Source organism: Scyliorhinus canicula, chromosome 14 (genome assembly GCF_902713615.1).
Source record: "Scyliorhinus canicula chromosome 14, sScyCan1.1, whole genome shotgun sequence".
In the NCBI taxonomy this organism is placed as follows: Eukaryota; Metazoa; Chordata; class Chondrichthyes; order Carcharhiniformes; family Scyliorhinidae; genus Scyliorhinus; species Scyliorhinus canicula.
The window spans coordinates 107,872,826-108,017,004 of record NC_052159.1 but is presented as its reverse complement, the minus strand read 5'-3'; the positions used below and the strand labels follow the sequence as shown (position 1 = coordinate 108,017,004).

Sequence of the window (144,179 nt, the reverse complement as noted above, 5' to 3'; positions counted from 1 at the left end):
GGCGCGGCGCTGGAGGCTGCCTCAGTGCACATGTGTGGTCTCAAAACCGAAAATGCGGGGGCCTGTATCCGCAGCTAAAGCTGCGTGAATTACTCCTGGAAGACATTGAATTAGTTGATCTTTTTTGCAGGAATCTCCAGAGTAAAACTCCAGCGTTTTTACGCTGGCGTGGGGACGTAGCCCCATTTTGGGAGAATTCAGCCTACTGTGCCTTGAGAGTCACCTATTAACAATGTCTCTGCAAACTTCATCTCGTGCATCTGTAGGAGGACCTGCTGACCTTGGTCTTGAGGGTTTTACTCCTTTCTTTGGCAATCCAGGCACCTCCATCACAATCTTCTCCTTTTTCCCTCCTGTTGTAAGCAGTAATGTTAGTACAGTATTTAGCACTGTTGCTTCACAGTACCAAGGACCCGAGTTCGATTCCCGGCTTGCGTCACTGTCTGTGCAGAATCTGCATGTTCTCCTCGTGTCTGCGTGGGTTTCCTCTGGGTACTCCGGTTTCTTCCCACAAGTCCCAAAAGAAATGCTCGTTGGATGAATTGGACTTTCCGAATTCTCCCTCAGTGTACATGAACAGCCGTTGGAGGGTGGCAACGAGGGTATTTCCACAATAACTCCATTGCAGTGTTAATGTAAGCCCACTTGTGACACTAATAAAGATTATTATATATATATAGCAATAAATTCAGTATCCATCTTCCTGTTTGTGTCTCTGCAGCACCAGTGAGAAACAGACGTGAGTCAACATTCTCCTCCAGAGGTCCTATTTCTGTTAATGAGTCATCAGTGAACATAGGTTGAAGGACTTTTTCCCATCTCGGTAAGTACTCATTCCTAAATGGTGGGCAGTGTGGATGTGTATCAAAGTCTCCCACCCCAACGTGACCGGCTATATTGCTTTGGCAAGGCGCTTGGATGTGATGCTTTCAGCCCAGGCGTGGGATCCTGGTTCATTGCAGGATAATACTATGCCCTTTGAAATAAACAGGAGGTCAAATATTTAATCATAAAACGAGATTATTTGACAAGGGGAGGCCTGAGGCATCTCTTCAGTGAACCGTCAGCACCAATATTCTCAGAGACCTCTGTAGCTTCTACAGTTGCCCAATGGCTCTGGAGTTTGTTGTTACTCTGGGAAACTTCCATACTGTGCACAAGGCTATTGATTCATGCCATGCTCCGGGATTAGTCTCACAGGAATGGGCATCTTTGCTTGGCATTCCTGATTCCCTGCATTGTCATTGAAAGGCTCCAATCATTTCAGCTATGAATCTCTCCTCATTTGGGTGCCCTATTAATCAGCCACCCCAGTACATGGACCTGCCCTCCAATCTGCTCTCAGAGCCCTCAGCAGCAGAGTTTCTCCTCATATTAATTTTGGAATGCATCATCACTGCAGGTTGGAAGATGATGGTACAGGACTCTTGCTGCCAAACCAGCTTGGATCCTCCCTGTGTGAGTGTAGAAACCTCTCTCATTGTCCCAGAGAAGATTCATGTTCAAGTAACGTCCCTCACTGACCTGCCAATCTGTCCTGTATTCCTTGATCTCATTGTGATTGTGGTGCATGTCTGTTTGGTAGCCCCTGAATACTTGCCTATGCTCCTTTTCAACCTCACCCCATCCCATCTTGAGACCATTTTTCACAGTTAAACATAAACCCCCTCACACCATCATATACTGGTTTACTGGTACAGAGGCTGGTTTAGCACACTGGGCTAAACAGTTGGCTTGTAATGCAGTAGCGTGGGTTCAATTCCCGTACCGGCCTCCCCGAGCAGGTGGCGGAATGTTTTCACAGTAACTTCATTGAAACCTACTTGTGACAATAAGTTATTATTATTATACACCCATAATGCCTTTTCCCCATCTGTAGTTTTCAGATGCCTCCACTGACTAAACATGCCATCTGCAATGCAGTATGATGCAAGAAACCTCACGGACCGAGGCATGTGATGCTATAACACGATCTGCACACAACATGCTGGGCTAATACTGGAATAATATGCCCTACCTCTCCTTGGAATTGGACAAGGACAGTCTTCTCAAGCTCAACAATGCTCAACAATGTAAACTGAAGCACTTCTTTACTCAGTGCTCCTCCCATTCTGGCTCTTGGTGGCTTTGGCCAATCGGTACCATACTATCTCCCTATCCTGGTGTTCCGAACGGTAACTCCCCTGCCCCCTCCCCCCCTCCCCCCCGATTTCCCACCCAAACATGTGTAAAAGTGAAATGTGCCCCCTGCCCCGACAACAGCACAGCCCTACCTGAGAGAGTGACTGTGTATGCTTGGGTGGTGTTTAAATATGACACCAGAACCATCAGCCCCATTAGGTAATGGCAAGGTGGTTTGATCTTTTAAACTTTGATACAGTGCAGGAGCATCAAGGCAGGCCTTCCGTCCAACCCGCCTCCGCACATGACATCCTCCACACTCATTTATGGGTTACCCAACCTGACTCCCAGGAAACCTTGCCACTCCAGATTGAAAGTCCGACCTTCCTCGACACCTGGGCTGGGTTTGTGGAGTCGGGAAATGTCACGACTCTGTGCACCTGACCTGGGAGTGAAGGCTGTCGTGTTATGTACTCTGGGATAACACAGGCTGCAACTGGATGCAGCTTTAACCAAAAGATACTCCAGACCTAGAAGTTAGATCTTTCTGATTTATTGAACCAGTAGCACAGTTAGCACAGTTCTCTATGAGTTCGACTCTGCTAACCTAAGTGTGGTTACTCAGTCTGACTGAACCAGACTAGCTCTTAGCCACGTGCTGGAGGTGTGATACTGTACATACACCCTGACTCACTCTGTAGATGTTCATCAGTGGAAAGAGGCGGAGTGTGAGTGCCTCATGCCTTTTATAGTGAGATACCACCCCTGAGTGTCTTGCCTGCCCATTGGTCATGTCCTGTTCTCTGTGTTCATTAACTGCCAGTCTGTGCCTGTCTGTATATCATTATCTGCATGTTTGCATATCATGACATCTCCCTTTTATTTATGTCAAAGGCTTCTAGGTCCAGAAAATGCAGCCCCATGTTTACTTTAACTCTAATGAGTGATTTAACATTGCTTTGTATGCACAGATTCATTAGTGCTTCATTGCAAATTTAATGTAATACGCCAATATTTTATGATGTGTAATTTATTCACACATCTATATTCACTGCCTTCAGGCAGAGTATTAACCAAATTAAAATGAAATTTTCTTTTTTCTGATCTGAGCTATGTTTCTTTATGTTTATTCACTGTAATATTTCCATGGTGTACATACACACGAGCAATGCTATGCCATTCTAATTAATTTTAAAAGATTAAGATGACAAAAACATAGTTGAGCAATGAGCCCCTTGTTTTATTCAATTGATATACATTTGCTATTGTATGTCAGCTGTGATCCCATTGAGAGCACTCTTGCCTCAACAGCGGCGAGGTGTGGGTTCAAGTCCTGCTTGAGGACATGAATCAAAGCTGACATTCTAGTGCGAGGGAGTGTTGTCTTTTGGATGAGAAATTAAAACAAGGTCATTCCTGCCCTCTTAGATGGACCCATGGCACCATTTTGAAGAGCAGATCTCTGGTATCCTGAGCAATATTTCGCCCTCAATCAGCATCACGAAAATAGATTAGCTGGTCATTATCGCATTGCTGGCTGTGGGAGTTTGCTGTGCACAAAGTAGCTGCTGCATTTCCTAGATTACAACAGTGTCTAGACTTCAAAAATACTTCATTGGCTCTAAAGTCCTTTGAGATATCCTGTGGTATTGAAGTACACTATATATATATATTTGAGAGCCAGTTTAACTCAGTTGGCTGGTTTGATGCAGCGCAGGTTCAGTTTCTGTACTGGCTGAGGTTATTCATGAAGCCTCTGCCTTCTCAACCTTGCCCTTCCCCTGAGGGGTGGTTATTCTCAGGTTAAATCATCACCAGTCAGCTCTCCCCCTAAAAGGAAAAAGCAGCCTACGGCGATTTGATTGGGACAGTGCAGTGGAGAATCAGATTATTCAGTCTTCATCAGTGACTATCCCGAAATGAGTAATCTCACCTCGTGCCAATTCCCCTGCTTGCCTTTACGCTCTTTAATATTTTACTTTTTCCCAGCAACTATCTCATTCTTATTAAGAACAAAGAACAAAGAAACGTACAGCACAGGAACAGGCCCTATGGCATTCCAAGCCTCTGCCACTTGTAATGTCCGAAATAAAAAAAAACCTTCTGCCCTTACTCGGTCCCTATCGCTCTAAAGAACAAAGAAAGGGAGTTTTTTTTAAATTTAGAGTACCCAACTATTTTTAATTTCCAATTAAGGGGCGATTTAGCATGGCCAATCCATCTGACTTGCACATCTTTGAGTTGCGGGGATGAATCATGGGGAGAATGTGCAAACTCCACAGGGACAGTGACTCAGGGCCGGGATTCGAACCTGGGTCCTCAGCGCCATAGTCCCAGTGCTAACCACTATGCCACATGCCACCCAGTAAGGGATTTATCAAGGGATTCATGCATTCTGCTTCAACAATGGTCAGTGGCAATGGATTCCGCATTCTAATCATCCTATGTAAATAATTTTTCTTATCTCTTTTTGTGACTTTTTTGTGATTGTCTTAAATTTGCTTCCTTTTGTTACTGCCTTGCTGATCAATGGAAGGAGACTATCCTTTCATGACCCTGATAACCTAGAAGACCTCTTTCAGATCACCTCTTAATCTGCTCAGTGCCAGTTATAAATAGCAACCTCTCATCATGTTAACCATGGGTCCCTGGAATTATCTTGGTGAATCTAGAGTTCATATTTTTCATTGCTTAAAATCCTTTGTGTAAAATTGCTCAAAATTATATCTAGTGTCTCAAATGTTCCAAGCTTAGGTCTTGTAGATTTCAATATTACCTCTCTGCTTCTGTGTTGCTCTAATGCAGTGTAGAGATGGTGCTGCAGTCAGATAAGCCATCTTTTGGATGAGATATTAAACTGAGGACCTGTCCAACCTCTTAGATGGTATGTACAGCTCTACTCGAATTAGATCAGGGAATTCTGTGCAGTGGCTCAGTCAATAGTTATCTCTCAAACAAGGTCAGAAGAAAAGGTTAATCTGCTCTTTTTGCTGCTTTGGTGAGGCGTTGCCCTATGCAAATGGCTGCCATGTTTCCTACATAACGACACTTCAAAAATACTTCATTATCTGTACAATGCTTTAGGAGGTCTTGAGAGTGTGAGTGTAATTTTTGGAGGAGCTGTAGAAGGAAATGATAGCGGTTCAAGTAGGAGACAAGAGATGGTGGGGGCTGGGATTTTGAGCACATTGCGCTGCATACTGATTTAGTCTAGCATCTGGTTTTAGCCCTCCAATCCTTCCAAACGTTCTCCACTTGTCCTGAGGGTTAGAATTGCCCCATAGAATAAATAAATTACATGGAGATCCTAGGTTGCAGAGGCTGGAACTTCCAAGAGCTGCCAACCAATCAGAGAGCCGACAGCTCTGCAACCCAGTCGCGCCACTGAGTGGAGTGGCCATTTCTGGGACAAACAGCAGGTCTTGGAATGGTGGCCTTGGAGCAGGTGTGGAAGAGAGGTGAGTGGGATTGGGGATCCCCGGGAGCAATCAGGCAAGCACTGGGGAGAAGGAGGGAGTCGGATATGAGGGTAGGTAGGATTTTCCCTGTGGGGGAGGGTCATCCTGCTTGGCGGGGGGTCTGGGGTCCTTCAGGATGGATCAACAGAAGAAACCTCTCCCTGTAGCCTGGAGAGAGGATGCCAGCTTTTATTGAACGCCCCCCCCCCCCCCCCACCCGCCCAGTTCCTTTACCTGTATGTCTCTCCCCACATGGCTAAAATGCACTGTCAATGTTCTTGCCACTGACAACATGCCATATTGGCAGGAAGATGTTAAGCTCCCCCCTTCGCCCGACCCCGCCCTGTCATATTGCCAGCCTTCCTGCCTCCGTGCCGGTCTCCAATGGGCTGGCAAAATTCAACCTCAAAGGCTTTGGTTAGGAAATACGTGGCCTGAAAGGCTAAGTGCACACAGTGTGATTTCAGTTTCTCCCATTCATGCTAGATGAGGGTGCTAAAAATTTGCCCTGTGGTGTGGAGATTTATTTTCGGGAGACCCCTGAAAGACCAGTTAAAGTAACATGGCAGTGAGAGTTAGAAACATACGAAACGCGATTGGGCGGAGAATAGGTTCTGACGTCAAAATCGGGCCGGGCGCCTTTTTGTCGCCAAATCGCCATTCTCCTTCACCTCGACAGTGGGGGTCAATGTGTTCCGGAGCGCACGTACAGTAAACATGTTTGCACGTCATTAGCGGGTCAGATCCAGTTTTTTTCCGGGGCCTCTGCGATGCTCTGCCTCCAATGAGTCGAGTACCCAATGGCACGGTTCACTTGTGCTTTTAGAAATTGTGCAACCAGGATTGCGGTTGTTGAGGGAGAGAGATTGGGTATGGAAAATGTCCAACATTACCAAAGTTAGTTGACTGTTGTTTGCAGGTTGGGAGACGTCTGCCAGGGCTGGAGGTGTAGCGGGAGGTGGCCAGGAGGATGGCTGCAAGTTTGGGGTGGACAGGCATGGAACACCATTGGCACAGCTGGCAGGGCAGCCAAGCAGCTGCGCACACCGCTGACTGCCCACTGTGAACCAAAGACCACGGGTCATATAGATGTCCCTCCAGATGTCCCGCCTTATCGACCCTTCAGCTGTATTGGCGCGCTCCAGCACAACCAGTGCCATCTAGTTGGCTGGATGATGTGTGTGGGGAGTGAAGTGTGTATATGCTGCTGCAGCTTGTCAGCCTCCCGAGTGTCAATCACGGACCCGGCAAATTCCGCACCGTTTTTCCTTGCAATCGATTGTGTTCCACGGGGTGCCTGTGCTAGCCCCTCCACAGTTGCTGAATCAATCCAGGTTTGGCGCCAATTTTGCTGTCGTGCAAGTCCACGCATCCTGAGTTGGTGTCAACACTTCACCTCAGAAACAGAGAATCCTGCCCCATGTCTTTGAACAGCGGGAGATTGTGTATTGAGTCTGAAGAGATAGGAGAGGTCTTGAACGAGTACTTTTCTTCAGTATTTACAAACGAGAGGGGCCATATTGTTGGAGAAGACAGTGTGAAACAGACTGGTAATGATCTTTTCGTCCTCACTGTCAACAGGGGTGGTACCAGGGGATTGGAGAGTGGCGAATGTCGTGCCCCTGTTCAAAAAAGAGAATAGGGATAACCCTGAGAATTACAGGCCAGTTAGTCTTACTTCGGTGGTAGGCAAAGTAATGGAAAGGGTACTGAGGGATAGGATTTCTGAGCATCTGGAAAGACACTGCTTGATTAGGGATAGTCAGCACGGATTTGTGAGGGGTAGGTCCTGCCTCACAAGTCTTATTGACTTCTTTGAGGAGGTGACCAAGCATGTGGATGAAGGTAAAGCAGTGGATGTAGTGTACATGGATTTTAGTAAGGCATTTGATAAGGTTCCCCATGGTAGGCTTATGCAGAAAGTAAGGAGACATGGGATAGTGGGAAATTTGGCCAGTTGGATAACGAACTGACTAACCGATTGAAGTCAGAGAATGGTGGTGGATGGCAAATATTCAGCCTGGAGCCCAGTTACCAGTGGTGTACCATAGGGATCAGTTCTGGGTCCTCTGCTGTTTGTGATTTTCATTAATGACTTGGATGAGGGAATTGAAGGGTGGGTCAGTAAATTTTCAGATGATACGAAGATTGGTGGAGTTGTGGATAGTGAGGAGGGCTGTTGTTGGCTACAAAGAGACATAGATAGGATGCAGAGCTGGGCTGAGAAGTGGCAGATGGAGTTTAACCCTGACAAATGTGAGGTTGTCCATTTTGGAAGGACAAATATGAATGCGGAATACAGGGTTAACGTTAGGGTTGTTGGCAATGTAGAGGAGCAGAGAGATCTTGGGGGTCTATGTTCATAGATCTTTGAAAGTTGCCACTCAAGTGGATAGAGCTGTGAAGAAGGCCTATGGTATGCTAGCGTTCATTAGCAGAGGGATTGAATTTAAGAGCCGTGAGGTGATGATGCAGCTGTACAAAACCTTGGTAAGGCCACATTTGGAGTACTGTGTGCAGTTCTGGTCACCTCATTTTAGGAAAGATGTGGAAGCTTTGGAAAAGGTGCAAAGGAGATTTACCAGGATGTTGCCTGGAATGGAGAGTAGGTCTTACGAGGAAAGGTTGAGGGTGTTAGGCCTTTTCTCATTAGAAGGATGAGGGGCGACTTGATAGAGGTTTATAAGATGATCAGGGGAATAGATAGAGCAGACAGTCAGAGACTTTTTCCCAGGGTGGAACAAACCATTACAAGGGGACATAAATTTAAATTAAATGGAGGAAGATATAGGGGAGATGTCAGAGGTAGGTTCTTTACCCAGAGAGTAGTGGGGGCATGGAATGCACTGCCTGTGGAAGTAGTTGAGTCGGAAACGTTAGGGACCTTCAAACGACTATTGGATAGGTACATGGATTATGGTAGAATAATGGAGTGTAGATTAATTTGTTCTTAAGGGCAGCACGGTAGCATTGTGGATAGCACAATTGCTTCACAGCTCCAGGGTCCCAGGTTCGATTTCGGCTAGGGTCATGTCTGTGTGGAGCCTGCACATCCTCCCCGTGTGTGCGTGGGTTTCCTCCGGGTGCTCCGGTTTCCTCCCCCAGTCCAAAGATGTGCAGGTTGGGTGGATTGGCCATGCTAAATTGCCCTTAGTGTCCAAAATTCTATGATCTATGATTAACCTAGGACAAAAGTTCGGCACAACATCGTGGGCCGAAGGGCCTGTTCTGTGCTGTATTTCTCCATGAATAATATTAAACTGCATGCAAAGTCAGCATTTCCCGAAGGCCAAAGCTGAAGCATTCGTCCTTTGTGCAGCACTAATAAAGCTGAACTGAGGTTTCTGAATGGCCGGAGCTTGCTGAAAACATAAATCATTGATTCAGTGAGGTGTGGTCCCAGTATGAGTGTCATACACTGTGACCTCATCATCATTGATTCAGTTTCACTACTACTATTTTATCAATACTAACTTTTAATGTAATGATAGCTTTATTTTCCTTTGAGCAGTTTGACACGTTTACAAGTTGGGCAGTGGGTTCTGTGACTATTGAAACACTGTAGCACAGGAGGTGCTGCAAGTATCTGTGCGGAGTTATGTTTTCCCCTGTGCCATCACACCATCTGCTCAGAGAATGGACCCCTCATGGAGTTTGGAATTTGAAATTAAGTTTGCCGAAATTTGTTTAAAAGCTCAGTTTTCTGGTGCTGGACTAAAATATCTGGAATTAGAATATCTAACATCCAACAATTCAAAACTTGGGGGGTGAGGTGGGAGAGGGGTTGGCGGGGCGATTTAGAGCCTGCACTAGTTGTGCGTGGGATTGGTGATGCGGGCGGATAAATCCGGAGATAATCGGGAAATATGTTCCCGATTTTCTCCACCCTTCACCAGCAACGTCATGAGGTTCATGCTATTTGAATAGCTTTTAATGCATTTAAATATTGTGAATGACCCTGTGCCACATGATCTCCCCTCACTAAATATTCATATGACGCCGAGGTTTACAACAGGTTTTGCTAAACGAGAATCAGTTGAAGGGATCTCTCGCGGGGTGGCAGAGGGACATGCCCTGAAACTGCGCTAAAGCTGGCTCATGGCACAACCTGGCAGTGCCAACCTGTACTGTGGCCAATGCCAGGAGTGGGCCCTAATGGGAGCCCTATTGAAGGGGAGGGGGTTCATTTACATGTGGTGGGGGAAGAGCAGGCACTGAATGGGGGATTGCCAGTGATATTTCCGTGGCAGTGGTGGTGGGGAGGGAATGTCGGCGATGATTGTTCGGGGGGTAGAGAGGGGAATCCCCCTGGCGTAGTGAGGACTCGGGGTCATTAGGTCTCAGTGCTGATCAGGGCACCCTCTAAAAAAGGCCATTGTCTGACCTTTGTAGAGTCATCTCTATCAGGCCCCGCCCAGCCAGGGTGATGCTGCAAATCACACCCACTCATTTTTTTTATTTGAAGAGGCTCAATATCTTGAGAGAAAACTGGTCTGTGCAACTGGAGAGTGACATGCCAGTTTTCAGCCGAAGCCCAACCCTTTGCCAAATTCTGCTAAGTTTCCATCATTGGTTTCGACCCAGTTTGGATTACTTTGGGTCAGTGAAAGCTGTTGAGGAGATTCTTCTGAACAACCATCCGTAAATAAAACAGCTTTGTTTCTTCTCTTTGTGCTCACACGCAAAAATCACACAAACAAAATAACGACCCTGGGCGAAACTAAAGATGGACTTGCTTGTACTAAGATTTAGACAAACTGAATGTTTACTGGTTTTCGGAAGAGGTGAAGCACAAGAAGTGCTGTGTGTCTGTGCAGAGTTCACTTTCACTTTGCCACCAAAGCATACTGTGCCTTGTTGCACATCATTTAAGGGACATAACTGAGAGAAGAAATCAGGTTTGTCACTTTGTGGTGAATGTCTGCCAGATTTCTGGCCCCACAGGGATGGTGTCCCAGCATGCAGTTGATCCCTGGCTGTTGTTTGTGGGTCAATCAATGATAAACAAGTAAATGTTTTGTTTAACTTACCATGGGAATGACCCATTGAATCTTAGCATTCGGATCTAGAAAATCAAGGGCGCGATTCTCCGCAAATGCGGCGAGTCGTAAAGGCTGCCGTGAAACTGGCCGTGTTTCACGGCAGCCTCCACGCCCCCTCCCGGGACCTGATTCTCCCCCCCGGGCGGGGCTAGCAGCGGGGCCCCGTGAAGCATGGCATCGCGGGCTTAGCGACCGTCGCTAAGTCCGCACACCAAGCGTCACGCCGGCTGACGCGCACGATGGCATCAGCCGCGCATATGTGGATGACATCATCACACAGACGCGTCAAACCCACGCATGCGCGGGCCATCATGCCCCTCAGCCGCCCCGCGGACTGATCCAGTGGGGCGGCGGAAGAACAAATAGTGCGCGGGTATCGGACCCGCTGCCCGCGATCGGTGCCCACCGATCGCAGGCCCATGCCACCCTTGGCACGGTCGTGGTGCGGCCGTGCCAATCGGTGCCATGGTTGTCCGGGACGGGCACTTTGCAGCCGTTTTCACGAACGCTGAAAGCAGGTGTGACCGCGGCCGTGAAAACGGCCGTAAAGTCCGCGGTATTCGGCCCATCGGCCTGCGGAGAATCGCTGTTCGCCGTAAAAAACGGCGAGCAGCGATTCGTGTCGGGGGGCGGCCGGAGGGGGGGGGGAGATTAGCGGGAGGCCGTGAAAATTGTCGGGAAGGCCCTCCCGCTATTCTCCGACCCGTCGTGGGCAGCGGAGAATCGCGCCCTCCAAATGTGTTCATCTTAAATTCACAGTTAATCGCCTCTAATGCTCTGGACATTTCACTAGAAGTAATGTGATCTGCAGTTCAACACTTCCCATCTGTTCACGCATTCATGAATGCTGTTGTCACTGAAATCAGTAACAAACGCTTGATAGGTTTTTCACCAGGCATCGCTTATTTGTTCTTGTTAGACTTTGGATTCATTTCAAAAAAGAATGCTGCTAGCTGTCCGCAGATCCGTGCATCAAGACCAACTTGTTAATTCCATAATACTTATAGATTTTATGAGTTTAGTTTTGTGAGTTCAGTAAAGCAGAATATTTTACTTGGACCTCTTTTTAATGCCACAGAATGGGTTAGAAATTTCCTGTAGTCGCCACCATGCTGGAATGGGGATCAGAAGCCCCTACTCTGAGGGGAACAGTCACTTACTCGTGATTTTCCCCGATTTGGCCAATAGGTGGCCAGGGGATGGGATCACCATCCAATTAAGGATGATGGGTGAGCTCCCTAAGCTGGAGGGCCAACTGGAGGCCCACCAGCTTGGAAACAACAGCAAGATACTCCTATAGGAGATAGGCTGCCTGAAATGGGTACCCCTTCTCCAACATTTTCATATTTAAAATAGAAGTGGCCTTCGTGTTGTGTTCAATTGTTCAGTGTTCGTTTGTGTCCGTGTCTGTCGACTGCTAATTATGTGTTATCAGTCAAATCTGGGGCATGGTTAGAAAAGCTGAATCCAAGGGGCAGCACGGTGACACAATGGTTAGCACTCTGCCTCACGGCACCGAGGTCCCAGGTTTGATCCCGGCACTGGGTCACTGTCCGTGGGGAATTTGCACATTCTCCCTGTATTTGCGTGGGTTTCGCCCCCACAACCCAAAGGTGTGCAGATAGGTGGATTGGCCACGCTACATTGTTCCTTAATTGGAAAAAAATGAATTGGGTACTTAAAATTTTTTTTAAAAAGGAAAGCTGAAACCGAATAGTGAAGCAGGAGGCTGCTGACATTTTGAAGCATTGTAATAAAGTTCCAGGTTGTACATAGAACCTGGTGAGTGTAATTTCTGCATATCTGTGAGGCACAAAACGCCATTGGTGACAAGGATGGAGAATAGTTTAAACTTCCTGACTCCAGCACCTTTCCTTCCTTTGCCAGTAGGCCCACCCCTGCCATTGGATTAATGGGTTTTGGGGTTCAACATCTAACAGGTAGCAATGGGTGTGGACATGAGCATGGGTATGCAGGTATCAGCAGCCCACAGGAAGGCAATACTCATCCACTGCCTTGGAGCTAGAAGGCTAATGAATATCTGAGAAGCTCACAGAAGATATCTTTATGTTTAATACAGCAGTAATTTCTCTCATGAAATACTTTGGGCCAAAGAAGAGTGTGATGGTTGAACGATATACATTAATCAGAGGTGCCAGGGAAATGGTAAGCTCTTTAAAAAAATGGGGCAGTGTTGTGTCGGTTAGCTTCTGCAAATAAATTTAGCACGCTAATTGATGAACTAATTCATGACCAATGCATTGTGAAATATTCAATATCAGGAATTAGTAAACAGCTCCACATGGATGATGAGGCAGTGACACAATGGTCTTGTCACTAGATTTATAAATCAGGGTCCTAGGGCAATTCTCTGGGAACTGGGTGCAAATTCAAAACCTGAAATTCTGAACTTGAACTCAATTCATATGTCCATTGTAGTGAGATATCCTCAAAGTGGTGCCCAAATTGGCACATATCGATTGACTCACAACACCATGTCCAGCTCGAAGAAACAAGTTGATGCGACCATCAATTCACTCGAGACAAGAGTAGAAGTAAACCGTGGCTTTAATCAACTTATAACAGTGCCTGCCTGCGACTGATCCAATACTGAGAACCGCCTACTGGTCAGCTGTTCTTTATACCTCCCTTCAAGGGGAGGAGACATGGGCGGAGCCCATACATGCCCCAACATGTTCCCCATGGATAATGCCATACAATGGCCCATAGGAGAAGCCCACAAGGGCAACAGCATAGCACAGATACAAATACAAGGGCAACAGCACAGATACAAATACAATGGTGGATTATTGGCATAATACATTCACCACACAAGTATAGCTCATGATCAAAGATGGATCACTTCACAAACAAGATTTTATCAGTTTGACAGGTGGAGGAATTTATTCAGCATGTGTATATCATCAGGGACAGTAAAACACCAGGCCAACTCAAGAATTGTATAATAGAGAACAGGGGGATTTTAGTGTCACTCCTCATCATTGTTGGTGTGAAAGTATCTATATCAAATGAAAAACCATGCCCAGAATCTCACAGATGTTAAATGCAAGGGTCTCCCAAAACACAGAAGGATAACATGGAACATCGGTTCTTACTGGTATATATTTTCAATTTGGTATAATGTGAGAAACGAAATGCAAACCAGGGAGGAACAGTCCAGTCATTTTTGATTAATAAATAAAGAATATTTATTAGCTTAAAAGAAAACACATGACAAGATACACAATGACAATACACTTAACTATGGTGATGGCTATACACATGCACTCTCTCATGAAGTTACACCTTTGACTCAACTACCTATGTTTCCTGAACTCTGCGAATTGGCCTTTTTTCCCCAAACAGCATCTAAGATTATATAACACTATGAGTTAAATCCAGAAGAAAATTACCACCCACAAGTTATTTGTACACATTTGGGAAAGCCGTCTTCAGTTTCATTAAAGGAATAATCTTGTCTGTTTGAGTTTTGGATTTTGAACGGCAGCCTTTTAGCAAAAACTTGTTTTCAGCACTGCCTGCTTTCTACAGCTGGGTGTGGCTATGATGGTAGCTGCTTCTACTGTGTTCCTTTCTCCAGTTATCTCTACTGATGTATATATTTTCCCTTTGGTGTTATCCACCCTGTGGATCCAGCTTTTACCATTTAAGTGCCAATTCTCTTATCTCTCCACTTTGAAGTCATCTCTTCTGTACACCATTGCTTTTCCCCTAGTCACAAAGGTAAACATCTGTTTCTCCTACCGGTATGCCAATTCAATATCAAAACACCCTTTAGTCAGCTGCATTTATCAATCACCTTTATCACCTTTTTAACTTGACTTTATCCCAATTTTATTTTTTAATCATAATTTTCCTCAATTTTTAACAACAATCATTGTTATTTTTCCAAACTTTCCCTCACTCCTGCAACAGATATTCTGCCAGCTGTCAATGATTTGATTTTTTCAATTTTGGGCATAATCACAATTTCAGTGCTCTACAAAAACCTCAATCTAGACCAGATCATGCTCTTTTCGGCCAAACACAGCAGCTTTACTGGGGTTAACCTGTTTGATAAACTTGGCTTCTAACTTGTAGACCCCAGTGGAGAACAATGAATATGATTGATACCAGAAATTCTGTACAACAGTCTGCTTCCTTATTTACTGGAGTGAGGAGATTAAGGGGGACTGTCATTTGATCATTTTGAAACATCAATTCAGATGTTTTCCCAAATTTGAGATGATTAATGTTTATAATCTGTGATGAAATGTCACAGGAGATGAAACGACTTGAAGCCAATGGTACCATTGAGAGAAATGATTTATCCACATGGATATTGAACCTAATCATTCCATAATGCAAAAATGATGAACGTGGACGATGTGTCGACATCAAGATGGTCAACAAAGCTATAATTATAGACAAGTATTCACTTTCTATGATCCAAGAACTATTCATATAATTTCATCACGCCACAGTATCCATGAAGATCGATATGTGAAGGAACTGGCTTCAGAAAACAGAGTAAAGCTGACATTTTATTGCTTTTGTTCCTCTTGAAGGTGTGTTTCAGTACCACAGAATGCCCTATGGACTAATCCAAAATATCATTTCTTGAGTTTTGTTAGGCATTGAGGAGATTCATAACCTACTCTATGACATTGTTGTTCATGGAAGGGACAAATCAGATCATTATCAATATTTATTAATGGTACTCAATTGATTTGCATAACACAATTTGTTGCTCAACAAGGACAAATGCACATTTGCGGCATCCAAGATTGGCTTTTTAGGAAACAGAGTGACAACAACTGGAGTAAAGCTAACAAGACAACATACAAGACATTTCTAAATTTCTAACCCCGGCAAACATGGAAAAGTTGGCATCGTTTCTCCGTGCTACCAAATTTCTTCACAAATTCCTTTCATAATATGCAGAGATCATGGAGCCTCTCTGAAAGCTATAGTGCAAAGATACTCAATGGGAAAGGACAATTGCAGAGCAAATAGCATTTGATACACTGAAGGCAAAGGTGGCAACTTTGGCAGTCTTATACATTTCAATCCACATGCGTATGTCACAGCCAGTGCATCAGGAAGTGCGAATGGAGCTGTACTCTCATGGCACATTGAAGGAAGCGAATAACCAGTACCCACGTGTTATGCCTCTTGCTGGAAACTGAATGCAAATACTCTACTAGAGAATGGAAAACACTAGCCTGTGTCCTGACTTGTGAATATTGACACAAGTATCTCTCTGGTAGAAAGCTCACTCGCTGAACTGATCATCAAGCGCTGATTGCATTTTACCAGACCTTCTGGTCCCCGGATCATTGGAGACCGGATGTGTGACCCAAATGCAGGTTGGGACCCTGCAGTCATCACAACACATTGATTCCGTGGAATTTATTTGCGATGCTTAAACTTCCGAAGTGCAATTCCATTGCTCTCTGGAGTCCTCCAAATAACTTTCCGACTCTGTGTTAGTCTCAGAGACTTCAGAGTTCAGATCGTTCCGATGTACTTCACTGGATAGGTACCCAGGAAATTTTCGAGAGAAAAATCCTTGTCTAATTCTTCAGTAGAGCACTGAAATTGTGATTATGCCCAAAATTGAAAAAATCAAATCATTGTCAGCTTGTAGAATATCTGTTGCAGGAGTGAGGGAAAGTTATTGTTGTTAAAAATTGAGGAAAATTATGATTAAAAAATAAAATTGAGATAAAGTAAAATTAAAAAGGGGATAAAGGTGATTGATAAATGCAGCTGACTAAAGGGTGTTTTGATATTGAATTGGCATACCGGTAGGAGAAACAGATGTTTACCTAAGTGACTAGGGGAAAAGCTGACCCCCCCATCACTCACAATGACCAAACTACTCCCCAACCCACCTGCCCACTTACCCACTCACGTACCTACTGCTTCAGCAACATGCGACACTGTGGACTCAATCACCTGCAATCTCACCCACATGCCCAATGTCACCCTACTCTTTTGCCATTCTACCACCTCACTTGCCTTCCATGCTGCCAACCTACCCACCTACCACTCTCCCGCCTCACCTACCTTCCATGTACCAACTTACCTCGACCACCTACCCACTTACCTATTTACCCACTAACTTTTCACTCACCCATTCATTCATGTACTCATTCACTAACAGACTAAAAAACATGAGAGCTTTGTACACTGACTAGAATATGACAACTACTGTCATAAAAAGGAGTCATAGCTTCTGCACTGATTTGCTTTGCTGCTTCCTCCGTGGATTCCTCTGCTAATGGATTTCTTCTGCATCAAGGATTTTAAGTTTGGCAAAAAAAATTGTATCCAGGTAAGTGGGTCGTTTTCTGTCTAATTAACATTAAACAATCAGTTTCGATGTTAATTGGAAGAGTTGGGTCATAGCTAACCATGTCAGGATCTGGTCACTGCAGAATATGCATTGGTAGATAGTCAAATTGACGTCTTCAGGACAACTTTAAGGTTAAGTATCTCATAGGTTCATGCAACCATGGAGCTGACATGCTCAGCTGTACTATTATCGCAGGCAGCATTATCAAAGTGACTTGTGACATTAAAGACTGCAGAATCACAATGATTTTATGTGTGACTGTGAATCTTTTTACATGACAGGAGTTGAAGGCAGAATGGGTCACATCATAGATGCAAGTTGATTGCACAAATCACCTTCAAAAGTAAAAGTCTGTACCTCAAAACATAAATCAAATGTGTTCTTTATTCGGCTTATTAAACTATTGTGGAAGGTTTGTCCCTAATCTAGCAACTGTGCTCAAGCCTTGACACAACTTTTTGTGTCAAAGCAGGAAATGGAAATGTGTGAATCAGTGCGAGAAGGCCTTCGTATAGGTTAAAGAGGCATGTCAGAAGTACTGACATACTTTGATCTGAAGTAAACATTGTGACTGGCATGCGAAGCATCACTGTGTGGGGTGAGAGCAGTGGTTTGTCATGTAATGCCCAATGGCGAAGAAAAGCCAATAGCGTTTGCATCAAGATCCTTGAACAAAGCAGAAATGCGCTGAGCACAGATAGACAAGGAAGCTCTAGGCTTCATTTTTGGAATCAAACATTTTTACCAATATTTATATGGACAGAAATTTACTTTGCTAACACAACATCAACCACTGCCAATGGCACTTGGACCACACAACAGTATACCATCTCTGGCATCAAGCCGGATGTAGAGATGGGCATTTTTGCTGTCAGCACATACATATACGAATAAATATTGTAAATCAAATCTCCATGGAAATGCTACTGGACACTCTCGATTATCTTTACCTGATGCATCGTCAATGAATAGTTTGAGTGTAATGTTTTCTACTTCTATAACTGCAAGACAAGTTAAGAGATATACCAGAAATAATCCACTACAGTTAGAAGTTATGGATTTGGCACTTTGTGACAAGATCGCAAGGAGCAAACCTGGAGTTGAAGCCATATGTTACCAATAAACCCAAACTATCCTTTTAGGCTGTTTGGATCCTCTGGGAAATGAAGGTCATCATTCTGCCATTGTTAAGGGATGATGTGGAGATGCTGGCGTTGGACTGGGGCGAGCACAGTAAGAAGTCTTACAACACCAGGTTAAAGGCCAACAGGTTTGTTTCAAACACGAGCTTTCAGAGTACTGCTCCTTCCTCAGGTGAATGAAGAGGTATGTTCCAGAAACATTTATACAGACAAAGTCAGAGATGCCAGACAATTCTTGGCATGCGAGCATTTGCGGGTAATCAAATCATTACAAATCCAGAGATAGGGGTAACCCCAGGTTAAAGAGGTGTGAATTGTCTCAAGCCAGGACAGTTCGTAGGATTTTTCAAGTCCAGGCCAGATGGTGGGGGGGGTGAATGTAATGCGACATGAATCCAAGATCCCGGTTGAGGGCGCACTCATGCGTGCAGAACTTAGCTATAAGTTTTTGCTCAGCAATTCTGCGTTGTCGCGTGTCCTGAAGACCGCCTTGGAGAACGCTTACCCGGAGATCAGAGGCTGAATGCCCTTGACTGCTGAAGTGTTCCCCAACTGGAAGGAAACATTCCTGCCTGGTGATTGTCGCACAATGCCCGTTCATTCATTGTCGCAGTGTTTGCATGGTCTTGCCAATGTACCACGCTTTGGGACATCCTTTCCTGCAGCGTAAGAGGTAGACTACATTGGTCGAGTCGCACGAGTATGTGCCGCGTGGAAACACCACCTACCAGGTACACGGCACATACTCGGAGATATACAGATTTTTAATATGTAATGTGTTGAAGGTTTATGGAGTGGAGTTAACGCTAGGATAAGATCAGTCATGATCGAATGGCAGAGCAGACTCGATGTGCCAAATGGCCTAATTCTGCTCCTATACCTCAAACTCTTATTCTAGATTTTCCCACAAGGGAGGACATTTGGTCCACATTTACTTTATCAATCCATTTTAGTATTTGATATACCTCGATCAGATCCCCTCTCATCCTCCCAAATTCCAGCAAGTATAAGCCCAAACCGTTTAATCTCTCCTCATATGTCAACCTCTTCATAGTATTTACAGTGCAGAAGGAGGCTATTTGGCCCATCGAGTATGCACCAGCTCTTGGAAAGAGCACCCTACCCAAGGTCAACACCTCTACCCTATCCCCATAACCCAGTAACCCCACCCAACACTAAGGTCAATTTTGGACACTAAGGGCAATTTAGCATGGCCAATCCACCTAACCTGCACATCTTTGGACTGTGGGAGGAAACCGGAGCACCCGGAGGAAACCCACGCACACGACGGGGAGGATGTGCAGACTCCGCACAAACAGTGACCCAAGCCGGAATCGAACCTCGGACCCTGGAGCTGTGAAGCAATTGTGAAGCTATCCACAATGCTACGTGCTGCCCAGATTCAATCTGGTGAACGTCCTTTGAACTGCTTCCAATGCCACCACATCCTTCCTCAAATAAGGAGACCAAAACTGGATGCAATACTCCAGATGTGGTCTCACAAACACCCTATACAATTGCAACAATACTTCTCTACTTTTATACTCCAGTCCTTTTTGCAATAAATGCTAATATTCTATTTGCCTTTCTAATTACATTTTGTACCTGACTTTCTGTGATTCATGAACAAAGACACCCAGATCCCTCTGCCCTGATGCATTTTGAATCTGCTTTCATCTAGATAATAATTTGCCTGACTATTTTTTAGGCCAAAGTGGATAACCTCACACCTAACCACATTAAGCTCCATCTGTCAAATTCTGGCCCAATCTCCTAGCCCATTTATATCCATCTGTAAAATCTCTATTTCCTCTTCACTGCCTGCTTTCCCACCTATTTTCGTATCATCCACAAATTTTGCTATGTTACACTCTGTCCCTACTTGCAGATCACTTATTATAGATTGTAAACGGTTGAGGTCCGAGGACTGAACTCTGTAGCATCCCACTAGTTACGGTTTGCCAACCCGAGAAGGACCCATTTCAGCCAATCCTCTGGTTTTTGTCAGTCAGTTAATCCTCAATCTAATCTAGTACTCTACCCCCAACCCCCTGCGATCTCACCTTCTGTACCAATCGTTTATGAGGCAAATGCCTTGTGTAAGTTTAGATATACCACATCTATAGGTTTCCCATTATCCACCTTGCCGGTTATGTCCTCAAAGAACTCAAGCAAGTTTGTCAAGCATGACTTACCCTTCATAAAACTATGCTGACAACGGTGGATTGGGCTTTGTCTTTCCATATATGCAGTCATCTTCTCCTTAATGATTGATTCCAGCAACTTCCCCACCACAGAGGTCAAGCTAACCCGTCTACAGTTTCCTACTTTTTGTCTCTCACCTTTTGAAAAGGGAAGTTACATTACCGTATTTCCAATCCCCCGGGACCTTTGCAGAGTCGAGGGATTTTGAAATAACATAACTGCTGCATCCACTTTCTCTGCTGCCACTTGTTTTAATATCCTAGAGTGCAGGCCCGAGACTTATCTGCGTTTAGTCCGATTAGTTTGTTGAGTACCTTCTCCCGAGCGATCGTTATTACATAAAGTTCCTCTGTATTAATTGAAGGTCTTGGGAAAATTTTTATTCTCCTCTACGTTGAGACAGAGGCAAAATATTGGTTCAGTGCTTCTGCCATCTCTGTGGCCCTATTATCACATCACCAGTATCTAAAGGGCCAACATTTACTTTAGCTATTCTCTTCCTCTTTATATACTTATTGAAGCTCTTGGTATCAGTGTAGTTTTCTGTTGGTTACCTTTTGTAGATCATTTTAGGTTTATTGATTCTATTTTTTGTAGCTTTATTGCAGAGCCCCAAAAGCTTCCCCATTCTTCCAGCTTGTCACTAGTTTTGCAGTATGCCCCAGTTTTTGCCTTTATGTCTCATTAGCTTCCTTGTTCAGCAATGAAATGCTTTTCTCTCTTTTACAATTCTTCTTCCTCTCAGGAATAAACTTTAATTGAGAGGTGTTTAATATCTCCCTGAACATCCGCCATTGTTCCTCAACTGTCCTACCCTCAATTATTTGTGCCCAGTTTACTTGGGCCAACTCTTTCCTGAGGCCTGTATAATTACCTCTGCCCAACACTGAAAGTCTAGTATTGCACTCTGTCCTCTTTCGCTCAATCTGAATTTTACATTCTAGCATGCTGTGATCACTCCTTCCAAGAGAATCCTTCACGACAAGACTATTTATCAACTCTTCTTCATTACATAATACTAAATCTAAAATATCCTGCTCCCTGATTGGCTCCATAGCATATTGATCTCAGAAAGAATCCCTCATGCACTCTATGAACTCTCCCTCGAAGTTACCCTTGTCAATTTGATTAATCCAGTCAATAAGCATGTTAAAATCACACATGATTACCATTGTGCCCTTCTCACAAGCCCTCATTATTTCTTGGTTTATACTATGCTCCACTTGGGAAGTATTGCTTGGGGGCCTGTAAATTACTCCTATTAAGGAGTTATTTCCCTTGTATTTTATTTCCACCCATATCGGTTCAATACTTTGGCCCTTAGTGCCAATATCATTTCTTAATAAAGCTTTGATGTCATCTTTAACCAGTAAAGCAACTTCACCTCCTGTTCCATCCTGTCTCTCCTTTTGGAGTACTGAGTATCCTTGGACATTTACTCCCAGTGCCTGTCCTCCTGTAACCATGGGTGGAATTCTCTTCACGCCGGGTGGGAGAATCGCCGGGGTGCCGCGCGAGTCCTGCCACGCCGCCCCAGCACCCGCACGCAATTCTCCCACCCCCCCAAACCGACGCGGCGAGATTCACGGCTGGCCGCTGGGAGAATCGCCGCTCACCGTTTGTAATGGGCGAGCGGCGATTCTCCGGCCCAGATGGGCCGAGTCGGCCTGCCCAATACGACGGGTTCCCGCCGGCGCCGTCCACACCTGGTCGCTGCCGGCGGGAACAGCATAGGAACACTGGGGGGGGGGGGGATCCAGCACCGGTGGGGGGCCTCAAAAGGTGTCTGGCCCCCGATCGGTGCCCACCGATCGGCGGGCTGGCCTCTCTGAAGAAGGAACTCCTTTCCTCCGCCACTCCACAAGATCCATCCGACATTTCTTGCAGGGCGGCCACGGGGAGAACGGCAACCACGCATGCGCGGGTGATATCATTTACGCGGCGCCAAGGCCCGGCGCATGTAAATGACGTGGCGCCGCTCCTAGCCCCGGGTGGGAGAATGGGGGCGGGGAGCGGCCTCCGACGCCGGAGTGAAACACCCCGGTGTCGGAACTTAGTCTCCCGATGGTAGAATTTCGCCCCATGTTTGTGTGATCCTCACCAAATAATACCAATTTATTTCTATTTGTGCTGTCAGCTTATTAACCATATTCCAAACACTGCATGCATATAGGTATGGTTTTAAATATATCTTACTGATTTGCCGTTCTCTTGCAGGATTTTCTTTTGCACTACGCCTTTCACACATTCTGACCTCCTTCATTAATCTCTGATAACACTCAGCCTCACCCAACTTTCACTCCCCCAGTTAGCTTACATTTTACATTTGTTATGTTTTCTGACCCCACCGTAGTCTTTGGACTGGCCCTGCCTGTTCATTCTATTAACCTCTCCCTTCTCCTCACATGCTGACCTGCTGCTCTGGTTCCCATTAACCGTTTTGCTTTGTGTAGTTTTATCCTTCCCTTCCCTGTCCCCTCTCAGGACAGGAACCTCACCAGTGACACTATCAACTTGCGCACTCCGCAGGACCACTTGCTGTCGACAAGCCCTCCACAGCCCCCCTGCTCCCATCCATTCTGTCCATGGTTAGGTTGTCACAACCTGTGTGCAACACCCAGGACCCACATCACACTGCAGCTACGCTCCCAGCAGATGCACACTTCCCTCCATCACTCCCATCTGTAGGACCTGCCCACATGGAAGCCTCTAAGCATAGGGTGATTGGTAGCACACCGTGACCCTCTCTACAACACAACCAGGTGCCACCTTGTTGGCGGAATAACATATGGCCCACCCAATGAGAACACCTATGGTAGACCTCACTGGGGAAACAGGGCAGGGGCCACAGAGAACTATCGCTGACATCATGGGTTGCGACAGCCATCCATACCCCGTTGGCAGGGACAGGTGTTGAGGATAGAGGCTCCCTGGTGACACTCACTGATGGGGACAGGAGTGCAGTGTAGAAGGCAACATATCGGGGGAACGGCTGAGAGGTGGGGGTGGGTTTTGTGGGGACATATGGAGGGTGGAGCTGAAGTGTTATTCAGGGTCACCATGTAGCCTGCTGGTTCTGGATCGGTAAGGGAATACTCATCTTGCTAACATGTCTTCTCTTTACCACCTGCAGAAAATGAATTTCCAAGTGTGGTATTGTGCGAAGCAAATAATGGCATGATGGGAAAACTAGTCAAGTTTCTTGGTACAATGAAATTTGAACTGACTTCGCATAACCTAAGGCACAAATACAAGCAGCCAAGGTCAACTTGACCCGAAAACTTGATGACTCTAAACTCGGATAAAACTCAGTCGTCATACCCCAGAGCAGTCTAAATACACAAGATAAGCTAGAAATAGTTTCTTTCGATACTTAAACAAGTCTGCTCCGTTTCTTAAACATGCGACCAAAAGACAAGATAATGATATGAGACCCCGAGTCCTCTAAAGGTCAGCAAGGTGACGGCAGTTTAATGATTATTACTTATGTTTTACTTTTGATCAAATTCCTGACCAAGCTGTATTCACGTTATCTTGATTTTATAATGTATAAATGTCGACCTATTTTTTGTAATGGGCAGATTGGAAAGGAACCAGCAGTTTGTAATTGACTGCCTTCCGACTCCAAGTCTCAGCCATACTGCTAGCAGTTGTAGTTCGTAAATAAAGCTTAGTTTTGCTTACCTAACGAACCTTGTTGAATCTTTCTATCGCAGTCCAGAAGCGGGGAAAATATTATTTACGACACAAGTTCAGTCAGCAATGCTTGCTATCGACCTGGTCGTTGTGGATGCACGGAGGCTGGAACAAGAGGGACCTGCCGCAGAGGAACAAGGGCCAGTTGGTGAGGCTAGAGTGCTGGCTGCCCAACAGATACGAAGGAGGTGCCGTATCAGGGTGCATGTATACCGTCAACATCTGTTTTTGAGGAGATGCCGGACTGCCTGTGCCGCCAAAGACTTCAGCTATCCAAGGAGACCGTGCGTCAAAAGTGCCAGATGATAGTGCACTTGGCACTGGGGAGTTTGGAGGAGGACACCGTTCCTGGTGGTCATCTAGGTGACAGCCTCCCTGAAGTTAAATTCCTCTGGGTCTTTCCAGGAGATGACACTTTCCACTTTCCAGGGGCGACACGGTGGCACAGTGGTTAGCACTGCTGCCTCACAGCTCCAGGGTCCCAGGTTCAATTCCAGTGCATTCACACTGTGTTGGATGCCCTATGCGCCCGGGCAGCGGACTATATAAACTTCAATCTGGACCAAGCCCACCAGGATGCACGGGCAGCAGGATTCGCCGCCATAGCTGGCATGCCCCACATGTTCCCCTATGAACACCGACTCATCAGGGTTGCCCTTCATCAAGAGGTAGGGCTTCCACTCCCTGAATGTGAAGTTTGTGTGTGACCAACAGCTGCACACCATGCACGTCTGTACCCGATACCCGGTCAACACGCACGATGCTTACATCTGGCCCACTCATCAGCTCCCAGCACCTTTGAGGAGCCCCCTCGGGTGAGGCGATTCTTGGGCGACAAGGGTTACTCATTGAGATCTTGGCTAATGCCACCTGTTCAGAGGCCCCAAACCGACGTGGGGAACTGCTATAACTGCAGCAACCAGGTGCGCCATCGAGCCGTGCATCGTTTTCCTCAAGGTGCGCTTCCGATGCCTGTACCGATCTGTTGGGGCGCACCAATATAGCTGGATGAGGAGGAAGAATGCCAGGCCCCATCTGATGAGGAGGTTGGCCAGAAAGAACTGGGCATGGAGCCCAGCTGGTGTTCCAGGGCCACCGCATATGGGTCAACCTCATCATCTCCAGACTTGCCAACAAAGAGACCTGGTTAATGGAAGCTCCGTTACCCTGTCTCACCTCCCCCACACCGCCTTACAAGTGGTGCCCCCTTCCCCATAGACTCTAACATCCTCCCCTGTCCCTCTTTCTTTCACTTCATCCTACCTCCCCGGCTCCCCCTCCTCCTTCCGAGAGCATCACCACAGGGTATTGGCCCTGGGCAGGCAGTATCAGCGGGTCTTGTCCATGGAATGGAGGATGATGGTGACTCGCTTTGAGATAAGCTCTGGTGCTCCTCATTGTTTGACTCCTGTCTTCAGGATCACATTCCATTGTCTGCCCGGGTAATCCCTGCATGTGTGCTGGTTATTCCGTCTCACGGGCCCATATATTCTTTGGGGTGGTTGGATGGTGAGGAGGGGGGCAGTTATCGAGATGGTGAGCGGTGATGTGATACTCACTGGGTAAGCTGTCCTACAAGATGGCCTGACATTTCTGGCCCCTCAGAAGGTGACCTCAGGTGGAACATTCAATTTTCTTGGGGCCCTGCTCGTGCCATCATCCAACACTCGCACCACTAACCTCCCAAACTAACCTCCCATCCTCTCACCCCACCCAGGCACCCATTATACCCAGCCCATCCCATCACTCACGCCGTTCAGACAGAGGATTGAGGCAGGTCAGAATGCTGGTTAAATGGTATACATTGTTGTGCTCTGACCCCTACCCCTAACTATGTGCTGCATCCGTGCCAACCGTGTCTAACCTCCTTATTTTACAAAGAACAAAGAACAGTACAGCACAGGAACAGACCCTTTACCCTCCAAGCCTGTGCCAATCTTGATGCCTGTTGAAACTTCTACACTTCTGTCATCTGTATCCCTCTATTCCCATTCTATTTATGTATTTTTCAATTGCCTCTTAAATGTTGATATCGTATCTGCTTCCACCAGCTCCCCGGCAGCGCATTCCAGGCACTCACCACTCTCTGTAAAAAACATACCCCGCACATCTCCTCTAAACTTTTCCCCTTGCACCTTAAACCTATGTCCCCTCATAGTTGACTTTTCCACCCTGGAAAAAAAGCATCTGACTATCCACATGCCACTCACAATTTTGTAAACCTCTATCTGGTCGCCTCTCAACCTCCATCATTCCAGTAAAAACAATCTGAGTGTATCAACTCAAGCCAATTCTGTACCCAGCTTGCCAGCTCACCTCTGATCCCGTGTGACTTCCCCTTTTGTACCAGTCTGCCATGAGGGACCTTGTCAAAGGCTATACTGAAGTCCATGTAGACAACACCCACTGCTTTTCCTTCATCAATCATCGTAGTCACTTCCTCAAAAAACTCAGTCACATTAGTGAGACACAACCTCCCCTTCACAAAACCATTTTGCCCATCGGTTATAAGTCCATTTGTTTCCAGATGTGGGTAAATCCTGTCCCTAAGATTCTTCTCCAATAATTTCCCTACCACTGACATAAGGCCTATAATTTCCTAGATTATCCCTGCTATCATTCTTAAACAAAGGAACAACATTGGCTATTAGAACATAGAACATAGAACAGTACAGCACAGAACAGGCCCTTCAGCCCTCGGTGTTGTGCCGAGCAATGATCACCCTACTCAAACCCACGTATCCACCCTATACCCGTAACCCAACAACCCCCCCTTAATCTTACTTTTTAGGACACTACGGGCAATTTATCATGGCCAATCCACCTAACCCGCACATCTTTGGACTGTGGGAGGAAACCGGAGCACCCGGAGGAAACCCACGCACACACGGGGAGGACGTGCAGACTCCGCACAGACAGTGACCCAGCCGGGAATCGAACCTGGGATCCTGGAGCTGTGAAGCATTTATGCTAACCACCATGCTACCATGCTGCCCTTCTTCAGTGACCTTACCTGTGACCAAGAGGATACAAAGATTTCTGTCAAGGCCCGTGCAATTTCCTCCCATTCCTCTCTGCATGAGCCCTCTGAGGTGTCGTCCCTCAGTAATGCAATGCCCCCACCCATTTTACATCCCCCTCTATCCCACTTGAAGCATCTCAATCCTGGAATGTTTAGCTGCCAATCCTGCCCCTCCCTCAACCAAGTCTCTGTAATAGCAATAACATCATAGTTCCAAGTACTAATCCAAGCTCTAAGTTCATCTGCCTTACCTGTTACACATCTCGCATTAAAACACATTCACTTCAGACCACCAGTCCCGCTATATTCAGCAACTTATCCCTCTCTCCTCATCCTCTAGTCTTACTGGCCCTATTCTCTAGCTTCCCTTCAGTTACTTCACCTGCTGCTCTACGCTCCGGCTCTCACCCCCCTGCCACTCTATTTACTGGCCCTATTCTCTAGCTTCCCTTCAGTTACTTCACCTGCTGCTCTACGCTCCGGCTCTCACCCCCCTGCCACTCTATTTACAGGCCCTATTCTCTAGCTTCCTTTCAGTTACTTCACCTGCTGCTCTACGCTCCGGCTCTCACCCCCCTGCCACTCTATTTTAAAACCTCCCGAGTGACGCAAGCAAGCTTCCCGGCCATAATATTTGTGCTCCTCCAGTTTAGGTGCAACCCATCCTTCTTGTACAGGTCCCACCTGCCTGAAAGAGATTACAGATATCTGAAACCCTCCCACCTACACCAGCTCTTTAGCCACGTGTTTAGCTGCACTTCTTCCTATTCCTAGCCTCAGTGGCACATGGCAGAGTGGGTAATTTCGAGATTACAACCCGAGATGTCCTGTTTTTTAGTTTACTACCTAACTCCCTGAACAACCCCTGCAGGAACTCGTCACCCTTCCTGCCTATGTTGTTAGTACCAATGTGTACCACGATCTCTGGTTGTTCATCCTCCCCCTTCAGAATGCCCTACTGCTCCTTCTAGGTGTGACCCCAGACAGCACATAAGTGGAGCCTGCCTGCTCCTTATTTTTCCCTCTGCCCTCAGATGCCTTTGACGGCCATCCTCTGGAGGGTCATAGAAATCAGAGTTTGTGGTTGGCTATAGATAAGATAGATAAAAACTTTAATGAAGAAATCCTGGTTGGAAAAATGTTTTAATCCTTCAGAGTATTTAACTAAATCAAAATATATTAACCATGAGAGTGAGGAAAAAGCTGACGAGCTGAGAACTGATCAGATAAGACACACCATTCTCACATTTTGCAAGTTGTTTGAAGACTGCTAGCGAGTGCAAGGCCAAATAGCATAAAATACTCTTTGTGTTATGGAAAACTAGGCTGACATCCCAGTTCCGTTTTGATGGTAACGGCTGGTCAGCTCATAGTGATAATTTCTTGTGGGAAATGTGTTTCGCTCAGACCATCATGGAAAATTATCACAAATTGTTTATCTCTTAAATTTGACAGACAGATATTTCGGTTGAATTAAGTGAATTATAAATGAGTTAAAATCAATCACAGCTGTAAAGAGGACAAAACTTTAAAGATAGTAATCTCCTTAAAAAGTTCAGTTGTCGGGATGGGAAACCACCCTTTTTCTCCTCTGGAATCATTGTTACTTAAACTCTGAAACCAATTCTCTTGCTTGCTTTGCAAATCGCCAGTTTTCTTTTGTTTCAATCAATCAGTCGTTTTTAATAATGTGTATTTGATTTGAAGAATTACCAAATTGTATTTTAGAAATCAACCAGTGTGTTTGCTAAAGACAATCGATCTGGCTAGCTTGTTGCCGGGCTTGTTGGGACTTCCTAAATTCTGTACTGAAAAATTTACTTTATCAGTTGACACAAAAGCTGACGAATAAAGTTTCAAATAACTTTACCAAGAAGCGCAGTCTGGAATCTCTGTTATTTGGGAACAAAGGAAGGGATAAAGCATATCCAGGGTTCTGAATAGGCACAGAGATCCATCAAAGGCCTAGACTCAGATGGGCCTAGCCAACATTTGGGGGTTACAGGGGACGAGGTGCCACCCTGTTCTACCCATTGCCCATCAGATGCACTAATGTCAGGTGGGGGGGATTCAGAAGTGCTGAGGTGATCCTGCACCTCCCCTACGGGAGGCACTGACACAGGCCCCATCACGTCCTCCTCCCATGGGGTGCTAGATGGTCTTGGTCCCTCTGTGACTGGACCAGGTCAGTCAGCACCAGGCCAATGCTCTTGAAGGCCTCAGCCATGACCCTTTTTGATTGCGCCAAGCTCTGGAGCGCCACAACAATTTCTATTTGGGCCTGATAGATGTCTGCCTATGACTAGGCTCCCCTGTCCTGAGGCTCGGCCATTACCCATACAGTATGCCCCACACTGTGAACGTCTTGACCCATGGTTGTGACCTTTTGACCCAAGGATTCCAGCATGGTGGCGCAGTATTGCTGCCTCACAACTGCAGGATCCCGGATTCGGTTTTCACCTTGGGTGACTTTGTGGAGTTTGCATTTTCTCCCCGTGTCTGCGTGGGTTTCCTCCAGGCGCTCCGGTGTCCTTCACAGTCCAAAGATGTACAGGTTAGATGGATTGGACATGCTAATTTTCCCCTTCGGGTGAGATTACAGGGTGGAGCATAGGGCTGAGGTGCGTCGTCTTTCAAATGGTCAGTGCAGACTCAATGGGCCGAATGGCCTCTTTCTATACTGTAGGGATTCTATGATTCTATGATCCTATGCCACCTGTTCAGTGTTGGCCTTGTTGTCAGGATCTTCTGCAACTGTAGGCGGTTGGACTCCTCCAACTGCACCTCCAGGTGTTGGAAAGTTGCTGCCACCCCCTCCTGTAGATCCTGACTCTGCATCTCCACCAGTGATGGGATCATACTTTCCAGAAGCACATCTGGACTACAGCTGGTTCCTGGGATGGGAAGTTTTCTGACAACCCGCATTCTCAGGAATTCCCACCTCCACCTGATGTGCTGAAGCTTGTGTGACGTGCGCACCAGAAGGTGACCCAGGAGATTCTTCACTAAAATGCCTGACTGTGGTGAGAGTCTCTGCGATGGTGGACAGTTCAGGTGAATGCAGTGCCGGGAAGTCAGTTTTGTCCCCGGACTGGTCCTCCAGAGTGTTCTGGAGCTGTGGCTGGGAACCAGGTATCCTCAGAGAGGCCGGCATGGTCTGATGGTGATCCTGCAAGACAGAAGACAAGACACATGCTGAGATCTTGGGAAAGAGTAGTCTGTGGGCGAGAGGGGTGACTCACTTGCTATAGGGACATTATTTTGCATTAGGGGTTCACTTGATTGTCACATTCTGACCCCCCGCCTCAGAGACAACCCTCTCTTGCACTTCCCCGGATAATGCCATCTCCCTCTGTTCAGCGGAAGTGAGGGGCTGGAGGTCCAGGATACCTTCTCTTGTCTGTTCCCGTTCCCTTCTGTTATGGGCAATCTTTTCCTAGGTGACACATAAAGAACATGGCGAGCCACATGAAGGCGAGTTACACAAAGGGTGTGGGGGGTGGGGGGGCTCTGTAGCTGGAGGCATGTGTGTGAAAGGTATCTGGCGAAAGAGAACAATATAGGTGTTAGAATTTGTTGCAGGGTGGGATGTAAGGGAGATGCGGGCAGGTTTTAATTGGCCTCTATGGGAGTGGGGGTGTGATGTGAGGAGCGAGGGACAGGAGTGATGCCAGGGGAACAGAGATGGTGGCTCACCCAAGCTGCCCTGAGGAGGTTGTTCATCTTCTTGCGGCACTGCGTGCCAGTCTGCCTGGTGAAGCTCACTGCACTGAAGGCCCCGGCCACCTCCAGCCAGGCCCGGTTAATGACCGCTGGCGGTAGCCTCCTGCCCACCCTGGCGAAGAATATGTCCTGCCTCTCCTCCATCGCATCTACCATCCTCTCGAGTTCCGAATCCATGAAGTGTGGTGCTACTTTCGTGGAGTCATCTTCTTGGCTGGAATGAGAGTGTATGAGGAGTGGAGGGCTTGAAAGCAGCTCCATCTTGTCAAGCTCTCCAGAGCCAATTCCGGTCTGTGGTGAATGTATTCACCATAATGTATGCATGATACCATAACCTGTAACTTGTGACCTGGAAGTGGTAGTATGAACTGCTTCCAGATACTGTACTGTAACCCCGATATGGCTCCACCTCTGGCTCCGCCCACACTGGTGCCAGATATAAGCCTGCCTCTTGTGGGCGGCATTCATCTGTACTACTGACTCTGGCGAGGCAAGTTCATGACTAATAAAGCCTACTGTTCACTTGCTCTCTCTGCATCACTGTGAAGTGAAGGTATATCAATTTATTAGTCATAGACAGCACTATGGAAGCCGCTCTAAAGCCAGACAGGCTCGAACTCGACGCCCGCACGTCCGAAGCCAAGGAAATATTCGAACATTGGCTCCGATGCTTCGTGGCCTACTTTGACTCCTCCACAACGCCTCCTACAGAGAGTCTCCAGCTGCGACTCCTCCACGCCCGGGTGAGCCATCGAATCTCCGTAATGATCGAGAAAGCGACCATGTACGATGCAGTGGTCGCAACTCTCAAGGCCAACTTCCTGAAGCCCGTAAATGAGGTGTTCAACAGACACCTCCTCACTACTCGCTGTCAACGTGCTGGAGAATCACTGGACGAGTATCTCAAAACCCTGACCCTACTCGCGAGGAACTACAGCTACCGAGATGTGACGGCGGAGGAACATATGAACTCACAGATCCGGGACACCTACGTGGCGTGGGTCCGCTCAAACTGTATCAGGCAACGTCTGCTGGAAAATGGGAACTCCGACCTGCGGGAAACGGTAAAGCTAGCGACCTCACTGGAGGTGGCCTACCAGAACCTCAGTGCATTCCCCGCGGGCCTGCTGAATCCCTCGTGGACGCCGTCGTCGCGACTCCCGTTGGACCCGACTACGTTGCAGGCCTGTGCCACGCGTCTACCAGCCCAGCCCGGGGAACTGCAGTGCTGCCTCTGCGGCCAGGGCCAACATCCCCGGCAGCGCTGCCCAGCCCGCACAGCGACGTGTAGCGATTGTGGGAAAAGGGGGCACTTCGCTAGGGCCTGTCTGGGCCGGCCTCAGGCCCAGAGATCGAAATAACACCAGGCCCGACCCATGGACTCGCAGCCCCACAGACCCCGCAATGTGGCTGTGTGCCTGCCCGGAATGCCCCCGTCAGATGCATCATCGGCAGCATGCGACTCGTGGGGGCCGCCATCTTGGTCGCCATCTTTGCCCCAGCCCGACATGTGCGACTCATGGGGCCCGCCATCTGTGACTCCACCGACCACACAGACTACCCCCAGCTGGGCACAGTCACCCTGGACCAGTCGCAGCCAAAACAGCTGAAGAACTCCATGATGGTCGTCAGAGTCAACGGGCACGAGACCCCCTGTTTTTCCGACTCCGGGAGCACAGAGAGCTTTGTCCACCCCGACACGGTAAGGCGCTGCTCCCTCCACACCTACCCAGCCTCCCAAACAATCTCCCTTGCCTCCGGGTCCCATTCGATTCAGATCCGGGGGTACTGTATCGCCAATCTCGCGATGCAGAGTGCAGAGTACACTCGTTTTAAGCTCTAAGTCCTCCCCCACCTCCGCGCCCCCACCCCCTTCTGCTCGGATTGGACTTTCAATGTAACCACCGAAGCCTGACCCTACAGTTCGGCAGACCCTTGCCCCCCCTCACAGTATGCAGCCTCGCGACCCACTCCCCTCCTTCACTCTTTGTGAACCTCACTCCTAACTGTAAGCCCATCGCCACCAGGAGCAGCCGGTACAGTTCGCTGGACGATACAGATGATACAGTTCGCTGGACATGACGTTTATCAAATCGGAGGTCCAGCGACTGTTGAGTAAAGAGATCATCGAGGCCAGCAACAGCCCCTGGAGAGCGCAAGTGGTAGTTGTCTGGAACAGGGAAAAGAATTGGATGGTTGTGGACTACAGCCAGACAATCAACCGATTCATGCAATTCGATGCGTACTCCCTCCCCTGCATAGCGGAAATGGTCAACCAGATTGCGCAGTACCGTGTGTTCTCCACGGTCAATCTGAAGTCGGCCTACCACCAGCTCCCAATTCACCTGGAAGTGCGCCACTACACTGCTTTCGAGGCAGCCGGTCGGCTCTTCCACTTCCTCAGAGTCCCCTTCGGCATCACTAATGTGGGTCTCGGTCTTTCAGAGAACGATGGACCGAATGGTGGACCAGTACGGTTTGCGGGCTACATACCCGTACTTGGACAATGTGACCATCTGCGGCCACAACCAGCAGGACCATGACGTCAACCTCCAGAGGTTCCTCCAGGCCGCCCAATCCCTCAATCTCACATACAGCAAGGAAAAATGCGTCTTCCGTACTACCCGACTAGCCATTTTTGGCAATGTCGTAGAGAATGAAGTCCCAGGGCCCGACTGTATGCGCCCCTCACAGAACTCCCCCCTCCCCACAGCCTTAACACCCTAAAATGATGCTTGGGGCTGTTCTCCTACGGCCAGTGGGTCCCCAACTGTGCGGACAAAGCACGCCCACTTATTTAAACAGCCACAGGGGCTGGTTTAGCTCACTCGGCTAAATCGCTGGCTTTTAAAGCAGACCAAGCAGGACAGCAGCATGGTTCGATTCCCGTACCAGCCTCCTCGGACAGGCGCCGGAATGTGGCAACTAGGGGCTTTTCACAGTAACTTCATTGAAGCCTACTCGTGACAATAAGCGATTTTCATTTTCCCCTGATGGATGAGGCTCGCGCAGCCTTCAGCCACGTCAAGGCCGATATCACCAAGGCCACAATGCACGCGGTGGATGAGTCCATCCCCTTTCAAGTAGAGAGCGACGCATCAGACGTCGCACTGGCCGCCACACTCAACCAGGCGAGCAGGCCATTAGCATTTTTCTCCAGGACCCTCCACGCTTCCGAAATTCGATACCCCTCGGTCGAGAAGGAAGCACAAGCCATAGTGGAAGCCGTGCGGCACTGGAGGCACTACCTATCTGGAAGGAGGTTCACCCTCGTCACCAACCAACGATCGGTAGCCTTCATGTTCGACAACGCACAACGGGGCAAAATAAAAAATGATAAAATCTTGAGGTGGAGGATCGAACTCTCCACCTACAACTGCGATCTCAAGTATCGTCCTGGGAAGCTCAATGTGATCCCAGATGCCCTGTCCCGCGGCACATGCGCCAGTGTGCAAGATGACCGACTTCGGGCTATCCACAATGACCTTTGCCACACGGGGGTTACCCGGCTTATCCACTTCATTAAGGCCCGCAATCTGCCCTTCTCCTCCGAGGAGGTCAAGGCCATGACCAGGGACTGCCAAGTCTGCGCGGAGTGCAAACGGCACTTCTACCTGCCAGACAAGGCCCACCTGGTAAAGGCCTCCCGGCCCTTTGAGCGCCTAAGCATTGACTTCAAAGGGCCCCTCCCCTTCACCAACCAGAATATATACTTTCTCACCGTCATTGATGAGTATTCCCGCTTACACTTTGCCGTCCCCTGCCCCGCCATGACCTCAGCGACCGTAATAAAGGCACTGCACAGTATCTTCACACTGTTCGGTTTCCCTGCCTACGTCCACAGCGACCAGGGCACATCGTTCATTAGCGATGAGCTACGTCAGTACCTGCTCAACAAAGGCATCGTCTCGAGCAGGACTACGAGCTATAAACCGGAGGGAAATGGGCAGGTGGAGAGGGAGAATGCGACGGTATGGAAGGCCGTTCTTCTGGCTCTTAGGTCTAGAAGTCTTGCAATCCTCCGCTGGAAGGAGGTGCTCCCTGACGCCCTCCACTCCATCAGATCGCTTCTCTGCACAGCCACGAACAAGACCCCTCCCCAGGAAGTCCATCTCCGGGTTCTCGCTTCCATCTTGGCTGAAAACCCCTGGACCAGACCTTCTCCGGAGGCACATGAGGAGCCATAAGACCGACTGCCTGGTCGAGAGGGTCCAGCTGCTCCATGCTAACCCCCAGTACGCTTACATCGGGCACCAGGACGGACGGCAAGGCACGGTCTCCCTACGGGACCTGGCGCCAGCTGGTTCCACTGCCAATGTAACCCCCTGCCTACATACCCCCCTCTCCGCTGCCCGCCACCACTCACAGCGCCCCATATGCCTCCCTGGGCCTCCTGTATTGTCTTGCGCTGACACTGCCGCCACCCATCACCCCCCACCCTACCCTCCCACCCCAACCGTCTCCAACACCCCGGACTGAGGCTCAAGCTCCAGACACAATACCACTGGAGTCACCACATATGACAACTGTGCCCGCCGCACCTCCAGAGCTGCGGAGATCAAAGAGAACGATCTGGCCTCCAGATAGACTGAATATGTAATGACCCCACGTCACCCTCGCTGGACTTGATTTTTTTAACAGGGGATGAATGTGGTGAATGTATTCACTATAATGTATGCTTAATACCATAACCTGTAACCTGTGACCTGGAAGTGGTAATATGAACTGCTTCCAGGTACTGTATTGTAATCCCGGTATGGCTCCGCCCACACCGGGGCCAGATATAAGCCGGCCTCTTGTGGGCGGCATTCATCTGTACTACTGACTCTGGCTAGGCAAGTTCATGACTAATAAATCCCACTGTTCACTTGCTCTCTCTGCCTCACTGTGAATTGAAGTTATATGACGGTCCCAGTGAAATTCGATGCTGGCAGGATTAAGAATTGCGTTTGATTCATGTGGGCAGAGTGTGGGCACATTAGCATGTCCTGAATTGCTCCAGAAATAGCACCCCTAATAAAAATGCGAACACTGTGCGGAGTCTGCACGTCCTCCCCGTGTGTGTGTGGGTTTCCTCCGGGTGCTCCGGTTTCCTCCCACAGTCCAAAGATGTGTGGGTTAGGTGGATTGGCCATGCTAAATTGCCCGTAGTGTCCTAAAAAGTAAGGTTAAGGGGGGGTTGTTGGGTTACGGGTATAGGGTGGATACGTGGGTTTGAGTAAGGTGATCATTGCTCGGCACAACATCGAGGGCCGAAGGGCCTGTTCTGTGCTGTACTGTTCTATATAATAAAAGGACTCAGTTTATTATTTTATTACTATTAAATAGTTCATCTTTCAACAAGAAGACTATTGGTCACTTTATCATCCTGGTGGATTCAAGAGTAATATTATATTTAGGTAAGTCATTCTTTAAAATATAACACACCTCTCCATGTTTCACTGTCACTTTTCTTCTTTAAGGCATTTCTTTACACCTACCAATTTGAACAAAACCTGCCCCTTTGAATCAAACCTACCACTTTGAACCAAACTTACCTCTTTGAACCAAACCTACCTCTTTGAACCAAACTACTTCTTTGAACCAAACTACTTCTTTGAACCAAACCTATCCCTTTGAACCAAACCTACCACATTGAACCAAAACTACCTTTTTGAACCAAAACTCCCTCTTTGAACCAAACTTACCTCTTTGAACCAAACCTACCTCTGTGAACCAAGCTTTTCATTATCTGACCGTGGTTTCACACTGTTTTATAGTGTTCATGTGAAGCACCTTAAAGGTGTTATATAAAGAGAAGTTGTTGTTGCTGATCTACAAGCTGATGAGTGACATGAATAGGAAATTGGAGAGGGATATAAGCCAAGTTTTTTGGGTTCACTGTGAGTGACAGACTGAAGCAATTAATGTCTGATGTGGCAGGAAAATGTGCGAATTTTTCACTTTCCATTCGTCAAGAAGAACTTGAGTGACAAATATGACTTGTCTGAAAGCAGTGTTCGCAACAGAAGGTCCAAATTATACCTTGCAAATGCTGTGTCATTTGAAGAAGTTTATGATAGTGTTCACGTGTGCAATTTAGATGAGTTTGACATGGATGAGATGTATGAAGAATTCAGCACTGAGGAAAGTGTTATACCCTCCCGTGAGGTGAACCATTGGGAGACGAATGAGGAGACTTGCCTGAAAAGATTTAGCAAAACCCATGAAAAAAAGTTCACAAGGGAACTCAGCTCTGACATATTCTCCATACTTTAGAGCAGTGCTCATTGAGAGTTGCCACTGTTTGGAGGGACAAGAGAAACAAGCTGGAAGTGAATAGCGTTAAAGCAGAGCTCCAGATTGACAGCGATTTTTCAGAAGAATGCAAATAGGGCAGATTTTTAAAAGAAAATAGCAAAGTGTCAGGTTCTGACTGAAAACCGACAGGTTTCTCGTCAGAAACACGGACAGGTTCATAGAATTCACAGTGCAGAAGGAGGCCATTTGGCCCATCGAGTCTGCACCGGCTCTTGGAAAGAGCACCCTACTTAAGCCCGTGCCTCCATCCTATCCCTGTAACCCAGTAACCCAACCGCACCTTTTTTCAACACTAAGGGTAATTTAGCATGGCCAATCCACCTAACCCGCACATCTATGAACTGTGGGAGGAAACCGGAGCACCGGGAGGAAACCCACGCAGACACGGGGAGAACATGCAGACTCCGTACAGTCAATGACCCAAGTCGGGAATTGGACCTGGGATTCTGGAGCTGAGAAGCAACAGTGCTAACCACTATGCTACCGTGCTGACCAGATATTCTCACACTTTGTCAAAAAGAAAATTGGGGCCATCACTCTGGCACGGAAGGGCAGGGCCTCATAGTGCTGACAATGCCGGCCCCAAAGAGATCGGAGTGAGACATTTAAAGGGTGTTGTGATCAATGGGAACAGTAAACACTCTCCCATTCCTCCACAGCCATGGAGAACCTCCCCTCATGCTTCAGGAAAACTCTCCCTCACCACAGAGGTGCCAGGGAACTTTGTCCCCCCCACACTAAAGTTTCCCAATGGGGGAGGGTTACCACCCTGACAATGGCCCCTGGCAGTGCCAACTTCATTGCCCATCACAGTGCCTCATGGCAGTGTCTCCAAGGCAGTGTGCACTGGCACTGAAGCCTGGCACTACGATGGTGCCAGGGGGCAATGTCAACCCCTCCAGACACCTCTGCACCCTGGCATGGTCATCACTACAGGTTTTCGTTTTTGAAAACCAGTAATGATTCGGCATCATGCCGCCGAGGGGGAGTATTCCACAGGGCTGGAGGCTATGGAGTAAAATTGCTTAACTACATTTAAATTGATTTAAATTAATGCAAATCAGGTTCACTTTCTTTCTGGGGTCAACCTGATAACGTCACTGGTGAGGTGGGGGGGGGGGGGGGGGGGGAGGGGGGGGGGGGGGGCGGAAAAATCTCAAACCAAAATCCTAAATGTTCAAATTCCATTATAGCTCTCTCATGAGATTCAGCAGTGATAATGTTATTTGTTTCCGCAGCTAATGGGGCCGCAAAATCGCACCCATGTTATTGGGGAACCTAAAAATTCTGAATACCATCAGGAATGGATAAAAAATTGTGTTGTTCCCAGGGTGGGTATGTGTTGTTCCTCGTGTCTTAATAAAGCTCATAGTCTCAAAGGTGGAGAAGATGCTTTATTGTGAATTTGTTCTGCCTTCAGATCTTAACATACGGCTACCTCAAATGCTGCCTGTCTGTGTCTGTGTCCTGCTACGAGTTCTGCCTTCCGTGAAGTGTGTCCTCACTTCCTGTCTCTTGTGTATTTATAGCTCTCCTGTGCTCCCTCTAGTGCTTGCTCAGTTGTATTGCATCTACTCAGATCTACAATCACCACATCCCCCTTTTTTTCTTTACATATTTTCTGTACATCGTTAAAGAAAATTGTACAAAACAGTTACTTATGATATGTGTATCTATACAAGTGATGGTGCTATTGCACATTTTACAAAACCAATTTATATTTATGAGTCCACTCTTAATAAAAACATTTATGAGTCCAAACTTGATGAATTTGTTCACTGAGTTTTTTCTTTTGTTGTTGTTGACGTAGTGATATTGATATTGCAACTCTGTTGTGAATGTTGTTGGTGTTCCTTGTTATTTTAAGTAACCAATGCGTTATCCCGAGGTGTTTGCATGGTCGAACCACTGATGTTGACTGACATGGACTTTTTCTGTGCTTGTGGTATCGATTTATTATTTCATCTGCCTTGAAAGCTGGTGTGCTTGCTTGTTCTGGAACAGATGTGTGTTTGTGCGATTCATTGTCATCCCATGGCATGTTTGCAGTCTTGTCATTGTTTTGCAGTGTGCTGTGGCATTGTCCTTCATGTGCAGAGTTGTACCATTTTGTACAAATCGTTGTTTCATTGCTGTTGTTTCTGTCGTTCCTGTCTTTGTTGTTTTTGTTGCTGTTTTTGTCGTTTCTGTCTTTGTTGTTGTCGCTATCTTTGTTATGCTTCTTGTTGGTTTTGTTGTTCTTCTTGTAGTTTTTGTCATTGTGCTTGTAGTTTTTGTTGGTGCTGTTGTTGTTCTTGTTTCTGCAGTGCTTCTTGCGATTTTTGTTGTTCTTGTCGTGCTTCATGTTGCTTTTGTTCTTGCTGTTGTTGTTCTCGTTTCTGCTGTGCTTCTTTTGGCTTTTGTTTTTCTTGTTATGCTCAATGAGTGTCCCGTGTGGATAATTTGAGTCATTGAACGTTTCGTCTCGAGAATGGTGAGAATGATCTGATGTTGCATTGATGCTGGTGACATCAGTCATTTGTTGTGGGTTAGATTCGTCATCTTTGCTTTCTTGGTGCTCCTCTTCTGGAGTCAAATTCTTCGCGATTTCATTTGACACGGTCTCTCTGGACTCTTGGTGCTCCTCTTCTGGAGTCAAAATCTGCATGGTTTCTGTTGATGTGGTCTCACTGGACTCTTGGTGCTCCTCTTCTAGAGTCAAAATCTTCATGGTTTCTATTGGCGTGGTCTCACTGGACTCTTGGGTGGCCCTGCTCTGTGCTTCTGTACAGACAAGCTGAGAACTGTCATTCTCACTGTGATCCTGTACCTCCTGTATGTCGAGTGTGATCACCTTGTCACTGTTTTCGCATGCAGTGGGTAGATTTACGTTGTCGTCGTCTGGATTATGTGAGCTTGGTAGACTTTCATAGTCTGCTTGTGGTTGATCAGATACGGCGGGTTGACATTCATGGTCTTGTTCATGCAGGGTGTTCGCCAGGGAGTGTTTGCTTGCTTCCCTTTTGCCGTCTTCATCACTCTCACTGTGGAGCCTGTCATCGCTCTCTCTGTGGAGTCTTTCTGTGCTCTCTGTGGGGCGTCGTCTTCGTCTTGGGGATTGCTGTCATCCAATGTATCGACGATCTGCCATGGCACCATGGTGTTTGATTCATCTACCACGATTAGATTCGTGTTGAGCTTTGCGACCGTGTCGCTGATGCTGTGATCAGCATATCCGAATAACTCAGCCATGTCTGAGTAGTATTCTTCGAAAACCAAATCATCTTGGTTGGATTCATCTACCACAAGTAGATTCGTGTAGAGCTTTGCGACCATGTCGCTGATGCTGTGATCAGCATATCCGAATAACTCAGCCATGTCTGAGTAGTATTCTTCGAAAAACAAATCATCTTTTTTTGTTTCAGATTTCTTTTTGTTCTCTTCACTTTGGATGGTGCAGACTGCTTTTTCCAGGGTGTTGTGAGAGTTATTTTCAACTGCTGGTTTAAGTTCAGGCGTTTTTTTGTGTTCTGAGGCAAGAAAATTTGGTTTTACAGCTTTAAATATCTTGTTTTAAATTTTCGGGCATTTCCCTTTTAAGTGGGCGTGGTCCAGATGCTCAGACGTCATGACGCTCGTGACGTCATGCGTAGGAATCAATTGCGCATGCGCAAATCGGCCTTCCTTTACTGTGCGGTTTTGTGTCCACTGCGCATGCGCGGCTTGCGTATGCGCATAACGATCCGCGACCAAAACTTTTTGAGACTGTGCATGCGTGGCTTGTGCATGCGCGGCTTGCGCATGCGCATAACGATCAGCAACACAAACTTTTTTAAACTGCGCATGCCGGTTTCCGTTTCCTGCGCATGCGCAGACGCAGTTTTTTGCTTTTTGTCTGCCTGAGACTGTAAAATGTGGTCCAACGCCATTTTATTGCGGTTTTCAGCGGTTTTTCTTTCTGAAAGTTGTAAGTTACCTTTTCCTTTCGATCTGGACTGGATTTCAGCATTTTGCCTTTGTGAAAAATTCAAGTTATTTCTTCTTTTTGATCTGTACTTTTCACTTGCGATTTCTTGTTCTTTTAGTGATTGAGTTTTGCATCACTCATTCTCTGTGCAGTTTGGCCTCTGAGCATACTGTGCTGTTCAAATTCCTTACAGTCCTCTTCAAATTTGTTTGGTATTGTTTGTAAGTTGTTGCTGTCTTCACCTTTTGAGTATTTAAATCCATTATATACTTTCCTAGCTTCATGTCCTGCGATGAGCATTGCTATTTTAATTTCGTCTGAGGCTGCTGCTACATCATTCATCATTAGTTATGATATATAAATCGAACATTTGTTTAAAAATTTTCCAGACATTTCTTACATTGCCGGTCCAGTCCAGCTGAGGTGGGGTTCCATGCCACATCCTCGAATAAGCGATGTCGTCCCACGTCAAATGTCCAGTAGGAGATTTCCATGCCATTTTGTTCTTTCTGTGTCTGCAGCTGAGTTGTCCTGTAGTAAGCGCCTGAAGCCACTCTTGGTACCATGTGTTGTTCCTCGTGTCTTAATAAAGCTCATAGTCTCAAAGGTGGAGAAGATGCTTTATTGTGAATTAGTTCTGTCTTCAGAGCTTAACATACAGCTACCTCAAATGCTGCCTGCCTGTGTCTGTGTCCTGCTATGAGTTCTGCCTTCCGTGAAGTGTGTCCTCACTTCCTGTCTCTTGTGTATTTAAGCTCTCCTGTGCTCCCTCTAGTGCTTGCTCAGTTGTATTACATCTACTCAGATCTACAATCACCACAGGGTACAATGGCTTTAAATTGTTGATACTGTTATCATTTATTATGCTGTATATATTGTATATTAACAAGTATATTCTAACACCACTGCCTAGAGTTTCCCCTCCAAGCCACTCACCATTCTGACTTGGAATTATATTGCTGTTCCTTCTGAGTCAAAGTCCTGGAACTCCTCCCACTGCAGCACTGTGGGTGTACCCACATTACATGGACTGCAGCTCATCATCTCCTTCCCCTGGGCAATTAGGAAGGAGTAATAAATGCTGGCCCAACCAGTGACACCCACATCCCTTAAATAATGAAAATATCTTGGCGGCACGTGTCTCAGCCTGTGTCAGAGAAAACGGCGACACAGGCGGTAAATCCAGAGAGAATCAGGAAACACAATTAGAATCACAGAATCATAGAATTTACAGTGCAGAAGGAGGCCTTTCGTCCCATCAAGTCTGCACTGACCCACTGAAAGAGCATCCTCCTTAAGCCCATGCCTCCACCCTGTCCCCGTAACCCAGTAACCCTATCTAACCTTTTGGACACTAAGGGGCAATTTGGTGTGACCAATCTACCTAACCTGCACATCTTTGGACTGTGGGAGGAAACGGAGCACCCGGAGGAAACCCACACAGATACGGGAAGTGCAAACTCCACACAGACCCGAGGCTGGAATTGAACCCAGATCCCTGGAGCTGGAGACAACATTACTAACGCCTGAGTCACCGTTCTGCCCCAAATTTGTCTGGAGAGGTTGCGTTTCTCGATTTACCATGCCTCTCGCCAGCGATGTGATAAGTTTCACACCATGGAAGGGCGGGCACCACATTAAAATGTATTTTAATAAATTTTAATGTTATTCACAGGCTTCTCTGCCACATGATTCCCGCTCATTAAATGTTCATGCCTCACTAATGTGATGTCAACAATTGAAGGGATACCCCCAAGGATGGGGCCCACTGGTAAGTGTGGCCCCCAGGGGGAGAGGGGTAGGAGTGGAGAAGTTGGAAGTACAAACCTGGCAGTGCCAACCTGTGCCGGGGCAGTGCCAGGGCAAGCCCTCATGGAAGCCCCTTGGGGGAATTTCCATTGATGTGTGGTAGTAGAGGTGGTGGGGGGGGGGGGGCGGGGGGGGGGGGGGGAAGGAAGGGCAGCGGTGGGCTAAAGAAGACTGTGAGGGGGAAATTTGCAGGCATGGGGGGGGGTAGCGGGCACCAAAGGGGTGGAGCAATTACGATACCTCCGTGGTGGTGGTGGATGAAGCTCCAATGATTGGTGGAAGTGTACCCAATGATTCTTAGGGGGTTGGGGAAGCTACCAATGATTGTCCAGGGGTGGGGGTGGGGGATGCAGTCATTGTCTGGGGTGGGGGGGAGACCTGATTTGGCTGGTCTAGGGGCCATTCAGTTTCAGTTCTAATTAGAGTGCTCTTTAATTATGGCGCTCAAATCTCTGCGGAACCGGCTCTATCAGGCCCTGCCCCACCACAGTGATGACGCAAACCTCACCCACTTCTGGGCAGCACGGTGGCACAGTGGTTAGCATTGCTGCCTATGGCACTGAGGACCCGGGTTCGAATCCCGGCCCTGGGTCACTGTCTGTGTGGAGTTTGCACAGTCTCCCCGTGTTTGCGTGGGTTTCACCCCCACAACCCAAAAGATGTGCCGGATAGGTGGATTGGCCATGCTAAATTGCCCCTTAATTGGAAAAATTTGGGCATTCTAAATTAAAAAAAAACCTCACCCACTTTTATTTTTTCCTTTAAAGAGGCTCAAGATCTGGAGAGTAAACTGGTTTGTGCAACTGGAGAGCTACATACCAGTTTTCAGTCTGAGCCTGATACTTGGCTAAATTCTGGTACATTCCGTGTCTTTTTATGATCAGGTGAGAAGTCAAATTACCACCCTCTTTTCTCTTTTGATTGCAGTAAGGTTTTTTTAAAAATGGGTGAACTTGTCAATTCCATAAATGTTACACTCATTACATGCTGCTTCTATAAAGGACACAATCAGACAGGTCTTCTTAAGTTTTTGAAAAAGAAAACAGGATAATTTTATTGTATTTAAACTGGTCTGAGGAAAATAATAAAGCTGTTTCCTTTTCCACAAACATACTTTAAGTTCACACATTCACCAATTGAATACAGAGTGGGGTGGGTAGATTAAGTAATTCTGATTCCAGTAAAAGTAAAGAGGGTTCTTGAAGGTTGGTGAATCAATTGGTTTTAGCTGAACCTAATGGTCCTACTGTTTCAGGGGTCGAGGCAGTTTGAAACTGTAGATGGATGATTTATCTGTACTTCAACAGTGCTGAATTGAGTTCCTATTAGGATCTCTGTCTGTGGCAGCTGATTAGGGGAAATCAGCAGACAGGGTTCAAATTGCAAGTTTTAAGAAGGAAGAGAAGGAACTCACCCTGTGTCTTGATCCTTCAGCATTTCAAAGGGTTGCCTTATTACAGAACCTTCCATCTCCAACTATCCAGTGACAAAGTAAGGTCATAGCTAGTGTATTCCAGTTATCTTAGTTCGGTTATGGCTTATACTTCTTCTCTCAGTGAAAGTCCAATTGTCCATATTGTTTTTCTTCATCTAGTTGAGCATCCAGATACTTTACCAATGGAATAGGAGATGGCCCTATTCATCTCTTGCAAGACAATTGTTTCTCATATGGCTTTGCAGGCAGATTGTCTCCATTTCAATAGTCTGGAATGAAAACGTTAGCGATGCAAATGTGCAGCTATCTTTGACTATGATCCCAAATAACTGCAATGTGTTTTTAGCTTTAAAAAGAAAACCAGTAAGACGTTTCCTGCCAATTAATTCAAAATAATTTTTTGATTTAAGTCATACAACATATATTAGGACATTATTGTTGGTCATTATTATTTAAGTTTAAGAAATAAGTTGATTATTGCAATTTCAACAGCATTGTTCCATGCTTGTTCTTATTTATTATATCAGCAGGATTTAGCTCGTAACAGTCTTTGCACCTGTGCATGCTTTATGTCTGGTGGCATCTGTGTCCCAGTATTCACAGCCTTCTCCAGTGGCCATCCTTGGCTTCCTGCCACCAGGAGTGCTGTCCCCCCCAGCCAACCTCAAAGATAATGGCTCAAGGATGGAAAGTAGCTGAGGGACTGACATGCAAACTAGCTGCACAAACATCTGCCTCCATTCTCATATCTGGTGGGGTCTAAAATTCCACATTGTGGATGTAATTTTCCCGAAATTGCAGTGATGCATCAAGTGCGAAAAGCTGATTGAAACTGGCTGGCTTCACAGACTCATCCCACCTGACCTAACAGCGCTCTGTGCAATAAGTGCTGGCAAGGATCATATAGCCCAGGGGTGGGCAAACTTTTCCGTGCAAGGGCCACATACAGAAATTCACAATTTTAAAGGGCCGCATAATATATTAAGTAAAATAATTAATATTTAAAATAGCCAAAATAAAAGGTTTTTAAAGAAAAAAAAAGCAATTAATTTTATTAATTCATATTTTAAAGTAGAAACTTCACATGAAACACATGTTGTGCCGAGCAATGATCACCCTACTCAAGTCAACGTATCCACCCTATACCAGTAACCCAACAGCCCCCCCCATTAACCTTAAAATTAAAAAAAATGTAAAAAATTTAAAAAAAAGAAATTTTTTTTTTTTTTGACTTGATCTTGGTGGGCCGCATAAAGACCTTTGGGCCGTAGTTTGCCCACCCCTGATATAGCCAGTTGGAGGGGTGGGGCCTAAACCCGCCGGCAACACTGGAATTCTGAGATCAAAGTTACATTTAAGTCATACAACCCCCTTAATTAATGGCTATTGGGGCCTCCCGGCAGACACCTCCCAATCTCCATAATGAAGGAATAACCTCCCTGCCAGAGCCCTCTGCATATACACCCTGGACTGTGAGTTCTGCTTGTGCCCTCTTGGCATTGACCCTGGCCAGCGCCGGCCCTAGAGCTGCTGGCGCCCCGGGCAAGCTGAACTTCGGCGCCCTTCGGGGGGGGTCGGGTCGGGTCGGGTCGCCCCGGGCAAGCTGAACTTCGACGCCCTTCGGGGGGGGGGGGTCGTCGGGGGGGGTGGTCGGGTCGGGGTCGGCGGGGGGAGGGGTCGTCGGGGGTCAGGGGGGTTGGGGGCGGGGGCGGGGGGGTCGGGTCGGGGGCGGGGGGGGGGGTCGGGTCGGGGGGGGGGGGTCGGGTCGGGTCGGGGGGGGGGCGGAGTGACCTGGTATATGATCGGGACTCACCGATCGGCGGGCCGGTCTCTCTGTCGGCAGGTCTCTGACGCCGGTCACGCACTCGTTGATGGCGCCCCCTAACACATGGCGCCCCGGGCGACTGCCCGAGTTGCCGGTACCTTGAGCCGGCCCTGACCCCGGCAGTACCCTAGTCCTGTCAGGGAGCAATGCCCAGCCTTGTACCTCAACACCTGAGGCGTGCAGGCACCTTTGTGCCTCAGCGTGGTCATCACTACTGATTTTCACTTTTGCAAACGAGTAGTGATTCGCCCTGGGGTGATGTAACACTGCTGGTGGGGAGGGAGGGGGTTTGGAGGATGCGCCATGGTCAGTCACTACGGTGTCAAGCCCTTTAATACTATGCTAAAACATGATAATGTATTGAAATCAAGTTCATGCCCTTTCTGGGTTTGAATGTGATCACTTCACCGGTGGAAAAGATCTAAAAATGAGATCTCACCAGTGCAAATCCTGCTTTTGGCCACTTGTGAGATTTAGTGGCCATTGCAGCATTTACTCCGCGGCTATTGGGGCCACTAGATCATGGCCTTTGATTTTATCGCGCTACTCCCTTTATCCATTATTTGTTAGTTGTTTTTTGCCTGAAAAGATATTCTAAAGGTTCCTTCTGCCTGTCCAATATCACCAGCTTGAGCAGAGGAGGAGTTACTAGTTTATTTCTGAAGTCTACTTGTAGTTTTAATGATGTGGAGATGCCGGCATTGGTCTGGAGTGAGCACAGTAAGAAGTCTTACACCTGGTTAAAGTCCAACAGGTTTGTTTCAAATCACTAGCTTTCGGAGCACTGCTCCTTCCACAGGTCAATCTGAGGAAGGAGCAGTGCTCTGAAAGCTAGTGATTTGAAACAAACTTGGTGGACTTTAACCTGGTGTTGTAAGACTTCTTACTGTATTTTTAATATACCTGGTTGTTGCATGTACATGATCCACATAACATTTTTGGTTCTAAGTATGCACTTCATTTCGCCTTTTGAGTATTTTGAGGGTATCAGATGCTTTATTCCACAGCCATGGCCATACCTTCATGCAGCTGAGTAGGCAGTAGGTAGATACCCTGCTCCCCATGGTCCTGCCATTTCCATTAAAGCTGGGTGCGGAATGGAGTTTGAGGGCAGTCCAGCATGCCTCTACATTGCCCTTCCTCTTTTGTGGACCATTGCTTTTTGTCAGTCTACAGCAATACAGATGACACCAAGAGCTTAGCATACCAGGGAAAATTAAACCAGCAACTTGCCATCATTGCAGACTTCAACAAAAGCCTTTTTTTAAATCGACACTCACTCAATAGGGCAAATTCTTACAGGTTCATTTTCTTTATTTACCAAAAACAACCTTGAAGGGGTGTTGATTTTTTTTGGCTATCTGTGCTGTATGTAGCAGAATGAAGTTGAATTTAACTGGAAAACAACACACGACAATGCACGACATTTTTTAATAATTGGAAAATAAAGCTTAATAACAAAAGGCATTTAACAGTTCTAGTCATCTAGTTCTATTGTATTAATTGGCCTCTTTAATCTCAGAGTTACATGTACACCACCAAATGATATTATCTGTACAAACAAGGATATAAGCACACATACATTTTGCTGCATGCTTTATTGCACAATTACAAATGTCTGTACAATTTTCTAAATAAAGAGAATCATCTTGCGTAATTCTACATTTGCCTAATATTGTTTTAGCTTTACACAATTTGGATGCCTTTGGAGAATTTAAATTTTAAAACCAAACCAGACAGTACATCTGCAGAAAACATGTTGCCGTAGACTGAGGTGCTTTAAAACGAATAGCGTTACAAAGGCACTTTAAATTGCACCTCTTTCTGAAAATTCATTCCAAGAATAACCATTTATTAAATTCGTAGCCAATAGTTATTTGTCACTGGATCGCACTCCATTTCAAAGAAGAGACTTCTTCAGTAACTTACACCAAGCCAAGTATACGGCCCACCCACCAGGTGCATGGCATAATCAATCTACAAACAACGCGACATCCTTGATAGTTGTAAGGCCAAGGGATGTAGCCACGCAGGGGTTCACATATACGCTGGCAATGTGAATAACTGCGCCTGCACTCAGCACAACAGATTCCATTGTGATCCAGCATAGGGTCAAAGGTCATGGTGCCACTCTCACCTTCTAGGATTCGCTGGAAATGCAAGAGAGAGATTTTAATATTGAGTGTATTCCGATTGTTTTTCTTTTCCTTTCAAACTCATTTCTTTCCAAGTAAATACATTTATAGTAAAGCAACATATCAAAATAATGACCACATACTCTTAAAAAGTAAAGGTGATTCTTAAAAAGTAACGGTGAGGAAAGTTATTTTGACTGATTTCAATAAGGTTAGGAAACAGTGAGTTCATGTAATGAATGTACATCTTTCTCTGTCAGGCAAATTACTGTATGCAAATTCACAACAGGTTACTGTACTTATTGAATGACAAAATCTGTCAACTATTGCCAGAAACCTGGTGTGGCGAGACCACATCTGGAGTACTGTGTACAGTTTTGGTCTCCTTACTTGATAAAGGATGTAATAGCATCAGAAGCAGTTCAGAGAGGCTCACTTGACTGATCCTTGGGATGAATAAAGGGTCTCCTATTTAAGACGGAGCTGAGGAGAAATCTTTTCTCTCGGTTCATTAGTCTACAAGATTCTCTTGCCCAGGGAGCAGTGAATGCAGGATAATTAAATATTTTGAAGGTTGTGTTAGGTAGATTCTTGATTGACAAGGAGGGTCAAAGGGTATAGAGGTCAACAAGAAAGTAGAGTCCAGGCAACTATTACATCAGTCTTGATCGTATCAAATGGTGGAGCAGCTCGAGAAGCTTAATGGCCTACACCTAATTTGTATGTTTGTATGCAAAATGGCCTAATATCTCCGTTGTGAAAACAGTTCTTCTAATGTTTATATTCAGGATAGTCAATCGGCCAAAACCCTTTATTCTACAAGTTTTAAAATCCTGATTCCACCCTCCTCGCCCTCAATCCCTCAAATTGTAATAGGCAGGGTTCTAGCTGATTGACCTCCAAGTTTCACCAATGTTATTCTGACCTGGCTAATGAGAGGAAGACACTTGAGAAAAGCCTGAAGTTTAGTTCAGTTTCTTCTGATTCTAACCATCATTAACCAACCCTGATCCACCCCCATCATGCAAACCAGGAGTAGGCGGGACCTCATAGCATGTGGAAAACCTGTGTGAATGTGACTGAAGCTGTTTGATTGACAGGTTTGGCTTTCGATCAGCTGGAGAATGCCGCAGAGTGGAATTAAGAGCGGGATAGGTCTAAGCCCTAAGCTGGAGGATTTGAAACTAGGATCAATCTTATCATGATTGGGTATGGAGTGGGGAATGAAGAGGGAGGATTGGATTCAACGGCTTGATAGACTGGAGGCCAGGGTAGGGATCTGGTTGGGGTAGGAGAATTGAGGGATCAATGGTCTGGGGATCAAGGTCATTGGTCGAGGCCAGGAGGGAATCAGGGATTTGGGGTAATGATGAGGGGGCAGATGGCAGGGGTGGGGGGGGGGGGGGGGGGGGGGGATAAAATAAAGAATTGGATACAAGGAGACCGGATACAGGTGCATCTGTTTGAAGATATTTTTGATACGAGAATTGGTTTAACAGCAGGAAAACACGTGTTTACCAAAGTGACTAAGTGGTGAACAATGGTACATAGAAATAGATTATAGAAATGTAGAAGAGGTGAGTACAAAGTGGAAAGATAAGAAAATAATTTGCATCCATATGCTAAAAGCCTGGTTCACCAGGTTATCCGGATAGGGTCACATCAAAGGAAGGAAACATGATCCCATAGCTGGATAATTGAATACAGTGGGAGAGGAGCAGCTACTACCATAGCCACACACAGTTGGTAAAGCAGTCTCTCCCAAAAACAAGATGGCGTTGCCAGCTGCTGTTTTTACCATTCTCAAAAAGACGTGCCAAGCTGAACTGAAGAAAGGTTCCCAAACTGGAAGAGAATGTATTGGTGGTCAGGATTTAGCTTATCAAGTTATATAATATTGGATAGTGTTTGGGAAAGGGGTATTTCTCAGGATCATAGCTAGCTGGCAGCAGGGGACAACTTCATGAGGTAGTGTGTGTGTACAGCCGTTATTGTACTTAAGTCTGCTGTTGTAGTCTATTGGAATTTTACTTGTGTGTTTCTTTTACTTTAATAAATATTATTTATTAATTGATTACACCAAGACAGGACTGTTCCTCACTGGTTTTGCACATTCTTCCTCAAATTATACCAAATTAAATGCATACACCATTAAGAACGGATGTACCAAGTTACCTTTCTGGATACCCTCATACTTAACACCAGTGGGTTTCTTAACAGGAGTCAAAGAGCCAAGTGGGGGAAGTTGGACGCCTTAAGGGTAAGGGTGAGGATGATCAGAGGGGCGTCAATTGCAGGGTGCTGGATTCAGCAGGTGAGTAGAACAGCATCTATCTCCTGGATCCAGCAGTCCATAGCTTCCTGGAACCCAGTGGGTTCCCAAAGCCAAGGAAATCCGGTTGGCCAAAGTTAACTTTAAAATGATGGATACTGATGCGCTATCAATTGCACTTAAAGACTCAAATCGGTACAAGAGAGGCTTTATTACAGTGAGATGTTTATCCTCCGACTGCAGCTGGTAGAATGGCAGCTCAGGAGAACTCAGACATATTTATACGGCTCCCTGTGGGCGGAGCTAGCTGGCAGGGGCTACCGACGAACCTGTAATACAGGTACTGCAGTACATCCCCTAATACAGGCACACACACAATACACAGTGGTGGATCACCACATTCACCCCCTGTTAAAAATGAGTCCGGCGGGGGTGACGTGGAACTATATACAGAATCTGTGAATTATTTACAAAGGGGAGGGGGAAAAAAAAATTAAGTGTCCATCTTGAAACCTGGTGCCCGTCAGAGGTTAAGTCTGTCCGGTGGTCTGATGGTTCGTTGGGAGCGACGCAACAGTGGTGGCGACGTCTGTACAAGCGGTGTCGGCGTCGACGGTGTCGGTGCTGGCGGTGTTGGTGCTGGCGGTGTTGGTGCTGGCCAGTGGCTGGATGACTCCGGGAGTGTGCTGAAATCTTCCATGTCCTCTAGCGTGGGCAGGGGAAGGAGGATGGACATGGTGGGACTGATGCTGGGAGCGCCGGGGGAGGGGAGGGTGGCGCATGGGTGGGGAGGTTTGTGGGAGTGTGATCGGCACCCGAGGGAGCCAGGTCCCTGAGCGAGACCATATCCTAGCGGCCGGTGGGGAACTCCACGTAGGCATACTGGGGGTTTGCGTGGAGCAGGCATACCCTGTCCACCAGAGGGTCCGCCTTGTGGAGTCGGACATGCCGACGCAGTAGAACCGGTCCTGGAGCTGCGAGCCAAGTCGGGAGCGACACCCCGGATGTAGACTTCCTAGAGAAGGTAAAAACACGTTCATGGGGCGTGTTATTTGTGGCAGTGCACAGTAGAGACCGGATGGAGTGCAATGCATCCGGGAGGATCTGCTGCCAGCAAGCGGCTGGGAGGTTTCTGGACCGTAGGGCCAGCCGGATGGCCCTCCATACCGTCCCGTTCTCCCTCTCTACCTGCCCGTTTCCCCGGGGGTTGTAGCTGGTCGTCCTGCTGGAGGCGATACCCCTGCTGAGCAGGTACTGATGCAGCTCATCGCTCATGAACAAGGATCCCCTGTCACTGTGGATATAGTCGGGGAAACCAAACAGAGCGAATATGGAATCGAGGGCCTTGATGACGGTGGCAGACGTCATATTCGGGCATGGGATGGCGAATGGGAAACTAGAGAATTCATCGACCACACTAAGGATATATGTGTTGCGGTCGGTGGAGGGGAGGGGCTCTTTGAAATCCACACTGAGGCGTTCAAAGGGGCGGGACGCTTTAACCAGGCGCGCGTGGTCTGGCTGGTAGAAGTGCGGCTTGCACTCAGCACAGTCCTGGCAGTCTCTGGTGACTGTCCGTACTTCCTCGACGGAGTAGGGCAGGTTGCGGGCTTTGGCTAGGTGGTACAACCAAGTGACCCCCGGATGGCAAAGGCTGTCGTGCAGGGCACGGAGCTGGTCCACTTGAGCGCTGGCACATGTACCTCGGGAGAGGCTCGTTGAGCTTGCCGGGGCGATACAAGATCTCGTAATTATAGGTGGAGAGTTCGATTCTCCACCTCAAGATTTTATCATTTTTGATCTTGCCCCGCTGCGTGTTGTTAAACATGAAGGCTACCAACCGTTGGTCAGTGAGGAGAGTGAATCTCCTACCGGCCAGGTAATGCCTCCAGTGCCGCACCACTTCAATGATTGCCTGGGCCTCCTTTTCAACAGACGAATGTCGAATTTCGGAGGCATGGAGGGTGCGGGAAAAGAATGCCACGGGTCTGCCTGCCTGGTTTAGAGTGGCGGCAAGGGAGACATCTTAAGCGTCGCTCTCTACTTGAAAGGGCAGTGACTCGTCTACTGCGTGCATCCCGGCCTTGGCTATGTCTGAGCGAATACGGGCGAAGGCATGTCGTGCCTCGGCCGTGAGGGGAAATTGAGTAGCCTGTATCAGTGGGCGGGCCTTGTCCGTGTATTTTGACACGTAGGAGAAGAACCCCCGGCAGCGTTTGACGGCCTTGGGGCATTGGGGAAGGTGGAACTCCATGAGGGGGCGCATGCGGTCAGGGTCGGAGTCCGTTTATGACTACGTAGCCGAGGATGGCTAAGCGGTTCGTGCTGAATACGCACTTCTCCTTGTTATAAGTGAGGTTGAGGAGAGATGCGGTGTGGAGAAATTTGGCAAGGTTAGCGTTGTGGTCCTGCTGGTCATGGCAGCAGATGGTGACGTTCTCCAGGTACGGAAACGTGGCCCGCAGTCCGTACCGGTCAACCATTCGGACCATTTCTCTTTGGTATACCGAGACCCTGTTAGTGACGCCGAAGGGAACCCTAAGAAATTGATAGAGGCGACCGTCTGTCTCGAAGGCAGTGTAGGGACGGTCCGATTTGCGGATGGGGAGCTGGTGGTATGCGGATTTATGGTCAATCGTGAGAAGACCCGGTACTGTGCAATCTGATTGACCATATCAGATATGCGAGGGAGGGGGTACGCGTCAAGCTGCGTGTACCGATTGATGGTCTGGCTGTAGTCCACGACCATCCTGTGTTTCTCCCCAGTTTTAACCACCACCACTTGGGCTCTCCAGGGGCTGTTGCTGGCCTCGATAATACTCTCCCGAAGCAGCCGCTGGACTTCGGTCCTGATGGAGGCCTTGTCCTGGGTGCTGTACCGTCTGCTCCTGGTGGCGACGGGCTTGCAATCTGCAGTCAGATTGGCAAAAAGGAAGGGTCAACCTTGAGGGTCGTGAGGCTGCAAATGGTGAGTGGGGGTAGGGGCCCGCCGAATCTTAGGGTGAGACTGGAGGTTACATTGGAAATCCAGGCCCAGTGACAGTGTAGCACAGAGGTTGGGGAGAACGTACAGGCGGAAACCGCTGAATTCAACGCCTTCTACGGTGAGGTTGACCATACAGAAACCCCGGATCGGGACAGAATGGGATCCGGCAGCCAGGGAGATCCGCTGGTTGGTGGGATGGACCGCAAGAGAGCAGCGCCTTACCGTGTCCGGCTGGATGAAGCTATCGGCGCTCCCGGAGTCTAGTAGGCAGGAGGTTGCGTGGCTGTTGATGAGCACCGTTGTCGAAGCGGTAGCCAGGTTGCGAGGACGGGACTAGTCCAGCTCCATGGAGGTGAGCAGCAGGCGATTGTCCGAGGATTCCGATGAGGAGCGGCAGCAACCCGGGTCCCACGGTCCAGTTCCGAGGGGAGGACAAAATGGCGGCGTCCGAAGTACCTGTGGGGAAGAAGATTGCGGCACCCATGCAGCGCATGTTGCGGGCGTGGGGCAAGATGGCGGCACCCATGGTGCGCACATTGTGGGGGCGGGGCAAGATGGCAGCGCCCACTGGCCGCGCGTGGACCTGGGGGAGAAGATGGCGGCGCCCATGGTGCGCATGTTGTGGGGGTGGCGCAAGATGGCAGCACCCATGGGCCGCACGTGGACCTGGGGGGAGAAGATGGCGGCGCCCACTGGTCGCATGTGGCCCCGGGAGCAGAGGATGATGGTGCCCACTGTGCGATCAGCTGAGGGAAGGGAGAGAAGTCGGGCGCAATAGCGGCAACTGCGTGGGCCTGACAGACCGTCGCAATGTGGCCCTTCTTGCCACAGGATTTACAGGTGGCGGCGCGGGCTGTGCAGTGGTGGGTGCTTCTGTTGGCCGCAGAAGTAGCAGCGGGGACCCCCGAGTGCGCGGTGTGGAGTGCAGCGCAGGCATAATGTGCGGGAGCGGTCCCAGTCAGGGAGGTCGGTTGCGGGGTCCACGTGGGGTAGGATGGGTGGGCCGCGCGGCGGGCGGGGTTGGACTGTACATTACGGGAAGCGACCGTCATGGAGAGCGCTAAGGTTTTTGTCGCCGTTAGGTCGTGCGTGGCCCCTTCCAGCAGTCTTTGCCGGATGGGGTCCGATGCAATCCCCGTCACGAATGCATCACGCATGAGGAGATTGGAATGTTCCGTGGCCGTGACGGCCTGACAGTCACAGTCCGATACTAGAGGGATAAGGGCCTACCAGAAGTCTTCAATCGACTCACCAGGTAGTTGTACGCAAGTGGCGAGTACATGTCTTGCAAACAGAGTGTTCGTCTTCTGGACATAATTTTCTTTAAGGAGTTCCATGGCACGTGCGTAATTCGGTGCGTCCTGTATCAGCGGGAACACGCTGGAGCTCAACCTTGAGTAGAGAAGTTGAATTTTCTGAACTTCCGTCGGTGCGGGATCCGCTGAGGTTATATAGGCCTCGAAGCAAGCCAGCCAGTGATTAAAATCTTTTCTGGCGTTTGGCGATTGCGGATCCAGCTGTAAGTGATCTGGTTTTATCCTGATGTCCATGATGCGGAAAATCTCACTAATAAATTGATGTGCTACCAATTGCACTTAAAGACTCGAATCGGTACAAGAGAGGCTTTATTACAGTGAGGTGTTTATCCTCCGACTGCAGCTGGTAGAATGGCAGCTCAGGAGAACTCATACATATTTATACGGCTTCCTGTGGGCGGAGCTAGCCGGCAGGGGCTACCGACGAACCTGTAATAAAGGTACTGCTGTACATCCCCTAATACAGGCACACACACAATTACACAGTGGTGGATCACCACAGATAAATTATGAAGCTGCTCGCAGGAGGTGCTTCCATGCAGCCTTCAAAACTTTGGGGCTGCTTTATCTCCCAACTCCTGCTTGTTCTTCCACCATTCCCTGGTGGATGAATCTGTGAAAATTCACCCCCTAGTGTAGCAATTTCTACCAGTGGTGTTTTATCCATATTTTAACGCATTTGTATCAAATTACACACTATTTAAATAGGCGCATTAAACAATTAAACAATTTCCACGAATAATTCCAACCCTCATGTTGGAATAACATATAAATGGAGGAAAAAACCTTTTTGATCGGCAGCCCGGGTTAATGATTTACTCAACTGCTTTTATATAAAGCTACCAATTAAATTTCAAGGAGAAAATAGCATCTTGCGGAGCATGTCTCTGGCTAGCCTGCTAGCCAGATAGTGTGCTCTTTGTGGCATTCTCAGCATCGCTGGACACTTGCAATTCCAATACTGTTAAGCGTCAGAAGGTGAAAATTTATAGTTCTGCCTGCAGAAACTGCTTTCATTGTGATGGTCCCAAAAGATTCTACTGAAAGGGTTATGAAAAATGTAATCTTTGGCAACTCTTTATGGCGTGTCTCCTGAGATCGAGATTACAGTTCATTCAGCTGAAAACTTGAATCAATCACTGCACCAGCTTGCTAACATGCACCCCATTAACTCTTCATGAAAAAGGCACACAAAATGTCAAGATCAACCAAGTTGAAGGGCATGTTCAGTAATGCTACAATATTCCGATATATGAACTTTCACTGAGACCTTAAACGTTCACCTGTGGTAAATGGGGATAAAATGGTACCTTTTAAAATTATGAAGGGCTTTGATCGGCAGATTACTTTGGCCGGCAGTAATCTGGAGGCACAGGTTTAAGATAATAGGCAAAGGATCCACAGAGAAGACGCAGAGAAATGAGCTGCCTTTTAAAAGCACGGTGGAAATGATTCAATAGTAACTGTCAAAAGGAAATTCGAAATACACAATAAAAGCAATAAACTGCGGTGCTACGAGGGAGGAGTGGGAAAATGGGACTAAATGGTTAACTCTTTCAAATATCTGGCACAGACACAATGGGTGGGATTTTCCGGTAGCCGATGCCTAAATCGGGTCGTGTGATCAGACGGAGAATAGCTCACAACGGCAAACTCGTGGCAGGCGGCGGTTTGATGCCGAATTGCGATGCCTCGCCCCCTCAAAAACAGCGTTATTGTGACGCACGCCACGCGTAGTTGCAACCGTGTTCGCATCTCATTAGCGGACCCACCCATGATGCTCTGCCTCCGATGGACCGAATTTCCGATGCCGCAGTCCACGTGTACTCTCAACAGTTGTGAACCTGGCGTGGTGGCTGTGGAGAGAGAGGGTGTACAGACAGTGTTCAGCACCGCCATACTTTGCCGTCGTGCAGGAGGTGGGTTGTGGGTTGGGGTAGACGGGGACGTAGTCCAGCACAACCAGTGCCATCTTCACGGCCGTGATCGATATGTGTCTGGGGGGTTTTTCAGCCCTGTGTGTGTCCATCACAGATCGTTTTTTGTGTGTTCTGCGGGTATTCAATGTGCCGCCGGTGCTAGTCCCTCACCGGTAGCGGAATTGGTGCGGGTGTGGTGCCGACTTTTCTGACGTGGACCTCCACGGATCCTCCGCTGGCATTAGCACTTAAGACTCAGGAATGGAGAATCCAGCTCAATGGGCGGAATAACCCTTCCCCCTCCCCCTGTGCTGTAATATTCAAAGATCTTCATGAATTTGTGTTCAATGCACAGGGATTATAAACATTTAAGAAGTAACAAATGACAAGAAAGCTCCTTCTATTTTAGATATCATACCGGTGTAATATAAAAATATTACAGTCTCCAATTTTTAAAGCAGAAAATTATAGGTGCAGAAACATTTCCTGAAGTGCTTAATTCTCATGACAAAGCCAATCTGACAAGTGACCTTTTAGCAATATTAAAAATGTCCTTGGTACTTGGAAGGCACTGAACAAAGTCTCTATGAGCAAAGCTGTACTTGGCCTCAGTGGACAGCAGCGCAGTCTATGGTGCAGAATCACGGTCAAGCTACTGTACAGACAAAGGCAAAGGCAGTCTGGTTTACTAATGCAGCAGTTGCAAAGAGGCGGAATATCAATTTTCAATGGCATTGCTTAAGTTTCATTTTAGAATTGCTTGCAAAATTAACACTTGATCATGAAGAAATCTATTAAATAATAGGGGGGGGGGGTATTTTCTGGTCCCTCCCACCAACGGGATCTTCCGGTCCCACTGAAAGCAACCCCACCCCAATGGCGAGTTCCCGGCAGGAAACGGGTGCGCAGCGCAAAATGCCAATGGCAGTCCGCCTCCACAGCTGGAAAACACGCTGTGGGGGTGGACAAAAATCCCACCCTCAATCTTTCAAAATTATCAGATAGTAATATGGGGCGAATTCTCCAACGCCCCGCTGGGTCGGAGAATCAGCGCGACGCCGTGCGAATTGCGCCACGCCGCCCCGATGCTAGGACGCAATTCTCCGCAATGCAGAGAATCAGAGCCATCGACGCCGGCGTGGTCACGTGGCGCCAGTCGGGGTATGTGCCGACTCCCCAGCCCAGGCTGCCACTGGTCGATTCTCCGGGCCGGATGGGCCAAGCGGACGTCAACAAAAAGCCGAGTCCCGCCGGCGCCGTTTTAACCTGCTCTGAGCTGGTGGGACCTCGCCGTTGAAGGGTCCAGGGGTGGCCTGTGTAGGGGATGGAGGGGGGGGGGGATGGTTCGGCCCAGGGGGAACCTCCGTAGTGGCCTGGCCCGCGATCTGCCACCCCAGCCTCCTTTCCTCCGCGCTGGCTCCTGTAGCCCTACACCATTTGGCGTCGGGGCTGCCGTGGGGAAGAAGGCCACTGCGCATGCGCTAGTTGGCGCCGGCCCAGCTGCGCGTGCCTGGACCGTGACGCTAGGTTCAGGCCGGGATCGGCAGCTGGGGCAGTGGAGGTCACTCCAGTGCCATCCTAGCCCCCTGTGGGCTGCAGAATGGGGCCCCGGAACGGGCACCAACGCCAGAGTAAAACACTGGCGTTTTTACTCCAGCATCAGCACTTAGCCGCCCGTTGGGAGAATCCCGCCCCAGATTAATTGGTTAACTTGGGGCTGGTTTAGCACACTGGGCTAAATCGCTGGCTTTTAAAGCAGACCAAGGCAGGCCAGCAACACGGTTCAATTCCCGTACCAGCCTCCCCGAACAGGCGCTGGAATGTGGCGACTCGGGGCTTTTCACAGTAACTTAATTGAAACCTACTCGTGACAATAAGCGATTTTCATTTCATTTCGTTTGAGGTCATCCAAAACTCTGCTGCCAGGTGTCTCAACCTGCAGTGTGCCCTTTTCCCTTATCACCTCTGTGCTGAGTGACTGCCATTGGCTCCCACTCAAGCAATGTATTGAATTTAAAATTTACGTTGTTATTTTCAAATCCCTCCATGGCTGATTCCCTCCTCAAGTATGGGATCTCTTAGGCTCTCCTTCACGGGGCAACCAGAAATGGTTAACATATTACAGCTTTGCCAGCAATACCCACCCCCTGAGAATTAATCTTTTTCAAAAAAAAAATCCTTGGCACTAGCAGCCTTCTCTGCAATCATTCTATGTACAAACACTTCGATGAACAATAATATTTGTGCTGCCCGGTTGCACATTGGTTAGCACTATTGCATCCCAGCTCCAGGGACCCGGGTTCAATTCCAGCCTCGGGTGACTGTGTGGAGTTTGCACTTTCCTCCGGTGTCTGCGTGGGTTTTCTCCGGGTGCTCCAGTTTCCACCCACAGTCCAAAGATGTGCCGGTTAGGTGGATTGGCTACGCTAAAATGCCCCTGAGTGTCCAAAAGGTTAGGTGGGGTTACTGGGCCGGTGCAGACTTGCAGGGCCGAATGGCCTCCTTCTGTACTTCAAATTGTATAATTTGTTTTGGATGCAAAATATTAGAATTGCTTCCTGCCACTAATCTGCCAGAACGTGTGTCTTGCAAATGGGTATGTGGTTACCCTTCATGGTAATCAGAAATGTCATTCTGCACAAATATTGAAACCCTATTCAGCCATAAATTAAAATTTACATTTTTAACTCATTTCATACCCTGCTATTATGTGATTGGAGTCAAAACACATGCAGATATATCTTAGTTTGCCTGTTATACAATGTGATTTCAGTATTGAGTATTAGCAATGAATGAAACTATATTATTGCTTAGAGACCATTCAAGCCCTGCTACTAACCTAGACATGATTATTATATGCTAAGAGATTTCGTGTTAAGAATTTATTATCAGTCCGAAGCATCAAAAACATCTTCAGCTAAATTGAGTAACAGGTAAAATACCGACAGAGACTTCAATGAGATGTCTGTATAAAAGTTCAGTATTGTTAGATTTGTAATTTTATTGTAAATGAACATTAAACTAAATGTGCCTTATTCTGCAAAAAGATAATTTACTGTCATCTGTGCTGGCTTTTAATACATTAATGCCTATCTCTAGAATTGTCAGATTCAATTATTTACAAGTGCATCAATTATAGTGCATGGAACATTCAAGATCTGTAAGGTAGACAGTACTGAGTATGGTATAATGCAATATTTAAAAACTCTTAATATTTTTGTTCCATTTTCTGTCATCTTCCTTCAGGTCCACATTTTCTCAATTAGGAGAATGGAGTTGGGTCAGTGGTGACCATACCTTGAGGCCATCATTGCCACTCCTTGATTGATTTGACAGTCAAAGTTTTCTTCTGTGTGCTATGGGTAATGAAATCATAAATCTTTATAAATAGATTTACAATTTCATTAGATATACCACAGAAAGAAAACCATCCCCCATTAGGGGCATAGAAACTATGCAAGAAGGCCCATTCTTCTGTCAATTTTTCTTTCATTCCTCATGACAACCAGGCAGACAGAAGTCAAATTCATCCTCTACAAGGAATCTGTGTTGGGATTTTAGTCACGGCATATAGTCATAGATGTAAAATGCAAAATACAAATATATATACACAATATATATATATATTATGAACAATGGGTTAGTCACGATTAATTTGCATATATAGATATGGGTCCTGAGTTAGTGCGGACATGTAACGTTACAGCATTTATTCAAAATGCTATTGTAACATTGCACCACTTATGTCTCACATTCATTGCTCCACATTATCACAAAACACTTTGAGGCGAGTGAGGTGGAGGGCAGCTCCAGCAATGTAGCACTTTTACAGAATAGCCCACAATAGATCCTGTGCTTGGAAGCTTATTAATTATGCACAGGCGACTTTCTCTTCGCCTCCCCTGGTGGGCTGGCATCTGATTTGTCTGCCCATGCTCAGCTAGGGGATTTATAGGTTCCAGTGCCATATTTTTAAAAAATATGGGATGTGGGCGTTGCTGGCTGGGGCCAGCATTTATTGCCCATCCCTGAGGGCATTTAAGAGTCAACCACATGACTGTGGATCCAGAATCACATGTAGGCCAGGTAAGGACGACAGATTTCCTGCTCAAAAGGACGTTAGTGAACCTTATGGGTTTTTACGACAATCAACAATGGCTCCATGGTCACCTTTTAGACTTTTTAGTCCAGATTTTTATTGAATTCAAATTTCACTATCTGCTATGGCGGAATTTAAACCTGGGTCCCCGTAGCATGGCTCTGGGTCTCTGGATTATTAGTCCAGCGATAATACTCCACTGCCTCTCTGTCCAGCACACTCACATCACTCTCTCCAGCCCACCTGTCTTCATCAGATCATGAAGGATGCCAGCAACCAGGAGCAAAAAGGTGAGCAACCACAAGAAGAAGCCTGTTCCTTGATACGGCCACACTCCCCCCCAAGCATGTGAGGCACCCATGTCCCACTTACATTCTTGCCCATCGCATCTGGAGTTTTTATTCACCACCTTCCAATACACAATGTGGTATCCCTTTGACCCCCTTGTTTGTTAGCTCTTCATGCAATATTGTCAGGCTCCAGCTCCCAGCTCTCCACCCCCACCCTTTTCCCCAGTCATCCCTCTGCCTGCCATTGTGAGCCTTTTCCCTTCCCGCACCACCCTCCTTGCACAGCTCTCCTTCCACACTTCACCCCTTGTTTTTATTAAGCCTCCACCAACTCCTGTGCCACTGCATCACCTCACATTCAATCCCAAGTCAGGCTTTGGACCTTTGTTGCAGTGACTACCTAAGGCCCGGAGCACAATGCTTTCCAGGTAGACACTGGGGTGTGGTACCAAGGGGATGGAGACCTCTGTACCCTCCAACCCCAGGTGCAGTACTGAACCCAGTAGTGACACAGAAGGGTGCATGTATCCAGCAGCATAGTGCTGTTCATGAAGGCCAGGTTGGCATGGAGACGGACGGCAGGAACTGGTCTGTCCCGACAGAGTGGTGAACAGTACACCCGGAGCAGCACAGCACTATGGCAGAGAGGATTTCTTGCACTCACCTCAACGTCTCTTGCCATCTGAGGGCTGCTTTTCTGCATGCCACTTTTCTGCACTCAGGTTTGATACCAACGTGATTTGCTGCTGGTGTGACACAAGATTGGAAGGCCTGATAGACACTGTCAGGCAGCTGTTTTAATGAGCAGTCGTGAGGTGCAAATAAATGCAAATTGCGATCATGCCACCAGCAAGTGAAATGACTGACCCTCCATTAACCTGCCATTGGAAGATTTGCAACGTGATTTTACGCTGGTGGGTTTCTGACTTTTTGTCTCCCACGGGATTCTCTGGTCCTGCCTGTCACCAAATCTGCTCTGGGCATGATGGGAGAATTTGTCTTTTCATCTGTGATGTCAAACTTCCTCTAATGCATCATGGGTTATGTACAACTACCTCATTAGATAGCAACTTATATATTTGGGTGGTGGTGTGTTGATAGACCATTCAGGGGGTCTGGGTTGCTGTGGCAACATGCATATTGTAGTTTGGAGCTATGGAAAATGGTGGCAGAAGCTCCAGCTCTCATAGAACATAGAACAGTACAGCACAGAACAGGCCCTTCGGCCCTCAATGTTGTGCCGAGCCATGATCACCCTACTCAAACCCACGTATCCACCCTATACCCGTAACCCAACAACCCTCCCCTTAACCTTACTTTTATTAGGACACTACGGGCAATTTAGCATGGCCAATCCACCTAACCCGCACATCTTTGGACTGTGGGAGGAAACCGGAGCACCCGGAGGAAACCCACGCACACAGGGGGAGGACGTGCAGACTCCACACAGATAGTGACCCAGCCGGGAATCGAACCTGGGACCCTGGAGCTGTGAAGCATTTATGCTAACCACCATGCTACCCTGCTGCCCCAAGTTCCAAGTTCTCGTTCCATCAACTGGCTCACCTGCAATATCTCCTGCTCTTGCCACAGGCATGTCCTGGAAGCATATCTACCTTCCTTGGCTATCAAGTCCCATGGTGGCACCTGAACCAGGAACTTCTGAGATGGAGATGCTATCCACAGCATCACAAGACATTCCCTCTACATGTGGCAACATCTAAAACCAATTCAGTATAACACACTCAATCAAATAAAAAAGCTATTTATAAAAAATATTTTTGTTGATCACTACTAATATGAATATTATTGGTGCAAACTTTGGTTGCGTAGTCCCCATATTTCCGATGTTGCAGATGCTATTTTGGTACCAAAATGGCATATGGGTCATGTGCACATATTGCTGATGTGGGCCATGGCAAATTCCATTTCAGATATCATTAGTGCAGGGGTGGGGAGCGGCACCAGAGGTACAATGTGGCAGATCCTGATGTCAGTCACCATGTGCGACTGATTTGATGCCAGCTGTGCCATTTTGCCTTTGGCATTCCAACTAATGTCCTCTCTCCATCAAACATAGCTGAACATATAATGAGATGGTGAGCACTCTGGGCTCTGAATCCAGCGATCCGAGTTCAAGTCTCAGTGGAACCTTTCCTCTTGCCAAAGCCAATGATTTGTGTGTGAGAGAGAGGGCACTTCTTTCACATTTGCCACAAAGTGCAAATTGACTCGATCATTACTCAGCAGCCTCAGCGGCCACTGCGCTATCTAAAGTCATCATCAACAAGTTTCAGTTTACTTGCTGGCTGATTCTACTATATACTTCACAGTTAGTAGATGAGCTTGGTGGTTTGTGCTGGTAAAAACTTTGGCTTTGACTTCAAAGGTTTCTCTCAGACCATTTGGTCCCAGTCTTGGGTGATGTAGTCGCAAATCGTATGGCCTGCTGCATGATAGAGAGAAAAAGCAGAGCTAGCACAGAAAATCCCTCCCAACTTAAAACTAAAAGAGAAACAAAAAGTGCACAGGTTCTGCTGAATGAAAAAGATACGAAGTTTAGCAAGATGTGACAAAACAGACTGTGAGAGCTACAAAGAGGGGGTGTGAAAAGAAACCGATGAGGGATATCTAAATCAACACAAACATTTCTTCAAATTATTTCAGGGAAAATAGGGTGGTCGGGTGCAATGTGGGCCCCTTGGAAACTGGAGGACACGTGGAATAACTTGTGCCTGTATTTATAGTAAATTAGATTTTCACAAAATTTCTGATGTGCCACTATTGACATTACAAAATTGATAAAAGAAAGCATAATTATTTGTATTTCTTCACACAAGGTGATAATGAAATTTTCAGCGCTTTTGTCTGAAGGAATCATTACAAAATTCTTTCTCTTATACTTTGATTCAGAGGCTGGTAGACATAGGGGGGTTTTGATGTTTATAAGTGTTGATATGGCCTCTGGAAATGTGACTCAGAATCATTTGCACTGCAGGCTTCCTGATATTGTGTGCATTTCATACGTTTCTGTCAGTATAATTTGATTGCAGAATAATGTTAAAATTTATCCTTTCTTCTTTGGCAGAATTCTTCTTGGTAAATTGATTTAGGAGCTGGATTCTCTGGAACCCCAGCCGAGTGTTTCTTGGCCACGGCGTTTCATTGGCGGCGGGATTGTATCCTCCTTACTCTTGTCAATGGGATTTCCCATTGAAACCAACCCACAACGCGGCAAAACCCAAAGGCCGGGGTGCACTGTCAGTGGGTAAAGTGAATCTCAACAACGGGAGAATTCCAGCCCAGGTTTCTTTTAAACTTTGCAGGCTGACTTTATTCACTGTTATTAAAATTGTTTCCTGTCTCAGAGAAGTTCAGCTGAATGCTACAGGTCAGTTTTAGGGTCGTGAGGTTAATCCCCAGGAAGAAAGAACTCATGGACTTTCATCCATGTGCAACATGAACTCACAGGTACATCACTAACGTCGTATATCGTAAAACTGCCTCTTTTTCAAAAGCTTTCCTTTCTGGGAGTCGGAGAAGAGAGGCTGTGAGCAAGAAGTGGATGAGCTTCAATTTGTATTTTCAATTCTACATTTTCCAACTTTAGATCACATCAATGTGCAACCTCTCAAAGATTCCTCATTAGGGAGACGCAAACACATGATGGCAGATTACAAACTGATCCTTATCAGTCGTGTTCCATTTGAATTTTTGAAATATTCTGTCCGGCAGCTTCTTTTTTTTTTGATCCTTCAATTCTGTTTCAATTGTCTCTGTTTTCTGCTATTTTCGAAGTTATATTATTCGAGGGACCCGATGGCTCCATGAGATAGCTTCACTATCCTTAACAGCATAAAAGATTGGTCCACTTATTACTGGTTTATATTCTGCCCATTTTTTAAAAAAGACCTAGAGGAAACGTTCTAATGATTTGCTTTAGTTCATCGGGGCAACGGATGCTTTATTTCTTCCTATCGGATGTTGGTTATTAAATCTTTTGATTGAGATGCAACATACTTTATTTTCCTTCATGTTTGTTTCTGGAAGAAAAATATCCATTTACTCATTTGTAAACATTTGATGCCGACTTGTCTTGACAGCTGGTTGACTTGATAGCAGCTCCATCATTATCTTTGTAGCCACCTTTTCAGAGAAGGCCCCGGAACATTTGTTCTCATTATGTTTTGTGGATCACATTCAGGTGGCTCATTGCCAGATGTACCCATTGTGGTATCAGAATCCATATCTAACATCTGATATCTTTGCTGTGTGGACGGGAATATCGCTCAGCACCTATTATATTTACAGCAGTGTAATGACTTGCCAATATTGACAGTGATAGTGAGGTTGGCGGAAAGCAAGTAGAAGCTGACTCATGGGATACAAGCTGAACGAGCATAGGAAATTTTGAATTATAGTATCATAGAATGATGCTGCACAGAAGGAGGACATCTGGCCCATCATAACTGTGTCGGCTCCTTCAATTAGTCACACTCCCACTCTTTCCCCCCAGCCTTGCAAATGCTTTGTTTTTCAAGTATTTATCCAATTCCATTTTGAAATTATTTATTATATCTGCTTCTACCACCTTCGCCTGCACTGTATCCCACATCATCAATTGTAGTGTAATTTATTTTCCCTCAGATAGCCTCAATTCCCAAACTCCCACCTTCGGGTTGTGCCTGAAGAGGTCGGCACGGCTGTTAGCAGAAGCTTGGCCAAGATCGCGATATTATGTTGGGTGGCCAAATGAGGCCCAGTCGTCCAGCGTGAAACATGACTCCCAGTGGGGCTTTCAGTGGGTGGGACTAGGAACACACCAGATACCGGGTCCAATTGGGACCCAGAGGGTAGTTTAAAAATTGATGTGGAATGTTCTTGTCTGATTTATATTCCAAGAACACTTATAGCTAAAGCTATAAATGATTTATTAACATTAACTGTGGTTCAAATATATACAAAACAACAGATGAATAACAGTATGATCATACGCAAGCAACCTCCCTCTCCAGCTCCCTTGTCGGTCTGAGGTCACCTGACTCTACCATTCACTTATATACTAATGTGACTCCTAGTGGTCAGTCAGTGAATTACAACAGAACCATGCTATCACTCACTACACCTTGAAGACTTCAGCAGTTATTGGGGAGGCTGAGGGAGCTGTTGGCACCTTTTATTAGAGGTTTCCCATTGTTTTGCAGTGGCCTGAGCAACTAGTGGTCATGGAAGGTGCAAGGGCGAGTCAAATGGGCACTTTGCCCGCACCCTCCCCACCCCTCTCTGTTTCTCAGAGGAGCCCTGCTCGAGGAAGTGAATGCTTGGGGGCTTAATGCCTCGGGATGGTGAGAAAAGGCTTGGTCAGAGGTCGTTACCAAGGTGAGTGGGCATGGCATGATACGCCGCATGTGGCTTCAGTGCCGCAAAAGGTTAAATGATCTTCTGCAGAGATGGCATGGAGCTGTGTAGAGAGGTGTAGTCAGGTCGCCATTCCTCTGGGCGGTCAGCGGTCTAAGAGTGTGTATGTCAACTTGCACTGAAGCCTGTTTTGTCAGGGCTGGGATGTCAGCCCGATTGGCCTCAGCTCATTGCAAGGTGAGGTGTACCACGTTGGCACTGCCCATTTAATGCCCAGGTATTTGGGGGCTGGAATGGACCTTCAGGGAGACAAAGCACTAATGAGGCTTTTGATTTTTCCTAGTCAGGAGAAGACAAGTCATAAAAGACAAGCTGTGGACTGCTGAAGAACAGTGGTGGTGTTCCCAATCTCTATGTCCTCACCAAGCAAGAAAGCAATGCACTGGAGCTGGAGCACCATTGGCCAGCTCGCTCTTCTGGTTGTGGTGAGGCAGAGGTCTTGGATAAAAGTAAGAGGACAGACTGTAGATGTATGTGCGGTGGATGCTGGAAACATTACAGTGTCTTCTGATCAGGAAGTGAACTGTCACTGTCCCAGAGTGCCCATTGAAGTTCCAATGCAGATGGCATCAGTGAGAGAGAAAGGAAAAGAGAAGGATGGAAGGAAGGACGGAAGGAAAACCAATCACAACAATCCCCCCCCCAAAGAAAACAGAAACCCAAAGCCTGAGGCAGAACCAGCGAGAGCAGAGGAGCGGGGGGAGGAAGAGCAACCTCATGATAAGGAACAGCAATGGGGAAAGAGAGAGACAGACAGAAGGCTGGAGGAAAGAAAAACACCAAAGCGAAAGGAAAGCAAGACGCAAGCAGCAGCAGCAGCAAGGGTAAGGCGCATGAGCGGCGGATGCGCAGGCAGGCAGTCCCACAAGATGAGACGGAGGTGCAGGCGAGCCTGAAAGGGATAAGGGTGGGGGACCAAACAGAGAAGCGGGAGCAGGACATAGCGACCAGCATAAAGGAGGCACTCTGGTCGGAGATCCACGCAATGATGAAGGAGGCGCTGGCAGAGACGACACACAAAATGCAGCAGACCATTGAGGGCCTGGAAAGGAAAGTGGAGGCACAGGACAAACGATTCTGGAGTTGGAGAGGGCCGTCTCGGACCAGAGTGACAGGGTAAAGGTTAGTAACATCCCAGGGGAGCCGAAGAGAGAAAGTGGAGGACCAGGAAAATAGGTCCAGACGGCAGAACATTAGAATATTGGGTCTGCCAGAGGGGATAGAGGGCAGAGACCCAACAGGCTACATCACCCAAATAATGGGCAAGCTATTGGGAAAGGAGGTATTCCCAAACCCACCAGAAATAGACAGGGCGCATAGTTCGCTCCGATCCAAGCCCAAAGTCGGGGACCAGCACAGAGCGATTATCGCAAGGCTGCACCGGTTCCAAGACTGGGAAAGAATCTTAAAGTGGGCCCGGCAAACGAAACAGAGCATGTGGGAAGGGAAGAACAAGTGTGTATCAGGACATTGGGGCAGACCTGGCCAAAAGAAGGGCTGAGTTCAACAAGGAGAAATCAGCAGTCCACAAAAGCAAGGTGAAATTTGGGATGTTACTTCCGGCCAAACTCTGGGTAACATTTGAGGGGAAAGAGCTGTATTTTATCACCCCAGCGGCGGCTGATGAGTTCATTAGAGTGAACAAACACAGGAGCAGACACAACCGCGATGAAAGGCACAGGGCAGAAAAGGAAGGGAAAACAGGAACAAAGAGCGGAGGACAGATCGCAAACAAGGACAATGGGACCATGAACTGTGCACATGTGTTTTATGTCTTGCGCGGGACTGTGCTGTCTTGTCTCCTCTCTCAATGCAATGGGGGGTGGGGGGAGGGGGGGGGGGACAGAGTGTAGTGAGGGAAATGAGGGTGAGAAAAGCTGACAGGAGGGCGAGACTAGGGCCAGTCAGAGGATGGTTAAACAGGGCCGGAACTGGGTGAATACTGGGAGGAGGGCCACCGTTCTACCGAGGAGGACCAGCACGGGAGGGCAGGAAGGAAGGGGGGCCACGGCGTGCCGCTCAGGGGAGGGGATGCGGCTGGCACAAGAAGGGGAGGAGGGGTTGAAGGGGGGAGAACACGGAGGGATGGGGGTGAGGAGTCGGGGGGAGAGCGCAGAATAAAAGAGAAGCAAAGAGATGGGTGAGATAGTGAAGCAGTACAGACATAGCCTCGGCGGGCAGGGAGCAGGTGAGGAACCAAGAGGGCACCGCAAACAGCCACTTGGGAGGGCATCAGGGTGGAGGAAGACCCCAGAGTTCAGGGGCGCACCCATGTTGCGAACACACAGCTTGGCGGCTAAATTGGGTGTCCCCTGGGCAAAGGGAGACCCCAGAGCGCTGGGGCCCGAGCCCATGATAAGAGCGGTGACCCTGGCCATTTTGGATGTCCCCCTAGCAAAGGGAAACCCCGGAGTGCAGGGGCGCATCCACCACGTAAGTATGGGTGATCCCGCAGGACCGGGAGGTCAGAAACCCCCCACCAGGATTGTTACCTGGAATGCAAGGGGACTCAATGGCCAAGTGAAAAGATCCAGAGTCTTCACCCAAATTGGAAGCCTAAAAGCAGACATAATTTACCTACAAGAGACGCACCCGAGGGAGAAGGACCGACTGCTTTTAAGGAAGGGCTGGGTGGGACAGACGTACCATTCATGTTACGGGACGAGGGCTAGGGGGTTAGCAATATTAATTAGCAAAAGGGCGAGGTTTACGAAAATCAAAACAGTTACGGACCCAGGTGGACAGTACGTCATGGTCAGCGGTGTCCTGGAAGGGGCACCGGTCATATTGGTAAATGTTTATGCTCCCAACTGGGACACAGAATTCATAAAGACGACCATGGCGGAAACCCCCGACCTTGCAACACACTGACTGATTATGCGGGGCGAATTTAACTGCGTGCTGGACCCACTGACCAAACCCCAGAAGAGGGGAAAAGTCTGGCATGGTTAGGGATCTAGGAGCATTTATGGAACAGATGGGGGCGGTGGACCCAAGAGGTTCCTGCACCCAGGAGAAATTGAGTTTTTGTTATTGTCGCAGGTGCACAAGTTTCGACTTCTTTGCAGTTGCAAAATTGGTGCATCCAGGGATCACGGGAAGAACTACTCTGCGATCGTTATCTCCGACCATGCTCCATATTATATGGATGTGAGGTTGGAGACAGGCCGGGCCTAGTGCCCCACGTGGAGGCTGGACACAGACCTCCTGGCCGACAAAGTTGAGGGAGCTAGGGCTTTTCTCTTTGGAGCGGAGGAGGATGAGAGGCGACATAATAGAGGTTTATAAGATGATGAGGGGGATAGATAGAGTGGACGTTCAGAGACTATTTCCTCGGGTGGATGTAGCTGTTACAAGGGGGCATAACTATAAGATTCAGGGTGGGAGATATAGGAGGGATGTCCGAGGTAGGTTCTTTACTCAGAGCGTGGTTAGGGCGTGGAATGGACTGCCTGCTGTGATAGTGGAGTCGGACACTTTAGGAACTTTCAAGTGGTTATTGGATAGGCACATGGAACAAAACATTGCGGGCCATAGGCGACTACGTTAGTAACAACCAAAACGGGGAGGTCTCACCCTCCACGTTTTGAAGGCACTGAAGGCCGTGATCAGAGGAGCAATCATAGCCTACAAGGCAAGCAGAGATAGGGAAGAGAGGGTGGCCAGGCAACAGCTAGTGGACTCCATTCTGGACGTTGATAAAAAATACTCCAAGGCCCCGACAGTAGGGCTGCTGGCGGAGAGGAAAAAGCTGCAAATGGACTTTAACCTGCTATCCAATAGGTCTCCGCCAGGCACGGGGGACCTTCTACAAACACCGAGGCAAGGCTGGCTGCCTATTGGCTCATCAGCTGAGAAAGCAGGCAGCCATGAGGGAAATAGCGTAGGTTAAGGATAGCAGAGGTAAACTGGTAACAGAGCCAAAGGAGGTCAATCGGGCATTTGAGACCTTCTACCAGGGACTGTACACCTCCGAGTCCCCCAACAAGGATGTGGGAATTGTCATAATGTACACCAGTATATCATGGTGCAGCCACACACTGATTGACACACAGCAAGACCAATCAACGCACACAACACCGCAGCCAATCACCAGTTAGAGCACACTCACTATAAAGACAGAAGGCATTAGACTTGCCGCTCATTCGGGATGCAGCCTCTCAGAAAGACAGAGCTCACAGCTTGCAGCACAGATCTTCACCATGTGCTGAGTGCATAGACCGGTTAGGATAGGCATAGGTCTTTAGTTTAATCTAACATAGTGTCGACCCACAGTTTCTAGCTTAATAAAATAGTGTTGTACTATTTCAAGTGTTGGTAGCTTGTATGTGTTACTGCTGAGGTAAACGCAATCTCCACGGATCCAGAGTACCCAACACATCATGGTACCAGTAGTTGATGTTGGAATTTCTTAGACCTACCTGCAGGTGATCTGCCTTCCACCAGCATACAGCCATCCTGCAAAATGGACAGCGTCCGCCCTCAACACCGGTAACTCTGGGGGCCAACTGGAAGATATTCAAACAACGCTTCCAGCTTTACCTTGAAGCCACAGACCTGAAAGCTGCTTCAGACGCTGTAAGATCGCTCTCTTTCTCTCCACGGCCGGGGACCACGCTATCCACATCTTCAACTCTCTCACCTTTGCTGATGGTGAAGACAAATCAAAATTCAAGACAGTCCTCCTCAAATTTGACAGTCACTGCGACATCGAGGTGAATGAAAGTTTTGAGCTCTATGTCTTCCAACAGCATTTGCAGGGTAAGGATGAACCTTTCCAATCCTTTCTCACCCACCTCCGCATCCTTGCGCAGTTTTGTAATTACGGGTCCACCTCCGACTCCATGATACGCGACCAGATCGTTTTCGGTGTTCAGTCGGACCCCCTTCGCCAGCAGCACCTTAAGGTCAAGCAGCTCACCCTAGCGATTGCCATCGAGACCCGCGTGCTGCATGAACACGCCACTAATCGGTTTTCACACATCCAAGCGGCTGAAACGGCGCAGCAAGGTCCCCACGAGGCAGAACGGGTACAAGCAATCAAGCCACTCCAGGGCCTCAGCCTGGATGAGGGCAGCCATTTCGGGTGCTTTTCGCGGCCTCCCGCGCACTCAACGTGGGGACGGCGACGTCGCCGATCACACTGCGCAGGTGCGCACCACGTACGACCGCACCGTTCATGCGCTATGGCGCAGCAAGCGTACTGACGCTACAACGTGCGGCAACTGTGGCTCCGCCCACTTAAAGTGGCAATGTCCTGCCAAATCCTGACGCTGCCTACAATGTGGAAAACTTGGCCACTATGCTGCTCTATGCTTTGCTTTGGTTCTGCTTAGCTGCAGGAGCTGGGTTCCCATCCGGATATAGTTAAAGGTTTGCTCATCCACGATGGTTGCCGAAACCCCATTATTGACCTCCATCTTGAAGGGTTTGCCATTCACGTTCACTACAGTCTCAACATGATCTGTCGTATTCACTTGGATGACATTTAATTGACGCAAGTTGAGCACCTTGTTACAGTTCCTTTACACTAGGCACTAGTTGCTGCATGGACTGCTGCTGTGGCTGTTCCTTTTTATTGGCATCCCTGCACCCGTTTTGGCCCAACAACATGCTTGGATGTGACCTCGCCGACTGCATTTAAAACATGCAAACAACCGACAAGGGCAATTCTTCTGGGGATTATCCCCTCCACAACAATTGCAGTCCTCTTCAACTTGGGGTTGACGACCTAACCAATCCCCTGATTTCGGCGTTTGGTCACATACACAGGACCATGTCTGGTTCCCCGCTATGCCTGCTGATTCTGCCACTCGACTTGTGGCCATGCCACCTCAAACTAAATTTACTTTCTCTATAGACACACTCGAGAGTTTACTGGCACCATTTGCTGTGTACTCGATCACCTGCGCGATCTCAATAGCCTTCTGCAGTGTTATCGGGCGTTTAAAGCTTCTTTTGCCTACTGAGACCCTGAATTTCACAAAGCAACCGGTGCAAAGCATGTTGCTAAGCCTGGTTCTGAACTCACAGTGCTCAGTGAGTTGTCGAAGCCTGGTGATGAAGGCTAAGATAGACCCTTAGAGTCCTTGACCACCTGAGTTAAATTTGTAACACTGAAGAGTGATCAAAGGCCTTGGTTTAAAATGCTCCTTCACCAGCCTGATGAAATGGTCGAAGGACTTTGAGTCAGATGCCTCAGAGAACATTAGATTCCGAATTCCACTTCAGTGGCAAAGTAACAGAACCATTCCCATGTATTGACTCCAATCCTCAGCCCCCTGATCCAACGGTTCCAAGGACTTGGGAGTCCTAGTCCAGGATTCTCTAAAGGTAAACTTGCAGGTTGAGTCCGTAATTAAGAAAGCAAATGTAATGATGTCATTTATCTCAAGAGGCTTGGAATATAAAAGCAGGGATGTACTTCTGAGGCTTTATAAAGCACTAGTTAGGCCCCATTTAGAATACTGTGAGCAATTTTGGGCCCCATACCTCAGGAAGGACATACTGGCACTGGAGCGGGTCCAGCGGAGATTCACACGGATGATCCCAGGAATGGTAGGCCTAACATACGATGAACGTCTGAGGGTCGTGGGATTATATTCATTGGAGTTTAGGAGGTTGAGGGGAGATCTAATAGAAACGTACAAGATAATGAATGGCTTGGATAGGATGGACGTAGGGAAGTTGTTTCCATTAGCAGGGGAGACTAGGACGCGGGGGCACAGCCTTAGAATAAAAGGGAGTCACTTTAGAACAGAGATGAGGAGAAATTTCTTCAGCCAGAGAGTGGTAGGTCTGTGGAATTCATTGCCACAGAGGGCGGTGGAGGCCGGGACATTGAGTGTCTTTAAGACAGAAATTGATAAATTCTTGATTTCTCGAGGAATTAAGGGCTATGGGGAGAGAGCGGGTAAATGGAGTTGAAATCAACCATGATTGAATGGTGGAGTGGACTCGATGGGCCGAATGGCCTTACTTCCACTCCTATGTCTTATGGTCTAACTATGAGAGGCATTTTGGCACACTTTTTCTTTGATGAATTGCTGGATCCCAACTTTTCAACAAAGTTTTTCTGGACTTCTCCCTTCTTGGGGCAATTTTTCTTCCCCCCCTCAATTTTGCAGCGCTTCGCTGCGGACACGTTTTAACCTCTTCGCCAATGTGCTGGTTCAAGGTAACATGCTGGAGGTGTATGGTACAAACCAAAAGGGGTTTATTAGGGAAGACAAAGGCAAGCACAATAATGGCATGGAGTAACTATGTACAGGTGCTCACTCCCCAGCTCCAAGGTTTTTTCTGCCCGGCCCCGCACTGGCATACTACTGGCCGGAGTTTGTGCACTCCCGCGTGATTGGCTCAGACCCCGTCACATGGGCCCATGGGCCCATGGGTCTCCTCCCCCCTTAATGGGGCTGTGCGACCACATGATGCTTGGTTGTGAAAAGCCTGAAGGCGGTAGAAAGAAAAGACTGAGGGTGATAAGCAATTCCAACTGCATGAAACTGCGTAATCAATTTTACTTCAGAGAGCTACATCACTTGGAAATTGTGGCCTGAAAGATGAAACCTCCATGGGATCAAAATAGGGAATGTTCTACATGATTGCAGTCAATGTGTTTGCTTTATTGTTAGAAAAGAATTTTGTCTATGGCCAATCGGAACTGGTGATTAAGGTTGAATTACACACATATAAAGATGTTTGTTTATGCATTCTTTGAAACGTTAAGTTGTTTCTGGCATAGATGCACATGCTTGTCTGGGCTCTGCCAACGGATTAACTGCCATGCAGATTCTTTGTAAAATAATCCAGAATTCTTGAAAGACGGTTCAATACTCACATGATAGGGGTTTTCTGCATTGAAAGTAGATGGCACCCCTTCTTCTTCTGGAACTGTGTCATTTACTCTTTGTTCCAATCTTGCATCCTGAGCTTGGACATCAGCTGTGTCAATATCGACCTCAGCAGGCGCTCCTGCAATCTGACCATATTCATCTACCACACCGGTATCGTACTCAAACTCGTTGTAGTAAGGATCAAGTATCTGGGGTCTCTCATCAGCCACTGATCTTTTCTTCCTTTGACCTTCTGTGAACACAACAGTAATTACAGAGCAAATTGACTGGCCGCAAGGAAGTTTTCTTTATAAACGTTGAAAGCAATGTCATCCATTTTTGGGACATGGATTGAATCCAGTCCAGATTTAATGGTACAAAAGTATTTGGTCTCCATTGGCTGTACACAGTCTTAAAAAACCCACCAAACTGAGAACGAGTTTTACAGGGCTCAAGGAAAGCATGCCACATCTTTGAAGAAGTTATCCATTTAGTCACAACCCCTCTGCTCTTTCCCTTACCCCTGCACATTTTTCCTCCAAGTATTTATCCAATTCCCTTTTGGAACTTCCTGTTCAATTTGTTTTGGCCAGCTTTCCTGGCAGGACACTTAGAACCATTGAATCCCTACAGTGCAGAAGGAAGCCATTCGGCCCATTGACACTGCAATGACCCTCTGAAAGGGCACCTTGCCTAAGCCCACTCCCCCACCCTATCCCCATAACCTCACCAAACCTGCATATCCCATGGGGAGAATATGTAAACTCCACACGGCAGTCAGCCAAGGTCGGAATTGAACCTGGCACTATGAGCCAGCAGGGCGGCACAGTAGCACAGTGGGTAGCACTGTTGCTTCACAGCTCCAGGGCCCAGGTTCGATTCCTGGCTTGGGTAATTGTCTGTGCAGAGTCTGCACGTTCTCCATGTGTCTGCATGGGTTTCCTCCGGGTGCTCTGGTTTCTTCCCACAAGTCCCAAAAGATGTGCTGTTAGATAATTTGGACATTCAGAATTCTCCCTCCGTGTACCCGAACAGGCGCCGAAATGTGGCGATTAGGAGCTTTTCAGAGTATCTTCATTCCAGGGTTAATATAAGCCTACTTGTAACAATAAAGATTATTATATAACCACTGTACCACCATGCTGCCCCATTTCTAGTTCAAAGCAATCCATTGCATAAAAGCAATGCATTCTATCTCTGTCCACTTGGTTCTTTTGTCAATTATCTTCAAGTGATACCGCTGGCTGCTGACCCTCCTGCCAGTGGAAAGAGTTCCTCCTCATAGACTCACGTCAAAGTCCTTTGTTAATTTGGGGAGATCAGGGGAAATGAGGGGGTGTTTTTAAGGAGGAGTTGTTCAGATCTGGAAGCCTGAATGGATGGTGGGAGCAGATTCAATAGTAACTTTCAGAAGGGAACATAGGAACACAGGAATTAGGAGCAGAAGTAGGCAATTCAGCCCTTCGAGTCTGCTCCGCCAATTAATCATGGCTGTCCTCTTCCTGGTCTCAGATTCACCTCCCTGCCTGTTCTCCATATCCCTTTAAACCGTTTTTAAAATCAGAAATATTTCAAAATCAGAAATGTTAACCATTTAATGATTCAGATTCCACCATTATATGGAGCAGCGAGTTCCACAAATTTACCTCCGTCTGCGAGAAATAGTTTTTCATCTCTCGCCTCTCAACCTATATCTGTGACCTCTCATTCTTGATTGCCCCACAAGGGGGAACATTTTGTCTATGTTTACTTTATCAATCCCTCTTAGTATTTTATAGTCCTCGATCAGATCCTCCCTTAATCTTCTAAACACCAGCGAGTATAAGCCCAAACTGTTCAATCTCTCCTCATATATCAAGCCTTTCATCCCCGGAATCTATCTGGTAAACCTCCTCTGAACTGCCTCCAAAGCACCACATCCTTCCTGAAATAGGGAGACCAAAACTGGACACAATACTCCAGGGAATTGGTTATATACGTAGTACAGAGAACATACAGTGCAGAAGGAGGCCATTCGGCCCATTGAGTCTGCACCGACCCACTTAAGCCCTCACTTCCACCCTATCCCCGTAACCCAATAACCCCTCTTAACCTTCCACCCTATCCCCGTAACCCAATAACCCCTCCTAACCTTTTTGGTCACTAAGGGCAATTTATCATGGCCAATCCACCTAACCTGCACGTCTTTGGACTATGGGAGGAAACAGGAGCACCCGGAGAAAACCCACAGGAAGGAAATGTTTGTACGGTTATAAAGGTAAGTGTGTGGGAGTAGTTGGATAGCAGATAGCTAGCACAGACACGATAAGCTGAATGGGTTTCTTTTGTGTGGTATTGCTCTATGAGTCTACAAGAAACAGAAGAAAAACCACTATCCAGAAAGATACAATCTGCATCTAGAGACAAAATTCATATTATTCAGTATAGATAGTTAAGAGTAAGTTTTGTGAGGGCTCACTCAATGGTGCAAAGCCCCGCTGAACGACAGCATGGAATTTGTTTATTCTTTCCATGGAATGTGGGGGCTGCTGGCTCGGCCAGCCTTTGATGCTCATCCCTGACTGACTTTGTGATAGGCAATAAATGCTTAGCCAGTGACAGCCAAATCATGTAATGATATAAAGAAGAATCATTGAGCTATCCAACACAAAAGGAACCCACCAGCGATTGGAGTTTAGTGTGCCTTACACACATATCCACCATAATTTGCCTAAACTTCAGTGTTGGCATGCAATCAACCAAATGCAAGAGGTTCATGAGTAATCACTTATTAAGTGTTGTCACAAAATCTCAAAATAACGTGGTTGGTTTACGCTGCTAGCTGCAAAGTGGCAGGGTGATGAAGTAACAGAAGTCGAACTCCACCTAAACTAAGTTAGAAGTGTAGCCACCTGGGTTGGCCACTTCCCGACTTCAAAATGGAGAATCGCTAAGAACGCAGGGAAAAATGGGCAGGTACAGGGAAGCAAGCAGAATGCAAAGCTTCCTGTATATTAAGGCTTGCAGAACGCAGACAGCTCTGAAACTGACGACCATCTGCATATTGATGAGCGATCCCAGGGAACAATAGCAACAGTTAAGATAATCGAGGCAAAGCCAGACTCCTCGGCGCCAGCGGGAGCCAAAACAAAAGAAGCCAACGGACACTTAGGAACCGCCCAGCGATCAGTGAACAGCCCCAGTATTGGGGAAATCAAACCAATCGATTGGAACATGGTCCAATCAATTGCAACCAGGTATGGGGTCCGCCCAAAAGGGCGCGAAGCCCCTGGGGACTATAAAGTAGAGTCTCCAAGTTCAATTCGTCCTTCTTGGCAGGGTCTCTCAGCAGCTCGAAACAACCCTTGACAGAGACCTGCCTAGCAGCTGCACCAACAAGTAAGTGTCCAGTCAACGCACGCTACGAGATAGGTGCTCCTAACCCTTAGTCCATACCAGCTGGAAGCCTGCAGACTCAGGATCGAACGAGAGGCCATTGTTCCCTGACCTAGTGGGTCCCTTTTCCAAAGCTAAGTATTGGCCTTTAGTGGTAGAAATAGTCTAGTTCTGTAGTATTTTATGCATGAGTAGCGATTGACTGTGTATATAATAAATCTGTTTTGATTTGAACCTTACTAACTGGTGTATTGAGTTATTGATCAGCACTTGAACTTGAACCTCGTGGTGGTATCATAAAGATACCTGGCGACTCTAGACCAAGGTGATTAAACAGAGCAATTAAGTGTAAAGCACACTTAGCAAAACGAGCAACAGAAGTACAGATAATCAAAAGGGGACGCCAGGATTCCCCGGTCACGGGGAAGCTTCTCAAGATTATAATTGGGGACAAAATGGGCAAATGCGGATTAATTAGGGAAAGCCAGCATCGATTTGTTATGGGCAAATTGTGTTTAACTCACTTGATTGACTTTTTCGATGAGGTAAAATGGTAGATTAGGGTAATCTGGTCGCTGTGGTGTACATGGACTTCCAAAAGGCATTTTGTAATGTGCCACACAACAGGTTTGTGAATTGCATGGTAGCTCATGGAAGGAAATAGACTGGATAGGAAATTGGCTGAGTGAGAGGAAGCAGAAAGTTGTGGTTATGGATGTTTTTAAGCCTGGAGGTAGGTTTCTAGTGTAGTTCCCCGGGGGTCAGTACTAGGACTCCTGCTCTACCTGCTAAATATTAATGACTTAAGAGTTGGTGTATAGGGTACAATTACAAAATTTGCTGAAGGCACAAACTATTGTCAACTATGAGGAGTATAGTGTTAGACTTCAAAATGACATACGCTGATGAAACAGGCAAGCAAGTGGCAAATTAAATTTAATGTAGAGAAATTTGGAATGATTCATTTTGGTTGGAAAAATGAGGGGAGCAATATTAAACAATGGTTACATTTCTAAACTGGGTGCAGGATCAGATGAACCTGAGGGTGTATCATAGAGGTATCATCATAGAATCCCTACAGTGCAGAAAGGTCTGCACTGACCCTTCGAATGAGCCACCCATTAACACTCCCCTGTCCACCCCGCCCTATCCCCATAACCTAATTTCTACATCCCTGGACACTAAGGGACAATTTAGCACAGCCAATCCACCTGACCCGCATATCTTTGGACTGTGGGAGGAATCCGGAGCACCCGGAGGAAACCCACGCAGACATGGGTGAACTCCACATAGGCAGTGACCCTAAATTGGAATTGAACCCAGGTTCCAGTGTTGTGAGGCAGTAGTGCTAACCACTGTACCACCATGCTGCCCATATGTGTGCAAGTCATTAAAAGTTGGCAGGGCAGGTTGATAATGTGGCTAATAAACATACTGGATCCTGGGATTTATAAATAGAGACACAGGCCGGGAATTTCTGTCCCTGACATGATGGGTTCCCCCGCACTGGATGCAGCAGGCCATTCAAATCTGGCAGGACCAGAAGATCGCACCGGAAAAAAGGGCTGGAAAATCCCACCCATAAAATGAAAAGTGAGGGATATTTTGACAAAAATGCATAAAACAGTGGCTCAGACTCAATTGTAGTACTGTATCCAGTTCTCATGAACGGTGTGAAGGCATTAGAGATGGTGCAGAAAAGATTCAAGAGAATCATAAATATCATAGAATTTAAAGTGCAGAAGGAGGCCATTTGGCCCATCGAGCCTGCACCGGCTCTTGGAAAGAGCACTTTACTTAAGCCCACACCTCCAAACTATCCCCGTAACCCAGTAACCCCAGCTAAACATTTTTGGACGCTAAGGGCAATATAGCATGGTCAATCCACGTAACCTGCACATCTTTGGACTGTGGGAGGAAGCCGGAGCACCCAGAGGAATCCCACGCAGACACAGGGAGAATGTGCAGATTCCGCACAGACAGTGACTCAAGCCGGGAATCGAACCTGGAACCCTGGAGCTGTGAGGCAACTGTGCTAACCACTGTGCTACCGTGCTGCCCTCAGTCGTGGGTAATTATGAACTCTGGTTACGTGGGTTGATAGGAGCAGCTGGAGCTGTTCTATTTTGAGAAGACAAGGTTGAAAGGAGATTTGATAGAGGTGCTGAAAGTAATAAGGTGTCTGGACAGAATAGATGTCCTCCCTTTGGTGGAAGAGGACAACGATTTAAGTTGATTGACAAAGGAAGCAATGGTGACGGATGGAAAAGCTGATATACAGAGCAAATGGTCAGGATATGGAATGCACAGTCTGAGCGATTATGGTGAATGCAGATTTATTCATGGCTTCAAAAAGAGAATTGGGTAATTATCTGAGGTGAAAGAATTTGCAGGGCTATGGGGAAAATGCGCCAGATGAGAACACGTCTCGCAGAGAACTAGCGCAGACATGATGGGCCAAATGACCTCCCTTTGTACCGTAACCATTCAATGATTCTATGGTTCCACAATTGATTTTTGTTTATCAATTGACTCATTAAAAGTATAAATTTTAACGACGTGTATGTCCAGAATGCTGACCAATGCTTCCAATCAATGTTGTGGTTGAGTGAGCCTGATTTTTGAGCACAGCATCAGTGCAAGGGCGAAAACATGAAGCTCAAAATTAAATTTCATGTCTATAGATTGTTTCAAACACTAACCGATTTTTTTGGGTTTCGAAAAATCCTACATGTAGGTTCCCCAAAAACATTTTGTCTCATCTGAAGCCATTGCTATGTAGGTTTAATAACTAAGACTTCAGCAGTAAACAGTTGTTGCTTCATCAGCAGCACAGGTTACCTTTTGTGTATGTTGGACGAAGCCAGTATATAGGGAGGTCACCACACAATTCTAAAATCTTCGGGCTTAAGAAGGCATGGTCTTTGACTGGCTGTTCTGCAGCGACCCAGATGAGAGATTCTTCTTCAAACTTTGCAGGCATGATTTCATCTTCCTTAAATAAGAGAACAGCAGATAATGCATTGCAGATTATATCAATTATTCAAAAAATAATAATGCACTCATGAATCAACTGTTGTATTATTGACACATAGAATGTCGAAAGGGAGTCCCGCTGTCCCAAATCATTCAAGCATTTTGTTGAAAGCAGACGTTTATTTTCTATTTTATGGATAGACGGTTCTGAATTCCCAGAAAGATACCTTCTGATGCACTAATTCAGTTTTGTTCACTGCAAATAGTTAAGGAACTGTTGAAAAATGTGGAGCCTTTTATGGAGTGTGTTCTGATTTTTTTTCCAATCCAATTCCCGTAAATGTAACCCAAAATCACTAAACAGGAACATTTCTTAAGCTTTGACAAGACCATCTGTGCTCTGCAATGTCTGACATTTAGCAGTATCACACAGCTGGACATTTTCAGCTAATAATTAGGATCATCTCTTCAAACTGAGGTGATTACAGGTCCAGTTGTCTATAATTATGTGATCAGGAGTGATAATATTTTACGAATGCTGGAGGGAGACAAAGCAACTCTGCTTCACCCTCAGACAGCCCAATAGCAGAACACCCATTTCAGTGTGCAGCTTAGATCGTCTTTTCCCCTCTCAATATGGTTCTTCCAGAAATGTCTGATTTTACAGCCATATTACCACATGATGGCACTGTTGACACAATAGTGCTTGTGCATGGGTTCATTGTGGATGTGAATAGAGAGGAATAATCGCCAAACTCCTACAAATCTCCTGCCGTACTTCAGAGACAGGCTCGTACTGAAGCTATCACAGATATTATTCCTTCACGGTTACACAAGTGTCCACCTATTGTGCAGAAAGAGCAAACTTCCCCCTCTTGTTGAGCCACTTCTTCAAGGAAAATTCTTCAATCTAATTGATTGATGAGAGGTTTCTGAGTATTCCCCTTTAGGCATCTTTGAAAAGGGAATTGGTAGAACATCTTGTGAAAAGGGCACCTTGTATTGCTCAGACAGGCATGCAGACATGCCTTGCTATTGCTTAAAGGTCTCGTACTTGAATATCCAGAAGTACAATTGTCAGCTGTTGGAAAATTATTTGGCAATCTCATGTAAACAAAATTTAAGTAAAGATAGCAACTATCAGAATTTGTTTTCCCCAGTTTTTAAAAAATACATTTCACATTCGATATATGTGTAATATGGAACCTCTTCGATATATTTATGTATAAATTTAATTGTATTAAATATTAGGATTTAACAATAGGTTTGAAGATTTATTTATGTACTACAGTTAAAAACCAAGACTATCCAACTAAATTGACAATAGAAACTAGAGAATTAACCATATGAAAATAACATATGGAAATTAATGATTCTTGGAATAGGTGGAAAGGTAGAGCTGCTACGAAGGATCAAATTTTGTTTTTCCCTTTATTAATGGATGACCGTTAAGCATATTGTAAGACCTTGCACCCAGCCTACGCTGTAAATCTACAGCAAGCATTTGAAAAATTAGAGAACAATTCATAAACTACCATAATTTCATATCAATACGATTTAAAATTGTAAACCTTGGAATGTGGTCATGAAATCAGTCAAATCTTAGAGATCATATTTTATGGTAACAGCAGTGTTGTCTTTGGTATTATTCTTCACGCCTCTCTTTCCTTTTAGATAGATGCTTGCATTTATTTTGCACCTACAATTAATTAAAACTGGTGCTTGGTGGTAAGACTTGGCAGAATGTCAGATTTGATCCATCAGATTTGTTCAATAAAACATTTGATTTCTCCGTCTGCACTGTAGGGATTCTATGATTCTGACACTGCCACTTAGAACATAGAACATAGAACGATACAGCGCAGTACAGGCCCTTCGGCCCACGATGTTGCACCGACATGGGAAGTCAAAAACTAAAGGCCATCTAACCTACACTATGCCATTATCATCCATATGCTTATCCAATAAACTTTTAAATGCCCTCAATGTTGGCGAGTTCACTACTGTTGCAGGTAGGGCATTCCACGGCCTCACCACTCTTTGCGTAAAAAACCTACCTCTGACCTCTGTCCTATATCTATTACCCCTCAATTTAAGGCTATGTCCCCTCGTGCTAGCCACCTCCATCCGCGGGAGAAGGCTCTCACTGTCCACCCTATCTAACCCTCTGATCATTTTGTATGCCTCTATTAAGTCACCTCTTAACCTTCTTCTCTCTAACGAAAACAACCTCAAGTCCATCAGCCTTTCCTCATAAGATTTTTCCTCCATACCAGGCAACATCCTGGTAAATCTCCTCTGCACCCGTTCCACTTGCACAGACAACCACTGCACCTCATCATGAAGATTCTCAGGAGATCATGTCCAGCTCTTTCATTATGTTGTAGTTTACAAGAATGGAGAATTCTACCTCCTTTCACCAAACAAGAAGAAAGTGCAAACTCTACACAGACTATCACCCAAGGCCGGAATTAAACTAGGGGCCCCTGGTGTTGTGAGGCAGCAATGTTAACCACTGTAAGCATGCTGCCCACTCCCATACCTTGTCAATGGGATTTCCCATAGAAACCACTCCACGCCATCGGCAAACCAACGGGTGGGGGTACGTTGCCGGCAGAACCAGAGAATCTGCCCTTTAACTCTATTTCTCTCCAGAGATGCTGCCTGACCTGCTGAGTATTCACAGCATTTCCTACTTTCGGACATGTCCATGCTTCAGGAATGAACGGTCTACTTCTGTGCTTACTAAATACTCTTGAGATTGACTTTCGGCGAGACCGGAAAATCCCGATGGCGGGCAGTGCTGGAGAATTGCATCCTCTATTTTCCCTCAACTTATTGTGCCCCATGGTTAGTTATTGGCCTCCTTTGATTATTTGAGGATCTTTGTCATGTTCACTTCATTCAAAACATTGAGATACTTATGTTTGGCGGAATCTTATTAAAACTACTCCATGTTTTTGACTACTTCAATATCTGACCCACTTGTAATTCATATAAAGCTCAACTTTCTTTTCGCATCCTTCTTTTGATGTGTACCTCAGTTCTGGGGACTTTCCCGACAAAAAAAACTTCCAGTACCAGAAGTTACAATTCCTACTGTTCTCAGCCTGCACCAGGTGTGATAGGAAAGCTGAAACTTTCACGAATACGTGATTTGATGCTATAATGTCTGCAATGAGATTAGTTGGTTTTCTGCCTATTGTTATAGTCTGCTAAAAAACACGATCAAATGGTAAATGTTTATACTCTCCACCTTTGATTTCCTAATTATCATTGTGGAGAGAGTTGTCTCCACAATGACAATTGACACTGGGATCTGCACAGAGTGCTCACACCTATAAAGCAATTGTGAAAATGGGTAACATTCTGCTGGTTGACTTCAGTGATTAGAATTCTTTACAGGTTTTAACACACTGACCAAGACCCAAAATGTAGGATTAGGTTTCCCCGAAGTTGTTCCCTTTGGAAATTCACAATTGTTTTTTTCTGAATTTGTCATTATTGGTTTTGATGTTCTAAACTCAGGTAATCATTTAATGTCTTTGATCATAGAATGTAAGCGTTGCTGGCAAGACCAGCATTTGTTGCCCATCCCAAATTGTCCTTGTTCCAAGTTGCTTGCCACATCATTTCAGAGGACAGTTAAGAGTCGTCCATATTGTTGTGGGTCTGGAGTCAGATGTAGAAAGGGCTGGTTTAGCACAGTGGGCTAAAATGCTGGCTTGCAATGCAGAACAATGCCAGCAGCGCAGGTTCAATTCCTGTACCGGCCTCCCCGAACAGGCACTGGAATGTGGCGACTAGGGGCTTTTCACAATAACTTCATTGAAGCCTACTTGTGACAATAAGCAATTATTATTACCAGACCCGGTAACAATGGCATATTTCATTCCCCAAAGGACATAAGTGACCCAGATGTTTTTTTATGACAATTGGCAATGGTTTTGTGGTCACCGTTACTGAGACTAGCTGTACAATTCAAGATTATTAATTGAATTTGAATTTCACCAGTTGACATTGAACTGTATGCCCAGGATTTTACAACCTCGCCCTGCAGAAGCAGGGCAGGTAGACAGGCTGGGAGTAAAAGCGAGTGGCACAGCAGAGAAGTCATGCCTGTGGCTTACCTGCTTCCATTGAATTTTACCAGAAGCAGGATAGGTGTTGGGCTACCTGTCCATCCTTGGGCCAATGGGGGCGGCATAGTAGCACAGTGGGTTAGCACCGTTGATTCACAGCTCCAGGGTTCCAGGTTCGATTCCCGGCTTGGGTCACTGCCTGTGCGGAGTCTGCACGTTCTTCCTGTGCCTGCGTGGCTTTCCTCTGGGTGCTCCGGTTTCCTCTCAAAAGTCCCAAAAGTCGTGCTTGTTCGGTAATTTAGACATTCTGAATTGTACTAGGTGTACAGGTCCACAGGTCACTGACAGGGGCAACACAGGTGGAGAAGGTAGTCAAGAAGGCATACTTGCCTTCATTGGCCGGGGAATTGAGTATAAAAATTGGCAAATCATGTTGCAGCTGTACAGAACCTTAGTTAGATCAATCTTGGAGTATAGTGTTCAATTCTGGTCGCCACACTATCAGAAGGATGTGGATGCTTTAGAGAGGGCGCAGAAGAGATTCAGCATGATATTGCCTCGTATGGAGGGCATTAGCTATGAGGAGAGGTTGAATAAACTTGGTTTGTTCTCACTGGAACGACGGAGGTTGAGGGGCGACCTGACAGTGGTCTACAAAATTATGAGGGGCATAGACAGGGTGGATAGTCAGAGACTTTTTCCCAGGGTAGAGGGGTCAATTACTAGGGGGCATAGGTTTAAGGTGCGAGGGGCAAGGTTTAAAGGAGATGTACGAGGCAAGCTTTTTACATAGAGGGTAGCGGGTGCCTGGAACTCGCTGCTGGAGGAGATGGTGGAAGGAGGGACGATAGTGACATTTAAGGGGCATCTTGACAAATACATGAACAAGATGGGAATAGAGGGATACAGACCCCGGAAATGTAGAAGATTTTAGTTTAGACAGGCAGCATGGTCGGCACAGGCTTGGAGGGCCGAAGGGCCTGTTCCTGTGCTGTACTTTTCTTTGCTCTCTTGGAATTCTCCCTGAGAACCGAACAGGCGCAGGAATGTGGCAACCAGGGGCTTTTCACAGTAACTTCATTATAAGCCTATTTGTGACAATAAACATTCTTCTTATTATTATTATTATTAAGTGAGTGACTAATGGCTATTTAAGGACCTCCTCCCATCACCACCAGCATTTTCCCAGCAATGAAAGATGCCTATACCAATTGGCAAGGCTGTCAGGTGAAACTTGGTAGATAGGTTTTCTGCAAGGGTTGGGATGAGGTCCTTCCTGTTCAAGCACCCTCTGTCAAATGGTGACCACAACCCCCACCTCCTCCCAACAATGGTGATCACTGCCCCCACTTCTGTTCTGTGCCCCATCTGTGGCTACCTGATTGCAGCCCCTCACGCCCCTCATTGGGGCCTGCCTGGCTCTGGTGAAACCAGCCCACTTGCCAAGCAATCTGACCTCCATACTGCCCCGTGTGGGGACTGACTGTAAGTCTCACACGTTACCACTGCACCTGTGACACCCCTTGGCCTGACCAGCTCCCCTCAGAGGCAGGACACCCTCCTGGATCGGGGCAGAAACCACGTTCTGAGCCACTTAACCACCCGAGAGCCATAAAATTAGACTTTGTTTTCACAACCGTGTGGAGGCACGTTTTCACTGACCTTTCAGTTGGGGTGCCATTGCCTCTGCAAAACAATCCAGCCACCGTTCAATGTTTAAGTCTTGACTTTCTATTCAAAGTGGTTATGGTGCTCCATTATTCAATGGACTTCTGAATGGATTTTCAGAAGCAGCATTTTCAGGAGAAAAAGATATTCTCATTTCACTAGCATTTGTTCTGGAAATATAAGTGACCTTTCCTCGTACTTTCTCTGAGCCTCTCTTTTTAAATAGATATAGGAATACATAACATTCTCTCAAAAACCTTGGACCGAGAGGTTAGAGCTGGAGAGTTGGGGAGGGGGCTCCTATGCCACAATGCTGAAGGCAGGTTTATTATTATTATTGGGACTTCTAACTCATTGAAAGTAAATATTTTCAAGACTTGAACCCTTGAGTAGGCAATAGTCATGAGTCAGTAGTCACAGGTCAAATACATAACAGTTTCACAATACTGAAATCAGCCAGAAATGGGTATTATATTCTGTGCTCCCATGGCATGTAACTTAGTTCAGGAAGGCCAGCAAAAGTGCGAGGGAAAGGGGTTCTAAAGACATCAGGGGTGGGATTCTACAGTTTCCCAGCTGCCTGTTTCTCGGCAGCTCGCCATTCGCTGCCTGCAGGATTCTATCTTCCCACCGTTTCCCAATGGGATTTCCCATTGAAGCCAACCCATTTGACCCTTGGGTCAAACTGGTCGCAACGACTGGAGAATTCCAGCTCAGGTCACATAATTTATACAGTACTGTTCAACTGCTATTCTGCCCATCAGATATATTATCTTGGCACCATCATGTGGCGTTAACTGAAGGTCTGTGCTGTGTTTGTGTTTAGCAGAGAAGCAACCACTGGCAGGCAAGACCTAATGTTGTTACGGCATTACCAGTAGCTGTCAAAAGTGGAATAGCCTCAAATTGTAAGCAACCAACTCTTTCCAAACAAATACTGGTGTGAGCCAGTTCTCTCTGCACAGGTATGGAAGTGGGAGGGGTTCAAATTTCGTAGAGCTGCAACCTTCCTCACGGACCGGTAGCAGCAGGATGGCTAATTCTACATTCTGAACTCATGCACAATGCTGTGACATCCATGAACTGTAAGGGCTTTTTAACTCTGTGCAGCTGGTCTGAGATCCTCACCTTAGCACCATGCAGGTCAATGATTGCGATTCGGTCCGCTCACGTGATATTTTTATTTTATGGCAAAAAGCAGCAGGAAGGCAGCGAGGAAGACATTTGACTCCGATTTCTCAATGTATCAGAGAACACAAGCAGTACAAAACCCAGGGTCCCCAAATCATTGTTAGCTGCTGCATAACCCACCCCCCCACCCCACACCTGTGAACCAACAAAAGCATAACCCATTGAAGCCATGCCAGAGCAGGAAGGTAAGAGCAGCATCCATGAGGAAGGAGTTGGTGAAATATCTGCATAACCTTAAAAGGCTAGTTCATCAGACACTTCACAAGTATCCAAGTTACCCAATTTCTCAAACTGCTCGAGAACAACTACAAAATAAACTTTCCTAAAATATCACCTTTCAATTCTATCAATGTCTCTGACATTATACAGAATAATTACATATAAATCCTATGTGCAATATACTAATTAAGAACAGGACATTTTTTCAAACCATTGTATGCTCTGTAAATGATTCTCCTTTGTGTTGATGCATTATGCGTGATATACAACATTTATCCTACTGCTTTTCAAAAGCGGTTCTTTTATGAAAAGAATAAAGTTTCTGATTGGTGCAGGGTTTCACTGGTAGCTTTATGGGATACTGGGAGCCATTGACAACCTTAGACATTGGATTTTTAAGGAGTCTCAGTTAGTCCTCTGAAAGTCGAATCCTTAGCTGCTGCAACAGAGGCAGAAATAATGCTTGTCTTCCAGTAACTATCTTGGTTTCAGTAGGCACCAATACTTGCTCCACTTCACCCTAGTACTGTGACTCACTCTGTGCATCTTCCTCAATCACTGCTGGTGTGCTGGTTGCTGGAGCCTATTCACATAGATATTTGGTGTTTTTGTAGCTATTTAGCCACATAGAACAGCACTTCAGGAGGGATGCTTGATGGGCTGGTTGTGTTGTCCTGAGAGACAGGCGTGATCCGTTCCTAGTGCATCCATTTTGGTACTGGCCACATGCTCTTGTCAATTGTTGTATATCAGCAGTGAATTTTGGACAACTATGAAATCTGTGAATCTTTGCCTCATGGATGTCTCTTGCCAATTTCTAGCATGTTGGTGCTGGTTGGAAACCACCTTTTAGACCTACGTCCCATGCCCTTATAGCATCTACGTAGTTGGTGACAGAAGACACTTTCCTGGTGCTTGTGGCCTGTGTCACTGAGAGCTCCATCACTGATGCCCAGGAACCATGTACCATTGAAGACAGCAGTGGGACAATTGTTTAACCACAAATCTGTCACTGCACACTTCCATACTCATCTGGCTTTGCAGTGTGTTTTGTGAGGAGATCAGTGATTCACACAGATGATTCTGTTTCAAAGTGGCAGCACTAAAAACATGTTATATCGCCATTCACTCTCTTCTCATTAGTGGAACCTTTTGCACAAATTGGCTGCTGTGTTTACTTATATAACAGTGACTGCATTTCAAAAGTCATCCATCAATTCCAAGGTGCTCTGGGATGTCCGAAAGATGTGATAAGCATAATATCAATGCAAGTACATGCTTTCCTTTCACAGAGGTGTGATAGTGAAATGCGCTGTACTGGCATACTTAAATATATAATGCATGAAAGGAGTCTGTTCTCCCATTTCTAGCAAAATGTCAAAATCCGGTTTTACATGAACATTTTCAAACAACTCTTCAACTGATCTAATACTCTTTGTGTAGTTACTGAAATTAAGAATGTGCCTCTATGACATTCTCACATATTACATGGCAAGGCATGAACATTATACAAATGTACTTGCCACAAGTTTCAAGAGGGGCACTAGCTTTACTACATCATCCGCCTTCAGTGTTCTCAAATGTAGCCTTGCCAAAAAGCATGGGGGGGGCGTCAGGCATTTGGCACTACTGCATGTGAAATTCTGCCCGCGGTTCCTCTGATCGCCAGCAGGAAAACCACAGTGATTGCTGCTGGCCTGAGGAGCAACCCCAACATGCCATTCTATGGTACTTCAAATAAATGTAACCCTCAAACAGGTGTTCAGTGCCATTCAATTGAGTCCTTGCTGGAACTGAGGGGGATGGCATCTACTCTATCTGGTAGATGCCACATTCCCCAGTCTCAAAATGCTGCTGCAGCACCACCCCCCCCTCCCTGATTACTGGCAGGGCACCCCCTCACAGTACACCCTCTCACTCCCCCTTAATGTTCACCCTCACTCATTCCCCCCTCAGGCCCCCGCCCCTTGACAGCACCAGCCTGGCACCTTGATATCCGAGGGGTGGCAAGGGGGTGAATACCCTCCATTAAGTTGTCTCCAGGGTGCCAAGGGAGGTCCTTTAGGGGACGTGTGAGTCAGGAGTGGGTTGTGCTAGGCCGAAGGTGCTCAAATAGAGAGCCTGTCCTGGGTTGGGATTCATTGGTCTGCACTACCCATCTGCAGCCTTTAAACCCTTTAAACAGTCAGTCATTAAGCAAAAATTAAAGTTCTCATGATAACGTGAAAGAGATTTCATATGTACCCCTAAACCCTTTAAAACGTCTGTCAATATGCCAAATTCAAAGGTATGTGAGAGGAAGCAGGCAGCTAATCTTTCTAGGAAACACTTGAGTACAAAGAGGCAGCTTCATAAAAACTGTGGTTAGAAAACCAGATGCTCTCCTGAGTTAATGGATCCCTGCAGATCTAGACAAATAAATAATCTCAATCTTCTCTTTGAAGCTGCCCTGGTCTGTCAATCAAAAAGCTTTTAGGAGGCAATGGGGTGTGAAATTGAATGTAAACAATGCAGTTCAAAGCTTTTAGTTTCTAGGAATACAAACAGGCGTCTATACTTTAAAGGGCTGTAAAGTGACTGTGAGAAAATTACTTCAAAAGTTTCCACCACGTTAAAGGGATTACTTCTACCCCCATATCACAGACGGTTGAACTTGACATATTGTTTTTGTATAAATATTTTAATTAAAGTTTGCATTTTTATGCTGCACAAGAAATGGATGAAATGGTTATAATTTACAATTTATGTGTTGTTCCTTTTCGGCACCCTCCTTCCAACCCCCATTGCCCCCTCCCCTCTGCTCCCCCTTCTCCTTTTCTACTGTTTCCTGGTCCTATCTTAGGCCCTTCTTTCAGCATAGATAGTTTGTTCTGGCGTTCCTTTTACTCTTGATGCTTTGTGAGGGGCCCACGGGTCATGTGTCAGCCTCCCCTGGGCCCCCCTTTGACGCTCCCTTAGGTCTCTCTCCTCTGTTGCCCCCCCCCCCATTCCTACCTGCTTTCTGTGGCCCTTATGGTTCCCGTGTATCCACACCCCTGCGCTCTGCCCCTCCCCCCCCCCCCCCCCCCATGATCCACATTCCTTTGGGTCTTTGTCTCTTTTGGGTGTCAGCGATATGGTGGTCAATGTTCACATTGGGGGCAGGGTGCCCCTCGCCAGTGAGTCTGCAGGGCAAGAAGGTGCAAATTCATTGTAGAAGTCCACCAGGAATCCGTCGGGTCCGGCGCCTTCCCGCCTGCATGGAGTTGATGCTGTTCATGACTTCCCCCAGTTCCATTGGTACTTCCAGCTGCCTCGTCCCCCCCACCCGTCTGTTGTCCCCCACGACTGGCATGTCCAGTCCATCAAGGAACTTTTAATCCCCGAGTCCCCATTGGGGGGCTCGGAGGTGTACAGTCCCTGTTGGAAGGCTTCAAATGCTTTGTTGAGATTTTTTCGTTCGGCTGCCAGTCCACCTCTGCTGTCCTTCACCCGCGCTATTTCCCTTGTGACTGATTGCTTTGTCCCATGCCTTGAGGAGTTGGAACACTGCCTTCCTGGTGATTAACAGGTCAAAGTCCATTTGTAGCCTTTTCCTCTCCACCAGAAGCTCTATGATCGCAGCCTTGGAGTACTATCTATCAACCCCCTGGATTGAGTTGCTATCTAGCTGCCTTTCTTCCCAGTCTCTTTGAGCCTTGTAGGCTATAATTTCTTTGCAAATCACCACCTTCAGTGCCTCCCAGAACACGGAAGATGAGACTCCCCCGTTCCAGTTGTTCATAATGTACTAGTCTGTGGCCTGTGATGTTTTCTGGAAGAAGGCCTTGTTTGCCAAGAGGGCTGTGTCTCCAACCTCCATGGGGGGGGCGTTGGGCATGACCCGTCTCCAATCTCACTTCCACGGAATGTGGAGGGTGGTTAAAGATTACAATCGTGTAGTATTCCTCCCTGAATATTTCTGGAAGCACCCATTTCCCCAAAGAAGTCGATGTGGGTGTAGACCTCATGGACTGGTGCGAAGAATGAAAATTCCTTCTCACCTGGGTGCAAAAACCACCAGGTGTCCACTGCCCCGTGTGCTCCAAGAACATTCCCAGTTCCCTAGCCATGCCTGTCGATTTCCCATTCTGGGGTTTGATCTGTCCGTCAGTGGTCCTGTACACAGTTGGTACGTATCTATGTCAGGGACTTCCACCATGGTCTTCTTTATAAACTCCATGTTGTTCCAGTTGGGTGTGTACACATTCACAAGGACTACCGGTACCCCGTACAGGACACCGCTGACCATGATACACCATCTCCCTTGGCCCATGACCATTTTATCCCCATGAACACCGTCCTCTTGCTGATCAGTATGATTACTCCCCTAGCGTTCATCCCGTAGCAGGAATGGTAGCTCTGTTCACCCAACCCTTCCTTACCCGCAGTCTGTCCTTCTCCCTCAGGTGCATCTCTTGGAAGAAGACTATGTTGGCTTTTAAACTTCTTAGATGGGTGAAGACTCTGGGCTGGATTCTCCGTTTTTGGGACTATGTCCCCATGCTGTCGTGAGAACTGTGGTCTTTTATGCCAGGAAAACTGGCATCAAAAGGCCACAGATTCACAGCCCTGCAGGGGGCTAGCAGGCAGTAGTCATGGAGCTCGCAACTCCAGCTGCTGATACGGCTCACCGCACTTCAGGTCAGAGGCCACACATGCGCATGGCGGTGACCTCCAGTGGCTGCGCCATGCTCCATGGCGGACTCAGCCCGTTGACCTGGACCGTGGAAATAGTGCCCCCAATCAGCCACTTGCCCCACCCGGACCACCCACACAAAAAAAGCCCAGTCCTGAATGAGGCTACTCCTGCCCTCTGATCGACCCTGTGGGTTCGGTCAATCTCCGGTGGCTTGGAAAAGCTGTCTCTTCCAATCAGGTTGCCCAGCATCTGGTCCATGTAGTCAGTCAGGTCCCTGTCCTTGATCCCCTCTGGAAGGCCCACTTTTCAAATATACTGTCACCGAGACCGGTTCTCCTCGTCCTCGACCTTCACCGTCAGGCTCCCTTGGGTGACCACCAACCTTTTTATCTCTGCTTCCAGGGCGTTGATCCTGTCGCTCTGGTTGGTCGATGCCTCTTTAACCTCCTGGATTGTCTTTGCCTGAGCCTTCAGATTCTTCCCCGTTCGATCGAGCGCCATCCGCATGCCGACCAGTGCCTCCTCCACTGCCACCTGGATCTCCACTTTGATCTCTTCCTTTATCGCAGTCAAGTCCTTGGTTAGGAATGTCTTTGATCCTTCTTCAGAAGGTTCCCCCAATCCAGAGGGTCTCAGGGGATCCCCCAAGCCAGCGGATCTCTGGGAGGGGAGGGCAAGTGGGGGGGGGGGGGCTCTCGAGTGGACTTTGGGGCAACTCTCTTAAGGGGTTACACCCTTGGCCCATGGCGAGGTCCACCATGTCAGGGCCACACTGGTAAATGCCAGGAGTGATCCACACCCGCATGATTCACAGCCGGAGGACCAGGGAATCGCAAGGGCCGGACACTCTGGTGCTGAGCCCACTAAGTGGATGCAAATGAGTCATTAGGTCCTATTTGCACCCATTAGCATTGTCCCGCTGGTACGTGGGCATGAACCCCCATCCTGCCACCAGCGGGAGGCAAGAGCATAGCAGGTCAGTACTGCGCGAACCTCGATTTCGGCTGGATACCCAATTCGCCACCCAATCGCAATCTGCATTTTGGCATCACGGGGTGAAGAATCCAGCCCACGGAGAGGCTATTTAATGGGTTTAAAGGCTGCAGATGGGAACAGCAGCCAAATGACCCCCATCCTCGGACAGACACCCGACCCGAGCTCCTCCAGCCCAGCACATGACCCCTGCCCCCCACTTCCCATGAAGGACACCCCTCAGCACCCTGGAGGCAATTGTAGGGCGTGTACTCACCCTCCTACCACTCCTTGGTCTCCAAGATGCCAGGTCCATGTCCCTCAGGACTTGCACAATTTACGCCACCTGATCTAGGCTGGGGGAGCTGGAGCATCCCAGGTGGCAGCTGAATCAGGCACCCTGGGCGGGATTCTCTCATCCTGAGGCTAATTGTTGACGCCGTTGTAAACACCGTCACGTTTTATGACGGGATTAACAGGCCCCCAGGAGCAGCGATTCTGAGCCCTACAGGAGGCCAGCACAGCATTGGAGCGACCCAGGCTGCTCCAGCTGCCGATACCAGGGTACTGCGACCAGCGTGAATGCGTGCATGTGCACTGCGATCGTCGTGATTACGCGCATGCGCGGTAGATTCCTTCTCCACTCCGGACGCGACGCAACATGGCATAGGGTTACATGGGCCCCCCAGGGTCAGGCCCCCTCTGCCCCCGAAATGATGCACGCCGAAGTCCCGCCAGGTAAGCCCACACGTGGACAGCGCTGGTGGGACTCGGATTTTTTTTGCCTCCACTCGGCCCATTCTGGGCGGAGATTCACCGGGGTGCTGCATAGAGCGGCTCCCGACCGCTCACTGGAGAATCAGCGGACCGGCATTGGGGCTGCGTCGCCGATTCGTGAATCCTGCAGCTAGCGGGCAACCTTGGAGAATCCTGGCCTCTGTTCTTGATAATCTTACACCCGTCTTGTCCGCTGCTGCCCCATTGCAAGTGAGAACGGAGAATTGGCGTTCCGACCAAAACTCCATTCACCAGAGAATTCCAGCCGCGAGCGAGGTCGGAGCTTTTTGACGCATCTCATCTTGCAAGCAGGTGTAATCTTGTAGTAGAGATTGCAGGCAACTGCAACAGCACCAAACAACTGCACAAACTCAGGAGACAACCACACGCTCGAACCTTACGATAAATGTTTCTCGGGTGAGGGCCTTTTAAGAATTGCTACTTAGTGCATTACTTTGTAGGAGCACTTGGCAATTCTAAGCACAACATACATTAGAAATGTCTCAATTTAAATAAAACCTTCCTCGAGTTAGTTTTACCATGAATCTGGGTGACTTATTATCGCTCAGTACTTTACAGCATGACTGAATGAAATATTTAGTAGGGATGACTTCCTGAAAGTTTACTTGTAGCAAATAGCTTGTCACGCATAACAATATTATTTGCTGGCCTTGGCTTCGGGGTCCCTTGAAGGAAGAGTGAAAGCGCTGCTTCAGAATGTTAAATTTGAGACCGAGAAATGTCAATTGTGCGAAGATCCATATACATTAGATGAAGTTTCTCATATCTCAGTTTTTGTACCTTCTATTTCACATCTCGATTCTCTGCAGGTCAGGTTCAGCCACTCTGGATGGGAAAGTAGACCTTGATTGCCAACATGTTCCTCTTGCTGTTCAAATTGTTCAGCAAGTAAACTCCAATACTGCACACATTTTTATCTACACATTAAACAACTAGAATTCACCGATTTATGGAAAAACACATTTTGAAAGGAGCATCGCTGCTTACACCTGTCTGACAATCTGTAAAAGGAATTTCAACCATGGATTTGTTTGCACTCAAGCTGTGACTACATTTCATACATATGTATTGAAATGCATGTTACTTTAGTCCAAATTGAATTTTGCCTGTATTATTGCCAATCTCAAACATGGGGGTGATGTAAGTCTCCTCAAGTGATATATTTTGATTACTCATCCTGATCTGGCTTGTCGGTAGGTTTTGCATGGCTTGTATTTCTTAAATATTCACATCTTTTACGATTTCTGATCTTATTATTCATATAATTCTTGTGAGCTATAGGTTTCTTTTACACTAGGCAGGCAACATCTTCTTCCTCTCAAACACATCACTACCTTTGGGTTCAGCTGCAGGGTCCCATTTTTGCTCTTTGTATCATTGCAACTACATCATTAAAAAAAACATTTTGAGCTTTCCCAGTCACCGAGTTGTAGGCATAGCATACCGGTCAAGTGATATTCATTTAACCTTACATAAGTAAACATTGTGTAATTGGTCGCAGAGATAGCGGAGATCAGAGAACCAGATGTTTCCCTTGGGGTTCAGGTGTTTCAACGGATTAATGGATTTCATAGAATTCCTACAGCATAGAAGGAGGTCATTCAGCCTTTTGAGTCTGCACTTACCTTCTGAAAGAGCACTCTACCTAGGCCCATGCCCCCGCCCTATCCCCACAACCCCACCTAACCTTTTTGGACATCAAGGGGCTATTTAGCATCTAAAAACTGATGGAGCCCTTGAGGAGTACAATGAGGGTAGGAAGGAATGTAAACATGGCATTAGGAGGATTAAATGGGGGCATGAAATGCCTTTAGCAAATATGATCAAGGAGAATCCCAAGGCTTTTTATGCATATATTAGGAACAAGAGGGTTGCAAGAGAAAGAATGGGCGAAATTCTCCGCCCCCCCACGACGGGTGGGAGAATAGCGGGAGGGCCTTCCCGACATTTTTCCCGCCCTCCCGCTATTCTCCCACCCCCCCGCCGAAGTCCCGACACGAATCGCTGCCGCCGTTTTTTTACGGCCGGCAGCGATTCACAGCTGTTAGATGGGCCGAAGTCCCAGCCCTTTCCGCCGTTTTCACGAACGGCAAACACACCTGGTCCTGCCGTTCGTAAAAACGTCGTGACAAACTCGCAAAAAATAACCATGGCACCGATTGGCACGGCAGTACCACGGCCGTGCCAAGGGTGCCATGGGCCCGCGATCGGTGGGCACCGATCGCGGGCAGCGGGCCCAATGCCCGCGCACTATTTGTCCTTCCGCCGCCCCGCAGTATCAATACGCGGGGCGGCTGAGGGGCAACCCGGCCCGCGCATGCGCGGGTTTCGCGCAAAAACGCGATGACGTCACCCGCGCATGCGCGGGTGGAGTCTTCCCACCTGCGCATGCGCGGCTGACGTCATATGACGCGTCAGCCGGCGCTAACTCCGGCAAGCGGGCTTAACGATTTTCGTTAAGCCCGACTTGTCGGAGCCTCCGACGTCGGGCTGCGAGCCCCGACGGGGGACCAGAATCGGTCCCCCGTCGGGAAGGGGCACGCTGCCGTAAAACCCGCCCGGGTTTTACGGCAGTTTTACGATTTCTCCCGTTTTGGGAGAATTTCGCCCAATAGGTCCACTCAAGGACAATGTTATGCGTGGAACCACAAGAAGTGGGTGAAATCCTTCATGAGTACATAGAACATAGAACATTACAGCGCAGTACGGGCTCTTCGGCCCTCGATGTTGCACCGACCTGTGAAACCATCTGAAGCCTATCTGACCTACACTATTCCATTTTCATCCATATGTCTATCCAGTGACCACTTAAATGCCCTTAAAGTTGGCGAGTCTACTACTGTTGCAGGCAGGGCGTTCCACACCCCTACTACTCTCTAGTAAAGAAACTGCCTCTGACATCTGTCCTATATCTACCACCCCTCAATTTAAAGCTATGTCCCCTCGTGTTGGTCATCACCATCCGAGGAAAAAGACTCTCACTGTCCACCCTATCTAACCCTCTGACTATCTTATATGTCTCTATTAAGTCACCTCTGAGCCTTCTCCTATCTAACGAAAACAACCTCAAGTCCCTGAGCTTTTCCTCGTAAGACCTTCCCTCCATACCAGGCAACATCCTAGTAAATCTCCTCTGAACCCTTTCCAAAGCTTCCACATCCTTCCTATAATGTGGTGACCAGAACTGCACGCAGTACTCCAGGAGCGGCCACACCAGAGTTATGTACAGCTGCAGCATGACCTTGTGGCTCCGAAACTCAATCCATCTACTGATAAAGGCTAGCACACCATATGCCTTCTTAACAGCCCTATTAATCTGGGTGGCAACTTTCAGGGATTTATGTACCTGGATGCCGAGATCTCTCTGTTCATCTACACTACCAAGAATCTTGCCATTAGCTCAGTACTCTGCATTCCTGTCACTCCTTCCAAAGTGAACCACCTCACACTTTTCCGCATTAAACTCCATCTGCCACCTCTCAGCCCAGCTCTGCAGCTTATCTATGTCCCTCTGTATCCTATAACATCCTTCAGCGCTATCCACAACTCCACCCACCTTCGTGTCATCTGCAAATTTACTAACCCATCCTTCTACACCCTCTTCCAGGTCATTTATAAAAATGTCAAACAGCAGTGGCCCCAAAACAGATCCTTGCGGTACACCACTAGTAACTGAACTCCAGGATGAACATTTGCCATCAACCACCACCCTCTGTCTTCTTTCAGCTAGCCAATTACTGATCCAAACCGCTAAATCACCTTCAATCCCATACTTCCTTATTTTCTGCAATAGCCTACCGTGGGGAACCTTATCAAACGCCTTACTGAAATCCATATACACCACATCAACCGCTTTACCCTCATCCACCTGTTTGGTCACCTTCTCAAAAAACTCAATAAGGTTTGTGAGGCATGACCTACCCTTCACAAAACCCTGTTGACTATCGCTAATCAACTTGTTCTTTTCAAGATGATTATAAACCCTATCTCTTATAACCTTTTCCAACATTTTATCCACAACCGAAGTAAGGCTCACAGGTCTATAATTACCAGGGTTGTCTCTACTCCCCTTCTTGAACAAGGGGACAACATTTGCTATCCTCCAGTCTTCCGGCACTATTCCTGTCGACAAAGACGACATAAAGATCAAGGACAAAGGCTCTGCAATCTCCTCCCTGGCTTCCCAGAGAATCCTAGGATAAATCCCATCTGGCCCAGGGGACTTATCTATTTTGACATTTTCCAAAATTGCTAACACCTCCTCCTTTTGAACCTCAATTCCATCTAGCCTGGTCGACTGAACCTGAGTATTCTCCTCGACAACATTGTCTTTCTCCAGTGTAAACACTGATGAAAAATATCCATTTAACGCTTCCCCTATCTCCTCTGATTCCACACACAACTTTCCACTACTATCCTTGATTGGCCCTAATTTTACTCTAGTCATTCTTTTGTTCCTGATATACCGATAGAAAGCCTTAGGGTTTTCCTTGATCCTATCCGCCAACGATTTTTCGTGTCCTCTCCTCGCTCTTCTTAACTCTCCCTTTAGGTCCTTCCTGGCTAACTTGTAACTCTCAAGTGCCCTAACTGAGCCTTCATGTCTCATCCTAACACAAGCCTTCTTCTTCCTCTTGACAAGTGCTTCAACTTCCTTAGTAAACCACGGTTCCCTTGCTCGACAACTTCCTCCCTGCCTGACAGGTACATACTTATCAAGGACACGCAGTAGCTGTTCCTTGAAAAAGCTCCACATTTCGATTGTACCCATCCCCTGCAGTTTCCTTCCCCATCCTATACATCCTAAATCTTGCCGAATAGCATCATAATTGCCTTTCCCCCAGCTATAATTCTTGCCTTGCGGTATATACCTATCCCTGGCCATTGCTAAAGTAAACATAACCGAGTTGTGATCACTATCACCAAAGTGCTCACCTACATCTAAATCTAACACCTGGCCGGGTTCATTACCCAGTACCAAATCCAATGTTGCCTCGCCCTTTGTTGGCCTGTCTACATACTGTGTCAGAAAACCCTCCTGCACACACTGCACAATAACTGACCCATCTATAGTACTCGAACTATAGTATTCCAGTCAATATTTGGAAAGTTAAAGTCCCCCATAATAACTACCCTGTTACTCTCGCTCCTGTCGAGAATCATCTTTGCAATCCTTTCCTCTGCATCTCTGGAACTATTCGGAGGTCTATAGGCAATTCCCAACAGGGTGACCTCTCCTCTCCTGTTCCTAACCTCGGCCCATACTACCTCAGTAGATGAGTCTTCAAACGTCCTTTCTACCGCCGTAATACTTTCCTTGATTAACAATGCCACACCCCCCCCCCCCCCCCCCCCCCCCCCAGATAGATAGATAGAACAGTACAGCACAGAACAGGCCCTTCGTCCCTCAATGGGGTGCCGAGCAATGATCACCCTACTCAAACCCACGTATCCAACCTATACCCGTAACCCAACAAACCCCCTAACCTTACTTTTTAGGACACTACGGGCAATTTAGCATGGCCAATCCACCTAACCCGCACATCTTTGGACTGTGGGAGGAAACCAGAGCACCCGGAGGAAACCCACGCACACACGGGGAGGACATGCAGACTCCACACAGACAGTGACCATGCCGGGAATCGAACCTGGGACCCTGGAGCTGTGAAGCATTTATGCTAACCACCATGCTACCGTGCTGCCCCTCTTTTACCATCTTCTCTGTTCTTACAGAAACATCTAAATCCTGGAACCTGCAACAACCATTCCTGTCCCTGCTCTACCCATGTCTCCGAAATCGGCACAACATCGAGATCCCAGGTACCAACCCACGCTGCAAGTTCAACAACCTTATTCCGGATGCTCCTGGCATTGAAGTAGACACACTTCAAACCAGTGTCTTGCTTGCCGGTGCCCTTTCGAACTTTTAACCCTATCCCTGACCTCACTACTCTCAATATCCTGTACACTGGGACTACAATTTAGGTTCCCATCCCCCTGCTGAATTAGTTTAAACCCCCCCGAAGAGCACTAGCAAATCTCCCCCCCAGGATATTGGTACCCCTCTGGTTCAGGTGAAGACCATCCTGTTTGTAGAGGTCCCACCTCCCCCAGAATGAGCCCCAATTATCCAGGAAACCAAAACCCTCCCTCCTGCACCATCCCTGTAGCCACGTGTTCAACTCCTCTCTCTCCTTATTTCTCACTTCGCTAGCATGTGGCACGGGTAACAACCCAGAGATAACAACTCTGTTTGTTCTAGCTCTCAGCTTCCACCCTTGCTCCCTGAATTTCTGTCTCAAATCCCCATCTCTCTTCCTACCTATGTCGTTGGTACCTATGTGGACCACGACTTGGGGCTGCTCCCCCTCTCCCTTAAGGATCCCAAAAACACGATCAGAGACATCACGAACCCTGGCACCTGGGAGGCAACACACCAACTGTGAGTCTCTTTCGTTCCCACAGAACCTTCTGTCTGTTCCTCTAACTAAGGAGTCCCCAATGACAAGTGCTCTGTTCCTCTTCTCCCTTCCCTTCTGAGCAACAGGGACAGACTCTGTGCCAAAGACCTGTGCCCCATTGCTTACCCCTGGTAAGTCGTCCCCCGCAACAGTATCCAAAACGGTATACTTGTTATAGAGGGGAACGACCACAGGGGATCCCTGCACTGCCTGCCTGTTCCCTCTCCCTCCCCTGACGGTAACCCTCTACCTTCTTCTTTTACCTGAGGTGTGACTACCTCCCTATAACTCCTCTCAATAACCCCTCTGCCTCCTGAATGATCCGAAGTTCATCCAGCTCCAGCTCCAGGTCCCTAACGCGCTTCTCGAGGAGCTGGAGTTGGGTGCACTTCCCGCAGATGTAGTCAGCAGGGACATTCTGCAGGAGGAACATTCAACTGCCCTAGCCTCCATTCCCACTGAACTAACTTCCCAACTACTGAAAACTAAAAAAGAAAAAACTTGTTAGTTTAGCAATCCGACGGACAGAACTTTTTTTCTTGGTTAGAGGAGGAGGATGGGTGGGAGACACTACGTAAGTAGTGTTTCGGGTAAAGCTGTCACTCGAGAACAGCCCCTTCACAAACCACCTTCAACTTACGCTGACCGCACTGCACGTATGCAAATCTCCCCGGAACAGCCAATCAGAAGCTCTGCTCTGTTGCCCTCTGCTGGATGCTTGCCTTCCGTTGAACTCCTCGGGTCACTTGTGCAGGTACACCTTCAACTTACGATGACCGCACTGCACGTATGCAAATCTCCCCGGAACAGCCAATCAGAAGCTCTACTCTGCTGCCCTGTACACTTTGGCCTGCATGTCCACAGATCCCTAAAAGTGGCACCACAGGTGTCCAAGGTGTTTAAGAAGGCATATGGCATGCTTGCATTCATCAGTTGGAGCATTGAGTACGAGAGTTGGGAAATCATGTTGCAGCTGTATAAAACCTTGGCTAGGCTGCATTTGGAGTATTGCATACAGTTCTGGTCAGCATATTATTAGAAGTACGTGGAAGCTTTAGGGGAGAGTGCAAAGAAGCTTCACCAGGATTTTGCCTGATCTCAAGAGTGTTGGCTATAAGGAGAGGCTGAATAAACTAGGATTGCTTTCACTGGAAAGGCGGAGGCTGAGAGGAGACCTGATAGAGGTCTACAAAATTATGAGGGGCATAGACAGGGTGGACAGTCAGAAGCTTTTTCAAAGGGTGGAAGTGCCAATTATAAGGGGGCACAGGTGCAAGGTGAGAGGGAGAAAGTTTAAGGGAGATGTGTGGGGTACGTGTGAGATGGTAGGTGCATAGAAAGCGCTGCCAGATGATGTGGTAGAAGCAGGCATATTAGCAACATTTAAGAGGCATCTGGATGGATACATGAATAGGGAGGAAATAGAAGGATACGGACTGAATAAGGGCAGATTTTGTTTTTAGTTAGGGCATCATGATCGGCATGAGCTTGGAGGGCCCGAAGGGCCTGTTCCTGTGCTGTACTTTTCTTTGTTCTTCATTCTTAATCTACCTAGCCGACACATCTTTTGACTGTGGGAGGAAACCAGAGCACCCAGAGGAAACCGATGCAGAAAAGGGGAGAAAGTGCAAACTCCAAACGGACAGTCACCCAAGGCCGGAATTGAACTCGGCTCCCTGGCGCTGTCAGGCAGCAATGCTAATCACTGTGCCACTGCGCCAAGGCTCTCAGCCAAGATTGCATAATGAGGCTTGTTGCTTTTCTTGTCTGGTGGTTAAATTTGTTATCCTTAATGCCCTTTCTTTGGGGGAACGGCACGTGGCACAGTGGCTAGCACTGGGACTACAGCACTGAGGACCCGGGTTCAAAACCCGGCCCTGGGTCACTGTCCGTGTGGAGTTTGCACATTCTCCCCATGTCTGCATGGGTTTCACCCCCACAACCCAAAGGTGTGCAGGCTGGTCGATTGGTCACGCTAAGTTGCCTTGGAAAAAAAATGATTGGGTATTCTAAATTTAAAAAAAAACTTTATGCCCCTTGATATGAAAGTAACCTTTTCACTTCCCATCATGTTCCTCCTACTTCTGCTAGTTTAACACAACCTCTTTCCAGTTCTTTTGATACACAGAAACGACATATGGACCCACACTGAATAGGACAAAGGACCACTTACATCTCCACAATTAGAGCTTTGTCCCTTTCTTTGACGATGTTAACACAATTTGAAGGAATTTCTACCTGGTGATTTAAAGGATTTAGGCACCATTTTCATGATTATAAAGTTTCTGGAAATGATTATTCTAGTTGTACATTGATATAGCAGTCAATATACTACCATGATAAGTATTGATACTGCATGTCAGAGATATAGCAGTAATCCTGGATAACTATTTAAAGTGCTTTCGAAGCCCACAGGCCAGAAACTCACGTCAACAGTTCTTTGAAACTGGTCAGCTTTTAAAAAAAGCACGTTAAATTTTCATTTAAAGTTTTAATTGAACACAATCCCTCAAATTCCATTTTTGTCCCAAACCCTTTGCTGTCAGATATACCATGCACGGTCAAAAATTAGTCTAATTAAACATCCCATTCTTGAGATTAAAACACGTCTGGAGTTCTCGTATTTCAATTTTTTGACCTGCTACACACATTATTAAAAGGGCCACCTCTCTCTGTCTCATCTGAAACAAATTTGCATATCAGTAACTCTGCTAATTAGCCCAGGTGGGCTGGGGCTTCTAATAATAGATAGGAAGGCAGGTGTAATGTATCATAGCCGCTCACTTAAAATAGACTTATTGTTAAACTGGCATATGCAAATTGTTCTGTTTTTAATCAGGGCGTGACAAATATTTAAGACTTCTGCACTGAAATTGCTCTATATGCTTTTCGTAATTACTTTGCCTGTCATTTTAGCAGACAGATTAACCTATTTGTTTTAGTTCTGCAATGCGATTTCAACTCTTCTATTTGTGCTCACAGATCCTTCTTTTTTCTTGCCTTCCCATTGGGACAGTAGGTGAATAGACTTCAAATGCTTTTTCTCAGCTGTCCAACTGTATGAATTTCACAGTATCTGGGCAACTAGGCCAGGTTCCCTTGTGAATCCGAATGTCATACTCAAGGGGAAAATCTTGCCCTGTAGCAAGCTGCATCTCCCATTGATTGACGTAGCAGAGGTCGAGAGAAATTAAGGGCCTGCAAATTATGTGTCCACTCAACTGAGAGGTACTACAAGCCCCGGATCCAGATTGCATTAATACATATATTTTCTCCATTTGAAGATTATGTTACCTGGTTCTTACTAAAACTGTTAGAAATTAAAAACATGTAACACCTACAAGCTCAAATGTAATCGCTTCGGTTTTCAGATTCGCAATATCCGGCAGGTGTGCTTTAGCTTGGGCTTTGATGTAACACTTCTCTCCTCCAGCGAAGTGAATTCCTGTGATTCCCTGTAACATAGAAATCAGCTACTGTTAGACAATCCGTAAGCACATCCGTACTTCCTCTCAGTTCGGTAAAAACAAGAATTCTACATTTACAAATTGTTAGTTTTGTTCTTCTGCTTTCACCGACTCAGTAGCCATTGCTTAGGGCTCCAAGACCATAAGGCTTAGGAGCAGAAGTAGGACACTTGGCCCATCTGGTCTGCTCCGGCATTCAATGAGATCATGGCTCACCTGGTATAATCCTCAACCCCACTTTCCCACCTTATCCCCATAACCCTTGATTCCCTGACTGATTAAAAATCTGTCTGTCTCAGCCTTGAACATACTTAATGACCCAACCTCTACAGCTCTCTGTGGTAAAGAATTCCACAGATTCATCACCCTCAGTGAAGAAATTCCTCCTCATCTCGGTCTTAAATGGGTGACCCCTCACTCTTTGATTATACCCTCTGGTTCCAGATTCTCCCGCAAGGGGCGACATCCTCTCGGCATCTACCCTGTCAACACCCTTGAGAGTCCTTTAGGTGGGATTCTGCCGGATCAGCAAGGTGGCCCGATGCCGGGGTAAAAAACGGTGTGAACCACTCCGGCATCGGGCCGACCAGAAGTTGCGGAATTCTCCACACTTCCGGGTGCTAGGGCGGTGCCGGAGGGGTTGGCGACACGCCATCCGGCGCCGAAGGGACTGCGCGAGTTAGCGCATGCGCAGAACCGTCGGCATGGTTTGGCGCATGCGCAGACCGGCCGGCCTAGTCTGGCACATGCGCATGTGGGTTTCAGCTCTGCGCCAGCTATGGCAGAGCCCTACAGGGGCCGGTGCGGAAAAAAGAAGTGCCCCCACGGCACAGGCCCCCCCCACCCCGCACATCGGTGGAACCCGATCACGGGCCAGGCGACTGTGGGGGCACCCCCAGCCCCGAGGACCACACCAGCCAACCTACCTGCTAGGTCCCGCTGTGTGGGTCCCTGTCCAATCCACGCCAGCAGGACTGGTCAGAAACCGACGGCCGCTCAGCCCATCGTGGTCTGGAGAATTGACGGGGAGGCCGACAGCCGCTCGGCCCATCGGGGCCCGGAGAATTGCCGGGGGGGGGGGGGGGGGGGGGGCGCTGCCAACGGCCCACGACCGGCATGACGTGATCCCCGTCCCCGCCCAAAACGAGCGCTGGAGAATACGGCAGCCAGCGTCGGAGCGGCGGGATTCACGCAGCCCCCCGGGGATTCTCTGACCCGGCGGGCTTATGTCTCAAAAAGCTCACCTCGCATTCTTCTAAACTCCAAGGAGCACAGGAATAATCTATTCAACCTCTCCTCAAAAGAAAATCCCTCCATACTCAGAATCAACCTAGTGAATCTTCTCTGGGCTGCCTCCAATGCCAGTATATCTTTCCTTAGATAAGGGAACTAAAACTGTTCGCAGTATTCCATCTGTGATCTGACTGGTGTCTTGTATAGGTTTACTTTTAGGTTTTTCTTATTTTTATACTCCATTCTCTTTGAAATAAAGGCCAATAATTCCATTTGTCTTCCCAATCACCTGTTGAATTTACATGCTAGCTTTTTGTGATTTATGGATAAGGATCCCAAATCCCTTTGAGCTGCAGTTTTCTGCAGTCTATCTCAATTTAAATAATGTTGAAAACCTTTATTCTTCTCATCAAAGTGCAAAACTTCACATTTTCCTACATTTGATTCCATCTGCCAAGCTTTTGTCCACTTACCTAACCTGTCTACATCCCTCTGTAGACTCTTTGTGTCATCCTCACCATTTGCCTTTCCACCTACTTTTGTGTCAGTCACAAACTTGACAATAGTGCATTCACTTCCCTTGTCCAAGTAATTAATATATAATGTGAATAATTGTGGCTGCAGCTTGGACCCCTGTGGCACTCCACTAGTTACAAGTTGCCATCCTGAAAATGCTCCTCTTATCCCAACTCTCTGTCTTCTATCCATGCTGATATACTTCTCATCTTATGAAGTAATCTTTTGTGTGGTACCTTATCAAATGCTTTTTGGAAATCCAAGTATATTACATCTACTAGTTCTCCTTCATCTACCCTGCTCATTACCATTTCAATGAATGCTAATAGATTGTCAGACATTTCCTCTTCATGAAGCCATACTGACCATATTTGATTATATTTTGCATTTCTAAATGGTTTGCCAATACATCCTTTGTAATGAACTCTTAACATTTTCCCAATGACAATCGTTAAGCAAACTGGCCTATTGTTATTTATGTTTTATCTCCCTCTTTTTTTAAATAAAAGTTTTACATTGGCAGTTTTCCAATCCTCTGGGGCTTTTCCAGAATTTAAGGAATCTTGGAAGATTACCACTATTGCATTCACTATCTCTGTAGCTACTTCCTTAATATACTGGGATCCAACCCATCAGGTCCAAGTGACTTATTGGCTTTTAGCTCTGTTGGTTTCCATTGTAATTTTTTACAAGTGATTGCTCCATTGAATTCATTTCCATAGAATCCCAACAGTGCAGAAGCAAGCCATTCGGCCATCAAGTCTGCACTGACTCTCCAAAAGAGAACCCCATCTAGGCCCACTCCCCCGCTCTATCCCCACCTAACCTGCACATCTGTGGACACTAAGGCGTAATTTAGCATGGCCAATTCACCTAACTTGTACATCTTTGGACTGCGAGAAGGGCAGCACGGTGGCGCAGTGGTAGCACTGCAGTCTCACGGCGCTGAGGTCCCAGGTTTGATCCCGGCTCTGGGTCACCTTCCAAGTGGAGTTTGCACATTCTCCCCATGTTTGCATGGGTTTCCCCCCCACACAACCCAAAGACGTGCAAGGTAGGTGGACTGAACACACTAAATTGCCACTTAATTGGGAAAAATGAATTGGGTACTCTAAATTTATATTTTAAAAAAAATATTTGGACTGCGAGAGAAACCCCGAGGGCCCAAAGCAAATCCACACAGGCACGGGGAGAACATGCAAACTCCACACAGGCAGTCACCCAAGGCCGGAATTGAACCTGGGTTCCTGGTGCTGTGAGGCACCAGTGCTAACTACTGTGCAACTGTGCCGCTCCTTTGTTACTGAATTTATTTCCTCCCCTTTTCTGCCCCTTGATTATTTATTTTTGGAATGTTATTAGTATCTTCCACCATGAAGGCTGAATGAAAGTATTTGTTTAACTGCTCTACCATTTCCTGGTTCCTCATTATTATCTGCCCAGTCTCTGTGCACTTTAGCCTCTCCCTGTCTTTTCATATATTTACAGAAAGTCTTGCTTTCTGTTTTTGTATTATTTGCTAGTTTAACCTCATCTTCCCTTTTTATTTTGGTCACCTTTAGTTGTTTTTTAAAACTTTCCCAATTCTCTGGCTTACCACTAATCTTTGTTATATAATGTTTTTTTATTTCAGTTTAATACTGTCCTTCATTTCCTTGCGTAACTATGGTTGATTTGTCCCCTTCCTATTGAATGCTAAATTCTACGATGTTATGGTCATTATTTCCTGGGGATCTTTTACTCGGGAGATTGTTTATTAAACCTGCCTTATTATACATTACAAAATCCAACATAGCCTGATTGGATCCACAACATATTGTTCTGGGGAACTATCCCGAATATACTCTAATGCATTCTTTGTTATGGCTACCTCTGCCAATTTGATTTTCCCAATCTACATGAAGATTAAAGTCACCCATGACTAATATACTGCCTTTTTTACATGTCTTTATTATCTCCTGATTTATTCTCCATCCTACAGTATAGCTAGGGAGCCTATAGACTACTCCCACCAGTGTCTTCTACTCCTTGTTATTTCTTACCTCGACCCATATGAATTCTCCATCTTCTGATCCAAGATTGTTTCTTGCTATTGTACTTATTCCATCTCGTATTAACAAAGCTACCCCACCACTCTTTCCTTCCTTCCTGTCCTTACAAAATCACATAGCCCTGAATATTTGGTTCCCAGCTTTGATCTCCTTGTATCCATGTCTCTACAATGGCTGTAAGATCGTACCAATTAACCTTAATTTGTGCCGTTAATTAATTTATTTTCTATCAAATGCTACATGTTTTTAAGTAAGGAACCATTAATTTTCCCTTGTTACCATTTTTCCCTTTTGGACCCTATTTGTTGCTTTTTTTTAAATGTTTGTACACTTGATTCCTTCTTATCACACTCTGGGTATCATTACCTAAATATCTGCCTTGTAATGCTACTATATATTTTTTGCTTTGTAAGCCTACAGATCCCCATTACAGAACCAAGTCAGAAGATTGTAGGTTCAAACCCCATTCCAGACACTGTAGACAGTGGAATACATGCATATTCTAGGCTGATACTTCAGTGCAGTATTGAGGATGGGACCTTAAACTAAGGCCCTACCTGTCTTTCAGGTGGACATAAAAAAATTCCCAATGTACTATTTGAAGATGAGCAGGGGAATTCTCCCTGGTGACCTGGCCAACATTCATCCTTTAACTAAAGTCACTAAAACTGATTATCTGGTCATAGCTACAATATGGTTTGTGATCCGTTTGCGTGTGCACATTAGCTGCTCAGCTTCCAACATTACAACACCATACCAAAAGTTTTTCATTGATCATAAAGGCCCTGAGAAACATCTTGAATTCATGTATAAATGCAAGTTCTTTCTTTCATTTTTATTTTATATAGGATCTATTTGGCTCTTTGCAATATACCTTATGAAGCATGAAAGCCCCAAACTGTGTACATCCAGGCTGAGCTCGTAGAACATTTCTGACCAAAACAATCAGGAAACAGGTCCAAAGCTGTTTTACATAGTATCACAATACACTGACTATCATTCAGATTGTTCACAGTGGAATGCATGCAGTAAGCAGGTGAATTATTTTTTATGCCAAAGGCACAGCAGATTGGGACTCAAAATGGAAACAAACATTCCTGCCCAAGCAGGCAGGAGCTTTATTCCAATTTTACAACTGCGGTCCTACTCTGGTTGCAGGATCTCCATGCAACTTGCAGGTATCAAGAAGCAGAACATGAGTCGCGCAGGAGTCGGCTCACTGGATGAAAAAAATGACCGAACCAGCAGTTTCTAAAGGAACTGCTGCAGGGAGCTTCATGATTGCCACATAAACTATGGTGTGAGTAATATGTGTGGGACCAGGAAGAGTACGAATGTTGCTGCCAGCCACACAAATATCTTGTCAAGGGCTGCCATCACTCAGCTGCTTCCCCCACAGACCTTCCTCCCCAGGATGGCTTATTCCTCCTTTAAAGTCTTGTTTTCTGGCTCAGCTTCCTAATCAGTGAACGGTCTCTTGGCCACTGATACTGCAACAAACACATTCAAATGAGGCCTGATTATGAAAATAATTTTGATCAAAAGCAAATAAATATAATTCACAATGTACAGTTACTATATTACTATTATTGACAACGCGTGAGTGAATAAGCCAGGAATTGAAAGGTTTCTAATAACAGGCTGCACTTCTCAAAATTTAAAACACAGTTTGACTTACTGTCTGAAAATCATGAACTTCCACTGCCTCTTCACTGCCACTTCCAGTTCTGAATGTTTCAAGGTTGTTTTCAGTGTCAATTTCCAGAGATCCATCCTTTACCTTTCCATTGATGCTCATGCTGTAATGCATGTTATATATCTGTAATCAAACCAACATTGTTATTACTATCAGGAAATGGTTAAACACGAAGGGCAGATCATTTAGGCTCGGTATTCTGGAGAAGGCTGCCACATTTGGAAAACAAGGTGAGACTGGAAAGAGGCTAAATTCCTTTTAAGCAGTTGAGAAAGCACAAAGGAAAATGGAGGTGGGGATGAGAGGGACTGTTTGCCTCCTCAAGGTTTGGAGATTCTTTGGCACTCTCATGGATAGACGAGATAATAAAGCACTCTGGGACCAACCACTGGCATATTCATGAAATGTCTTAATTCCCATGTGGCAAATTTGGTCTTGGCCACTGCAGCAGAGTCATGTCTGAGTTTACTCTATACACTTCAGCTGGACATTAGTTTACATACTAGTTCTAAAGAGGCAATCTTCATAATTTACTGACTGAGACTTGCTATAATTTCTCTTGGCTCTTAAGCAGTGTGATGCAGTGTACAAGAGCTATTCAGATTGAGGGTGTAATCTACCGGCAACACTGCACCCCGAAAGCAGAGTGCCCCGGCGCAGGAGACCTCACTCCCGGGGTCGACCTGACTCGCCACACCTCTCGAGATCTAATGCGATCACGCGAACTGTTGTGATGTGAAGTCTGTCCATTGTGGGCGGGATCACTTTTTGGCAAATCTGCACATTACAGTGAGACAGCTAGTCTCACTTTAATATGCAGTTCCCTGAGGTAACCAAGGCGGTGGGATTTATCCCCTTCGCCTTTGAGACCTCGGGCGAGCGCCATTTAGTACTGGTCTCCACAAACGGGAACCAGACGAACGACGCTCATGTGGGTCGCCCAAGGGATTGGAGTCACCCAGGTGTTTGCCCTTTGGGCAGGTTGGTATTCTGGCATTGCTAGTGCCACCTGGCAGCCAGCCTGGCATTGCCAAGCAACCCAAGTGGCACGGCCAGCTTGCAAGGGGTACTGCCAGTGTGCGAGGCTGGCACTGCCAAAGTGCCAAGCTAGCATTATTTGCATGGTGATTGGGCAGGAGGGTAGGCTGCGCAAGTGTGGGGGGTGAGGTGGTGCTGGGGGCGGATTTGCGGTCACGTTGGGAGCTTGAGAGACAAGGATGCCATTCTCCTTGCACTGAGGAGTTTCTGCGAGCATGGCTCTTCCGTGCAGGAAACGGGTCTAATTGTGGCCGGCGTTCCCCGCTAAGGCCCCGTACCGAACTGGAGTCACGTTAGATAGTGTGTTTCTCGGCGCTGCTATCGCCGGAAAACACACGGCTAAACGCGCTCGCTATGGAACATGGTTCCCATTTGGTTAAATCGCGCCCTGAGAGTCTACTTTAGTTTCCTTCCCTAATGGCGTATGGAAGCCTTCCATTCACAACAGCTCCCATTCTGGTGATCAAGATCTAAAAATATTTATCTGGACAAATGACAAATAAAAACTCAAATCCAACCAGTTGGACTTCTTTAGTAAGTTAATCAGTAAAAATTGATGCGCCAAACAAATTAAGAAGGCCCAACATTGTAAAGTATCTTTTAATGCAATATGGGATAAAGGCTAACCACTTAATTGTCACATCGACAGAGAGAAATAAATGTATTATGGGCAATGCATTATATAAAGATACCATTCATCAGATTGCTAGATTAGGTATACTTGAATATTTTTTATTACTTGTTGACCTGCAAACTGTATGCCTTGGGCTTAATTCCTCAGAAATTTTGATGGAGCAAACATTAATGTAATTAATTCCTTTTTCTGTGTGCTATATTATCCACCTGTTTTAATTCATTGCAGTTCATCTGTAGCCATCATTTGTGCAAATAGTTACAGAACTGTACAGTTTCTCAAATGAAGTAGTAGATGTTGGCAAGGCTGTCCAGTTCCATTTATCTAAACACAGCATGTCAAAAAATGGCTGTTCGCACGGAAGAATAAGTGGGTGGATGCCAAAGGTGGTGCAATGCCCTTGGAAAATCATCTAATTTTACTTAAGAGCACTGACATGCTGCCTTTGTAGAGATAAGTACCACATACACCAGATCAGATGGCAGTACATTCAGAAATTGAAGCAAAATGTATTAGCTAACAAAATCACTCAATCATTCCTCACATCAAAAGGTTAGTACTGTACCGTGATTCAAATTCACTATTGTTCAGATTAATAATCAGGTCAGAATTCTTATTTTTGAACATTCATTTAATGTAAAGATGTTCCTTAATATTGTATCGCTTTCAAAGCATTTTTACAGTTAGAATATTTTGTGTGACGTTCATTCAATTTGGCGTGTTCTTCCAGGGTGTCACAAGGTAATTGCAGATGAGTATGACCAATCACCCTCATTTTGGTTCGCCCATTCAGACAGATCTCAATGCCAGTGCATTGAATTATCCAATTATTTCTCAAAGGATTCCAGGGTTAGTGCCTGCACTATTCTCCCTGGTAGTTTATTCCACATGTTAAACTATTCTTTGTAGTAGATTTTGACATTGTTCAATTGTGCAAAAATCAACTCCATTAACATCTCTCCCAATTTTTAGCTCCATGAATTAAAATGTAAAACGGACTGCTGATTCACCATCACCCAAATTACATATGCACACAAAGTCAACATCTACCTCTTATGTGGTGAAAGTCTTCCTGATTTCATAGAGTCATAGAGAAATACAGCACAGAACAGGCCCTTCAGCCCACGATGTTGTGCCAAACTTTTGTCCTAGGCTAATCATAGATCATAGAATTTTGGACACAAAGGGCAATTTAGCATGGCCAATCCACCCAACCTGCACATCTTTGGACTGTGGGAGGAAACCGGAGCACCTGGAGGAAACCCACGCACACAAGGGGAGGATGTGCAGACTCCACACAGACAGTGACCCAAGCCAAAATCGAATCTGGGGACCCTGGAGCTGTGAAGCAATTGTGCTATCCACAATGCTACCGTGCTGCCCTTAAGAACAAATTAATCTACACTCCATTATTCTACCATAATCCATGTACCTATCCAATAGCTGCTTGAAGGTCCCTAACGTTTCCGACTCAACTACTTCCACAGGCAGTGCATTCCATGCCCCCACTACTCTCTGGGTAAAGAACCTACCTCTGACATCCCCCCTATATCTTCCACCATTCACCTTAAATTTATGTCCCCTCGTAATGGTTTGTTCCACCCGGGGAAAAAGTCTCTTGACTGTCTACTCTATCTATTCCCCTGATCATTTTATAAACCTCTATCAAATCGCCCCTCATCCTTCTCCGTTCTAATGAGAAAAGGCCCAGCACCCTCAACCTCTCCTCGTAAGACCTACTAATTTTCTTTCTTAAAACTTCCTGCATCTGTGTAAACCTGTTTCTCATTGTTCTACCTTTAAGTAATATTTTAGGTTAACGTTTCCTGTACGACTAACCACATTCTACCCCGTAAGGTCACCTCTCAGGCATTTTCCTTCCTGGATCCACATACTTTAATTATTCCTGGCAACACAGCTCCCTACTCAGCGAGTATGTCTTATTTCAATATTGCCTCCAGAACCAGAATACTTTTCCTTCTTGGCAATTAAAATGCGGTATTGAACATGCAGCCTGACAAGATCATTATAAAATTTGACCATTAGATTTTTAACTGATATTCTATCATTTTGGTATGAAGTTCAATATCCTATTAGCTTTTTTGAAAACTGTGGTGAATCATAGAATTTACAGTGCAGAAGGAGGCCATTCGGCCCATTGAGTCTGCACCGGCTCCTGGAAAGAGCACCCTACCCAAGGTTAACACCTCCACCCTATCCCCATAACCCAGTAACCCCACCTAACACTAAGGGCAATTTTGGACACTAAGGGCAATTTATCATGTCCAATCCACCTAATTTGCACATCTTTGGACTGTGGGAGGAAACCGGAGCACCCAGAGGAAACCCACGCACACACGGGGAGGATGTGCAGACTCCGCACAGACAGTGGCCCAAGCCGGAATCGAACCTGGGACCCTGGAGCTGTGAAGCCATTGTGCTATCCACAATGCTACCGTGCTGAATCAACTAAAGTACCTTGATCTTTTTTCACTATTCATGTTTCACTATTTTATCCCCGTTCCTGAGTAAACAAGTTAATTTTGTGTATTCTAATTTTGCTATATCAAATTTTATCTCCAATTGATCTGCCCACTCACAACATCTTGTCCAATTCATTGGTCCCAGCACTGACTCAGAGTGCCCCCACCCATCCCAAACCTCATTCATTTCAACTTAACTAATGAATGCTTATTAACACCTACCATTCCATTTCCATACCCTGAATCCTCACAATTTTAAGTCTAATTGATAGGACCATTTGAAAGTCACCATGATACTGGGCTCACATAGTCCACTTGAATAGATACTTCCCCAAAGAATTTGAAGAGGTTGATCAGGTAAAACCTCCATTTCTGAATATGCTGGCGACTGTTACATGGCTTATTATCACACAGATGATACCGAAGTATAGAACTGATAATCAGTTCCATTATATGACATGAAATGGAAGATGAGTGTGTCTGTAGATGCCTGTGTTGGATTTGAGACTCATTTTGAATCTAGGAAGCATGTTAACATATTTCCAACCTTCTAATACATTCACAGTATCCAATAACTCCACCATATTGATTACCCGTGCTCTCAAAACTCTTCCCTAGTTTCTTTCTGCAGTCTCTGGTAAATCCCCTCTATCCCAAGAAACGTCTTTGTTTTGAGCCCAGTTAACCTGTCTCGGATTTCCATCTTATTTTACTTGGGGTATATTTGTTTAGAGAGGGCTTGTTCCTCTTATTTTGATTTGTGAATATTTAGAGAAAGCAGCCATTCACAATATTTAATATTTCAGTTCAGTCTGAGTTTGAAACGCATCGCATTGTTTGCGGTTTTCACATCGAGCTGTTATGGTCCATTTGAAAACTGCTATGCTGAGCTTCTGTTGCTATGGCACCCATCACTGCTACCCACCCCCAAACCCCTGTTCTCTCTAATCAACTTCTCTTTTATCCATAGCAGAGAGAAACGTTGTCCTTCTGGCAATTATATTTATAATTTCACCCTCTTTCTCAATGTTTATTTGTTTACTGATCCATTCAGTGTCGTGTGTGGTTAGTCTTAGCTACTGTAGTTAGTTTTGGGAATGTTTTTATCCTGCATCGTAAATTAGGTTGATGAGTTAACCACATTTCCTCCATCTGTTTGCTTTATTTGTTCCTTCATTTAATTTTTTAATTCAGGGATAAACAGCTGTAACTGGGTGTGGCTAAGGATGGCAGATCTACGGGTAGGATTGATCCCCTATTTTTTGCATTAATTTGGAGGGAGAATTAATTTTTAACACTGTATAGAAATCTGAAAGGTATGTTTATCATATAGTTTTAAAAACTAACAGCTGAATTTTGAATTTAGCTGGTTAAAGTCAGCGGATACATAGAAGCATTTTGCTTTAGCCATTCGTCAATGATATATTTACTTTAAAATTCCATCGGCAATCTTTAGATATTGTTTAAATGTTTCAAAACAGTTCAAAACAGGGATAAATCTGAGACGAGATACATTCTGAGAATATTAGCAATAAATGAATGCGCAACTGAGCTCAAATATTGAATTGTTATTTTGTACAAGATAAATTGCATTAGGATACAAACATAATTTAAACACAGCAGTAGCCTAGACCATGTTATGAAAGTCAAATCAAAATAATAGTAATTAGATATAATTCAAAGATTGACCATCACATGAATTCTTACTGAAAGTGTCTTGACTGAAATAAATATCTAAGTCTGCTTAACAACAACAACTTGCATTTATATAACACCTCTTAGTGTGGTAAAACATCCCAGACTGTTTCATAAGAGCCTGAAGATTTAATATTGAGCCACATGTGGAGATATTAGGACAGATGACCAAAAGCTTTGTCCAAGAGGTAGGTTTTAAGAAATGTCCTACAGGAAGAAAGTGAGGTGGGGAGATGTAGGGAGTGAATTCCAAATAATAAGAGAGATCTAATATAAACTACTAAAGAAAGTAATTGAAGCAATATAAAGGAGTTTCAAGAGGCGATTGGATGTGTTGGTGTAGTCAGAAAAGAATGAAGAACATGGCAAGAATGGCGGGAATGTTGACAAATTTCTGGAAAGGGAACAAGCTTGTTGGATCAAAAAGGCTGTTCCTATGACTTCTAATGCTCCGAATACAATTACTATTAACATCATGAAGGAGAATAGGACTTTGCATTTAAAACAGGTTAGTCTTGAGAATGTGGGGCCAGGTTAACATGTCCTGGTGAGAAGAGTCGGGTTGGACAGGGCAGCTGTGTAAAAACATGGGGGTGGGTAACCATTGGGAGCCCCCCCAACCCCCCCCCCCCCCCCCCACCCCCCACCCCCAATGGCACAGAAGGCCCATAATGCACACTTTGTTTCTCCACAGATGAGTAATGAAACCTGTTGGGTTGCATACTAGGTGTGGGCCTTTCCCATGGCAGATTATATCCTAGAAAAGTTGAGATGTAACCCACCAATTAGTCCTGATGCCCAACCCTCCGCTGATAAAATTTCAGCACCGGTGGGCGAGTGCCAGGGACTGACATATGGCCGAATTTTACAGTCCCAACTGAAATGAAAAATGAATGAAAATCGCTTATTGTCACGAGTAGACTTCAAATGAAGTTACTGTGAAAAGCCCCTAGTCGCCACATTCCGGCGCCTATTCGGGGAGGCTGTTACGGGAATCGAACCGTGCTGCTGGCCTGCTTGGTCTGCTTTCAAAGCCAGCGATTAAGCCCAGTGCGCTAAACAGCCCCTCCATCTTCGACCCCACTTATAAATCTGCTAAAATTCAGCCTACTATTACTGTCAAATCTTGTGTCATGCCAAGAAGATATGAAAGGAAAAACTATATCCATGTATATATCTCATCCTGGCTACTTTATAAAATTATTTTTAAAAATATAATGGATAAAGTCTTCACACTGGCTGAAGCATGACTATGTCTTAAACAAAAAAAATGTCTAGCCTCTTGAAAACCATAGCATTATATCCAAAGATGTGTTAATGCCCCCGGGTCAGCAGACATCAAATTCCAAGGAAATGTGCAAAGGTCGCTTGACATTTCTGAAACAAAGCCCTGGCCGATGGAGAAGATCCATCTGCAAGGGAAAAAGACCCTGACATCTCTGACAGACTTATTAATAGATGGAATATTAACCACCTCAATAATCCAAACATGGAGTATACATCCTTTGTCCAAACCAAGGGGAAGAAGTAGGAATTGCGTTACATGACCCCTGCAACGCCAAGTTGCCAGAACCTGTAATATGGCCCTGTGAAGCTTAAAGACTCAGTTTGCTGTCTTCCATCAACAAAACAGCAGCAGAACCAGGATTAAATTGCCTGACCCTCATTTACAGTGTTCCTCCTGCAACATCATGGAAGTGATTCTCCGTCCCGCCGCACCGCTTTCTGCTGTGGCGTGTCCCGGCTGGCAGCAGGATCCTCTGTCCCATCAGCCGGACAATGGGGTTTCCCATTGTGGGTAGCCTCACGCCATCGGGAAATCCCTGGACATGGGTACGCTGCCGGCGCAACGGAGTATCCCGCCAATGGAGAGTCTAGCCCCTGAACATCTGTACCAATGCTTACTTGAAGACTAATTCATCTGTCCGTGTTTCTCCCATCGTGGATGTCAGCAGCGCTACTGGAAGCCCACATCAGCTTCAGCTTGCTAACCTTTCTGAAGGAACACACCATTGGACATTTGATTCTGGACTCAGGACTCAGGGGAAACAATAATTCTTATTTTGTCTGTGATGTTTGCCCTGAATGTCTTTTTTCCCTTATCCCGCTTTTATTGTGTGACTGTACTGTTGCTTACGTAGTGATACCCTTCCCCGCACTTGAACGTGTGTAAAATAAACTAACTCTCTGGTTTTACCGATCTCGTGCTTGCTGTGGGGTTAATAACAGAGCATTGTGTCACTCCACAACTGAACGGTTGGGGAAAATAAGCCATCATTTATAAAGGGGAAAGTCAAAAAATAAATTTAAAATCCCTTTCTGTTTGTGGACGGGCTGTTTTAATTTGAATCAACTCCTGTCCGTGACAGAAATTTGGGAGCTGATGGCCGGAGAAACCCCATTTGCATTTGACTAGAGTCCATGTTAAGAGACAAGCCAAATTTGGATGTAAGGGGGCCAATTGAAAACACGGGCGGGATTCTCTAATCCCGCGGCAGAGTGTCCACGCCTTCGCGTTTAATGACGCCGTGAACGGGCCGCTGCCGGGACTAATTCTGGCCCCTACAGGAGGCCAACATGGCGCTGGAGCGGTCCGTGCCCCTCCAGATGCCGATCCCGGCACGAACTGTGCGTCGCATGATCCGCGCATGCGCAGTGGCACCGGCGCCAACACGCGCATGCGCAGTGGAATCCTTCAACGCGCTTGTCCCGATGCAACATGGCCCAGGGCTACAGGGGCCGCCACGTAGGAAAGGAGGCCCCGATCTAGAGAGGCCGGGCTGCCAATCGGTGGGCCCAGATCGCGGGCCAGGCCACATCGGAGACCGCGCCCCCCCTCTCCCCTGGGTTGGAGCCCCCTCCCCCCACCACAGGCCGCCACCTGAACCTTCAATGCCAAGGTCCCGTCGGCTCACAGCCGGTTACCCCCGCGGTGGCCTGGACCACGATCGGGGCCCACCGATCTGCAGGTGGGCCTGTGCCGTGGGGGCACTCTTCCCTTCCACGCCGGCCTCAGAGCTCCGCCATGGCCAGCGCGGAGAAGACACCCCCTGCGCATGTGGAGGAAACACGCCGGCAGTTCTGCGCATGCGCCAGAACATGCTGGCGGTTCTGCGCATGTGCGGGACTATGGCGACCCTTCAGCGCCGGTTGTGCAGCGCCAACCCCTCCGGCGGCAGCCTAGCCCCCAGAAGCGCGGAGGATTCTGTAACTTCCGGGTGGCCCGACGCCGGAGTGGTTCGCGCCGTTCTTGGTGCCGGCATCGGGGCACGGCACCAAGTGCGGGAGAATCCCGTCCAAACCGTTTAACCCAGCGGCTGGAACACATTTTAAAACACAAACAACATAGAGCAGCAAAGTCATTTTCCTGAACACTAAGAAAATGGCAATTTCTAATGTCCAGATGTTTGTTCAACAGAGGAATTTAAATGGGGAATCTTTAGCGTTGCTTTGTACAGAACAATTTAAAGCTGGAGCTAAGGAGGTACAGTTAATATTGCCCATTAAAGTGAAGGTCCAATAGTTGGTAGAACATTTGGATCCCACTTTGCCAGTCGTGCTGTTAGATGCAAAGCTCACCCAAGACTCCGAGTCCCCTCCCCAGGTTAATTTTAAGCTGGCAAAGCTCAGGTCACAGCTGGAATGTCAGGAGAAGAAAAGGAGAGGAAAAAGAGAGAGAGGGCAAGGGAACAAGAAAGAGAATTTCAGCTCTGAAAATTGAAAATGGAGCTAACAGCTGAAAAGACGAGAGAGGCTGGATAACTGGAAGCGGCGAGGGAAAATCCTTTTTATGCAGTTGTAGCCCTTAATCAGGAAGCAAGCTAAGAGGCCCTCAAGTATGCAAGATTCATTCCCATATTTGATTCCCATATTCTTCATTCACCTGAAGAAGGAGCCGTGCTCCGAAAGCTCGTGTTTGAAACAAACCTGTTGGACTTTAACCTGGTGTTGTAAGACTTCTTACTGTGCCCATATTTGAAGAGAGTAATGTGGAGCCACTTTTGAGAAAATAGCAGGACTGCTAAAGTGGCCCTCAGATATCTGGGGATTTTTAATTGAAGGGCAGCTGTCAGGTAAAATCCAAGAGGACTACTTTATGTTGCCTCCTGATGTGTCCATGAATTATAAGCAGACAAAGCCTGGCATCCTAAGTGCCTACAAGTGGCCTCCTTCTGCACTGTAGGGATTCTATGAGTTCTAAGTCAGTCTGGGAGGCATATCTGGAATGGCCAGAAGAAGCCAACCCAAACCTACATCGAGGTTGAACAGCTGAAACAAATGGCGTTCGACCAATGGATAAGGTTCCTAAAGGTCACATTCACCTATGAGGGATTGTCTGAATGAACCGATGGAGGAATTTTAAAACTGGTTACAAACCAACCTGTGGATACATCTGAGGTGCAGAGACTCCTCACAGCTGGGGGTGCAGCAGTCACAGCAGGCAGATTTGATACCACCCATATGCGTGTAAACACAGATAGACCCTTTCCAAACCTACCCATGAGCATTGGAAAGGTAAGCAGGGTGATCTAGATAGGAAAGTTCGTCAACCAGAAAAGAAAACATGAAAGAGGGTACGAGAAGCTCCCAGGAAGTCTGAAAGGGAAACGTGCAAAGGCCGGTACTCCATTGCAACAAAATGGGTCATTCCGGTTACAAATGCTGGCGACTGCACGACAAGCCAGTTGGCCTAATAGGGCCCCATACAAGTAGTATGCCAAAGGAAGCCCCAATGGATAGTGCAGCAGAACATGCAGACACGGGTTGCAGACATTTAACCTCTGGAGGACACGGCCCTCTGTATAACCAAACTGGACAAAATTCCTGACAGCTCGTGGAATTCTGTCCTGCCCGGAACAGTGTCTCTTGCCCGCTCCAAAATGCAAGCATGCCCATTGTCCTGCTCCAGGACACTGTGACTTGGTCTTGGCCCGTGATGGTGGGAATCATCCCCAAACAAACAGTGATCAGAATCGATTTTCTACTCGTGAACGATTTGGAAAAGGTGGTCGCCAGCCCCATATTTTACACCAGCCGAATGGAGGAAGAGGAACTGAACAGATACAGAAGGATATGCATGGATTTCCCCGGCTGTGTAGTGAGGTGATCCCAGGCTGGGTAGGTAAGCTCAGAGAGCAAGAGACTACGCATGTTGAGCCAGACATAACTCTAGCGGAAGCCTTCTTTCGAAGCCTGACTGAAGGGGTGGAAGTGCCCAGCCGAACCTCCCTGACTGCAGCCCAGCAGGGGGATCTTGAGGTCCAGCGCATAGCACAGACTTCCTGCTCAGAAGCATAAGCCACGCAGGTTCTAGTGTGTTGCTACCTATGAGACAGGGTAGCAAAACGGAAGCGAAGACCCCTGGGGGGGGGGTCAACAGAAGAAGAGTGGGAAATGCTGCACCAGATTATCCTACCTCCACAATACCGTCAAGAAATTCTAAAAATTGCCCTTGTCATCCTGATGGTTGGATACGAGGACAACTGTAACACTTTAGCCCAGGCTCAGTAAGCACTTTCACTGGCCACGCCTGCAGTCAGGAATACTGCAAAACCTGCCATGCCTGTCAGGTTGCAAGAAAACCCTAAGCTGCTATGAGACCAGCCCCTTTTCAGACCCATTCCAGCATTCAGGGAACCCTTTGAGCGAATACTGGTAGATTTTGTGGGTGCTCTACCCAGAACCAATACTTCCTAACCATAACGAATCTAGCCACCAGTTCCCCTGAAGCCATTAAAGCTGTAATCGAAGGACTGATCCAATTCTTCATTTGGTGTAGCCTGCTGAGATTAATTTAAGTGGATCAGGGGAACTAACTTCCAGTCCCAAGTGTTTCACGGAGTAATGTGCAGCTTAGGTGCAGCCCAGCTTAAGTCCTCAACGTATCGCCCTCAGCCCCAAGGGGGTGGTAGAGCAACATCAGCAAACTCTGAAAACCATGAGTAGGGCCTACTGCACCAAATATCCCCATGAATGGGATAAGAGTTTGGACTTCCTATTGTTCTTCACCTGGGACCCCCAGAATGCATCAACTGGCTTCATCCCCTTCAAACTAACTTATGGGTATGAGGTGCAGAGTTCTTAAGGCTGCTAAAAGAGAAATGCCTGGAACCCAGGGAAGATGCCTCAATGTTGGGGTATGTCTTCAACTTCCGGGAACAACTTACCACTGCCCGTGCAATGGCAATGGAGCATCTGAAAGCTTCCTCACAGACAATGAGAAGGCACGCAGACAGATGTGGCCAAGCCCAGAGACCAAGTGCTGGTGCTATTGCCCACTTCCCAAGCCAATTTCAGTGGCCCGTATCAGGTAGCAAGTACCATTCGCGCCACACAAGTGCAGGCAATGACCATCTCCAATAATGAAAATGAAATGAAAATCGCTTATTGTCATGAGTAGGCTTCAATGAAGTTAATATGAAAAGCCCCTAGTCGCCACATTCCGGCGCCTGTCCGGGGAGGCTGGTACCAATAACCATCGCCTTGACATTCAATGGCATTACATTCACCGAATCCCCTACTATCAACATCCTGGGGGTTCTATTGACCAGAAACTGACCTGGAGTAACCATATAAATACTGTGGCTACAAGAGCAGGTCAGAGGCTAGGAATCCCGCGATGAGTAACTCACCCCTGACTCCCCAAAACCTGTCCACCATCTATAAGGCACAAGTTAGGAGTGTGATGGAATACTCCTCACTTGCCTGGGTGAGTGCAGCTCCAAAAACACTCAAGAAGCTTGACACCATCCAGGACAAAGCAGCCCGCTTGATTGGCACCCTGCCCCAAACATTCATCCCCTCCACCACTGACGCAGCATTGCAGCAGTGTGTACCATCTATAAGGTAATCTGCAGGAACTAACCAAGGATCCTTAGGCAGCACCTTCCAAACCCATCTAGAAAGATTGGCAGCAGGTACATGGGAACACCATCACTTGGAAGTTCCCTTCCAAATCACTCACCATCCTGACCTGGAAATATATCGCCATTCCTTCACTGTCACAGGAACAAAATCCCTGAACTCCCTGATGACAGCACTGCGATGTACCTATACCATATGGAATACAGCGGTTCAAGAAGGCAGCTCAATCACCACCTTCACAAGGGCTATTAGGGATGGGCAACAAATTCTTGCCTAGCCAGCAAAGCCCACATCCCGTAAAAAATATTTTAAAAAAGATTAGCCAAGTAAACTACCTGATCTACACCTCAGATATGAGAAAACAGCACCCACTATGACACTTTAGCCTGACAAAATGTTACTACAGCTCCGAGTCTAGCCAACCCTTGGATATTTGCCAAAAGTTGGAAGAATTTGAGGAAAACCAAGGACATTCACTGCGGTGGAAGTGTACCTCCAGTTGAACCCCCGGCCCCCAGGCTGACAAATACATGGCTCTTGAAGGACCTTTGTGTCCAATTAGCCCACTTGATCCAGGAACAGGGAGAGGATGTGGTAACCCTGCCATAACAGTTTACAGTGATCTTTAGGAAGCAGCCAGGGCACACTACCCCAGCAGTCCATGACATGGACGTGGGAGACACCCCAACAATAAAACAACACCCTTACTGGCTGAACGCCGACAGGAAATGCTGGACGACAACATCATAGAGCCTATCCATTGTAGTTGAAGCTCTCCCATTGTGCTAGTCCTGAAGTCAGGTGGGTCAAAATGGCTTTGCATCAATTATCAGAAAGTCAATGTAGTAACCAAGGTCAACTCCTACCCAACCCTCCATCTTGAGGATTGCCAACTTTAGGATTTCATAGACAGGGTGGGTCAATTGACTTATCTGAGCAAGACTGACCTTTTATAGCAGTACTGGCAAGTCCCCATGACCCACAGGCAAGAGAAATATCTGCATTTATCACCGCAGATGGCCTGTACCAATGTAGTCTTGCCCTCTGACCTCAAAAATGCCCCTGCTACCTTTCAGAGACTGACCAACCAGATAGAAGCTGGCCTCAATAATTGTGCAGTGTACCTGGATGATCTGATAATCTACAGTGACACCTGGAAAGATCACTTGATCAACTTGGAGGAACTGTCCCAGTGTCTGAAGCGAGCCAACTTGGAGGTGAACATAGAAAATGAGTTCTCCCAGTCCAATGTAAATTCCCTGGGACATGCGGTGGGACAAAGAAGTGTGCTACTTGGAGAGGCCAAAGAATGGACCTTAATTGATTTACCCACTCCCAAGAGCCAGAGGGAAATCAGGAGTCTCTTAAGAGTGTATGGGTTTAATAGTAAGTTTGTTCCAAACTTTAACACTCCAGCCACCACCTTAACTGATGCCCTAAAATAGCACTCAAAATGGTGTGGACAAAAACCTGCCAAGAGGCATTCGGAAAACTGAAAGCTGCCCTGATAAATGAGCGAATACTAGCAGCACCCGACTTCTATAAATCTTTCAGAGTTGCGATAGACACCAGTGATCGAGGACAGGGAGCCATCCATCTACAGGAAGATGAATCCGGTATTGAACGTTCCATTGACTAATTCTCAAAAAATCTCAAAGCACACCAGAAGATATACCTCACAGTGGAAAAAGAAACCTTAGGTTTCCTCCTAACACTCCAGCATTTTGAAATTTATGTTCGCCGTGTGCACCAGGATTAGTATGCACCAATCATAATCATCTGGAATTTTTGGAAAAAATCAAGGCCCCAATGTATGGTTGTTCTGCTGGAATCTGCTCTTACAACCTATAACCTACAAGTCACCCACTTCGCTGGAAAGGACAATGTCCTTGCGGATGCCTTGTCTAACGTATAAACCTAAAGAAAAAGAAAATACATCAGGAAATTACACTTTTCCTTGCTTGTTGTGCCAGCCTCCCCGAACAGGCGCCGGAATGTGGTGACTAGGGGCTTTTCACAGTAACTTCATTTGAAGCCTACTTGTGGCAATAAGCGATTTTCATTTTTCATTTCATCTGATGTGACAGTATGAATGAGGGAATGCGTGTATATTTCTTGAACTACTTCCTCAAGATCACAGATTAAAATAAAGAAATACATTTCATTTTTTTTCCCCAACAGTGAGGGTGTGTCATGCCAGAATGAAATTAAAGAAAAAATATATATCTCTATATATTACTTTGTAAAATTATTTTGAAATAAAGGACTTTACAGGGACTGAAGCCATGTCTCACACAAAAGGAATTTCTAGCCTTCAGAAGACCACAGTAACTGTAACCTTGTTATTGCTAAAGAATTGTTAATGCCCCCTGTGACTGCGGAAATCACATTCCAAGGAAATGCACAAAGGTTCCTTCACATCTCTGAGGCAAAGTCCTGACCAATGGAGACAATCCATCTGTGAAGACAGAGGACCCTGAAACCTCTGGTAAGTTTATGAATGAATGACACATTGACCATCTCAAGAATCCAGACCCAGAACATCTTTTGTTCAAAGAAAGGGGACGAAGTGGGTGTTATGTCACAAGACATACCGCTGGGCAGCACGGTGGCACAATTGGTAGCATTGCTGCCTCAGAGCGCCTGGGACCCGGGTTTGATTCCGACCTTGGTTGACCATCCGTATGGAGTTTGCACATTCTCCCCATGTCTGCGTGGGTTTCCTCTGGGTGCTCCTGTTTCCTTCCACTTCCAAAGGTGCAGTTTAGGTGGATTTGCATGCTAAATTTCCGCTGTGTTCAGGGATGTGTAGGTTAGGCTACAGGGAGAGGGTGAGTGGGCTGGGACAGGGCCTAGGTGAAGTGCTCTTTTGGAAGGTCGGTGCAGACTCAATGGGCTGAATGGCCTCCTTCCGTAGCACAGTGGTTGGAACTGTTGCTTCACAGCAAAGGATCCCAGGATTGATTCCCAGCTTGGGTCACTGACTGTGTGGAGTCTGCACGTTCTCCCGTGTCTGCGTGGGTTTCCTCCGGGTGCTCCTGTTTCCTCTCAAAAGTCCCGAAAGACGTGCTGTTAGGTAATTTGGACATTCTGAATTCTCCCTCAGTGTATCCAAACAGGTGTCGGTGTGGCGACTAGGGGATTTTCACAGTAACTTTATTGCAGTGTTAATGTGCGCCTACTTGTGACAATAATAAAGATTATTATTCCGCACTGTAGGGATACAATGATTCTATGAACCCCCGCCCCGCCCCCTGTAGAACCTGTAATATTGCATTCCGAAGCTAAAAGAGTCAGTCTACTATTTCTCATCAACAAAACAACAGCAGAATCAGAGCTCTGTCAAGATTCAAATTCCATGACCCTCATTCACATAATTTGCTACTGGTACTTCTGTACCAGTGCCTACCACAAGACCAATTCATCTCTACTTCTTTCTCCCATCAGGGAAGCCAGCACTACTGGAAACGGGGATTATCCCACATCAGCTTTGCCCAGCTAACCGCTCTGAAGGTAAACACCATTGGACTTCTGATTCTGGACTCTAATGAAACAATAATTTGTATTTTCTTTGTGGTCTTTGCCTTGAGCCTCTTCCCAAATTCCTATGTTATTACTTGAATGTACCAGTGGTTACTCAGCAATTTGAGTGTGTGTAAAACAAACCAATCCTTCACTCTTACCATATCTTTTGCTCTGAGGTTATTAATAGAGGATTGAATCACTCCAAATCTGAGGGGTTGGGAAAATATGCCTCCATTTATAAATGGGGAAATCAAAAATACATTTAAAAAGCACCTTTCTGCTTATAGATATGTGGTGAGGGGAGAAATCAGGGCTGTTTTAAATTAAACCATAGAATCCCTACATTGCAGAAGGAAGCCATTTGGCCCATTGAGTCTGCACCAACCCGTCAAAACAGCACTCAACCTAGGCCCACTCCCCACCCAACCCCATAATCATGACACAAAGGGGCAATTTAGCATGGTTAATCCACCTAACCAGCACATCTTTGGACTGTGGGAGGAAACCAAAGCACCCAGGGGAAACCCATGCAGACACGGGGAGGATGTGTAAACTCCATACAGACAAGTCGTCCAAGCCTGGAATTGAACCTGGGTCCCTGGTGCTGTGAGGCAGCGGTGCTGACCACTGTGCCACTTCCTATTCACAACAGGTGCCACAATGGTTATATCATCAGGATTGTTGAGATGACAGGAGGGAAGAAATAAGAATGAATAATTAATGGTAAATCAGACCAGAAGAAAAAGAAAGCTTAAACAATGAGAAGGAAAAAAGATCTGGCAGATAAATTTCAATCGGAGCTCACATTGAGTGGACAATGGATGAGACAGATGTCTTGCCAGTCTAATGGTTTCTGAGAGAGTCCTACACCTGGCCGGAGTTCTCTTTGAGGGCCACTGATGAGGCCACTGAGCCCTTGGTACAAATTGGCAGAGATCGACCGACTCTGGCTCACACACTAGGCATGGAACTCAGATTTATTATGGCCCTTGAATCAAAACTGGCTCTCTGTACAGAAACCCAGTCAGTCCATTCCTTGTTCTATCCTGTAACCCTGCAATTTTTTTCCCCTCCACAGCCGACCCAATTTTCTTTTGTAACCTCACGTCTTCCTCAACTGATATGGACTGGACCGTCATTTAAATATTTTAATTTGGTCACTACCTATTTCCGGTGGGTGGGCTAGACTGGTGTGGCCAGTGGGCAGATTTTTCTGTCAATTTTCTACTTCCAACCACTTTGCTTTACATCATGAACAGAACAGACAGCAGCTGAGGTTCACCTTCCTGGGTGAGACAAAAATCAATAACCCGCCATTTCCATTATGTGACCCATATACAAGAGGGAATTAGATGAATTATCATGTATTTTCCCAAAAGTAGAAAATGGCCGTCCTCAATAAATCATGACTATTCACCTCACACCTAGTGGAAAATCTTAACTGTTTCTGCAGTGCCAACAGAGGAGGCTCTCTCTCCCATCAATGGAATTCCATACTATAAAGGCAGCCTTGTTCTGAACTGCATTTCGAGATTCCTGACCAGGAGAAACAGCAGAATTGGCTCAAAAGAGTCTTTTTACAGACTGTTGAAAATCCACATTTACCTCGAATGACCAAGTATAAACATCGCGGAGAGTATTCCTACCTAGGTATTCGTCTATTTGCAAAATAACGATCGTCTGTGAATTTAGGCGGGAGGTGATGGGTTGTTAATTTGGCATGGGTTATGCTCCAAAAATTTTTTTTAAATACAGAATTCTTGCTAACAAATCAGAGCTGATGCAGGAGCTGGAAAAACTTTTCTTGCTTCAATTCTCAAACACTCTCAACATCAGTCTCGTCCAATTTGTTCATATTTCGTTTTATTCCCTAACTTTCAAGGCATCTCATTTCTAAATGACACGGTGCTGGTCAATATGAAGAGAGATAAGGATGGGGGGAGGGGAAAGAGGGGCAGAGGAATATGGCACGAAGCCACAATGCTCGTTCGGCCAGTCGGTGCTGACACGATGGGCCAAATGGCCTCCTCCTGCGCCGTAACAACGCTGTGATTCGTTGCTATCGGTCGCTCTGTGTGCATCACTGTCGATTATAGTCAGACATTCTCTTGCAACCACCCACATTCCCAATCTTGCAAACTTAACGGGGCAGTTGGGAGCGGGATTTTGGCACGGCGCTCCCAATTTTCCCAATTGGGTGCAGTCCCGCAGCGGACGGTGATGTGCAGAGGAGGCGATTCTGTGCACTGAATGAAAGGTTCCTGCTCCAGCCGGCCCTAGTGCAACCAGGAGACCATCAAACTGCCCCCAGGCAGACTGATCGCTGTCATTAAATACCACTGGAGGTTGACCCAGCTAACCGATTGTTTCTTCTGTGTAAGAGGAAAATGGGGTGGGGGGTTATTTGAATAAAATATTGGGTACGCGTTGCTTACATTTTTGTCATTGATCTTCCAGAAGTAAAAAGCTCCAATCGCTCCGAGGATGAGCAGAGCAGCGCCCGTGATGAGAACCACGGCGCCCACCTTCAGCAGGCTGCTGCTGCTGCTGGACGGTTTGACAGTCATGGCGTAAGCCTTTAAAACAAGAGAGAGCAACTCTTACAACAGTCATCGCAAAATCCCAGTGACACATTAAACACAAAACAAAACTTCGCATCGCTTCACAGCTCCTGTACAGTGGGGGCCATTAAACTTTGAAAAGCAGGGCTCACGAGGAAACCGCGGGAGAAAGAAATTGGAATCTTAAAAGAAAGTTTCTGAAGAGAACTCATCATATTGGATCTAATCCCCATGCAGGCAATTGACAACGTTCTCCCGGCAGCTATTATTTCATTGCCATTTGCACTGGTCTCCAGAGTGGGCCGTTTTGGTTGCTGCAAGGTTGAAATCTTGCCCTTTGGAAAAGATTTGAAAATGCACGTCTCGCGGTTTAAAACAACACTTAAAATAAATAGTCCACAACTGCTGGTCAATTTCCTCATGCTAAGGGAAACGCGTAAGGTTGATGCGATTTTCAAATGTCAGAACTCTATTTCATAAACTCTGAAAGTTTGCACAGGTTAAAATATTCTTCTAAAAGTGCCCAGGACTTCATGTCTCTCCAAGGTACTTACAGGCGGCAGGCATTGCTCCAGGTCAGCTGGTCCCGCCAGGGCTATAGGCACTTTTTCTGAAGTTTCTGCCATGGTGTCAGCGCTCCACTGACCCTCTAGGTCGATGTGAAATCTCAGTCTCGACAACACCAAGCAAGTAACGTGCTCTGAATATCTAATGATTCCTGACCAGCCCCCAGCCCCCACTGCTCACCTCTCATTTTCCACCTCACGTCATTTCCTCCAGCAACTGTTCATTTATTTAGGAATTTGAGCAGCCACTCAATTTTACATTTTGACTTTACATGCCTGGAGAAATGTCTTTTATAAAATGTGTGAGTGCTAAATAAAATTATAATACTCGGTGCCTAACTATTTAAAGTTATTTTTGTATCATCAAAATTGAAATATCCCATAACCTTAAGGAGGAAAAGTAATCAACTCAGCAAAATGGGAATTCATGCTGAACTTTGAATATATTCAAGAGGCGGCTAGATATAGCACTTGGGGAGAATGGGATCAAAGGCTATGGGGAGAATGCAGGATTAGGCTATTGAGTTGGATGATCAGCCATGATCGTGGTGAATGGCAGAGCAGGCTCGAAGGACCAAAACGCCTTCTGCTCCTATCTTCTATGTATCTATGTACGTAACAAATTTGAATTAAGCAACTTTGAATAAAAAGTTAACAGCAAATTACTGCGGATGCTGGAATCTGAAACAAAAACAGAAAATGCTGGTCAATCTCAGCAGATCTGACAGTATCTGTGGAGAGAGAAGAGAGTGAACGTTTCAAGTCTGGAGGACTCTTTCAATAAAAGTACCCATTCCAGTCATTACTCCAGTGAGATGACAACTTAGTTCAACTTTACATTTATTTGAGAGAACACTTTAATTTTATTTCCAATTTGCCTCTTAAATCTCTTTAACTGCCTATTCTCCTGGAGCTGACACACAAAGATATGGTTCCACGGGTACACGGTGCCATCCAAGTCTTCACGTAATTGGCCACTTGTGCCAGCCTGCCCTTTGAGAGTAAGTAGCCTATTTAATCAGAAGCGGCATCACAACCAAATCTAGTCCTGTTCTTAAACAACATTTACACGCATGTGTTTTTCAGCAGGGGTCAATGGACAATGATCAGGAGCATAACCCAATTGAAAGCTTCGTACCTTAAGTATGAGGATACTTGGGCCAATCACATCATCTTTTTTTTAAGACCATAAGACAAAGGAACTGAATTTGGCCATTCAGCCCATCGAGTCTGCTCCTCCATTCAATCATGGCTCATATTTTTCTCATCCCATTCTCCTGCCTTCTCCACATAACCCTTGATCCATTTATTAATCAAAAATCTATCTATATCTGTCTTAAAGACACTCAGTGATTTGGCCTCCATAATGTTCAGTGGCAAAGAGTTCACAGATTCACCACCCTCTGGCTGAACAATTTCCTCCGCATCTCAGTTGTAAAGGTTCATTCCTTCAGTTTGAGGCTGTGCCTTCAGACTCTAGTTTTTGCTACTGGTGGAAACATCCTCTCCACGTCCACTCTATCCAGGCCTCTTAGTATCCTGTAAGTTTCAATAAGATCCCCCCTCATACTTCTAAACTCCAACAGGCCCAGAGTCCTCAACCGCTCCTCATATTACAAGTTCTTTATTCCAGGTATTATGCCCTTGCATTAAACCCAATGGCCTTTAAAAGCTCCAAGGCCAACCTTGCTCCACCCAGTGCCCTTAATAGCCCAAATACCAACTTATGTCCATCAACCAACCCTCATTACCTTTATTGCCCAACTTAGTGAGAACACATGCCAACCCATGCACCTCCACATACCATCTTTTCCCCTTCCACATACCATGTAAAATCATCCAGTAGGGAGACCTCAGAATCCATGCTGAGATCAAATATTAATTAAAAACCCATTGACTGCATTTAACCTCTTTTAATACCTTATTGGAAGATGCATTTGTATTAATTGTCCGAGTTCAAATCGTTTATAACCATGTGGAGCTATCAATCAAACTGTGAACTTGAGGAACATCCCACTGCGATAATGATAGGTTGTGAAATACAGTTTCTTCCTGTTGAGGCACATCCAAAAATGTGCAGGTTACGTGAATTTACCATGCTAAATTGGTCCTTAGAATCAGAATGATTGGGTGGGGTTACAGAGATGGGGCAGGAGTGGGCTGAGGTACAGAGGGGGTTGGTGAAGACTCGAGCTGAGCTCCCTAGTAGGATTGCCTCCTCCCAGATCGAGGCTCCATTTTGAAAGGTTACCCCAATCTCTACCGCCCCTCCCCTCTTTCAGGATCCTTCATTTTCAGGACACTACTTGCACCCCCCCAACATTTCAGCAGCCCCTCAAACCCCGGTTGCCCCTCTCATGCGCATTCCCCATCCCCCCCAGGGTTTGGTAGTGCCAATCTGGCACCTGGGCACCATGACCCTGCCAGCCTAAAACCCTGACAGTACCCTGGCACACTGGCATTGCCAACTGGGCACCCCACCAGTGTTAGTTTGGCACTGCGAGGGTGGCAGGATGGCAGTGCCGAGGTGCCTGTGTGCCAGAGGGTGTGCCAGGGTGCTACCCTGCCCTGTCCCCAAACACCTGAATTGTCGGAGAGCCCCAAATCAGGCCCAGCACTGGGCATGAAACCTCGTGCGTGGCACTCGACTCGTGTCACCAGGCATGATCTGTATCACACCCTCACTGGCCGTGATCCAGATAATTATATTTAAATAAGCCATTAAGCTCATTTAAATATCCCAATGCCGCATTCACCCGGCACCCAGGAGTCAACAGCCATGCCTTCCGGGCCTCAATCGGGCGCTGTTTAGCACTAGTTTGCATAATCGTGGACCAGGTGTGGTGGTACCTCAGGGGCTCTTGCAGATCAATGGAAACCCATGGGCATTCGGGGACAGGGCAGGGTAGCACCTGGCACTCCCCCTGGCTCCCAGGAGGTGGTAGTGGCGTAGTGGTATTGTTGCTGGGCTCGTAATCCAGAGACCAAGCGTCAAGCTCTGGGGACCCGGGTTTGAATCCCACCATGGCAGATGGTGAAATTTGAATTCAATGAAAATCTCGGATGAAACATCTAAAGGTCACCGTGAAACCATTGTCGAATGTCGTAAAAACCCATCTGGTTCACTAATATCCTTTAGGGAAGGAAATCTGTCATCCTTACCTGGTCTGCCCTACATGTGACTCCAGATCCACAGCAACGTGGTTGACTCTTCAATGCCCTCAGGGATGGGCAATGAATGCTGGCCCAGCCAGTGATGCCCACTCAACGAATAAAAAAGGAAATTCACCCGTATTGCCCGGCGCACAGCCGGTGCGACGTGGTGGGAAAACCATGCCCTACCACTGACTGCAAGTAACTGTTAACGTATTTACACTTGGAGTTCTGCTGAAAATAGAGCAGGAGAGTGGGAGAGCCTCATGGAAACTTTTACTTGACCTGAGCCCGTTAAAGACATTTATATATTTGCAACTTCTTTCTTTTTTGTTTATAATCTATGTTTTATAATCTTTACTGCAGACCTGTTTTAACACAGCTGGCAAACATCCACCCTTTTACAACATTTAGGGGGGACAGTTTTCAATTAAAGTGCAGGAGAGGCTAAAATAAAATATTTTGACCTGGAATAAAAAAGCAGCATGTAAAAATCACACGTTATAAACCTTGTGTGGAACAGATATTCTGAATTATGAACCGACACATATTGCTGCACAATTTGTCCTGCTCCATTATTAGCTTTGTGAAAACAGCATCACATATTAAACCCTCCTGAGATTTTAATGAAATTGCTGTACTTACATGTTAATTGTTAATTAAACCCACCACAAAAAGTTATTTCACGTAGTTAATGGCCCGAAGCTGCTCTGTGACAGGCCAACGCACAGCAACTACTTTTCGCTAGGCGTATTCTTGCTTGTTTACTGAAGACCAATCTGTGTCCTGCAAGTAGCTGGGAATGCAAGATGGAAACAAAGAGGCAGTCTCTACAGGACATCCTGGACCAGAGTGGACATGACAAGTGACTGTGGGACCAAGCAATTACCAAGTAAATTGAAGGACTGCGAAAATAATGGGCAAGTTCTGAAGAAGGAAATGTAAGTCAGAATGCTGAATTTATCGTAATAGGCCCAGAAAGAAAAATAAAGAGGAGAAATGAAAGATTAGACTAAGGGAGAATGAGAAAACACCTCAGAAAGAATAAGATTTTTAAAAATGTTCTTTTATTTCTTTGCAATCTCAAGGAACAATTTAAATCTGAAAGAATGAGACTCCATGTTTGTAATAGTTAATTTCCATTGTCTGAGAGATTGGCTGGTAATGATTAATACAGATATTGCTAAAAAGGTATTTAGGCTTGAAATAACTTGACTTAAATGTCTGTGGAAAATTTATTTCATATCTACAGCTGAAGTATTGAAACTTGATGACCCTCAATGCACTTGAATGGTGAATCAGATGACATGATTCCATTTGATTCCATAGTGAAGCATCTCTGACAACAACTTTAGATTTTCACATTTAATCAGGCTTCCTGCCTTTTTCTGAATTTACTGTGGCATCAATAACAATGGGTGCCAATAGCATCACTGCTATTTTCACATGTTTGGTTGGTTTGGTAACATAAGTACTCTTTTAATGACATGATAATTGTTATGGACTGCCAGTCAACTCACCTGGCCCATAAAGTGAACAATTAAAATGTTGGGTTTCATTCCTTCACACAGTGAATTATTGGAGGTGTAGAAACTGTAATTTTTTTTAGGTTTTTCCTTTATTCTCTTTCAGAATCCAACTCATCTTTCCCTACTTATGCCTTTTCCCATATCTGAATTGATCTTTGGCCTGATCTTGCTGTGGCAAAGCATCCAATGGGGTGCTCATTAGATAGGCTGGTTGACGCATATCAAAGTTGTTGGAATTGTGAACAACCCATCCAGGGAGGGAAGCACGGTATCCATGAGCGTGATGAACAAGAGGATAACATGCATCTTCTCAATCAACTAGGTAAGGTTTTGAGAAATAAACAGGAAGGACTGAGAAATGAGGCAAATTAGAGCGGGGAATTCAATGTTAAATCTGATTCAGAAAGACAAATAAAGAAAAAAACCTACTTAATATACATGTTTGTTTCATGTGCTAACTCTGATACTGAGCAATGTGACCTTTATTGTTGAATTGTTGGAGTGAAGTACATCACATTTCAAAATAAGATGAATGATCATCAGATCTAACAAGTGATATTGGGAGGCACATTTTCCTCCACGTCTGGTGTGAATTGTTATGTTGCTGATAACACGTGGTGTTTGTAAATGTTTGTCAACATTGATCACATAAAAGAGAGGTAAGTGCATTCCAAACATAAAGTGCATTCCAATTACTCAAGCATGTGATTTCACTGCAGTGACCTCTGTTGATGTGGTCAATGTTTACAAACATTGGGGTTTCATCATTTAGGCCACTGAACCATGAAGGAAGATGAATGAATCAAAGCTTGTACAAGCTGTCAATCACAGGCCACTACTAGAAAGCTATAAATGACTCGCAGCTGATGGATCTGTAGGAACCAGATTCAAGTCATGGCCGCTCTCCTTCCAGAAATGAAAATATGGAACAGCAAGGTAAGTGACATAGTTGTAATTCCTCTCACTGCCCCTGTATGGTCTGCTCTCTAGTTTCCAGGCAAGAGGGGGGGGGGGGGGGGGGGGGAGGTGTCTGTGTGTTGGGGTGGCGGGATCCCTTTAGACAGGGTGTCTCTACCTGCTTCAAGAAGACCACCATAATACCAGTATCAAAGAAAGAAGCACAAGATAGCCTGCCTCAACGACTACCGACTGATGGCCCTGATGTCTGATATCATGACATGCTTTGAGCGGCTAGTCATGAGATGGATCAACGCCAGCCTCCCAGATGGTCTCGATCTGTTGCAGTTCGTCTACCATGGCAATCGATCCACAGCAGATGCAATCTCTCTGGCCCTACAATCAACCCTCGATCATCTCGACAACAAGGACACACACGTCAGACTGCTGTTCATAGACTACAGCTCTGCCTTCAACACCATTATCCCAACAAGACTAATAACCAAACTCTGCAACCTTGGACTTGACCCCTCCCTGTGCAGCTGGTTCCTCGCCTTCCTCACCAACAGACCACAATCTGTCAGGATAGGTAACAACACCTCCTCCACAATAGCCCTCAACACCAGCAAGGATGTGTGCTCAGTCCTCTACTGTACTCCCTATACACACATGACTGTGTGGCGAGATTCAATTCCAATTCAATCTATAAGTTGGCAGATGATACGCCTGTGGTGGGTCGTACCTCAAACAATGACGATTCAGACTACAGAAAGGAGATAGATCTCTTGGTTGCATGGTGGACCGAAAACATAAATGCTGGAAAGACCAAGGAACTGATCATCGATTTCAAGAAGTGTAGCATGACCCCACCCCCCCACCCCCCCCTCCGCCCCCCATCTACATCAATGGCTCCGAAGTAGACATGGTCGATAGCTTTAAGTTCCTGGGGGTCACCATCACCAACAGTTTGTCCTGGTCCAATCATGTTGATGCATCAGTCAAGAAAGTCCAACAATGTCTCTACTTCCGATGGAAGCTAAAGAAATTCGGCATGTCTGCATCGACTCATGCAAACCTCTACAGATGTGCCATAGAGAGCATCCTATCAGCCTGCATTAGAGCTTGGTATGGCAACTGCTTGGCCCAAGATTGTGAGAAACTGCAGAGTGTGGTGAACTCAGCCCACCGCATCACACAAGCTTGTCATCCTCCCATTGATTCTGTATACACCTCCCGCTGCCTCAGAAAGGCAGACAGCATTATCAGAGACCCCTCACACCCAGTCTTTGCCCTCTTCCAGACCCTTCCATCAGGCAGAAGAAATCTGAAGACCCGCACATCCAGACATAGGAGCAGCTTCTTCCCCACAGCTACTAGACTCCTCAGTGACTCTCCATTGGACTGGTCTGTTCCCTGTAAGAACACTATTCACGACGCCCTATGCTGCTCTTGTTTGGCCTTATTCCGCACTGTAACCAATCACTATTTGTTGATGCACCACTGTCAATGTACTCTGTCAATCAATCAAAAGTCCCTGTGGGAGTTCCCCCTATTACAGGACTTCCTCAAGGGGACCCCCATTCCAGAGGTCCCTATGAAGGGTCTCCCTATTACAGGGGTCCAGTGTGGGAGGGGGGGGTCTCCCTATGACAGGAGTTCCTGCGGAATCACCGCAGGTTGTCCCTGTGTGGGGTGTCTGGTAGAGTAGGTATTGGCAGCAGTATATTGGTGGTGGGGATGTGGGGCCTCAGATGGACTTGTTTAGTCTCTACCAATGTGGCCCTGGCGTGGTGGACCTCGCAGTGAGCTAAGGGGCTGCCTTGGCACACCGTGAGGTCGCCCACACCAGGTCCATGCTGATAGAGATCCGTGTTCACGTGAATCCCAGCCGCAGGGATTAGAGAGTCACAGAAAGCCGGAGCATAGGGTGCCAGGCCCATTAAATGCATGCAAATGGTCACTTAGACTAATTTGTATTTATTTACATTCTCCTGCTGGCATGTGCGTGGACCTCGTTCCTGCTGCTGGTTGGATCGGGGGGGGGGGGGGGGGGGGGGGGGGGGGGTTAGAGCATCGTGATTGCTTCGGCAAACTGGCATTGATCCCGATTTTTCACCCAACGCCTGATTCTCTGTCCCATTGGAGAACATGAGCAGGGTGCCCCTTGACAGAGAATCCTGCCCAACATCTTCAAAGATAATGCAAATGATCATAGAACATAGAACAGTACAGCACAGGCCCTTCGGCCCTCAATGTTGTGCCGAGCCATGATCACCCTACTCAAACCCACGTATCCACCCTATACCCGTAACCCAACAACCCCCCCCTTAACCTTACTTTTATTAGGACACTACGGGCAATTTAGCATGGCCAATCCACCTAACCCGCACATCTTTGGACTGTGGGAGGAAACCGGAGCACCCGGAGGAAACCCACGCACACACGGGGAGGACGTGCAGAATCCGCTCAGGCAGTGACCCAGCCGGGAACCGAACCTGGGACCCTGGAGCTGTGAAGCATTTATGCTAACCACCATGCTATCATGGAAACTTGAATTGTACTGGATGCAAACTGTGCTTAAAGTTCCTTGATAGTTATTTTTTTTCTTTCTTTCATGGAATGTGAGTGTCACTGGCTGGGCCAGTATTTGTTGCCCCTCCCTAATTTTCTTTGAAATGAATGGCTTGCTGGGCCATTTCAGAGGGTCAATCACATTGCTGTGGGTCTGGCGTCGCATGTAGGCCAGACTGGGCAAGGATGACAGATCTCCTTCCCGAAAGGACATTTTACATTATCTGAAGTGAATTTCAGTCGAATTGTGCCAAAATCAAATGCAATCAAAAGGAAACTCCATGCTAAATAACTTAGCTGATTATTAATTCATTAGCTTGTAGGATGTACAAAATGGCTACTGCATTTCCTTCCATAACTAGTGATTGCCCTTTGAAGACATGCATTGAATGTGAAATATTCTAGGATATTCCTGAGAGATGCAATGCTGTGTTAATATCAATGCAAATTCTTTCAATATTGCTCTGTCTCAGAGTATCATAGTGATTGATGATTTTTCCATTGGTCAATAAACATTCGCTACTTGTATTCAGTGTTCTATTCTCCAGGTGATAAAGTGGAAAGGTTTACCATTAGTTCTTGTTTAGTTATGTAATGTTCAGAGACTTTGATCAATGCTGCCGAACTTAATCTATGCTGTGTGCTTGGTTCATTCTGCCTACTTATTTCGCTGTGGAAACATTGAATGTCCTGTCTAAACTATGATATTCAAATCTGGCTTTTGCCCACTGTTATCGAAAAGTTTCAGCCAAGTGGGTGGGGGTGGAGCGGGGTTGCAGGGTTCAGTGGGCTGAATGAGGTTGGGGCACATGAAATAGAATGGGGTCGCTAGTCCATCAAAACCAGCCTATCCTGGAGCTGCCTGCAATAATACAATGGGCGGGTAAGGATCAGCCAGCCTGCCCAACCTTAGGCCTATTGAGGTCTTCAACTGGTCAATTAATGGGCAGTTAAGAGTCCATTATCTGGCCCTGCAGATATAAGGATGTTCGGAGGTGGAGGAAAGTGGCACAGTCAATTTTTCCCTCTAGGCTCCCACCCACCCTGACCTGATTGCAATTTTATGCTGGGGCGGGCAGTGCCTTGAACGGGAAGATCACCTTTCCACCTGTGAAGGCACTTAAGTGGCCACTTAATGACTACTTACAGGCTTTTTCCCGCCCAGCATTAATTTTGAAGCTGATGGATGGATGACAGTCCTGTTGATGGGGCGGGGGGAGGAGTGGAAAGAGTTCCGGACCTCCCTCCCTCCCACCCCAGCCTATCCCCGACTGCCCCTGGGTGATTCCTCAGACATTTTCTATCGCCCCCTACCCTGAGGCCACTTGCCTGTCCTCCTGGGCCTGGACCGTAGTCCCAGGCAGCTTCCTGCAGTACCTCCACCAGCCACTGCAGCGCTGTACTTGGAGAAACTGGGGAGCTGCCAGCCATTCTGATTGGCCTTACTGCTGTCCAAGGCAGAACTTTCTTTTGTGTGAGGTTGGAATTTCACCTTATTCCTATCACTCTGGTTAGAGTGTAATATGGCATCTTGGCTACTGGATCCACTGACTCTTTGGATGGCAAGGACTGAGCCCCTGCCATCCTAAAAATTCAGAACTTGATGTATTGTCCAACATTTATCCCTCAATCAACATCACTGAAACAGATTATCTGATCATTATCATTTTACTGTTTATGGAAACTTGCTGTGCACAAACTTGGGGCTGGTTTAGCACAGGGCTAAAGAGCTGGATTTTAAAGCAGACCAAGGCAGGCCAGCAGCGTGGGTTCAATTCCCGTACCAGCCTCCCCGAACAGGCGCCGGAATGTAGCGACTAGGGGCTTTTCACAGTAACTTTATTTGAAGCCTACTTGTGACAGTAAGCGATTTTCATTTCATTTCATTTTAATTTCATTTTCAAAATGGCTGCTGTGTTTCCTACATTACACTAGTGACCATTTTTGGTGGTGCTGTTGGGCATGAAGAGCTGCCTGCCCACCCATTGGCTGTCAGCTCTTAGAGGCAGGACCTTTGCTCTTCAAGACAAGGAAGCCCCGATAGCAGGCATTTAACTGCCAGATGGGCATTGACTTCTTTCGGTGCTTTCGGAAGTGGGCACAGCAGATTGCCCTCAGCTTTCTACCCGTTGGAGAGGGCTGCCACCGTAGTCATTAAATGCAGACCTTGATGTGGGCTGTCAATACATGGGAAATCAGTTTGTACAATTGGCTTCATGATTCAGGCACTAATCCACTAATCCAGAACCAGAAGTCATAGTCTGAGGACTCAGGGTGAACCATTTCGGACAGAGATGAGGAGATATTTCTTCACCCAAAGAGTGGTGAGCCTGTGGAATTCATTACCACAGGAAGTAGTTGATGCTAAAACATTGAATATATTCAAGATATAGCACTTGGGGAGAATGGGATCAGAGGCTATGGGGAGAAAGCAGGATTAGGCTATTGAGTTGGATGATCAGCCATGATCGTGGTGAATGGCAGAGCAGGCTCGAAGGGCCAAAACGTCTCCTCCTGCTCCCATCTTCTATGTATCTATGTATGGTTAATATTTGCTGAATGCTTCAGGATTTTCCAAAACATTTTCGCATACATGGGTTCTGACCTGTGATTGTCTGAACCCATGTGCGTGATCTCCGAATTAAAAAAAAAGTCAACTGTTTACTTGGGCTCAGCAAGTATTTGCTGAAATTGAGGTGATGGGATTATTTATGTAACTTCACCTGCTGATCAACATAAGTATCAACATACTTGTGTTGCCCTGTTATGTATTCTCATGTATTTTCTTGAATTTTGTTTAATTCCCTTTTCTTCCATGTACTGAATGATCTGTTGAGCTGCTTGCAGAAAAATACTTTTCACTGTACCTCGGTACACGTGACAATAAACAAACCCAATCCAATCCAATCCAATCCAAGAGATTATTCAGGAATTAAATAAGTACTTGAACAAATAAATATTTGAGGAACTTATATAACTTTTTAAAGGCTCTTTTAAAAACATGAACAGAGTGAGGGGCTGGTTTAGCTCACTGGGCTAAATCGCTGGCTTTTAAAGCAGACCAAGCAGGCCAGCAGCACGGTTCGATTCCCGTACCAGCCTCCCCGGACAGGTGCCGGAATGTGGCGACTAGGGGCTTTTCACAGTAACTTCATTGAAGCCTACTCGTGACAATAAGTGATTTTCATTTCATTTCATTTCATTTCATTTCATCTGATGAATTATCAGTCATCATTAAATCAGAGAGGGTCTTGCTAAATTCCTCTGCAGTGGACATTTGATGAGGATTTCAGATATTTAATTAAACTGTGAACGCAATGCTGGATTCATACTGATGAAAGTCTGTCCCGTTTGCTTGGTTCATTTGAATTACTGGGTGACTCATTCATTAGCACTAACTTCTTACTTTCCTACATTTGAATGATTGCGTGATTGAATTTTTTAACACAAGAAATAATTAATATCAATAGACAAACAATATTGTCCTACATTCTCATGTCTTCTTTGAAACGCAATTGCAAATATCTTATTCTGTTCTTGAAAATATCAGAATGTAGGACATTAAAATCTAGACCATAATGGGTCATGTTTGGGAGACAGGTAACATTTATAATAAATAGAATAGGCGGGTACCAACCAGCTTTTTTTCTATGTAAAGGCACCAGGCAAAAAGTATGCTATGACAGTCCATGAATACCTCTCATCTACTGTTTATAAACCCAGAATATTTTAGGAGGTATGGCTGACCTGCTATAAAGTTAGAGCTCTGTTTGGATTAAAGGAAAATCAAAATAGTGCAGGTCACTGAAATGTTAACAATGTTACAAAGGCACAGTTTGAATTTAAAATGTTTCTGTTCTTCTGTGACAACAGTTTTTGTAGTAAGGAACCTTTTCGTGCATGGCCTACAAAACCACATAACCAAAACTGGCAGATAACAGCCGGGAAGATCAATTAGTAGCAGGGAATTTAGTTGTATCGGTGACTGTTATGACCTACTTTGAATCCATTGGTTAGAAACTAGGATAATGAGAGAGGGAGAGACATGCATTGATATAACACTATTCACAATCTCAGGACATCCTAATTGCTTCACATCCAATTGCATGCATAATATAACACAGTTCATAATGAAGTAAAAGTAAAACAAAGTCGCCAGTCCCAGATGACCATAGGCTGCTTGAGGGGGTTTGCTGACTGATGGTGATTTAAACCTGAGGACCACCACACTTCAGGCGGGGCCAGAGTTCAGAAGGAGGGCCTTCATGAGTACCCTCAACCAGATGAACATAGTTCATACATGGTTGGGGTTTACACACAGATAGAGGCCATTTGGCCCAATATTCAATCTATAACAGTGTTTATGCTCCAACCTTTTTCAACCAATGAACTTGAACTAACTTTCTCCTTCATATGTTAATCCAGCTTCCCTTTACATACAACTAGATTATTCGCCTCAACTGTTTCTTGTCGTGGTGAGTTCCACATTCAATCTACTCTCTAGGTTTCGCCTGAAAATTTAATTGGATTTATTCATCGCTACCTCATATTTATGGACCCTAGTTCTGAAATATTGTCATTATTGTAATACACAAACCCATGACAGTCAATTTACTCACAGGAAGGGCCCACAACCACAAGTGAGATAAAACAGATAATTTGTCCTTAGTAATGGTGATTGAAAGACAAATTTTAGTTAGGAAATTGAAGAGGAGCTCCCTGTTTTTTACAATGTGTCACGGGATCTGTTGCACGCAGCACCCCCTCAGTGCTGCATTGAAGTATCAGATGAGAGATTATGGGTTGGAATTTTGCAGAGACTGGATGACACAGGAGCCATTTAAAAATGGTGGTCAGGACTGACTCTCAGATTCATACCCCTATTCGCAGCCTCTTCAGCAATTTTCACCATTGCAGCACGAGGGCGTGGGTCATGAGCCTATACCCTGCACTCCTGACCTGGACAGCTCCTTTGTGGGGGAAGGCATCACCAGTTCCCTGCAATTATTTTGCATTGGGCCAGATTCTTCATGATTCACAGTCCATGGACCCTCAGAGGAGTTATGAACCATAGCGTGAACTTGGGACCGTCTGATAGATATCTTTTTTTCCCCCATAAATTTAGAGTATCAAATTATTTTTTTTTTCCAATTAAGGGGCAATTTAACATGGCCAATTCACCAACCCTGCACATATTTTTGGGGTGAGACCCACGTAGAGACGGGGAGAATGTGCAAACTCCACATGGACAGTGACCCGGGGCCAGGATTGAACTCGGGTCCTCAGCGTTGTGAGGCAGCAGTGCTAACCACTGCACTACCGTGCCACCCGTCTGATAGATATCTTCAAAGGACCTTACTCATGCTTTGCAGCCACTCCTCATAGCCTCCATGGCAATCTATGTCACACCAGCCAATCTCTATGGCCCCAGATACTCTTCTGGATTTCCATCCATCCTCATTATGCAAGATTGATTGAGAACCTTGGTCAATAAAAGCATGAGTTCAGGAGGGATTTGGCATTAAGTTGGCATGGAGAGTATGAGAAGCCCTTGGGAGGGCATGAGTTGACATTGATTTGGCATGAAGGTATAAAGGGCCACTGTGAGTGGGTGGTGCGTAAAGGAGCTGAGGGGGTATGAATGGTGAGGGCTCGAAGGCCAATTGTGTTTTTTTTACAACTGGGACAAAGTCCTGGAGGACAGAAGTGGGCCTTCTAATCAGCCCGCCTGGACCCTTGCCTGACTCCACAGCTGTCGAAGATGTGCTTCTGGGGTTGGCAGGCCTGACCTGCAACCACCCCTCCCCCACCCACCCCAGAACTGACATCACATTTACAGGGTCCTTTAAACTGATTTCCTGAAAACTCCCAACTTGCGCTAATCACTCTGGTGGTGAAAATCCAGTCTTGTGTGCTCAAGTCTCGAACATGACTGAGATAGGGTGGGGTAAGTCCATGGAGAGATTTGAACACAAAAATGAGGGGCTGGATTCTCCGATTTGGAGACTACGTCCCCACACCAGCATGGGAACGGTGGTCTTTTACTCCAGGAAAACTGCCACAAAACGGCAACCAATTCCTTGTTCCGGGGAGAGGCTCGCAGCCAGGCAGCATAGTGCTCCCAGCTCTAGCTGCCAATACAGCCTTGAGAACTGGCAGGTCCATGGCCGTGGCCGTGCATGTGCATGGTGGCAGGCTATAGCGGCCGCGCCGTGCTTCATGGCAGATGGTGCTCGCGTACCCGACCCACGAAATAGTCCCCCCTTCGGCCGGCTCGCGCTCCCCGACCTCCCAACACAGTGCCCCCAGTCCCGAATATGCCCACATCTGCCCATGGATCGGCCCTCCCTCGACTTTGGCGGCACTGGACTGAGTCCGCAGCCGCCACGCTGCGTTACGGACGGGTGAGACAACATGTGTACCGTGCCGTCGGGAACTCGGCCGGTAGGGGCTGAGCTTCAGGGGGCGTGCCTCATGCAATGGCCTGAGGCCGTGGATATGTGGCTTTGGAGGGGGCGGAGCATCGCAGAAGGGGTGCCACCCCTGATTCTGTCGGGAATATGGATTCTCTGGCCCGTCTTTGAACGCGATTTCGCGTTGGCGACTGGAGAATCCAGCCCGTGAATTTTAAAATTGAAACATTGGCATACAAGATACCAATGTAGATTAGTGCACACAGGTGAATGGGACTTGGTGAGAGTTAGGATAGGGGTAGCAGAGTTTTAGATGTGCTCCTGTTTATGGAGGGCCAAGAGAGAAGGTGGTGAGAAAGAATTGGACGTCGTCAGCATATATGCAGAAGCTGATTATTCACGATTTGTTTCTCGAAAGGATATGGAAATATAGGAACTCACAATTTTCTGACTGAGGTAATGGGACCACCACTAAGGCTAACATCTAAAGTAGGTCTATTACTGTAAAATATAAGTAAATATCCAGATCA

At 46.5% G+C, this 144,179-nt stretch overlaps 1 protein-coding gene across 2 annotated transcripts; it reads right to left on the bottom strand.

Annotated features, from left to right (window-relative positions):
• Nucleotides 1-47,497: 47,497 nt before the first annotated feature.
• On the bottom strand, nucleotides 47,498-132,991 carry cnmd (chondromodulin). Of its 2 annotated transcripts, none has more exons than XM_038818869.1 (7): nucleotides 132,885-132,991; nucleotides 128,395-128,535; nucleotides 109,703-109,843; nucleotides 104,099-104,212; nucleotides 80,572-80,725; nucleotides 74,361-74,608; nucleotides 47,498-48,235 (listed from the first exon to the last, which is right to left on the bottom strand). In XM_038818869.1, the coding sequence occupies exons 2-7, from the start codon at nucleotides 128,524-128,526 to the stop codon at nucleotides 48,011-48,013; spliced, it is 1,014 nt and encodes a 337-aa protein (XP_038674797.1). In that variant the 5' UTR covers nucleotides 128,527-128,535; nucleotides 132,885-132,991; the 3' UTR covers nucleotides 47,498-48,010. The 2 variants fall into 2 exon arrangements, with proteins under 2 accessions (XP_038674797.1, XP_038674796.1); XM_038818868.1 differs by lacking the exon at nucleotides 132,885-132,991 and adding an exon at nucleotides 129,075-129,229.
• Nucleotides 132,992-144,179: the final 11,188 nt, after the last annotated feature.

Coding starts and splice junctions, on each gene's coding strand:
- cnmd (XM_038818868.1), bottom strand. CDS start 129,146: ATGGCAGAAACTTCAGAAAAAGTGCCTATAGCCCTGGCGGGACCAGCT. Junction 109,844..128,394: donor GGAAGATCAATGACAAAAAT/GTAAGCAACGCG, acceptor GTTTGATTACAG/ATATATAACATGCATTACAG. Junction 104,213..109,702: donor AAGTTCATGATTTTCAGACA/GTAAGTCAAACT, acceptor TCTATGTTACAG/GGAATCACAGGAATTCACTT.